At 42.0% G+C, this 144,179-nt stretch overlaps 2 long non-coding RNA genes and 10 pseudogenes across 11 annotated transcripts; 5 read left to right on the top strand and 7 right to left on the bottom strand.

The window, feature by feature from the left end:
• On the bottom strand, window positions 7,591-8,251 carry C1QL1P1 (complement C1q like 1 pseudogene 1; annotated as a pseudogene).
• C2orf69P1 (chromosome 2 open reading frame 69 pseudogene 1) lies at window positions 27,560-30,178 on the bottom strand (annotated as a pseudogene).
• On the bottom strand, window positions 34,094-35,231 carry AGGF1P7 (angiogenic factor with G-patch and FHA domains 1 pseudogene 7; annotated as a pseudogene).
• On the top strand, window positions 39,327-39,799 carry RARRES2P8 (retinoic acid receptor responder 2 pseudogene 8; annotated as a pseudogene).
• On the bottom strand, window positions 58,663-76,475 carry LOC105371204 (uncharacterized). Of its 7 annotated transcripts, none has more exons than XR_942166.3 (5): window positions 76,386-76,474; window positions 74,320-74,429; window positions 73,010-73,136; window positions 65,941-66,070; window positions 58,663-60,966 (listed from the first exon to the last, which is right to left on the bottom strand). It is a non-coding gene; the product is annotated as an uncharacterized LOC105371204 (long non-coding RNA). The 7 variants fall into 7 exon arrangements; XR_942172.3 differs by lacking the exon at window positions 73,010-73,136 and having other exon boundaries at window positions 58,663-59,123; window positions 60,780-60,966; XR_007065193.1 differs by lacking the exon at window positions 73,010-73,136.
• On the top strand, window positions 75,915-77,998 carry TP53TG3HP (TP53 target 3 family member H, pseudogene; annotated as a pseudogene). 2 transcript variants are annotated; one of them, NR_034018.2, is made up of 3 exons: window positions 75,915-76,759; window positions 77,195-77,323; window positions 77,671-77,998. The product of NR_034018.2 is annotated as a TP53 target 3 family member H, pseudogene, transcript variant 1 (transcript). The 2 variants fall into 2 exon arrangements; NR_034019.2 differs by lacking the exon at window positions 77,195-77,323.
• C2orf69P2 (chromosome 2 open reading frame 69 pseudogene 2) lies at window positions 88,865-90,762 on the bottom strand (annotated as a pseudogene).
• Window positions 92,705-93,853, bottom strand: AGGF1P6 (angiogenic factor with G-patch and FHA domains 1 pseudogene 6; annotated as a pseudogene).
• RARRES2P10 (retinoic acid receptor responder 2 pseudogene 10) lies at window positions 96,860-97,319 on the top strand (annotated as a pseudogene).
• FRG2DP (FSHD region gene 2 family member D, pseudogene) lies at window positions 102,489-105,671 on the top strand (annotated as a pseudogene). Its single transcript, NR_026980.2, has 3 exons — window positions 102,489-102,927; window positions 103,721-103,820; window positions 104,391-105,671. The product of NR_026980.2 is annotated as an FSHD region gene 2 family member D, pseudogene (transcript).
• A 19,457-nt stretch (window positions 105,672-125,128) lies between these two features.
• Window positions 125,129-132,314, bottom strand: LOC105371203 (uncharacterized). The gene is made up of 3 exons (XR_942163.2): window positions 131,938-132,314; window positions 129,922-131,274; window positions 125,129-125,626 (listed from the first exon to the last, which is right to left on the bottom strand). It is a non-coding gene; the product is annotated as an uncharacterized LOC105371203 (long non-coding RNA).
• ZNF971P (zinc finger protein 971, pseudogene) lies at window positions 134,927-135,754 on the top strand (annotated as a pseudogene).

Below are 144,179 nucleotides of genomic sequence, written 5' to 3'. Positions count from 1 at the left end.
TAGTTATATTTTTCAAACGCTGTCCACGATTATCAGACATGATATAAACATATAAGTTTCCCAACAAGCTTTATTCTAGAGGGTCCTTTTTCTTTCAGGCTTCCAGTTAGCTCACAGTTGTGCTGCAAAGTACGTGTTGTCCCCAAAATGTGCAGGCAGAATTGCGTCTCTGCCTATTTCTGATCTATGATGCTCTATAATCACTTCTAGAGAGGTTAGACAAAATTTCTACAAACTTTATGGGGCAGCAATCAACCATTCCCTCTCTTTTAATAATGATTCTATCTTCAAACCTGAAACTGATTAAGAGAACATGAGGCCTGGAAACCCAGAGTAACTTGTCTCTTGTATAGAATACAGACAGAAGAATCTCAACTTTCTCTCTCTCTTTTTTTTTTTTTTTTGCCAAAATGCCCACAAATGTGCAGATAACCCCTGCTGCTACTCCATCCATTCAGAACCTAAATCTGCAGCTCTAATTTCTAAATATTTGTCTTGATATTTGGTATAAAAGAAAAGCTTTTATCTAAAGAATGCAAGTTCCCTTAGTTATCAAGCCCAGAGAGACATTAAAATGAGACCACAATTACGTCCTCCTCCCACATTTGAGCTATGTATTTATCTTTTGAAACTTCTTGGTATTGCCACAGTAGCTATAAAGTAACCTAATAATGCTGTACTAGACACTAGCCAATACCCTGCAGCTTAACAATGTATAGCTCACCAGTAATCAATATTATTTCTGTAAATAAATAAGATATCCTGACAAAAAGCTTTGTATTAGTCCACTAACTGTCCCTCTTTTTTTTTTTACTTTATGAATCCATTTGTAACTGCTGCTAATTAAAGTGTATATTCTATTCCTCTTGAATTAATGCTTTCAAGTTAGAATCTTCAAGCTTGACCCAAATTAATTGTCTACTCATAATAACGTTGCCTCAGCTTTTTAATTTTAAGTACAGATATCATTTAGAATGTGCTAGAGCAGCTTCTATAAGGGAATCTCTTATTTCACTTTGCTTGCTGTAATAAGCAAGAATGCAGAGCCAAGTTGATGTCATCTGAAATCTATATATTAGAGCTGACCTCTGCCTGGAATTCACAAGACAAGACCAGACATTAAATAGAGAATGTACAGATAACCCACAGGAATCATTTTCTGCCTTTTGAGATGTCAACATAGGCATCTTAAAGTCCCCCTTCAACAGTGTGGCTCTTCGCCCTTTTCAGATCATGTTTAGTGACTTGCCACCTTTATAGGAGGGGCTCCAGGTATAAATGGAATCTGATGGCAGAATCTGTAAGTGTAAACAAACATCTTAGGAATGAGAGATCAAGGCCACAAAAAAATACAGAGCCGTGACTGACCACAACTCTACCTATCTCTAAGATGTGATACTGGAGTGTTCTTGTCTTCCCTCAAAAGCTAGCTAATCAGGACAGGTAATATCACATCTGGATCCAGGTTCTGGAGCTTCACCATGACAGTTTCATTTTCTATTTAGAATCTGCCTAAGTGTCTCTTGCCTGGATTATCTTTGGGCCATCAGCTCAGAGTCACTGGGAACACTGTGACATTCACCTAGAAGTCTGAGATATGTGAGGATGTCCAGGGCAAAATTGTATCAGGTGGACAAGAGTGGTTATTTCTGCTTCTATCTCAGTGTAAGAAAAATGAGTCATCCTGTGTTTGTTTCTCCCCTCAGAGAAGAGCTATACTTGGTTGGTACACAGATGAGAGTTGCTCCAGTTTCCTGCTATTTTTCATGAAAAACAAGGAGAATGTCTGGAAACTCAAACAGATAAACTAATTGTTTCCATTATATGTGGCCATTAGAAAAGTAGATGAAACAGTCATGGTTTTTACCATCCAGGAACTTTCAGTCTGGAGCAACTGAATTAAAAAAAAAAAAAAAAAGGAACAGATGGGTGGAGGGTTTAGGGAGGGCCAGTGGCCCAGCAAACCTGAATGATTTATAAGTGAGTAAGCTGGGAGTCCAGCTGCCTCTGGCTGAGGGTTGGGGTGGTGTTTGCCTAGACCTCAGAGCCTCCAGGCTGCCAGCTGCCTGTCCAGGCTCTTGGTGTCCTCCTCCAGGCCTCAGTTTCCTCACCTGTCTGAGAGGACTTATATGGCATGATATGGCAGCTTCTCTCTTGATCCCACTCCACTCCCTGCCAATCATACATAAAGTGTTTTGGGAGGGGGGCCTAGAGGAGCTCTGGATCTTTAGGGCAGGTCTAATCCCGGCCTGAGTTTGAAGTCAAGGTAGAATTGTCCTCCTTCACTCCACTAGGTATTGTTGTCTGGCCTGCTGAGAACCTAAGTTCTCCAGGAAGCCTGGAAGTCCTTCTTGCAGAGAGGAATTCTCTGGTCCTCCTTTTCTCTCCTCATCGTTCCTTCCTCTGCTTTCATAATGATGCCATATGCTTCAATGACACCTACTCCATTGTATGTCAGTGGATGAACACACAGGCATGCCTTGGCCCCATAGGTCAGGCAGCTGGACCAATATCAGGCTGCTCATCAGCAACCACCCCAGAACCAGGCCAGGTCTTTGGACTCCTTGTCTGAAGTTCATTCCAGAATCTCTCACTGCAGCAGTGACATGGAAGGCCTGAGAATGCTTTTTCCTCTCACGGCTTAGAATGGGCCTGGGAGACAGCCTCCAAGGAGCTGTAGCTGTCTAGCTGTGACTCCTCACCCAAAGAGGACTTTTAGCTTCTCATATCTCTCCCCACAGTGGTGCAAAAGAACTGGGTAGGAAGAAGGAAATCTAGGCCTTACTCCCTCCTGGGAATTTTGGTTTCATAGAACATCCTTGCTGGCCCTTGCCTTGATGAGGAATGAGGAGAGAGAGGCAGAAAAGTGGGTCAAAAGAGCACCAGCACTTGGGCTTAGAGCCTACTGTCACTTATGGGGGCTGTTAGTGTAATCATAAGATATTGTGTGGTGGTGCATGAATGATCTCCAGACCTTCCTCTAACAGCTGAGGAAACACAAGGCCTGAGCTCGAGGATCCTGGGCCTCTCCAGGATATTCTGTGTAGAGAATGGGAAGAGAACAGCCATCTCTAGGATGGTGCCTGTGGTGTGGGGTGGTTGCACGGAGTGGGATTCTCACGGCCGGGTTTCTCCATGATTTCTCTCTATTTTGCTCCTTCCCTGAAGGCAGCTCCATCCCCAACCCCAGGGCTGAAGTCTGGGTAGAACCAAGCCAAATTAGAGGAGAAGCCCATCCACTCTCCCGGGCTGGAGCCAAAACTGCAGGTCAACCGTATCAAAGCTGCTCATTAGCCATAATCCATCAATGAAGAGGGTCCAACATATATGCATGCGGTTCTCCATTTAAAACTCAATTCTCCAGGCTCTGCTATCCCCTCAACCTCTTCTTCACCAATCTGGGAAGGTACTGTTTGGGTGCTTAGCTGAGAAGACTTGTCTAGCTAAAGATAAGGGAATAAAATTCAGGTCGGGAGGAGATGCCATCTGTCAAGGAGCTATGATTCTCTGTCCCAAAAAATGGATGAGAAGATTTTGCCTTACCACTGTCACCTTTGTAAAAGACTTTTGATGGTAAAGAAAAAAAATAGATCTTGATGGGACTTTGAGCTGTTAGGGAAGAGCTGGAAGCAAGCGGCCAGCTTCTGTATTGTTCCCTGGGGCCCAATCCTGGTAGTATTTATTAATACACATGCATTTCATTATCTTTGCTAATAAATTGCTACTAATAACAATTATTTCTATTACACTGATTAATTTAGCCTCAACTCTTTAAAAGAGTGTGTTCCTTCATAGCCAAATTTTATTAGAACGCAGTCATCTGTCATTAGGAATCTCCTGGCAGTGTGACTCCATCAGAAGTGTTATGCTTATGTTTGTTAATTATTCATCACCATGATTGTTGTAATTATCCTAATTATCCATGGAGGCAGGAGAATGTATGCCATTTCATTCTTAGATGGTGGGAATCCAGGAATGGAACCCAAGAGTCCCAATTCTCCACCCAACTGGAAACAGTTGAGGCATCTAGCTCCTTCTGGAATCCAAGGGGACGTTTGGGGAACTGAGGTTGCCAAGGAAGCAGGAAAGCAGGTATGAGCCTTATCATGAGAGGTCACTATAGAATTACCTCCTCAAGTGCTGCCAGGAGGGAAAACTGAGGCAGTTGTCTGATCAGGGGACTGTGTAAACGAGTAGCCAGGAAACATGTCCTAGGGTATCCAGTGTATACGTGTGGCTCCTACAGGGAGCCAGCCTGGCCCATCAGGGACACTTGTGTTTTCACATATTTTATTGGGTCCCTACTGTGCCAGGCACAGTGCTCCATGATCTGAAATGTATTAGGGGCCAGAGAAGATAGCTGGGGGAGTGGGTGATCTCCAACCACCAAGGGAGAGGCTGATCTCTAGTTAGGTCTTTATACCACTGCCCTCAATCTACATATGCCCGCACCTCTCACCTCTGTCAGACTCTTGTCTGAGCCATTGCCCATTGGGATACTCCCCTCCCTACAGCCTCCTACCCCAGACACACAGCACCCAAACCATAGGCCCTGGCATCCTCACACAGCCCCCTGCCTAGCTGATCAATTCTGTGTCCTCTCTGACTCAACTGAACTGTAGATCCTGGAGGCAGCTGCAGGCACCCAGGGCACCACTGCCAATCTAGAGCTCTTTCCTCAGGCTCCTCATATCCTAATTACCAGGGCTTGGTGCCACAAGTTTGATCAGTGTTGGCTCAAGGATGCTCCTAAGGACGGGGCCAGTGGGCCTCAGACAAGAACAGAGGGGGCCTCAGCACCAAGCATGACAATGAATGACCCTACACCCCCATCTTGCCTTGGAAAGACACAGAGCCCAGATTCAGCTCTGCCTTCTTCCACTAAATTCTGGAAGTCTCTGTAGGCAGAAAGCCAGGAAGAAATAGTGCAGTGTCAAGGGCAGTCCCTGGTTCTAAGATGTGGGAAGTGTAAGCTTCTTACTTCTTTCTAATCCATTGACCAGTCCTGTCATTTTTTTCCCTGCTTATTTGAATGTCCTTGTTCACCTCTGAGCCAGTTTTTCCCTACACTTGACCTTTTTATTTTCTCCATAGCAGCATCTCCTCACTTTAGAGACCAAGATCACCACCTTCTCCCCACCATCTGGTTGGTTTAAGCAAGGATAGGCCCCGATGAATCACTCCCTTCCAGACAACGTATTTGGGGACAGAAGTCACTAATTGGCTTCCCAGCCCAGCTTTAACACAAGACTCCTTGGGGTGTGTGATTATACATTACAACTGCTCCTCCAGTATATGGCATGAAGTCCTAGAGGCCAAAGTGGCCTGAACTCCTTTCACCAAGCCCCAAACCTGGCTCCTAGTGGGGGCTCAAAACTAACAATGGGAATGACCAACGATGTCAAATGAGTCTTGGGCAATTTGGAAGGAGAAGTCATAAAGGACATGGGGTAGGGGCTATAGGCCTATTTCCCCTGGCTTTTTTGTGGGGGTTAGGGACTGGTTTGAAGAACTGTTAAAGTGCTGGGCCTTTGAAATCCCAAGTTAAAGCAACCTCCTTTCTTTTCTACTAGCCTGTGGTCCCATCTCCAGTGAATACCCTTCCCCTGGTGAAGAAAAGAGAAGGGGCTTTTGACATGGTTTCACCTCCCAGTGTCAAGCAAGTTCCCCCACCCTAAGCACACACCATCACTGGGGCCTCCTCTTCTCTGGAGGTCACCTCTGGGGCTTCTCCTCATCTCTGCAGCTCTGCTGGGACCTCCTGAGGTGGAGCAGGGTCTAGAGTCAACCAGTGGCATGGTGACTGCCTCCCTATTCAGGCAAGCCCCCAATCCCCTGAAACCTCAGCTTTGTGCCAGCCCAAAATTCTTTGGGAAAGGAAGAAATTCCATTGATGAGGGTGACATTGCTGCATCCCTTATTGGTGATTAATAAGGGAAATCTTGGGGCTGTCTGTGGAATGAGCCCTTACTGGGTACCGGGGTCTCCAATTTGGCCAGCAACCAAGAAAGAGGAGGGGCACTGGGAAGCCTGAAAGACACAAATGAGAGAGACACACACAAGGAACAGGAAAGAGGGGTTTAGACTCCGGGTGGGGGAAGAGGCCAGAAACCCAGAAAGAGAGAGGCAGAAAAGTCAGACATATGAGAGAGAAGGACAAGAAATAGCAATAGAAAGGAGGCAGGGGAGGGGCAGAAATCAGAGGGTAGGAGCAGCCAGGCAGGGGAAAGAGAAGAGGGCCCTGACTTACAAGTACCTGAGAGGCTTTCTGCTGACCTCCCCTGCCTGCCCCCGAGCCTTGAAAACCTGAAGGCCAGCAGAGCCTCAGGATAGTGCTGCCCTGGGAAAGGCTACCACAAGGCCTTGGGGCTCAATCTCAGGAGATTCTTCCATGACTCCCACCAGCCCTGCTTTAGTTCTGACCAGGGTCCCCTTCTCCCAAGAGATTGCTCAACCTCACCATGCCCCGAGGGCCCCAGGCAACCCTGAGCTGGGAGCACTGGAAAGAGAGGTGGTATCAAGAGAGGTGGGTAACAGGAGGTGGAGCTTGCAGTGAGCCGAGATCGCGCCACTGCACTCCAGCCTGGGCGACAGAGTGAGACTCCATCTCAAAAAAAAAAAAAAAAAAAAAAGAGGTGGGTACATTTGAGCCCCAGGGCAGGGATGGGTGGAGGTTGGTCCTGGGGCCAGCCATCCCAAAGAGAGTAGGAGCTCAGGCAGGTCCTGCTGTCCACAGAGTCCGCACACACTGGGCGCCTTGCAGCTCCAGTGTCTGGAATTGCAAATGGAAATGAAGAGGATCCCACCACACTCCAGGGCTCAGGAGGGATTGGAGCTGAGAGACCATGAGGACCATGAGGAAGGGAAGTTTTCATCTCTTCGCTTGCTTCAGGAGGAAAAATGCCCCCCCACACCCGTGCCCCTGCCCCCGCCAGGCCTCCTTCTTGTGTGAGTTAGTTCTGCTACAGTGGAAAGGAGCTCCCCAGTTCCAGATTTTGCAAAGGGTGTCACATCAGCCCCATGTCTCTTCCCAAGGGCAGAGGACTTACTGTAGCTAAGGCTCTGAGCTCCAGCCTCCCCTTGCCTTTGTGTCTTAAAAATTCCCTGCAGCCCGCCTTCTCCACTTGTGCACATCACCACGCACTGAGGCCCTCGCAGGCGCCAAGGCTGCTTCTTTCTACCTCTTGCCTCATTCTTGCCATCTGCTTATCGCCCATTGGTATGAGCCTGAATCATCTTCCCAGGGGAAAGTCCGCGCTAGGAGCCCTGTGCTCTGACTACCTGGATTTATTCCCTGCATTTTCACGCCACCGGTGCCCAGTAGCTTCTGTCTTGGAACTGGTGCGCATGGACCGATGAGTCAGGGATACCCACTAGCTCTAACCATTCCTGTAAGTGATGCCTCATTAGGGCCGCTGTGGGGTGGGTTCTCCATCTGCGTCCACCTGGCAACCCCGCGAACTCTGATCGCGTGCCCTTTTGCACCCGGGACCCATGGATGCCCAGCCCTGGGTCATCCTCATTCCATCAACTGGCCTACCTGGTTAATCTTGCAGAGGTCTGCGCACATATTGCTGCCCTCGCAGCGCCCGTCAGACTTCAGCACATCCTAACATTCGTGTGGGATTTATTGAAACTGAGGTAGAAGACGACGCACGGCACCGTGATGTAGGTGGCCGTGCTGATGGCGCCGCTGTCCCCGCGTCCGCAGACACCGAGGGCCCGGCTTGCCTGGCTCACCCTTCTTTCAGAGCAGCCCCAAAGGGCCTGGAGGACTCGGGTCCCTAGGAGGTCCGGGGCGGGGGATCATTTTGTTGGTAAAGCCCTGCTTCCTCTGGGGGCCCTGCACCAGCGTGGAGGGTGACTGCGCATCGCTCTGCTCTGCTCCCTCAAGGCATTTGGCCACCCGCCGGCGCCGGGCCCTGCACAAGGCAGGGGTCGTACACCACGCTGCAGGTGGCCTGCATCTCATGGTGTCTGTCTGGGCCCCCTGCCCTCCACAGCACCGGGATGGGCACTACCACTATCAGCAGCATCAGCACGCTGGCGTGGGGAGCGGAGGTGGGGGGCGCCAGGCAGCTCGGCTGCGCCAGCAGCACAATGTTGCCAGTGGTTGGGGCCTGCAGGCAAGGGGCCCGCGCTCACCGGGGTCCGGCTCACCCAGGGTCTGGAGGAGCTGTGGGCATGGGGCTGGGCCTCGGGCCCCGCGCTGAGCTGTCTGAAGTGAGGAACCCCCGCCTCCACCCGCCTCCAACCCAGCTCCTCCTGTCTCCTTGCTCTCCGGCCAGCAGCACTGGCTCCGCGTGGCTCAGAGGGCACCAGGGCAGGGCTGCGGACGCCCCGTGGTGGGAGGGGCAGAGAGGGGCACGACTCGAGGTGGGAGGGGCAGAGGGTCGGGACCACAGATGGGAAGGGTAGAGGGGGGCGGAGCCGCGGGGACCCGAGGTGGGAGGGGCAGAGAAGGGGCGAGGGCCGAGATGGGAGGGGCAGAGGGGCGGGGCCGCGAAGCCCTGCGCGGGAGACCCAGAGGAAGAGCAAGACTTAGGAAGCCAGAGACTGAGACTCGGAAATGGGGAGGCGGCTAGAACCAGAAAAACAGGAGAGGTTCTTCCAGGGAAGGGAAGAGTAAGGACCAAAGTGCGAACCGAAGAGAGGACCATGGGGAGAGCTAGACAGCGCCAAGGGGTTTGAGAAAGGAGAGGCCCCGAGAGTCGGTCACGCGAAAAACTGAAAGGGACAAAGGGAGGCGCGAGGGGCCCGAACCGCAGCGGGTGGAAGCGAGGGATGGTGCCCGGGTCTGCAGGGGTCAAAGAAAGCGATTTGGGGGACGACAGGGTGGACGTCGAAAGGGTAGGATGAGGAACAGGGTTGTGAGGGGAAAAGAGGATAGGAGTAAGGTTCGTGGGCCCCGAAGACCCCAGTCTGGGAGATCCGGGGGTGGAATGAAGGCCAGTCGGGACGCCCAGCGGAGCCCGCGTACTGAGAGCAGCCGCCTCCGCGCTTCTGGCTCTCACTGTTCCAGAGACCCGCCTTCCCCCAGGAGGGGCAGTTCCTTCAACCCCTTCACGCCTCTGCCCCTCCCTCACGGAGCTCCAGCCAGGCAGCTTTCTCCTGGGACCCTTTTCCTCCATCTTCTTCTGATCCATCCCCTTATCTCTGCCTCTAGACCAGGGAGAAACGTGGATCCTAAGAAGGTGTGCAACCCCACGTTATTTTTCCATGCTGACAGGTACAAATACATCCCGGGTTCATGGACCCCTTCTCCAGCCTCCAGGAGGAGGGGTGGATCTCATCCAGCCCTTCAGTTTCTTCTTCCTCATCCCCCACACTCCTCAGCAACCCCCTAACTCTTCTTTCCATCAGGTTGTGGGAGGCTCTATTCTTCCTCAGGTTCAGAAGAGTGTTTAGGTTGCATAAACCGACGCGTGTCTGCTTCCATCAAAGTATTTGTCACGTGATCTGAAGCCCAGCTCCTGTTGTTCCACTGCTCCTACTTCTCCCTCCTTTATCCAGCCCACCAGGGAGCACTCTGCCATGGGAGGCCTCTGGCTGGCCGCTAAAGGATAACACCCCAGCGGGGCGGGGTGGCGCTCGCGTATAATTCTAGAACGCTGGGAGGCCAAGGCGGGAGGATTGCTTAATCCCAGGAGTTTGAGACCAGCCTGGGTAACACAGTGAAGCCCCCATCTCTACAAAATGTAAAAACTTAGTCAGATGTGGTGATGTGTGCCTGCAGTCCCAGCTACTCTGGAGGCTGGGGTGGGAAGTTCGCTTATGCTCGGGAGGTCGAGACTGCTGTGAGCCATGGTTGCTCCACTGCACTCCAGTCTGGGTGACAAAGCAAGACTCTGTATCAAAAAAAGAATGACATTCCATCCTCTCTTCTCCTGAAAAGCTTACTTCAGGGTCACACTCTCCCCCTACTGACCCACGAGGATGGCCCACAGGAATCTCTGGCCTTCCCCATGCAAGGCTGAGCACTTTAGGAGGCTGAGATGGGAGGATCCCTTAGACCCAGGAGTTCAAATTCAGCCTGGGCAATATTAGGAGACCCTTGCCCTGCAAAAAAAAAAAAAAAAAAAAAAAAAAAAAAAAAAAGCCCATCATGGTGGCACAGTCCTGTATTTTCAGCTATTTGGGAGGCTGAAGTGGGAGGAAGACTTGAGCCTACTTCTAGGCTGCAGTGAGTTATGATCACACCACTACACTCCAGCCTGGACAAGAGAGGGAGACTCTGCCTCTGAATAAATAAATAAAATTAAAGACCTGCTTGCCAATTCTAAACCTGGTGGTTTTAGGTAAATAGCCTACCCTCAGAGCCTTGAGTGTTCTCCTTTGGGAAAAAGGTGGTTGTGAGGATTAAATGAGATATAATACATGCAAAGCTCTGGGTTCAGCATCTGACCATTATTATGCATCTTGTAAATGGTAGCTACTATACCTACCCAGACACAGTCCACAGGAGGGCTTGAGGTTCCCATGCATGAATCCAGTCCACCATTGAGATTATGACTTGCACAGTTGGGCCCAATCCACAGCAGGGGTTTACCCCCATACCTCGTGTTGGAGCATGTGAAGGATTGTGAATCTCACCCCGTACCTCCTCAAAGGTGTGATTGTTACATACACTTTTGCCAAATACCTGAATGATTTTATTTTCCTGCGTGGGTACAGACCACAAATGAGACTGTGAAATATACTTGGACCAAACACCTTGGTGATGTCACTATCTTTTCTTGGCTCTGCCCTCAGAGTGGATTATGACATAGGTTTGGGCCCATTACCTAGTTGGTTTGACCATGCTCTACTGCCTGGACACTGCTTAAAGGGGGAATATGTGTGATATAGCTATGAGCTCATAACTTAGGGGACATGACTCTCCTCTCCTACCTGGGTGCTGCTTCCAGTGAATATTTTTACATATTGCTGGGCCTTGCACCCAAATGATGTGACTCCCCTACTAAAGCCCTTCCCACAGAGGGCATTGTAACATATCTCTGTGCCCACCATTTAGGTGATGTGACTATTCTCTTTTGTCCGGGCACTGCCCACATGGGACATTGCAACACATCATTAAGCCCAGCACCCAGTTTATGTGACCTTTCTGCCAGGGCCCTGCTGAAAAGATGGATATCAACATATCCTTGTCCCAAAGCCCAGGTGCTGTGACTCTCTTGCCAGGTCCCTGCCCACAAGTGAGATTGTTCATATACCTAAGCCCAGCTCACAGGCATGATGATTACTCTCATACATGGACTCAGCAAAGAGAAGAGATTTGGACTCTCATAGATAGGCTTAGGGCACTGGGTAAGGTCCTAGGTCTCCTACTTGTGGAAAAGTCACAGAAGATTATGACATGTATGCATACAGTATAAAGCCCTTGAGTGACATAGACAGTGTCATAACAGGGCCCAACACACAGATGAGATTGTGATTCTCATAAGCACATGCAGCTGACAATTAGAAGAGTCACCCTCACATATGTGCTCAGCCCACTGTTGAGGTTCTGAAACTCATATCTGGAGGCATTCAAAAGTTTGAATTGTGACTCTCATATGTGAATCTGAACCCAAGGTAGGATAGTGAATCTCAGACCGAAATTCAGCACACCTGTGAGGCTGTGACTACACTACTGCCTCACTGTTCACAAAAGCAGTGGAGCTCTCATGCGCAGATCCTGTTCACCACTGGGATTGTAATCTGAGGACTTGGGGGCAACTCACTGGAGATGTTAACTCTTATACCTGGAGCCAGGGAATATGCAGGCTTGTGAATCTCATTCCTGGATCTTTTTGCAGGTTTGTTATATATAATTCTGCCTAGCACCTGATTGATTTTACTCTCTTGCCTGGGCCCAACGAATTGTTGGTATTGTGACATCTATCTGAGCCAAGAAACTAGATCATGTGGTATCTCTGCCTGGGCCCTGCCCACAGGGCGCATTGTGACATATCTATTGGCTCATCACCTAGGTGATGTGACACTAATTTCCTGCCTTGGCCCTGCCTTCTGTGGGGATTGCAATATATCACTGGTCCATCATCTTAGTTATATGACTCTCCTCTGCTGCCTGGGCCTTGCTACTATTGGGTACTGTGATGTATCCCTGAGCCCAGCACCCAGGTAATGTGACTCTCCCTTACTGCCTGGGCCTTGCCTACAGTGGGCATTGTGACATATCACTGGGCCTAGTATCCAGATGTTGTGACTCTCCTTTAAAAGCCCTGCTTGCAGAGAAAATTGTGATATATTCTAGACCTGACACCCATGTAATGTGACTCTACTGCCTGGTGCATGCCCACAGGTGGGATTGCAACATGTAACTAGTCACAGTTTACAAGAATGCTGATGACTCTCACATGTGAACCCAGCCAATAAAAGAGATTTTGACCCTCCGAGCCAGGCTTAGAGAAACAGGTAATGTCCTGAGTAATGTGACTATTCTCTTCTCTCTCCCCCATTGATAGCCAACAGGGGACATTGTGACATTTCTTTGGGCCAATCCCCTAGGTGATGTGACTCTCCTCTCCTGCCTAGGTTCTTCCCTCCTGTGAATTTAAAATATCACTGAGTTCTGAACCCAGGTGATGTGCCTCTCCTGCCTGGGACCTGCTTACCGAGGCATTGTGACATATTTCTCAGACCATCAACTAGGTGATTTGACCCTCCTCTTTTGCGTTGGCCTTGTCCACAGAGAGAACTGTGACATACTGCTGAGGCCTGCACACAGGTGATTTGATTTTGCTGTCAGGGCACTGTCCACAGGGAAGTTATTGACAGTAACAATTGTCACCCTCCAACATGGCCAGAGACCACTGTTGTGGTTCTGTATCTCACACTAGGTAGCAGTAGAAAGTTGAAATGTTAACTCTCATACATAGATCCAGTGCACAGGTAGTTTGGAGAATCTCAGACCAGGTTTCAGCACACCTGTAGCATATGACTCCTGCACATGGACACAGTTTCTGGTGGGATTGTGGCTCTCATGTATGAATTTGGGCCACTGTTGAGATTGTTACTGGTGTATTCGGGCCCAACTCACAGGAGGTGTTGACTCTCATACCTTGAGCTGGGACATGTGTGGGATTATCTCATCCTTGGACTTTCTGAAGGTGTGATTGTTACATATACCTTTGTCTAGCACCTGATTTGACTATCCTGCCTCAGTACAGCTCACCAGTAGGACTGTGAAATATAACTGAGACAAGGTCCTAGGTAATGTGATTCTTTTGCCTAGGCCCAGTCCTCAGAAAGGATTTTGACATATCCCTGGGTCCATCACCTAGGTGATGGAAGTATTCCTTTCTCCTCATGCCCTGCACACAGTGGGAGTTGTGACATACCACAGGCCCATCACCTAGGTGAAGAGACTCTCCTCTTTTTCCTGGGCCCTGCACCAAGTGGGATTGTGACATATTGCTGGACACTGCACTCAAATGATATGCCTCTCCTGCCTAAGCAATGCCAAGAAGAGGCATTGTGACATACCTATGAGCCCATCACCTAGGTGATGTGACTCTCCTCTCCTGCCTGGGTCCTGTACAAAGTGTGGATTGTGACATATTGCTGGACCTAGCACCCACTTGATGTCTCAGACCTGCTTTCAGCACACCCATAAGCCATAACTCCTGTACCAGTACAGCATCACAAGTGGGATTGTTGTTCTCATGAATGGATTCAGACCACTGTTGAGACTGTTACTGGTGGGCTTGGGTCTCCAACTCACACTTCTATGCACACTCAACCAACAATGACACTCAGAAGACTACTCTGCGTGGCCCTGCCCTCAGCAGGCATTGTAGCATATTGCTGAGCCCAGCACTCAGGTGATGTGACTTACCTGCCAGGGCCCTGCACACAGGAGGCATATTGACATATTACTGGCCCAGCATTTACTTATGTGACTTTCCTGCCTAGTTCATGCCCACAGATTAAATTTTGACATTTGCTTATGTTCAGCTCACAGGTATGGTGATGATTCTTATACATGGATCCAGCCAATAAGAAAGATTTTTACTCTCATAGCTAGACTTAGAGCAACCAGTGTGGTCCCAGGTCTTCTAGTTGTAGAAAGGTCACAGAGAGTTATGACACTCATACATATCCTATAAAACCTTTAGGTTCTACAGAGTATCATAACAAGGCCCAGCACACCAGTGAGATTGTTAATTTCTTAGGCAAAACCAACCAACAGTAAGAAATGTCACACACTCGCATGGACACAGCCTAATTTTGAGGTTCTGAATCTCACATCCGGAGATTGTCAAAAGATGGAATTGTGACTCTCACATGTGGATCCTGTCTACAGGTAGAATGGTGACTCTCTCACCAAGATTCAGCACAGTTATGAGGCTGTGCCTCCAATACCAGGACACTGCTCACAGGTGGAGTTGAAGCTCTCGTGCATGAATCAAGTCTAGCATTGAGACTGTGAATCACACACTTGGACCCAACTCACAGAAAGTGTGGATTCTCAAACCTGGAGCTGTGATGTATATGGGATTGTGAATCTCATCCCTGGAGTGCCCACAGGGTATGTTTGTTACATATATAATTACACGGCACCAGATTGATTTTACTCTTCTGCCTGGGCCCAGCCCACAGTTAGGACTGTGACATATACTTGGGCTAAACACTTAGGTGGTATGACTGTCTTTCTTGAGCACTGCCCATAAGGGGGATTGTGACATACCTCTTGGATAATCAGGAATGAAATTTACCTCTACTTCCTGGAACATATACACAGGCAGAATTGTAGCACATTTTTGGGCCTTTCACATGAGTAATATGACTCTCCTCATTTCATTTTGTTGTGCCCCAAGTGGGGATTGTGACATATCCCTGGGCCCATTATCTAGGTGATAGAACTCTTTTCTCCTGCCTGGATCCTGCTTACAAGGGGGATTGTGACAAATTGCTGGGCCAAGCACATAGGTACTGTGAATCTCTCTTCCTTCTTGGTCCTTGCCGACAGAAAAGATGGAGACGTATCAATGGGCCAAGCACCCTGGGTTCTGCCTACAGTGGGCATTGTGACATATCCCTGGTCCAGAACCAAGACTATGTGGCTCACCTTCCTGCTTCCTGCCCACTGGGATTGTGACATATACTTAGGCTCAGCTCACAGGCGTAATGATAACTGTCATACATGAACCCAGCCAATAAGAGAGACTTTTACTCTTATAGTTAGGCTTATAACAACAGGTATGCTTCATGTATCCTACTTGTAGAGAAGTCACAGAAAATTAGGGAACTCACGCATATCCTATAAAGCCCTTGGGTGGTACAGAGTTGTTGTAACAGGCCAGCACACACATGAGATTGTGACTCTCATAGCACACTCAGCCAACAACTAGGACTGTCACCCCCACACATGGACTCAGCCCACTCCTGAAGTTCTGAATCTCACACCTGGTGGCAGTCAGAAGTTGGAATGGTGATTCCGATACATGGATTTGATTGACAGGCAAAATAATAACTCTTCGACAAAACTTCAGCACTCCTGTTAGGCTTTGACTGTCCTACTAAGATTCTGTGTTTAGGTGGAGTTGAGGCTTCCATGCACAGATCCTGTCCACTGTTGTGATTGTAAATTGCATGCATAGATTCAGCTCAACTCACAGGAGTTGTTGACTCTCATACCTGCAGCTGGGACATGTGAAGGATTAGAAATTTTATTCCAGGATCTTCCTGCAGGTGTGGTTTTGACATATACCTTTGCATAGCATGTTATTAAGTTTACTTTCCTGCCTGGGCCCAGCCTACAGTTGGGATTGTGACACACACTTGAGCTGAGTACATAGTGATGTGATGCTCCCACCTGGGCCCTACTTGCAAGAAAGATTGTGACATATGGCCAGGCCCATCAGCTAGGTAATGTGACTCTCCTTTTCATCCTGTGCCTGCCCACAGTGAAGATTGTGACAAATGTCTGAGCCAATCAGCTGTGTAAAATGACTCTTCTTTCTTGCCTGGATCCTGATAACAGGGAGCATTGTGACATATCAGTAGGCCCAGCACCTAGGTAACATGACTCTTCTTGCTGCTTGGGCCCTACTTACAGAAGATTTTATGACATATTGCTGAACCAAGTAGTCAGATGATGTGATTCTCCTGCCTGTGCCCTGCCTACAGTGGGCACTGTGACATATCACTGGGCCTAGCACCCAAGTGATATGACTCCTGTCTTGTCCCAGCCCAAAGGTGAAATTGTGACATATACCTGGGCCCAGCTCACAGGAAAAATGATGCCTCTCATACCTACACACAGACAATAGGAGATATTTTGACTGTCCTAGCCAGGCTTCGGGCCACAAATAATGTCCTGGATCTTCCACTTTTATAAAGTTCACAGAAGATTAGAACTTCAGGCCTATTGTATAAAGCCCTAGAGTGATACAGAAAGCTTTATAACGGGCCCAACTAATAGGTGAGGCTGTGACTCTCATATCCAGAGCCAGCTGACACAATCTCTCTTCTCACACACAAACAGAGCCTACTAATGAGGTACTTAATGTCACACATATAAGCAGTTGTAAGTTGGAATTGTTACTCTCTTATGTGGATCTGGTCCACAGGTGGCTTGATGACTCTTGAACCATGATTCAGCAGACTTGTGAGGCTGTGACTCCCCTACTGAACACAATCTGCAGGTGGGATTGGGGCTCTTATGCACGGACCTTGCCCATTGTTGGGATTGTATCTCCTGTATTTGAACCCAACTCCAGGAGGAGTTTCCGCTCATACCTGAAGCCAGAACTTGTGTGGGACTGTGAAACTCATTTCTGTACATTCCCAAGTGTTTGATTGGGACATATACCTTTATGGTATATGAGTGATTTGACTTTCCTTCCTAGGCCCAGCCCACAGATAAAATTGTGACATATACCTGGACTAATCACCTAAGTAATGTGAAACTCCTTCCTGGGGACCGGCCTACCAAGGGAATTTTTACATATCACCGGCACCAGCATACACTGAAGTGATATGAGTCTTCTGCCTGAGCCCTGCCTATAAAGGGCATTGTGACTTCTCTCTGGGTCCATCACACAGGTGATGTGACTTCCTTCTACTGCCTTGGCCCTGTAATTAGAGTGCATTATGACACATAACTGGGTATTGCACCCAGGAATGTGACTCTCCTGCCTGGATTCTTCCTACAGGAAGCATTGTAACATATCACTTAGCCCAGCACCTAGGTGATGTGATTCTCCTTGCTTGCTTTGTCCCTGTTCCCTGGAGAGATCATGACACATTGCTGGGCCCGGCACCAAGGTGATGTCATTCTCTTGCCATGGCTCTGCCCATGGAGGCCATTGCAACATATATCTAGACCAGTCACCAAGGTGAAGTGAGTCTCCTCTCCTGCCTAAGCTTTGCCTGCAGAGGGGATATTGATATATCACTGGACCAAGCACATCCAGATGATGTGACTCTTCTGCCAGGGTCCTGTCCACAAGGGGGATTGTGACATGTCCCTGGACCAGCATCCAGGTGATGTGCCTTTCCTGCCCTCTCTCTGCCCACAGGTAGCATTGTGTTGTATACCCAGAACCAAATCACAAGCACAATGGTGACTCTTGTACCTGGAGCCAAGACATGTGCGGGATGGTGAATCTTATCACTGGGCCTTTCCACAAGTGTTATTGTAAAATATACCTTTGTCCAACACATGAGTGATTTGACTCTCTAGACCTGGCCCAGTTCACAAATAAAATTGTGACATATACCTGGGCCAAGAACCTAGGAGATATGCCTCCTATGCCTGGGCCCTGCTCTCAGAAGGATAGTGACATCACACTGAACCCAGCACCTAGGTGATGTTATTTTTCTTTTCTACATGGGTCCTGCTTGCAGTGGGACTTGTGGCATACTGATGGGCTCAGCACCAAGGTGATGTGACCTGGGCCCTGATGACATGGGCAATTGTGACATATCACTGGCCCCAACACTCAGGTAGTGTGATTCTCCTGTCTGGTATCTGCCAACAGAGGGCATTGTGACATATTTCTAAGCCCAGCACCCAAGTGCTGTGAGTCTCCTGACTGGGCCCTGCCCACAGGGAGAATCGTGATCTTTCCCTGGACTCAATACCTAGGTCATGTACTCTCCTTTCTACCTAGACCCAGCCTACAAGGGTAATTGTGACATATCACTGAGCCCAGCACTGAGGTGATATTATTCTGTGTAGGCCCTGCCAACAGAAAAAATTTTTGATATATCCCTGGTTTGGCACCCAGGTGATGTAACATGTCTTTTGGTCCACACCCACAGGTGTGATTTTGACCTATACCTTTTCCTAGTACCTGAGTGATTTGCCTCTTTAGCCTGGGCTAATCCCACAGATAGGATTGTGACATATACCTGGCACAAGAACCTAGGTGAGGTAACTCTTCTGCCTTGGTGCTATCTTTAAAGGGGATTGTAATATGTAACTAGGCCCAGCATGTAGTGATGTGGCCCATCTCTTTTTCGTGAGCCCTGCCCCCAGTGAGGATTGTACATATCCCTGGGTCCTGCACCCACGAGATGTGACCCTCCTGCCTGGGGCCTGCCCATAGAGTCACTCTGACATATCTCTGGGCCCATCCCTCAGGTGTCGTAACACTCTTCTTGTGCCCAGGTGTTGCGGGCAGGAGGGACTGTGACATAGGCCTGGACCAAGCACCTGGGTGATGTGACACTCTTGGCTGAGCCCTGCTACCCTCAGGGGATATTTTCACATATTGCTGATCTCAGCACTAAGATTATGTAACTCTCCTACCTGAACTTTTTCCACAGGGGGCATTGTTACATATTCCTGGCCCAGAACCTAGGTGATGTGACTCTCCTACCTGGTCACTGCTCACAGGTATGTTTGGATCCAGTTTACAGGCCCAGTGATGACTCTCATACCTGGACCTAGCCAGTTAAAAAATGTTGACTCTGGCCAGGCACGGTGGCTCACACCTGTAACCCCAGCACTTTGGGAGGCCGAGGCGGGTGGATCACGAGGTCAGGAGTTTGAGACCAGCCTGGCTAAGATGGTGAAAACTCGTCTCTCCCAAAAATACAAATAACATAAAATAAAATAAAATATGAAATAAAATAAAATAAAATAAAAATTAGCCAGATGCGGTGGCGGGTACCCAGAATCCCAGCTACTTGGTAGGCTGAGGCAGGAGAATCGCTTGAACCTGGGAGGCGGAGATTGCAGTGAGCGGTGATCACCCCACTGCACTCTAGCCTGGGTGACAGAGCAAGACTCTGTATGAAAAAAAAAAAGAAAGAAAGAAAGAAAGAAAAGAAAAAGAAAAAAGAAAACAAATATGTTGACTCCTGTGCATTAAAATAGGGAATCAGGTAAGATCATTGGTCTATATCAGAATTAAAGTCTCAGAGCTGACTGCAACTCTCATGCACATTATATAAAGCCCTCCAGTGGTACAGAGAATGTCATAACAGGGCCCACCACACAGGTGTGATTGTGACCCTCATATGCATAGGCAGCTAACAGGATTGTCAATCTCCCACAAGATCACAGGCCACTGTTGATGTTCTGAATCTCAAAACTAGAGACAGTCAAAATTTAGAACTGTGACTTTCATATGTGAATGCAGTCCACAGGTTGGATGGTGACCCACAAACCAGGATTAAGCACACCTGTTAGGCTGTGATTTTTCTACCAAGAAACACTGTGTAGGTGTGACTAGGGCTCTCATGCACAAATCAAGTCCACTGTTAAGATTGTAACTCATGTATTTGAACTCAACTAGCAGGAGATGTTGACTTTCATACCTGGAGCTGAGACATGTGCTGGATTGTGAATCTCATTTTTGGATTTGCCCAAAGGTTTGATTGTGACACATACCTTTGCCTAACATCTGAGTGATCTGACTCTCATGTGTGAGCCTAGCATGCATACAGATGGGATTGCTACATGTCCCGTGGCCAAGGACTTAGGTGATGTGACATTCCTGCTGGGGTGTGGCCCTGCTCTGGAAAGGTTCTTAACATATTGCTGGACTCAGCACCTAGGTGATGTGACTCTTCTTCCTGGGTCCTGCCCAGAGCTCAAATTGTAACACATATCTGGGCCCAAAACACAGGTAAGGCAATGACTCTCATACCTGGGCCAAGACAATAAGATAGATTTTTATTCTTGTAGCTCAGCCTGAAACAATGGGTAAGTACAGGGTCTCCTACATGTACAAAGTTTACAGAAGATTATGACACTCACAGATATCACATGAAATGCTCGGGTTGTACAGAGAGTGTCATAATAGAACCCAAAGAGATGAGATTATTACTCTCCTACTCACACTCAGCTGACAGGGTTATCATCCTCACACATGAATAGAGCCCACTGATGAGATCCTGATTCTTACTGTAGGCACAGCCTACAGTTGGAATTTTGCCTATTATATATAGATTCAGCCACAAATAAGAGGGTGACTCATTTCTGAAACCAGCTTACAGGCAAGATGATGACTTTCATACCTGAACCCAGCCAATAGGAGAAATATTGACTCTTGTGCCTGGGCTTAAGGCAAAGGGTAATATCATGGGATTATACCACCACAAAAGTCTCAGAGCAGATTGCAACTCTCACAAATACTCTATTAAACTTTCTGTGGTACAAAGGGTGTAATAACAGGGCCTAGCACACAGATGAGATTGTTACACTTGTATGTACACCCAGCCAACAGTAAGGATTGTCACCCTCTCACATAAACACAGTCCACTGCTGAGGTTCTGAATTTCACATCTGAAGGAAAGTGAAAGGTTAAATTGTGACTCTCATGTGTGGATCTGGTCCACAGGTAGGATGGTGACTGTCAAACCAAGATTCAACACAACATTGAGAATATGGCTGCCCTGCTAGGACGTTGTTCACAGGTGGAGTTGAGGCTGTCATTTATGGATCTTGTCCACCATTGAGATTCCGTCTCACACACTTGGGCACAAATCACAGAAGGTGGTGACTCTCCTACCTGAAGCCTGGTAGTGTGTGGGATTATGAATCTCATTCCTTGACTTTCCTGCAGGTGTGATAGTAACATATACTTTTGCTCATCACCTGATTGATTGATTTTACTCTCTTGTGGAAGCCTAACAAACAATTGGGAGTTGAGATTCTGGAATATACCTGGTCCTAGCCCCTGGGTGATGTGACTCTCCTGCCTGGGCTCTGCCCACAGGATACGTTGTGACATGTCTCTGGGCCCATCACCAAAGTGATGTGACTCTAATTTCCTGCCTATGTCCTGCCTCCCTTGGGGATTTTGACATATCACTGAGCCCACTAGTGTGTGATATGACTCTCCTGTTTGCTAGACCCTGCTAACCAAAACAAAAGTGACATACAGCTGAGTCCAGCACCTAGGTAATGTGACTCTCTTTTGCTACCTCTGCCCTCCCTATATAAGGGATTGTGACATACCACTGGGCCAAGCACCCAGGTAATGTGACTCTCCTGCTTGTACCCTGCCTACACTGGGCATTGTGACATATCACTGAGCCTAGCACCTGGGTGATGTAACTTCTTTTTTGGGACATGTCAACAGAAGGGATTGTGACATATCTCTGGCCCATCACCCAGGTGATGTGACTCTCTTGGCTTCTGTTCACCCACAGGTAGGATTGTGAACTTTACTAGGCCCAGGCATCATGATGTCTCTCAGATGTGGAACCACAAAATAGAAGAAATATTGACTCACATAGATAGATTTAGGGCAAAAAGGAAGGTCCTGAGTCTCTTACTTGTAAAAAAAATTATAGAATATTCTAACACACACATATATTATGAAGCCTTTGAGTGACACAGAGTTTCATAATACAAACCAGTACACAGGTAGTAGTGTGACTCTCATAAGCACACCCCACTGAAAATTAGGATTGTCATCCTCATATATGGACAGACCCACTGGTGAACTCCTGAGTCTCACATGCAGATGAAGTCCACAGTTGGAATTGTGACTGTTACATGTAAATCTGGCCACAGGTGACATGGTGACTCATTTCTGGACCCAGCTCACAGGCCCAGTAATACCTGAACTCAGACAATAAAGTAGTGATGTGGCCCCAATCCCTGTTGGACTGAACAAAGGAGGACGAACGCAGGAATAAAGACAAAAGAGTATATTTGAAAGAAGGGATCAGGGGGCTCCTTGCTTCTAGTGAACAAGGGCCCTGTACTTCTAGCTCCATTCGTATTTATTGAGTAAAGGAGATAGGGAGAAAGAGGTGGTTGTCAGTCAGCTGCTTGACTTGGTGCAGGCTGCACGACCGCATTCTCTGAACAGTAGTCTCCAGATGTTCCAACAGATAACCTCAAGGAGCACGGCGTCAGGGAGTGATTGCCCCCAGCAAACCTTCTGGTGGCAGGTGCAGTCGCAAGTTTGCCCACATCCTGCATTCATGATAAACAGTTTGCTGTTTGATCATATAGCCTCCAGTGGAATGCTGAGTTGGTCATGATCCACAGGCCTTCAACTCCCTACAAAATAGATGTTTGCTCTAGTAACTAGGCTTAGGGCAACAGGTAATGTCTTGGGTTTCCTACTTGTACAAAAGTCAGAGAGCCCTACAAAACTCAAGTTATTGTACAACGCCCTCAAGTGGTAAAGAGAGTTTCATAACAGGGTCCATCACACAGATGAAATTGTGACTCTTGTCTGCACACTCACCTAACAGTAAGGATTATCATCTACCTACATGTTCACAGCCCATTGTTGAGTTTCTAAATCTCACACCTGGAGGCAACTGAAAGGTGAAACTGACTCTCATAAATGGATCTGGACCATAGGTAGGATGGTGACTTTTGGATGAAGATTAAACACCCTGTGAGGCTGTGTCTATTTTATTAGGACACTGTTTTCAGATGAGATGGGGGCTCTCATGCACAGATCCAGTCCACTGTTGACATTGTGACTCATGTACTTGGACAGAACTCAAAAAGGTGTTGACTTTCAAATTTGGAGCCAGGAAACATGCAGTGTTGTGAATCTCATTCCCTGGACCTTTCTGCAGGTGTGGTTTTGACGCATACCCTTTACCAGCACCTGGTTATTTTTACACTTCTGCTGGTCCTGTCTAAACACAGGATTATGACCTATACCTAGGCCAAGCACATAGGTGATATGACTCTCTTGCCTGGGCTATTCTCTCAGAGGAGATTTTGAAATATTTATGCACCAATCAGCTAGGTGATGTGACTCTCCTCTCTGGCCTGGACTCAGCCCACAAAGGGCATTGTGACATATCACTGGTTCCATGTGCTAGGTGACGTGACTCTTCTCTCCTGCCTGGGCCCCACCCCATTTCAAATTTTGACATATCCCTTGGTCCATCTCCTAGGTGATACGTCTCTCCTCTTTTGCCTTGGACCTGCTTACCTGGGGAATTTTAATGTATTACTGGGGACAGCACCTGGTAGATTTTACTGTTCTTTTTTTTTTTTGCCTAGACTCTCCCTACAGAAGGGAGTGTGACAAATCAATGGGCCAAGCACCCAGCTGATGTGGCTCTCCTGTTTAAGCAATGCCTGTAATTGGGATTGTGAAATATACCTGGGCCATATTTTCTAGGTGATGTAACTCTCCTGCCTGAATCCCTCCTGAGAGGGCATTGTGGCATATCTCTGTGCCCATCCCCTAGGTCATATGACTCTTCTTTTTTTCCTGGGCTCTGTCCATAGGGTAATTTGTGACATATTGCTGGGCCCAATACCCAGGCAATTTGACTCTCTCATTTTGGCCCTGCCCACAAAGGGCATTGTGACATTTCAGTGGGCTCAACAGCCAGGCGATGTGACTGGGGCTCTTCTCTCAAAATGGATACTGACATATCTCTGCGTAAGGATTTAGGTGATGTGGCTCTCCTTCCTGATCCCTGCCCACAGGTGGTATTGTCATATATATCTAGGTCCAGTTCACAGGCATAATGATGACTATCATACACAAACACAACCAATAGAAAAGATGTTGAATCTTCTCCCTGGGCTTATGGCAATGTATCAGGTCTTCATCTCCTACTTTTGGAAAGATCACAAAGTATTAGAAAACTTATGCATATTCTGTAACGCTCTTTGGTGGTACAGAGACTGTCATTACAGGGCCCAGCACACAGCCAACAGTTAAAATTTGCGGTCTCACACATGGACAAAGCCCACTGTTAAGGTCCTGAAACTCATAGACACAGTCCGCAGTTGGAATTTTGACTGTCTTATGTGGATCTGGCCACACAGCCAACAGTTAAAATTTGCAGTCTCACACGTGGACAAAGCCCACTGTTAAGGTCCTGAATCTCACTCATACACACAGTCTGCAGTTTGAATTTTGACTGTCATATGTGGATCTGGCCACAGGTAAAATGGTGACTCATTGCTGGAGCTATCTCACAGGCATGGTAATGACTCTCATATCTGAGCCAGTCAATAGAAGAGATGTTGAATCTCATCCTTAGGCTTGGAGCAACAGGTAAGATCATGGGTTTATATAAGCACAAAGGCTTCAGAGTGGATTGCAAGTCTCAAAGATATTATTAAAAGCCGCAGATGCTGCAAAGAATAATATAACAAGGCCCAGTACAGTGTTGAAGATTTGACTCTCATTGCATACACTGTCAACAGTAAAGATTTTCACACTTCCATATGGACACAGCCCACTGTTGAAGTTCTGAATTTCATATCCAAAGGCAGTCAAAAGTTGGTATTATTACTCTTATATGTGGATCCAGCCTTTAGGTGAGATAACGAGTCTCTGACCAAGATTCGGCAAATATATTAGGCTCTAACTCTCTTAATGTGTGTTTTCTGAGGTTGAGGCTTTCATGCCTGGATCCAATTTACTGTTGAAATCATGACTTTGCATATTGGATACATGAGGTGTGTAAAAGTTTACGAGGTGCATGCTTTTATAGCTGGACCCAGAACATGTGCAGGAATGTAAATTCCATCCCTGGACCTTCCCACAGGTGTGAATGTGACGTATACTTTTGCCCAGCCAGAACTTGACTAATTTGAATATACCGCCTGAATAAAGCCCACAGTTTGGATTGTGACATATACCTAAGCCAATAACCTTGGTATTGTGGCCCTCCTGCCTAGCCCCTTCTCACAGGTGGCATTGTGATATACCAGGCCCCATTCCCAGAGGGGATTTTGACATATTGATGAGTCCAGCACTCCTGTGATGTAATCCTTCAGCCTGGGTTCTGCTCACAGGGGACATTGTGACACATCACTGGTCCCAGCACCATAGTGATGTCAGTTTCCTACCAGAACTCAACTCACAGAGGGGATACACATATATCCTTGGTTCAGTACTCAGGTGATGTGACTCTCCTGCCTGCTTCTGCCTACAGGTAGGATTGTGACGTAGGCCTACACTCAAGTCACAGGAATAATGATGACTGTCATATGACAGCCCAGACAAAAGAAGAGACTTTGACTCTTATAGTTAAGCTTAGAAAAATCAGTAAGGTTCTGGGTCTCCTGATTGTATAAAGACTACAGATGATTATGACACTCATGAATATTGTATAAATACTTGGGTCTTATCAGAGTTCATTACAGAGGTAAAATTTTGTCTCGTACAGGCACAGTATCCGACAACTGGGATTGCCACTCTCACACATGGACAAAGCCCACAGGTGAGGTTCCGATTCTCACATATCCAAACAGTCCACGGTTAGAATTAGAACTGTCATATGTGGATCTGGCAACAGGTTGGAAAGGTGACTCATTTCTGAACCCAGCTCATAGGCATGTCACTGTCTCTCAAGCCTGGTTCCAACTAATAGAAGAGATGTTGACTCTTGTATCTAGGCTTATGGCAACAGATAAGATCCTGGGCTTCCCACTTTTACAGAGGTCTCAGAGAACTACAACTGTCATGCATATTGTATGATGCCCTAAGATTGTACAGAGAGTGTTAAAACAGGGCCCAGCTCAAAATTCTGATTGTGACCCTTGTATGCACACACAGTCCACAGTTAGAATTAAATGTGAACATAATCCACTCATGAGGTCCTGGATCTCACTCACAGAAACAGTTCACAGTTGGAATTGTGACTGTCATATCTGGATCCATCCACAAATGGGATGGTGCCTCGTTTTTGGACCCAGCTCCCAGGCACACTAATGACTCTCATACCTGGACCCAGCAAATAGGACTGGTGTGGACTCTCATGCCTGAACTTAGGGCAACATGCAGGATCATGGGTTTATACCATGATGAAGGTCTCAGAACAGGTTTGTCATGCATACCATACGAAGCCCTTAAGTGGCACTGAGGGTGTCTTATAAAAGCCCAACACACAGGTGACATTGTGACACTCCTATGTACACACAACATACAGTGAGGAATGTCATCTTCCCATATGGGCACAGCCCATTGTTGAGGTTCTGAATAACACACCCAGATCAGTTGAAAGTTGGTAATGTGACTTTCATACATGGAGCCAGTTCACAGGAGAAATGGTGACTTTTATACCAAAACTCAGCACACCTGTGAGGCAGTGACTGCCCTAATTAGACAGTGTTTGCAGATGAGGTTGAAGTGTTCATGCATGAATTCTGTTTGCCATTGAGATTGTGATTTGTGTACTTTAACACAATTCCCAGAAGGTGTTGTCTCTTACACCTTGAGCTAGAAAATATGTGGGACTGTGAATATCATCCATGGACTTTCCTGCAGGTGTGACTTTGACATATAATATTTTCTCATCACCTGATTGACTTTACTCCCTTGCATGAACCCTGCCAACAGTTGGGATCATGACATATACCTCACCCAAACACCTAGGTGATTTGACTATGCTGCCTGCATCCTGCCCCTAAGAGCCATTGTAATGTGTCTCTGAGCACGTCACCTAGGTGATGAGACTCTACATTCCCACCTGTACTCTGCCTCCACTAACATAAATCTGAGCATATTATCTAGGTGACATGACTCTCCTCTCATGAGTGGGCCCTGTGAACAAGGGGGATTATGACATATTGCTAGGCCCAGCACCTAGGTGATATGACTCTTTTGACTGCGTTCTACCTGCATTGGGCATTGTGACATATCACTGAGCCTAACACAAAGGTGACATGACTTTTCTGTATGGTTCCTGACTATGGAGAGATATTGACATTTCCCTGCCCCAGCATTCAGGTGATGTGACTTTCCTCCCTGGTTCTGCTCACAGGTGAAACTGTGACCTATATCTAGGCCCAGGCATAGTCATAATAATGGCTTTCTTACATGGACCCAGCCAATAGGAGAAATTTTGACCCTAATAGGCTTAGGGCAACAACTAAAGTCCTTGGTCTACTAATTATAAAAATGTCACAGAAGATTATGACACTCACATGTATTTTATAAAGCCTTGGGGTGTATAGAAAGTTACATAACAGGGCCCAGCAAACAGTGAGCTTGTGAATCTCATAAACACATGTAGCCAACAATTAAGATTGTCACCTTCATACATGGACAGAGTCCACTAGTGAGATTCTAAATCTCACACAAGGATGCAGTTCAGAGTTGAAATTGTGACTGTTTTATATGAGGATCTGGCCTCAGGCTGGATGATGTTTAAACTTCCCCTTGTAATTTTTCTTACAGCAATGTAATTTTCCATTTTGGCCAAGGACAATTTTTTTTTCAGACAAAGTTATGATTGTGGAGAAACATTGATTTAGACATATGGAATCTGTTTCCTTTTTCATAGAGCATGAACAAATACAACATTATACATTTATCTTACCTAAGTTGTTCTCTTTCAAAAACATTAATATAATAAAACATTGAAAATTGTCTCAATTTATCCAAAATACGTAAATATGCTTAATTTAAAAAACAGTTTTCCAAAACAACTGTCTTTTGCCAATATTCAAGAAGCCCCAGAATGTCTTACCCAAAACAATCAACAAAAGACTGTCAACTAAAAATTAAGCGATAGTGCTCAAGTGTAATTTGTTTTGTTTTCTTTGTTTTAGGGATGAGGCCTCATTATGTTGCTTAGGCTGGAGTGCAGTAGCTAGTCACAAACACAATCATGGTGCATTACAGCCTGGGCTCAAAGGGTCCTCCTGACTTAGCCTCCCGAGCCGTTGGGACTAAAGGGACATGTCACCACACCCGGCTATGTTTTTAAAAACCACTTTTACACTATTGCACATTTTTGGACACTGGGAACAAACAGATTTTGACTCTCAAGAAAAAAGTACTTCATGGCACATTAAACAATGAGTGAATGAGTTTACAAAACACAAGAGGCAGGGTAGTTATTCCAAAATGACAAGAAACAACATTGTGCCTTTGCTTTTGTTTGAAGAGAAATAAACTGTTTCCACTCAAGTTTTAAATGCCAAAATAGCTAATTACTGTTAAAATGTCACCAAAATTAGTAACATTACTCAGAAAATCAACTATCTCCAACAGAAACAATTTTAGTTACCTTTTACAAAAACTACGTTGTAACTTTCATTTCTAAAGGTCTTACATTTCCTGGGTATTATCATAAACCACCTTGTTAGATTTCAAATTAACTAATTCTAACCCAACCCAAATTAAAAATTGCTCACATTCCAAAGCAAGAAATACTATTGCAGGCCAGGCGTGGTGGCTCACGCCTGTAATCCCAGCACTTTGGGAGGCCGAGGTGGGCGGATCACCTGAGGTCGGGAGTTCAAGACCAGCCTGACCAACATGGAGAAACACCGTCTCCACTTAAAAAAAAAAAAAAAAAAAAAAAAAAAAAAAAAAAATTAGCCGGGCGTGGGGACACATGCCTGTAATCCCAGCTACTTGGGAGGCTGAGGCAGGAGAATCACTTGAACCCGGGAGGCAGAGGTTGCGGTGAGCTGAGACAGTGCCATTGAACTTCAGCCTGGGCAACAAGAGCGAGACTCAGCCTCAAAAAAAAAAAAAAAAATACTATCGCACATTACACTCATTTTTCAGGAATGTGTGCTTCCCTCCATACCCCCAAACTGACAATACATCTATGAAGTACATTCCATTATCTGAATTTATAACACTCAAAGTGCTTATGCTCTTCCGCTGAACAAGTACATTAATATACTTGTAGTCTCAAACACTTCATGAATTCTGAAAGGGATTCTCTATGTAGGGAGCTTCCTTCGTGAAATGAATTCAGCTACTCACCAGCATACCAATATCCCCAAGTATCTAAAAAATTTATTTTGCTCCTTTCCAATGCAAGATCTCATTAGATCACATACTTGGTAAAGTGTTCCATGGGTGTGAACAATAATTCTTGTTTGTGCAAATTCTTTCAAGACTTGTGGATAAGTAACTCCAGTATTCCTTCCTCCGGAATGAACACCATCCAGCCAATACATTGTACTTATGCTTTTAATGAAAGCATCTATGTTTTTGTCTTTCTTGGCTTCTTTCAATTCAAAGAAACTGATTCAAAACAACACATTTATTGAATCCAGTCAAAGGAAAAGATGCATCATTTAGTGATGGTGGATAAAAACACATGGCCGATCCATCAGATTTTTCAAAGGTCCTATCTTTTCCTTCCTGGAAATGATTTGTAGTATGAGAAGAATTGGACATCTACAATTAGATGCTGTGGAGTCCTTATTCCAATCATTCAAATTTTCCTTTGATAAACTACTCTGACTTAAAAGCATTAACTAATAACATATAAAGGTGCTTAAAAGCTCCAGAGTCTGTATTGTGTTCTGGGAAACCAAACATGTTACTTTTCAGAAAACTATCATGGCAGCGCATTTGTTCCGGAGCACTTCATCACCCCAATACAGCTACTGGGGAACCGGTGGGCTAAAATGGAGGCAATAATTTCTAGACTCCAATTTTCCCATTGGTAATTCGCAGGATGACGAGTCATGATTTCACGGTAATCCTGCACATCCCCGGGTAAAGAGAGGATGTGGCGGCTGCAGTTCCTACTCAGCCCGCTTCCTGGAGATGATCCGCCGCTCCAGTCCCTCCCTGGTCACCGCCAACAGGAGCAACTCTGCACTGCGCTGCGGGTCAGCTCCCGGCAGGGCGGGCACGGACGGCTCTGAGGAGGCGCCCGTTGGCGGAGGGGGAGCTTCGCGAACCGGCGCTGCCGCTAGGCTCATGGTTCTGTCCTGAGAGAAGGAAGAGGCATCTCCAGTTCCAACCTGTGGCAGCAGGAACAGCAACCACGGCGACCGCAAAACCTGAACTCCTTATTGGAAGGCGGAGAGTGGGGGGGGGGGTCCTCAGAAAGAGACTGCGCAGGACGGTAGCCGGCGCGAGGCATTAACGACAGAGACTGATGTCACCGCGCAGCGCCGGATTTTATTCTTTTTATTAATATTATTTTTTTCTTTTGAAACGGAACGTCTGTCGCCAGGCTGGAGTGCAGTGACGCGATCTTGGCTCACTGCAACCTCCGTCTCCCGGGTTCAAGCGATTCTCCTGCCTCAGTCTCCTGAGTAGCTGGGACTACAGGCGCGTGCCACCACGCCCAACTAATTGTATTTTTAGTAGAAAAGGGGTTTCACCATTTTGACCAAGATGGTCTCGATCTCTTGACCTCCTGATTTGCCCGCCTCGGCCTCCCAAAGGGCGGATTTTTTTTTTCCTATGGTTAAATCGTATTCCATTATGTGTATACACCATATTCGCTTTATCCATTTATCCCTGATGGACACAAGATTGATTCCATATCTTGGCTGTTGTCAATAGAGCTATGATAAACATGAGAGAGCAGCTATCTCTTCAATATACTAATTTTATTTCCTTTTGATATATACTCAATAATGGAATTGCTGGATTATATGGTAGTTCTATTTTTAGGTTTTTGTTTTTTGTTTGGAGAAACCTGCATAGTTTTCCATGCAGGTTTCTTATCAATAAATAAATGAATCTAAAAAGGTACTAAATTTACATTCACACCAACAGTGTATAAGTGTTCCCTTTTCTCCACATCCTCATCCAAACCTTGTTATCGTTTGTCTTCTTGATAATGGCCATTCTAAATGGGGTGAGGTACTATTTCATGTGGTTTTGGATTGCATTTTCCAGATGATTCGTGATGTTGAGCATTTCTTTGTGTCTTCTTTGGAAAAATGTCTATTCAGGTTTTTTGCTCACTCTTTAGTTGGGTTTTTGATTTTTATTGCTGTTGAGTTGAGTCATATATATATTTTGGATATTAACTCCCTGCCAGATGCACATATTTTTTTTCATTTTATATGTTGTCTTTTCATTCTATTAATAGATTTCTGTGCTGTCCAGAAGCTTTTAATATTTTACTGATATTAATTTTTCTGTTTTCTGACTTGATACAGAGGTAAGTGTTTTCCCTCAGCTTCACAGGTTAGCTGTCTTCTATCTCACTACTTTTAAGAGTTTTTCTTCGTTTTGATTTTATGCAATTCGATCATTATTATTTTTTAAGATTTATTTTATGTATAATTGACACATAATAATTGTACATATTTATGGGCTACAGTGTGATGTTTCAGTGCATGTTTACACTGTAAAATGACCCAATGAGGGTAATTTGCATATCTAGCAGTGTAAACATTTATAATTTATTTGTGCTATTAAAATTCAAAAACCTCTCTTCTAGCTGTGTTATAATAAATAGTACATTATATTAGCTATAGTCACCCTACTGTGTAATAGAACATCAGAATTTATTCTCCCTGACTGTAACTTTGTAACTTTGACAAACCTCTCCCCATTCCTTCATCCCATCACTCTCCCTAGCCTCTAGTAACCACCATTCTACTCTTTACTTCTATTAGATCTGCTTTTTTAGATTTTGCATATGAGTGACATCATGTGGTCTTTTTCTCTCTGTGATGGGCTTATTTCACTTAACATAATGTCCTCTAGGTTCATCCATGTTCACATAAATGACAGAAGTTCATTCTGTTCTATGACTGAGCATTATTCCTGTGTGTGTATGTGTGCCTGTGTGTATGTATAACATTTTCTTCATTCATCTGTAAATAGGCACTTATACACTGTTGGTGAGAATTTAAATTGGTACCACCATTAGGAAAAACAGCATGGAGGTTTTTCAAGAAGTTATAAATAAAACTACCATATATATGACCCAGCAATCTCACCACTGGGTATATATCAAAAGGAAATAAAATCAGTATGTCCAAAAGATAATTGCACTCCCATGTTTATTGAAGCAGTATTCACAATAACCAAAATCATTATTTATTTTAAGTATTTCTTAATTTATCTTTTCTGACACATCACACTCTAAACTTTTATAGGATTCATGCCTGGTTTCCAATTTCTGAAAATTATGAGTCACTGATTTTTTTGAATATTGCCCTCCTGTTTATATAGTATAGTAAAGCAATTAAATGTTTTTCATTTCTTCTCATCTAATTTTCATATATATTTGTATTTTGTATTAATTTGCCTTCTAAAAAGTATATTACTACATTAATTGTGCTCAGCATTCCAGTTTACTAGTCCTCTCACCATCTCAGTCTATTTCAATGTGTAATTTGTATGCTGTACATTAAGTTGTTTTACCAAATTTTCAAGTTTACTTTCCATTCGCCTCTTTTCCAAATATGACTTGACAAGCTCATAGTTTTTTCCACATTATTTCGGTTTCTTGTGTTTTCATTATATTGGCAAACATGTAATTATAATCCTCATATCTGAGTTTTATGTGCCATATAATTTAATGCTTCACTCTAATAGCTCTTCTCCTTGTGTGCAACATAATTTATAGTTTAGCTCTCACATATAGGAGACATCACACTCTGGATGCCTGCAGGCAGTTTCTCTTTGTTTATTCCATTTGCTTTGTCAGAAGCTGAACAACCCATGTGGATCTGATGTCCTTGTGATCAGATGCATCTGAATGGAGCACTGGCCTCTTAGGTCTATACTTCTCTGGATTATACCCTTTATTTACTTCTGGTCCTGAGAAGTTTTCATAATTTTCTTTCAACTATATTAGTCATTGTGTGAGTTCTTATAACTTCTTGGTGATTTTAGTTACCTGCATTAAGTTTTTAAAGCATGTTATTTTCCTGGAAAGCAGAAATATCAACTGTTGCATACATGAGTAAAATATTTTACCTAGATTTCATATGGCATATATCACTGCCTCGTGAGAAACTCTAAGATTCTTCACTTGAAATGCCGCTGTCTTCAATAGACCGTGTTGTAATAATTTGTAGAATGTGATTACTTTTATACCATTAGAAAATTAATTATGTATTATGCACAAATTTCTCAAATACTTTACTGCAGTAAATAGTATATGGTCAGAATTATTGTTTATTATTGTTTCCTTTAACATACAACTAATAAGGGTAAAAGTATTTACCTGAATTTACATTTTTTGGCTTCAGTTGCCATTTTACCTTATTAGCACTTCCCTAACTCCATAAAAGGTATCATTTGAATTTTTTAATTTAGAATTTATTGAAAAGAGTATTTTTAATGTTACAATGTTTTTATTGCAGTTGAAGACATTTTCATTAAATATCTTAAACATGAGGCCCTGGCTAAGTAATCCTTATGTACTAGAAATCAGATTTCTGTGGCACAACACCACTGCCTGCAATAATATTTATGAAAACTACAAATGCCAGCACACTATTTCAACACTGTACTCAGTTGTTCATATCTAAATATCACATTAGCTATGAAACAAACCAATATAAATACTGAAGATATAGTACTAATAAACGGATTCTTCAAAAAAGAAAACACTGACTAATTTTCTACAATATATCAGCTGTTCATTTGTTCTTCAATAATATTTAGGCTATTTCAAGTATAAGAGGTTCTTTTATCTAGTTTCTAAAGGGCATAAACAATGATGCATGTAGTCAGATTTATTTTTATAAACTTTTGTTGTTTCTTTTGCTGTGCACCTTACTGTGAATACATGGACACACAGACAAATGTACATTTAAGTCATTAGTGGTTATGAGTTTTGCTTATGTGGCTTTTTGCTTATATGGATGTCATAAATGACAAGATAAAATAAGGAAGTTTGATAAACTCATCTTTAAGCTGTAAACTTTAGTCCACTTACTGAATAACTTGAGTCAATATTTATTAGTTTAAAAAATGTTTTTTAAAATTTGCAAACCAAACTTTATTACACATTTCTGAATCAAGAAGGGGTAAACTGTGACACTGTTCCTCTGTGCCACAGACTCTTTTGGGGAGAAAAGTACTGCAAATATATAATAAAATAAGAGTTTCCAAACTCTATTTTTTGAAAAGCTTGAGTTTTCTTCTATGATTAACCTTCACTGTACAGTTCCTTTTATCCAAGGCCTGGTACCTAGGTCATCTTTTTAAGGTTTGGTTTCTGGGAAATTTTCAGCAAACCTCTCTCACGCTTTGTCCCAGGTTGTTTTTTGTTTCAGAGAAGCTGAACGTCTTCAATTGAGGATGGATTGCCTGTCCCCAAGCCTCCATATGTTCACTGAAGCTGAAGCTAAATCGGAGATTTCATTACCCACCATCCTTCCCCAGGCCGTCTCCTTTTTTCCAACCCATCTTCTCCAACATCTTCTGACATTTGTTACTGTCAGTAATTTCAGAATGAACAGATGCAGGAGCAACATCTCTCTAGAATGTTCCTTCACTTCCAATCTGCTCACTATGATTTCCAGCTCTATCTTTATATTTTAGATTATTCAGTGTCTATTCATGTTCATAATCTATATTCTGTAAACCCCATTTTAGTCATATTTTCTTTAATTGTTTACTTATTTCCAACTCATTTTCCTCTTTACTTAGTGGTAGACCAACAAAAGATTCATCTTTCTTATCAAAGCAAAAGTGAGTTCTAACCTGCCATGGTTCACAGCCATCACAGCTATCACTGCCAGGGTGAATGTGAAAGGGTGACACAGTCTCTCCAATTTTAAATTTATGTCTATGCTCACGTACATAAGGGTCTCATTTAGTTTTCAGCTGAACAATTCATTTTCCATGAACAGTTGTTCAATTTTGACTGCCTTGATCTAGAAGGACGTAACTTTGTAAATCATGGTCAAAATAAATTTCTGCATGAAACCTACTGACACCAACTTATGGGAATCAAAGGGTATGCCCTAGATCATTTTCTCTTCCAATTGTAGCGGGTTTCACAGCAGTAATGATAAACAGTGACCCTGTCTGCAGCATAAGCGATCTAATGACAATTATTCTAATATATGGGGGACATTTTTTTCCTCAATTTCCTCCTCAGTATGTTCTGCAGTTACATTGCCTTCACAGGCAATGTGAGGAGGGGCTGCGCTGGGGCCTTACAGACACCTGCGGAGCCAGAGGCCACCAGACTGCAGGCAGCCAAAGGCAGCCTCCTCCCTGCTGGCTGCTGTGGCTCCCACCTGGATGCCCTGATATGCATTGCCTGGAGCCAAACGGGTCTGTGGGCAACTAGTAAAGGGACTGCTGATGGCCCTCCCTGATCTGCACAGTCTGGGATGTGAAAAAACCCTGGGAAATACATACATACATATATATATAACATATAATATATATGTTATATATTATATATTATATATAATATATATTATATATAATATATATTTTATATATATTATATATATAATATATAATATATTTATATAATATATATAATATATAATATATATAATGTATTTTATATATATATATATATATATATTTTTTTTAAGGCAGAGTCTCACTCTGTTGCCCAGGCTGGAGTGCAGTGACGTGATCTCGGCTTACTGCAACCTCTGCCTCCCAGGTTCAAGCAATTCTCCTGCCTCAGCCTCTTGAGTAGCTGGGATTACAGGCGCAGGCTACCAGACCCAGCTAATTTTTCTATTTTTAGTAGAGACAGGGTTTCACTATGTTGGTCTAGCTGGACTTCAACCTCTGACCTCAAGTGATCCGCCCACCTTGGCCTCCCAAAATGCTGGGATTACAGGCGTGAGCCACTGCGCCCACCCACCCCTGGGAACTATCATATCTTCCCCAGTACAGGAACAGTGGGAGGAGCGTCAAAGTCAAGGGGCCAGAAGTGCTCCGGTTGTTCCCGGGTTGAGCCAGAAAGGGTGGCCAACAATTTTAAATAAAGTTTACATGTGGCTAGATGTGACCTGCTGACTACTGTTAATTTTTTTCCACATTTACACATTGAAAAGTGTATTTATTTAGGGTATACAATAGAGTGCTTTGAGATGTGTATACGTCTTTAAATTATCTCAGTGAAGCTGGTTAACCTATCTAACACCTCACATAGTTACTTTATACATTTCAGTGTGTGTAGTGAAACCACCTCAGGTCTACTTTAGTAACAGATTTCAACTACACGTTATTATTAACTATAGTCACCATTCTGCACATTAGGTCCCCAGCAGTTTTTCATTATATAACTGAAGGTATGCACCCTTCAATGGATATATCTCCTCCTTTCCCCATTTCCTAGCCCATGCAAACTACCCTTCTCCCGCTTTCTTTCTTTTTTTTAATATATCTACATACAAATGAGATCATGCAATATTTGCCTTTCTGTATTTTGCTGATCTCACTTAGCATCATGTCTTCAAGGTTCATCAATATTTTTGTAACTAAAACAATTTCATTCCTTATTAAAGCTGAAATTATCTCTGTCTTACAGTTTATCCATCTATTTGTATCAGAGGCATGCAAACGCCCTCGGCTATACTTAAATTTTATGTCCATTGGCTATATTCTCCAAATTGGGATTAATGGTTCTTCAAGTTTAAAAATTTTAAGGAAACTCCATACTGGATTTTTTTTTTGTAATGGCTGCACCAAAGGACATGCTCTGCAACTGTGTGCAAATATTGTCTTTTCTGTGCACCCTAACACTTTGTTCTTTTGACACTTTGATAATAGTTATCCTAACACCATGATACGGTGATTTCTCATTTTGATTTTGATTTTAATTACACTGATAATTAGTGATGTTGAGAAACTTTTCATATACCTGCTGGCCATTTGTATGTCTTTGGAAAAATGAATATTTTGCCCAATTAATCAGGGAATTGGTTTTTGTTTTGTTCTCCTGTGGATGCTTTTTTCATATTGATTAGTATTCTGTATATTTTGAATAGCAACATATTATCCTACATATGGTTTACGAAAATTTTCTCCCATCCCATATATTGTCTTTATATTTTCTTGATTCTTTCTTTTATCATGCAGAAACTTTGATATAGTTCCATTTTTTAAATTTTTGCTTTTGTTGCCTGTGTTCTTTGTGTAGAATCCAAAACATCATTGCCACGACCGGGGTGAAGGAGCTTTTTCCCTATTTTTTAAAGACGACTCGTGATTTCAGTTATTATGTTTAAGCCTTTAATTTTAAACTCATTTTTTGTGATGATATAAGAAAGTTTCACTTTTTGTGTGTGCATATCTAGTTTTTTCTAAACCACTTCTTGATGTCCCTATCTTTTCCTGGTTCTGTAGGACCAGTTGACTGCATATGGGTGAATTTATTTCTAGGTCCTCTATTCTGTTTCAGTGGTTCCTATGTAAGTTCTATACTACTTTAATGACTATAGCTTTGTAATACAGTTTGAAATCAGGAAGTTTGAGGCATTCAGCCTTTCTGTTCTTCACAGTATTTGCCTATTTGGGGTCTTTCATGGCTCTATACTAATTTTAGAATTGTTTGTTCTACACTTATTTTAAAGGCATTAAAATTTTGATAGAAATTTCTTTAACTTTGTTGATGACTTTGTCCAGTATAGATATTTTAACAATATTAATTTTTAGAATCCATGAACACAGGATATATTTCACATTTCGTATTCTTGTACTTCTTTCTTGCTTGCTTGCTTGCTTGCTTGCTTCTTTTTTTTTTTTTTTTTTTTTTTTTTTTTTTAGACGGAGTCTCGCTCGGTCACCCAGGCTGGAGTGCAATGGCGCCATCTCAGCTCACTGCAAGCTCCACCTCCCAGGTTCACGCAGTTCTCCTGCCTCAGCCTCCCGAGTAGCTGGGACTACAGGCGCGTGCCACCACGCCTGGCTAATTTTTTGTATTTTTAGTAGAGACGGGGTTTCATCGTTTTAGCCAGGATGGTCTCAATCTCCTGACCTCGTGATCCACCCACCTCGGCCTCCCAAAGTGCTGGGATTACAGGCGTGAGCCACCGCAACTGGCCTATTCTTCTACTTCTTTCATCAACATTTCATAGTGTTCAGTATGCAGATTTTTTTTTTTTTTTTTTTTTTTTTGAGATGGAATCTCACTATGTCATCCAGGCTGGAGTGCAGTGGCCCAATCTTGGCTCACTGAAACCTGTGCCTCCTGGGTTCAAGTGATTCTCCTGCCTCAGCCTCCTGAGTAGCTGAGATTACAGGAGATCACCACCACCGACTAATTTTTTTTTTATTTTTAGTAGAGACGGGGTTTCCCCATGTGGACAGCCTGGTCTCGAACTCCTGACCTCGTGATCCGCCCGCCTTGGTGTCCCAAAGTGCTGGGATTACACGGATGAGCCACCGCGCCCGACCCAGTATGCAGATCTTTAATTTTCTTGGTTAAACTCATTCTATTTAATGAATTAAGTATTTCATTCTATTTGATAATATTGTAAATGGAATTGTTTTCTTTATTCCTTTTTCAGATATTTTGTTGTTACTGTATACAAATGCAACTGATTTTCATGTTAATATTGTATCCTGCAACTTTCCAGAACTAGTTTGTTAGCTATAACACGCTTTCATTGTTGTTGTTGTTAAAATGGTGGGTATTCTTAACCCTGGTTACACTTTAAATTGATAGTTGCTATTATTAATTCATAATTCTTTAAAATATAACCAGATGGGTTTCTGCTTTTACGAATTCAGTGGAATTCAAATATTCCCATTTTAAATAATTTTGTTGGTTTTGCCTGGGCCCTGGGATTGGGGGGCACCCTACTGGAGCTGGGAGATTCAGGATGGAGATGGAGAAGCAGTCAGGGAAGAGGCTGAGCGCGAGAACCAGAGAGGGGCTCCGGGGACAGTAGGGAGGAGGGGTTGTCGTGTGGGAGACCCAGTGGGGAGAGAGAATGGGCCATAAAAGGGTTGAAGGGTGGGAGTGGGCAACAGGACTGCTTCCTGGCCCAGGCAGGGGGCAGGGAACTTTGCTAAACCTGCGGGCCCCAGGGAACAGTGTGGACAGGGCAGGAGGGAGTGGAGAGAACCAGGCGCACACCAAAGTCAATTTGGAGAAAGAGACATTTCCTGGCTCTTTGACCTCTGCCCAGAGTTCTGTGGGCATAGCCACCCAGGGGAAGAGCAGGGGAGGAGGCACCTCCCAGCGGGCTCAGAGAGCTGAGCGGTGCACAGGAGCTTCGCAGGGCCAGAGTGAGAGACCGCAGAAGCAAGCCACGGCTGCGGATGCTGCTGGCCCCGTGGGTGGGCGCGGGGGGCGCTGGGGAGGCAGGCGGGTCCGAGCTCCGGGGCCCAGCGCCGGGGCCTGCAGGTAGCCCTGGAGGAATGCACCCTCCCCGGCATGGGCCTTCCGGGAGAACGGTGTGGACGGCGCGGTGGATACGTCCTTCCCAGCTGGAACATTTGTGAAACTGGAATTTAAGCTCAGGCAGACAAGCGGCCGGCGGAAGGACTGGAAGAAACACGAGTGCGAAGTCCATCCCAAGGGAAGGAAGTGGAAATGCCTGGCCTGCGTCAAACTGGGCTCTGAGGAGAAGGTTTCGGGCCGGATGGGCCACTGTCCTATAGAGACTCAGGCTCGGCGGGACCCTGAGGAGCACCAGGAGACCCAGTGCAGCAGGGCGGAGCGGGAGGTGAGACCCCACAGCTACTACTTCCCTGCACGGTTCGCCTTCTTCAAGGCTCAGCCCCCAGCTAAGCCCAGCACTGAACTGCCTGGCGCCTCCTGGACCACTGCCGGGAGTGACCAGTGAAAGACCCCACCTCCCAGGGAGAGGACCCCACTATATCCCCAGCTAATAAAGCTGCTCATCCACCAATAATAAATAAATAAATGAATAAATAAATAAAAATAATTTTGTTTGGTCTTTGAAAAGTGTATTTTCTGTTTACTGGTCAACATGCTGCCTATTTATATGCCTAATTTGTCAAACTTTTAATGAAGTTGTTTAACATTATGATCCTTTATTATGTACAAAACAGTAAATTTTATAATGGTTTTAATGTCATCTAATATGATTGAAAAAAGTCAATTTCTCATTGCCAATGAATCTTCGTGTTATTTATTTTACACTGTTAGATATTCTGTCTACAAATGTCTAATGGCTTAGAATCTTGCATATTGTCTGCGCTAAGAACTACTCTAACTCATCAAAGTGTCTTTTTATACCATTCTTATATTGCAATATTATTGGCCAGGTGTGATGGCTCATGCCTGTAATCCCAGGACTTTGGGAGGCTGAGTCAGATGGATCACCTGAGGTCAGGAGTTTAAGACCAGCCTGGCCAACATGGTGAAACACTGTCTTTACTATAAACACAAAAATTAGCTGGGTATGGTGGGGGGCGCCTGTAATCCCAGCTACTCGGGAGGCTGAGGCAGGCGGAGAATCACTTTAACCCGGGAGGCAGAGTTTCCAGTGAGCTGAAATCATGCCACTGCACTCCAGCCTGGGTGACAGAGTGAGACCCTGACCCCATATATATATATTTTATATATATAAATATATATAATATATAATATATTTTATATTATATATATTTTATATAATATATTATATATATAATATATAATATATATTTATATATATAAAATATTGATATATATTTATATATATAAAATATTGATATATATTTTATATATACAAATATTGATATATAAAAATATTGATATATATTTACAATATATAAATTATGTAAAATATATATAATATACATTTTTTATTTATTTTTATTAAAATTATTTTTCTGCCTAAGTATTTATGAAAAGTAGAAGGTCTATTCATTCTGCTCTCTTGATAAAAGTCAGTTTTTTTCTCTTTATTAATATGTTAGTACAAATGAAGTTTCATGACAGGGACATATTGCAGAGTGATGAAGTATGTGCTTTCGGTGTAACAATCACCTGAACGGTGCTCATGTCCCAGTTAGGTGTTTTTCTCATTTCTAACCCCTCTACCAACCTCCTATCTTTCTGAGTCTCCAGTGTCTATTTTTCCAGTCTCTATATCCAAGTGTATGCATTATTGAGCTTCCATATATAGGTAAGAAAATGCAGTATTTGATTTTCTGTTTCTGAGTTATTTCACCTACAATAATGGCCTCCAGTTCCATTCATGGTGCTGCAAAAGACATAATTTTATTCTTTATGTCTGAGTAGTTTTCCATGGTATAAATGTATAGCAAATTTTGTTTATTCAATCATTGATAGATAAATTTAAATTGACTCCATATCTTTGCTATTGTGAATAATCCTGCAATAAACATATGAGTGTGGGTATCTTCTTTATGTAGTGAATTATTTTCCTTTGGGTAGATACGCAGTAGTGGGATAGCTGGATCAAATGGAAGTTCTATTTTTTAGTTTTTTGAGAAATCTCCATACTGTTTCCCATAGAGGCTGTAGAAAGTTACATTCCCACAAACAATGTATAAGTATTCTCTTTTCTCGGTATCCTTACCAATATCTATCATTTTTCTGCTTTTTAATAATTAGCCATTATGAATGGTGTAAAATGGTATTTCACTGTCGTTTTTAATTGGCATTTCTCTGATCATTGGCAATGTTGAGCATTTTTTACATGCTTATTGGCCATCATTGTCTTCTTTTGAAAAATATCTTTTCCCGTTATGTGCCTGCTTTTTAATGAAGTTTCTTGTTTTATTCTTGTTGAGATGTTTGATTTCTTTATATATTCTAGACATTAGTTCTTTGTCACATGCATAGTTGGCAAACATTTTTTTTGTATTCCATAGCTTGTCTGCTCACCTATTAAATAAAAGCTTCTTTTCAGGAGCTTTTCAGTTTAATTAAGTTCCATTTGTCTATTTTTGTTATTGTTGCATCTACTTTTGAGATCTTAGTCATGAATTATTTGTCTAGGCCAATGTCCAGAATAGTTTATCATAGGGTTTCTTCTAGAATTTTTATCTTTTCAGGTCTTACATTTTAGCCTTTTAATCCATATTGAGTTGATTTTTGTATATGGTGAGAGTTAGGGGTTCCATTTCATACTTCTGCATATAGTAACGTAATTTTTCCAGCACAATATGTTGAATAAAATGTCATTTTTCTGTGTGTGTTTTTGTTGACTTTGGAAAAGATCAGTTGTGTGTAGGTATATGGCTTTATTTCTAGGTTCTCTATACTGCTCCATTGATCTGTGCATCTGTTTACATCATTACCATGCTGTTTTGGTTATTAAAGCCTTCTAGAATAATTTTAAGTCACGTAATGTAATATGTCCAACTTCGTTGTCTTTGATCAAATTTGCTTTGGCTATTGAGGCTTTTCTATGGTTCCATATAAATATAATTTTTTTCTAATTCTATAAAAACTAACATTAGAATTTTTGTAGGAATTACACTTAATATGTAGACTGTTGGGGCAGTATGGTCATTTTAATGATAATACTTCTTCCAATCAATGAACATGTGATGTTTTTCTCATTTGTTTGTGTCATATACAATTTATTTCATCAGAGTTTTGTAGTTTTCCTTGTAGAGATCTTTCACCTACTTAAGTAATTATATTTCTATGTGTTTTACTTTTTTGTAGCTATTGTAAAAAAAACTGACCTTTTAATTTGGTTCTCAGCTTGATCATTATTAGTGTATGAAAATGCTACTACTTTTTCTACATTGATTTTTGTATCCTGAAACATTATTAAATTTATTTATCAAATCTAAAAGTTTTTGGTGGTCTTTAGATTTTTCTAGATATAATATTATGTAATCAACAAAGAGGGACAATTTGACTTCCTAATTAAAACTATATGTATGAGCCCACCAAGCTCAACAGACAGAACCTGTGGGGAGAGCACAGGTGATGGTATTTCTTTAAAGTGGTCATGTGATTATGATTGGACACCTAGGCTGAGAGCCACTTAGCAAAGAATTGCCTCTCAAGTTTCAATGTACATATAAATCATTTCTGATTCCAGGCCTCTGTCTTAGTAATGTGATTCTGCAAGTTTGGAAGGGGTCCATGAATTGGCTTCTTAAAGTCTCCCCTTAAGGGGAGACTGTTGATTCTCCCACTATATCCACTGTAGTAGCACTCAGAGAAAGTAGGAACAGCACAGAGAGTTCCTGACACCCAACACTCTTACCACAACACAAACCCTTTTGGCCCAAAGTGGAAACCACCAATCACTATATACAAACATGTTATTCTCTGCTGGCTCTTTAAAGGTTATAGAGCCTAGAGAAGGCATCAATGGTTGAGTAAGTCTGCATTTGAAAAACATGTATCCATGAGTTAATACAATGTTTACTGAGTGTGTACTATGTGTTCAGAAGTCTGTTACACAGCACTGTGCTGCAAACATCACCTGATGTGAGTGAATCCTCAACCCTGGTAGTTGGCTGCTAAGTGTTCTGTAATTCCTAGGCTTTAAATGAAGGGCCCAGCATTTCTATTTTTCTTTCATTTTTAAAATTACTTACCTTAAAAAGAAAATGTGTAGAATAAAATCTATATAGACAGATGGAAGGGATACAGAAAGGGTGAACTGTTCAGAGGGATTTTTGGTATTTATATTGACTTTCTTGTGCTTTGTAGAGCATCTACCGGATCGGCAGAAAAACAGTTTGCTAGGTGGGATGTCTCTACAAGCACTGGCTTCAATGAAAAAGAAATTGTGACCCACAAATAGATAATCATTTGCTCCCATTTATCTGCTTTTTATTTTCAGGAAATTGTGGGCATCAGCTAAGGAGAGGCAGGAGGAGCCACCACTCAAATTTTTGATCTCCTTTAATTTTGATCTCCTTCTGTGAGAGGAGATTCTAGGGTGAGGCCAGGCCTGGATAAGGCCTTAGAAGAGGGTGGATCTGGGCAGGGCTGGGACAGAAAGTGAGCCCCATGTGTCTGATGTCTATGATGGTGGAGTGTTTCCAGTTCTGTCTCTCCTAAGCCTGTCTAACAGAAACTGGACTCCTAGAGTTTGTGTAATTTTAACCTATTTTAGCCATTTCCCTGTCAATTTTTATAACACACAATAACGAAGAATTTAACCGAAACTCTTAGGGCTTTTAAAGAAAATTATATGAGAAGCTAAAAGATTTATTTTACTAATACAAAAGAAAAAGGAATAATCACAACAATAGCAATAATTCTTCCGTCCATGAATACCCCTTCAGGTGGTGACATCAAAACTCATAACAACAGCATAAGGGAAGTATAACAAATGCAGTCAAAGTCCCCTTTACACCTCCCTTCTCTCTTCTGACCACAGAATGTTGAATTAAATCATTTATCCATATGCTTTGTAATGAAAGTATCTGTAGAAACCATTACTATTTCATCTGTTTTTCTTTTCTTTTTTTGTTTTTCTTTTTTTTTTTTTTTTTTTGAGATGGATTCTCACTCTGTTTGCCCAGGCTGGAGTGCAGTGGTATGACCTCAGCTCACTGCAATACCTGTCTCTAGGGTTTAAGCGATTCTCCTGCCTCAGCCTCCCAAGTAGCTGGGACTACTGCTGAGTGCCACCACACCCAGTTAATTTTTTTGTATTTTTAGTAGAGATGGGGGTGGTTTCACCGTGTTAGACTGGATGGCTTCAATCTCCTGACCTTGTGATCTGCCCACCTCGGATTACTAAGGTGCTGAGTTTACAGGCGTGAGCCACTGCACCCAGCCTCATCTGTTTTTCTTTCTTTTTTTTATTATTATTATACTTTAAGTTTTAGGGTACATGTGCACAATGTGCAGGTTAGTTACATATGTATACATGTGCCATGCTGGTGTGCTGCACCCATTAACTCATCATTTAGCATTAGGTATATCTCCTAATGCTATCCCTCCCTCCTCCCCCCACCCCACAACAGTCCCCAGAGTGTGATGTTCCCCTTCCTGTGTCCATGTGTTCTCATTGTTCAATTCCCACCTATGAGTGAGAATATACGGTGTTTGGTTTTTTGTTCTTGCAATAGTTTACCGAGAATGATTATTTCCAATTTCATCCATGTCCCTACAAAGGACATGAACTCATCATTTTTTATGGCTGCATAGTATTCCATGGTGTATATGTGCCACATTTTCTTAATCCAGTCTATCACTGGTGGACATTTGGGTTGGTTCCAAGTCTTTGCTGTTGTGAATAGTGCCGCAATAAACATACGTGTGCATGTGTCTTTATAGCAGCATGATTTATAGTCCTTTGGGTATATACCCAGTAATGGGATGGCTGGGTCAAATGATATTTCTAGTTCTAGATCCCTGAGGAATTGCCACACTGACTTCCACAATGGTTGAACTAGTTTACAGTCCCACCAACAGTGTAAAAGTGTTCCTGACTTTGATGAGTTGAGAGAAGAAGGCTTCAGATGATCAAACTACTTACTCCGAGCTACAGGAGGAAATTCAAACCAAAGACAAAGAAGTTGAAAACTTTGAAAAAAACTTAGAGGAATGTATAACTAGAATAACCAATACAGAGAAGTGCTTAAAGGAGCTGATGGAGCTGAAAGCCAAGGCTCGAGAACTACGTGAAGAAAGCACAAGCCTCAGGAGCTGATACGATCAACTGGAAGAAAGGGCATCAGTGATGGAAGATCAAATGAATGAAATGAAGCGAGAAGGGAAGTTTAGAGAAAAAAGAATAAAAAGAAACAAACAAAGCCTCCAAGAAATATGGGACTATGTGAAAAGACCAAATCTACTTCTGATTGGTGTACCTGAAAGTGACGGGGAGAATGGAACCAAGTTGGAAAACACTCTGCAGGATATTATCCAGGAGAACTTCCCCAATCTAGCAAGGCAGGCCAACATTCAGATTCAGGAAATACAGAGAACGCCACAAAGATACTCCTCGAGAAGAGCAACTCCAAGACACATAATTGTCAGATTCACCAAAGTTGAAATGAAGGAAAAAATGTTAAGGGCAGCCAGAGAGAAAGGTCGGGTTACCCACAAAGGGAAGCCCATCACACTAACAGCGGATCTCTTGGCAGAAACTCTACAAGCCAGAAGAGAGTGGGGGCCAATATTCAACATTATTAAAGAAAAGAATTTTCAACCCAGAATTTCATATCCAGCCAAACTAAGCTTCATAAGTGAAGGAGAAATAAAATACTTTACAGACAAGCAAATTCTGAGAGATTTTGTCACCACCAGGCCTGCCCTAAAAGAGCTCCTGAAGGAAGCGCTAAACATGGAAAGGAATAACTGGTACCAGCCGCTGCCAAATCACGCCAAATTGTAAAGACCATCGAGGCTAGGAAGAAACTGCATCAACTAACGAGCAAAATAAACAGCTAACATCAAAATGACAGGATCAAATTCACACATAACAATATTAACTTTAAATGTAAATGGACTAAATGCTCCACTTAAAAGACACAGACTGGCAAATTGGATAAAGAGTCAAGACCCATCAGTGTGCTGTATTCAGGAAACCCATCTCACGTGCAGAGACACACATAGGCTCAAAATAAAAGGATGGAGGAAGTTCTACCAAGCAAATGGAAAACAAAAAAAAGGCAGGGGTTGCAACCCTGGTCTCTGATAAAACAGACTTTAAACCAACAAAGATCAAAAGAGACAAAGAAGGCCATTACATAATGGTAAAGGGATCAATTCAACAAGAAGAGCTAACTATCCTAAATATATATGCACCCAATACAGGAGCACCCAGATTCATAAAGCAAGTCCTGAGTGACCTACAAAGAGACTTAGACTCCCACACAATAATAATAGGAGACTTTAACACCCCACTGTCAACATTAGACAGATCAACGAGACAGAAAGTTAACAAGGATACCCAGGAATTGAACTCAGCTCTGCACCAAGCAGACCTAATAGACATCTACAGAACTCTCCACCCCAAATCAACAGAATATACATTTTTTTCAGCACCACACCACACCTATTCCAAAATTGACCACATAGTTGGAAGTAAAGCTCTCCTCAGCAAATGTAAAAGAACAGAAATTATAACAAACTGTCTCTCAGACCACAGTGCAATCAAACTTGAACTCAGGATTAAGAAACTCACTCAAAACCACTTAACTACATGGAAACTGAACAAGCTGCTCCTGAATGACTACTGGGTACAAAACGAAATGAAGGCAGAAATAAAGATGTTCTTTGAAACCAACGAGAACAAAGACACAACATACCAGAATCTCTGGGACACAGTCAAAGCAGTGTGTAGAGGGAAATTTATAGCACTAAATGCCCACAAGAGAAAGCAGGAAAGATCTAAAATTGACACCCTAACATCACAATTAAAAGAACTAGAAAAGCAAGAGCAAACACATTCAAAAGCTAGCAGAAGGCAAGAAATAACTAAAATCAGAGCAGAACTGAAGGAAATAGAGACACAAAAAACCCTTCAAAAAATTAACGAATCCAGGAGCTGGTTTTTTGAAAGGATCAACAAAATTGATAGACCACTAGCAAGACTAATAAGGAGGAAAAGAGAGAAGAATCAAATAGACGCAATAAAAAATGATAAAGGGGACATCACCACTGATCCCACAGAAATACAAACTACCATCAGAGAATATTACAAACACCTCTACGCAAATAAACTAGAAAATCTAAAAGAAATGGATAAATTCCTCGACACATACACCCTCCCAAGACTAAACCAGGAAGAAGTTGAATCTCTGAATAGACCAATAACAGGCTCTGAAATTGCGGCAATAATCAATAGCTTACCAACCAAAAAGAGTCCGGGACCAGATGGATTCACAGCCGAATTCTACCAGAGGTAGAAGGAGGAATTGGTACCATTCCTTCTGAAACTATTCCAATCAATAGAAAAAGAAGGAATCCTCCCTAACTCATTTTATGAGGCCAGCATCATCCTGATACCAAAACTGGGCAGAGACACAACAAAAAAAGAGAATTTTAGACCAATATCCTTGATGAACATTGATGCAAAAATCCTCAATAAAATACTGGCAAACCGAATCCAGCAGCACATCAAGAAGCTTATCCACCATGATCAAGTGGGCTTCATCCCTGGGATGCAAGGCTGGTTCAATATACGCAAATCAATAAATGTAATCCAGCATATAAACAGAACCAAAGACAAAAACCACATCATTATCTCAATAGATGCAGAAAAGGCCTTTGACAAAATTCAACAACCCTTCATGCTAAAAACTCTCAATAAATTAGGTATTGATGGGACGTATCTCAAAATAATAAGAGCTATCTATGACAAACCCACAGCCAATATCATACTGAATGGGCAAAAACTGGAAGCATTCCCTTTGAAAACGGGCACAAGACAGGGATGCCCTCTCTCACCACTCCTATTCAACCTAGTGTTGGAAGTTCTGGCCAGGGCAATTAGGCAGGAGAAGGAAATAAAGGGTATTCAATTAGGAAAAGAGGAAGTAAAATTGTCCCTGTTTGCAGATGACATGATTGTATATCTAGAAAACCCCACTGTCTCAGCCCAAAATCTCCTTAAGCTGATAAGCAACTTCAGCAAAGTCTCAGGATACAAAATCAATGTACAAAAATCACAAGCATTCTTATGCACCAATAACAGACAGAGAGCCAAATCATGAGTGAACTCCCATTCACAATTGCTTCAAAGAGACGTGAAGGACCTCATCTGTTTTTCTAATCGTCATATGATATAGTTTAGATTTCCCCTCCAAATCTCATATTGAATTTTAATCCCTGATGTTACAGGTGGGGCCTGGTGAGAGGTGGATGAATTATAGAGATGGATTTCTCATGGCTCTGTGCTGTCATTGTCACAGTGAGTACACACAAGATCTGGTGGTTTAAAAGTGAGGCGTATCTCTCCCCCATCTTTCCTGTTCCCACTCCTACCACGTGAGATGCCTGCTCCTCTTTCATCTTTCATCATGATTGTAAGCTTCTTTATATGTTAATGTTACAAAATTTCACTCAATTTTCTTATAAAAATATCTGACAAAATGTTATATGATAAATATGATAAATAAATATGATATTATGACATCACAACATATTACTGTATCATAATTGGTTTGTATTAAGGCATTGCAGTATATCATGACATCATAAGTTGCATGCATATGACATCATGATATATTATGATGTCACAATTCTTATTACGTCACAATGTATCATGACATCATAATTCATATGTATTGTGACACCATAATTCATATGCATTATAACATCACAATATATCATGACATCATAATTAGTATGTGTTATGACATCACAATGTATTATGACATGATAATTCATGTGTATTGTCACATCACAATATATTATGACATCATAATTTGTACGTATTATGATGAATTCATATGAAAATGTGTATGTAGTACAACATATTACAAATTGTTATGTAATTTGTATGTATTACATATGTATTAGATGGCTCTGGATGTCTTGAGCTCTGGGGGGCAGGCTTGGGGTAGGAAGAGACACCCATGCTGCAGATGGGGAGATTGGGGCACAGGGCCCTGGGGTTCCAGGAGCAGTGATGAGGCCAGAATTGGCCTGTGGAGACTTCGATGCTGGCTCTGGGTGAGGGGGCTACTGCACATGTGAGCACAGCAGTGCTCAGGGGCTCAGGTGGCTGCCCAGGGGCAGATGGACAAAGGGGTTAAGGCACCAGGAGACCAAACCTACAGCCCAGCAGGGGGCAGGGTGGCTGTGAGGGTTGTATGAAGGATGCCAACAGCATTTTGGGGGCATGAGCTGTAGGTGTGAGGGAGCAGGCAGGGGGACAATGCCCAGTCATTCTGGCCTGGAACAGTGGCAGGTGGATGCTGCCTAGCCATGGAGCAGTCAGTGAGGTGGGACTTCTGGTTTCAGAGGAGCCCAGAGATATACTCAGGCAGATGAGGGTCCTCATGGGATGGACATGGAAGGGTCAGCTACAACTTGGGGACCATTTGTGGTGGGCTGAGCCCCTGGGACCTCTGGGGTGAGCAGGCAAGAGAGTGAAGAGGAGCCAGCCAGGGAGCCAGAGGCAGACGGAATAGAGGAAATTAGACCCCAGGAGAGGGGCAGACCAGGAAGAGGATGAAAATTTCTCCTCACCTGCCTCAATGGCCTCTGCCCCTGCCCACACACCCTAGTGCACTCCCCCTGAATCCCTGCTTGCGTCTGCCTAACTGGCCATCCCAGGCTTGTGTGGCCTCAAGCTGTGGGGGTAACTGAAGGGCCACTTTCAGAAAGCACAGTCTAGAAATGAGCAGCGTTGAGTCACTGTCGTCTCCCAGTCCTGGGAACTTCCTCTGCCACAGCTCACTGAGCTGTCTTCATCACCAATGGGTCTACCTTCCCCCATCCCTGGAGGGCTGGAGGTCAGCTCAGAGCTGTGAGAGGTGCCTCTTCCCAGTGTCTCTCTACACAGCTCCTACCTGTGCCTCAGCATCTTACTCTGAGAGGTGGGCCTGTTGCTGCATGTGAATTGCGAGGAGGTCACTGTGGGGAAGGGGCTGCCTCCTTCCTCTTTTCTGGGCCCCTGGTGCCTCTCTCCTGGGGGTAAGGCAATCCAGCCTACCCATGAATCCAGGCAGGAAGGCAGCCCCACCCCAGCCCCAGAAAGAAGAAAAATAGTTCAGCTGTGAGGGGGGCGGGGGCGGAATGGTGACAGCCCTGGACATTAGCACAAAAAAGAGCTGAGGCCTCCAGGAGGCCATCCTCACCAGTGCCCTGGAGCTCTACAGGGGGTGGCTTAGGGACTCAGAGTCTTGTGGGGCAAGGCTTCTCTGCTGCTTCTGAGGCTCCCCGCTCTGCAAGGGGCTGAGTTTCTTCTCCTGGTAAACTGCTCCCAATGCCTACCCTGGCTCATTCACTTAGCTGGGCTACCTGCTGGGCTCCCTTCCTGGTGGACCCTCCCTGTCAGCCTCCCTGGGTGGGTGGGGGCTCCTTTGGAGACTCCATTATTCTTTGAGGTTTTTAGGCCAGGATGAAGCACCCCAACCTCTCAGCAGGAGCAGCCACTTGTGGGAAGTGAAGGGAATGGGAGGGGACACATGGCCCAGCTCTGAGCATGACTGGGTGGGGACATTATGTTGAAGCTCCTGGAATCCTTATTCAGCCCAGGAAGAGGGGTTTGAAAGGCCAACAATCTCCCTACACAGGAGGGAAAAGAGAGGGTGTGGGTGGGCAGCGGCAACCTTGAATTGGGGGTCTGGTGAGATAAGTCTCTGCTCCTCACCCCAGCTATGGCCTTCATGTGTGCTTCCACCAGCAGAGGCCCCTTACTGGACTTGGACCGAGTGGATGGACAGGAAACCACCAACCATGGTGGCCACCCAAACCAACTTTCACTGCCTTACTCTTGAAACCCCACTCTCTCCATCTCCTGGCTGAAGAACCACAAGAGCTCTAAGGAGAGCATCACATCAGCATATGGAGGTGGGCCTGGAAGTTGGTGGGAATGTGGGCTGGATGTGGAAGGTGGGACCTGTCTTTGGCTCACCTGCCTTTCTACCTGGAGCTGTGGCACCAACAGTAGAGGCTGATCATGGAGTGTGGTGCCCACAGACTGCTGTCACCCCACCTCTGTGATGGAGAACAAGTGCAGCAGCCTTTAGCAGACATACACACTGGACAGCTGGGTGAGGGCTGTGGCCCGTGGGCAGAGGGCAGGAGGGTGGGCAGCCTCTGAACTCCCATCTATTCTTTCAATGTTTTCTCCTGACCATCCCATTCTACTTGCAGGGCTTCTGGACAGCCAGATGCAGCAAAATGGAAATCCACTGCAAATTCTCTAGCAACTTAGTATGTGGAGGTGAACACCAGCAAATTGGGTGTCAATGGCATGCCCTATGTCACCATGCTCAGGGGAGATGCTGCTGCTGGCCAGGAGCATGGGGATAGCAGGCCTGAGGCTCCACTTTACAGAACTCTACCATCATTATAAAAGTTTTGGAGTAGCCTATGAAAGACAGAACATGTCATCAGCTAGGAGACAAAATCCTCTACAGTGAGCAGTTCTCCTGGATATAAACTTGGTGCTGGTTCATTTAGCATCTGTGATGAACCAATGTCTAAAATGAGAGTCAGTTTCTCCTAAAGTAAGATCACATGAGTCAACTGATAAAAGTGGGAATCACTCCTGTGAGTATTGTCCCTCATAATTCATTCAAAAACATTTGCTTCTGTCTTTGCAGCTTTATGCTCTCCAAATTCCCACACTGAGTAAAAACCTCCTTGGCAAGCTTATAATCAATCTCACATATTTAACAATTTGGATTTTATATTAAGATCCACTATAAAATATGGAAGAAAATCTGTTTGATTTACAGTAGATGTAAAATAGAAAAACTAGAATGGGCTACTCTGCACATGTAGTATTAGTTCCTTTTATATTTATGAGTTTTCTACCAACCTGTATTTATTACACTAAAAATAATGCTAAAATATACTTTATTTTATTGTATGGAGTTTAAATGGATACACTGAATAATGGAATAATATTAACTAAATAAACCTTGATGCCTATTTTTTTCAGTTTTTAAAAGTTATTTAACAGTTTTTCTTTTTACTGTAAAATTGCAATTGATTAAATCTACTCCTAAATATTTTTTTTCCTTTTCATACATACACAAATGGAATTGTTTTCTTAATTTTATTTTCAGGTTGATCATTGTTAGTACATAAAAGTACGATTGAACTTTGTATATTGGTTTTGTATCTTGTGATGTTGCTGAACTCACTTATTGGTTGTAGTGAGTTTTAATGAATTTCTTATAAACTTTTATATTCACATTATGTCCTCTGCAATGATAGAGAGTTCTAACCTCTTATTTTCCCACATTGATGATTTTGTTTATTTTTCTTATGTAATTTATTTGGATGTTAACATTTTTGTCTTGTTCTCAAATGTCAAGACACAACAACCAGTATTTTATTATTATGGGGTTAGCTGTAAGTTTTACATTGACGCCTTTTAGCAGATCTAGGAAGTTTCTTGTACTCCTCTTTTCCAGGGAGATCGTGAATGAATATTGGATTGGTTAAATGCTCCCTGTGTCTGTTGAAAGGACCTTTCTGTTAATTTCCTTTATCCTATTACTTTGTGTAATGCATTGATTGATTATTGGATAGATCAATATTGCATTTGTGAAATAATTCCATTTGGTCATGGTGTACAGTCATTTTGATTTATTCTTGATTCATTTCACTCTTTTTTGAGATTTTCTGTTTGTGTATTTATCAGGGAAATTCATCTATGTTCATATTTACTTGTGATGCTTTTGTCTGGCTTTAGTATCAGGGTAATACTGGCCTGATAGAACAAATTGGGAAGTGTTCCCAATAACTGTCTTCTATTTTCTGGAAGGCCTTGTGAAGAGTTGGCATTAATTCTTCACTAAATGTTTAGTAGAATTTATCAGTTAAGCCACATGACTCTGGGCTTTTTTGTGTGTGATGATTTTTAATTAATTGAATCCCTTTACTTGTTATATATGTATTCATATATTCTGTTCCTTCTTGGATTTACTTTTATGATTGGTGCCTATTGAGGTATTTATTTCTAGTTTGTGGTACTTCATGTGTTTAGGTTTTCTAGACAGTGGACATAGAAGATTCAAGAAGCTAAATGTAGGAGAATGTTTAATGTAGGAGAATGAGGCTTTGATATCATCAATGAATGACTTGAAGTTTCCTCTGTTGTAAAGAATGATATTACCATAACTGCCATAGTTAATATTGATGGTGTAAGTCAAATAAGAAGGCAGGAGGAAAGGGACATCCATCACTGAACCACAAATCAGTGTACTCATTGAAGCCTTTGAGAAGAATCCACAAAATTTTACAGGATAATTCATTTCCTGCGATCACCAGTAGAGAGAAACTGGTTAAACAGACAGGTATTCCAGAGTCCAAAATTTACATTTGGTTTCAGAACCAAAGACCTCAGCTCCCAGGCCACAGCAAAAGGGGGCTTATGAATTCCCTGGCACCAGGTCCAAGACCAAGACCTCATCTGATTGTTTGGCTGGAACAAAACATGTGCACTGCCCCAGGCAGGTCTCATCCTCTTCATGCCTCCTACTCTTTCACCAGCCACTTTTCATTTTTACAAGCTCTTCCTTCACCTCCCACATCCTGTGATTTTTTGGATCCATCTGCATTCTGCATGAGACAGGCTGTGCAGATGGGAGAGTTCTCTCAACCTCTTCTGGCACTCAGGAGTCATGTGTCAATGGTACCAGCTCTAGGAGGGAGGCTCTCCCATACACAGACTTGCTTCTGGCCTCTGTCGAAAGGAAAATTTCAGGATAAGAAAAATGAGACACTAACCTGGAAGTTCTGCCTTAAAGGACAGCCTCAGCCTGGTCATTCTTAGCCACAATTTTAGAGTTTGGGTCAACAGGCCAAATCCCAGCAGTGGTGGAGCCGGGGCAAGGGGTCCTAGGATGTCATGATTCAACCTGAAGCAGGAGCACCTTAGCAGCCCATGCACACTGAGTCTCCCCTGTGACAGAAACAGACACAAGCCACGAAGGAGACATCCACCTGCTGGAGCAACCACACCAGCCATCTGCATGATCTCCTATAATCCCCAGAGTTTCAGGAAAAGGCACAATCTTTTCTGAATGCCGATCCACAAGGGGAGGACCCTCCAAGGTTTGAATCACCACTCAGTGAGAAAGAATTTCAGGCTCTGCTTAACAGGCTGCAAAGCTTACCAGCAAATCAGCTTCAGCAGGCAGCCATCCTTCTCACCACTGCCATGCAGGACTATTTTCCTTGGACACAAACAGCAAAATGCCAAGAAGAAGGCACCAGGAACACATTGTGGTCAGAAGCAAGGCTGATGGAAGAAGCAGCAGCAACCACTTGGAAATCCAAAGGGAGCACTTCGGCTCACTCCTGTGGGCTTCCCTCAACTTTGGTGCTCACTTTCTAACCTCAGTGATGGTTTCTGAGCTCCATCCTGCCTCTTGAGGCTGCATGGGCTCCAGGCGGTGAACAGCTTCACTGAATCCTGATGCAGCAAAGCATTCTCATGACAAACATGACTTCTTCCCTTTGATCGTCAGCTCCTGGGCCATCTGGACAATGCACAAACTGGAAACCCACCAAGGGGAGGAGAGTAGCTCTAAGGAGGACACATTTGCACTTCTTTCCCTTCTAGCAAGTTCAAAAGCCAACCATAAATGCAAGTGGATATGTAGAAAATGAGGGCGTGCTATAACTTCTCATCACATGAGTTTATGACCAGGAGTTTTTAATCCTAGCTCTGAGAGCTGTAAATGGGAATTGGAAGTTTTTCCACTAAGCATCTATCAGTGACTGATTGTGCAGGCTTATCTCCTTCATACTGAGGAGTCTTCACTGAGAATTTTCCTGTTGAACAAATAAACATAGAGATAGTGACAGGTAGGCTGGGCATGGTGGCTCATGCCAGTAATCCCAGCATTTTGCAAGGCCAAGGAGGGTAGATCAGTTGAGACCAGGAGTTCGAGACCAGCCTGGGCAATATGGCAAAACCCGGTCTCGACTAAAAAAAAACACATGAAACAGCTGGGCATGGTGACCCATGCCTGTAATTCCAGCTACTCAGGTGGCTGAAGCATGAGAATCTCCTGAATCCAGGAGGCAAAGGCTGCAGTGTGCTGAGATTTTGCCACTGTACTCTAGCCTGGGCAACAGTGCAAGACTCTGTCTCAAAAAAAAAAAAAAAAAAGCAATTGAGTGAGAGAGAGAAAACTATAAAATAACTGAACAAAGTGTAAGGATGTTAATTTTCCCACAGCGTTAGAATTTTTGTATATATTTACATGCATAGATCTATGCATAAAGCTGACCTCCTTATATGTTAAATCAGTTACATGTTCAGTGGAAAAAAAATAAATTTTCTTTGTTTTAACACTGAAGAGGGATGCACATGGTCCAGGCATGTTCTGTTGGAGTTGAAGGGGCCTGTTCTGGGAAAGGGAGAAAGGCAGAGTGAGACCCCGGTGCATTTAGGAGGCATAAGATGGGACCCTAATAGAGAGGCAGCCAGGGCCTGGGCACCGGCAACACTGAGGCTCACAGGGGCTTCTGGAGGCGAGATAAATGGCACAGGGCACTGAAGGCTATAATGTCCTGTAACAGGCGAAGATCTGGCCAGGTCGTGCTGCGTCTCAGCATCACTGCCAGCCAGGCCTAACTAGACCCTATATTGAAGACACCTGGGGTGGACAGGCGTGAGCCTCCATGCTGCAAAGAGCCCCAAAATTAGGTCTGCCCTGGGGCAAGGGTCCAGACCATTATGGTTAGGCCAATTTAAAACAGCCTCGTCTCCTCTATTCTCAGAGGCTCAAGTGGGTGGAGAAAAGATAAGAAGTGAACTGAAATCTCCCTGAAAAAACAGGGTCCCATGGGGTTTGTTGCCCCCCTACCTACAAGTGGAACCAGTCAGCCACCTCTCTCTCCTCTTTATGCCAAGATCCTCTGTTCAGGGCTCCTGGAAAAGCCCTCCTCCCTGCTGCCTCCCCACCACAGTGCACTTGCCAGGAAAGCCCGAGATCAGGGACCTGAGCATTTTGCACAGCAGGCGGGGGAGCAAGAGGGTCAAGGGCAGCGGTGTGTCCTGCACAAGAGCGGCCTTTTGTGGGCCCAGGCTGCAGACCAGCTCACCTTGCAGCAGGTGGCAGCCATGTGCCCTCTGCCAGGCCACTCCACCTCCCGGAGCAGCAGCTCCAGCTGCCGCTTCCGTTTGTTGAGCACAGAATGTACGAATGCCGGCTAGGGGGCCAAAGGTGGGGACAGTGGCCACCTCTCGTATCTCTGACCATTCAGCCGCCAGCCATACCCAGGCCGCTGCCAGCGGTCCCATGAGCCTGGCGTTCCTGTCGCCCCTTCTCCCCACAGTTCGTCTCCTTGTTCTCCCAGCCGGGCTCCTAGCTCCTCAGAGACGCAGGACCAGCTCAGATCTCCTGTCCAGCACCTGCCGGGCTAGTAAGCGAGAAGGCCAGGAGAAAGGGTGTCTGTCGCTCCAGAAGGAACAGGACCTCCCTACTCCAGGAAGGAGTCCGACGCTCAGTGGGGGCTGCAGGCGCAGCGGACGGTGGGGGCAGCAGCAGCAGCGGCAGGAGGAGAAGCAATGGCTTCTCTGGAGGTGGCACTGTCTGTCTCCTTGGGCGTCTCCCTAACATAGTCATGATTCAAAATCTGTGCTCACCACCAGTGCAAGGTCACAGCGGGAAATTGTAATTATCTAAGCGGATTCTTTCTTAATTGTACATCTATGTTTTATATAGAAGTGTTTTTGTTGTTGTTGTTGTTGTTAATGTTTCTCTCATTCTTGTTTTGAAATTTCATATTACTGTGCTTCTTTTTTGGGGTAGCTTCTTTGACATTTGTGTTTTGTGAATTTGGTTTTACCTACATATTATGATTTTGGATGTAAATCTGCAACTCTATGTACACATCGAGTCGATGTGGGGTTTAATTAAAATATGAATCAGTCATATCTACCACCAATAAAATCATGTGTTTGTTTGCCTCTATAAATATACTCCATTTATTCTTATCTTGCATATTTCTCTTCTTGGCTGATGTCAAAAGTTTGTTTTAACTTGTTCAGGAGAGTAGTCATGTAAATAGTCTTAATTTGCCCATGTATTTTTTGATGAATCTATATTATCTTTGTGTGAGAAAAACACGCTTATAATTTGAAGGTAATTTTCTGAAAAGTTTATAACTCTGTATCTCTTTTATGTATCACTTTACAATATTTTAATTGTAATAAAGCACAACAAAATTTACCAGTCTATACCTTTGTAATTGCATAATTTAGTAGTGTTACATATATCCACATTGTTATGCAACAGGCTTCTAGAGCTTTTCCATTGCAAAACTAAAACTCAATAGCCATAAACGTCAACCGACCATTTTACCCTCTCCTGAGCCTTTGACATTCTACTTTCTGTTTCTGTGAGTTGGACTACTTAAGATATATCATAAGAGGAATCATACACTCACTGTCACTTTGTTTCCTGGCACATTTCACTTAACATTATGTCCTAAAGGTTTACTGTCATTGCAGTGTGTGATTTATTTATTTATTTATTTTATTTATTTTTTTTTGAGACAGTCTCACTCTGTCGCCCAGGCTGGAGTGCAGTTGTGCAATCTCCGGTTACTGCAAGCTCCACCTCCTGGGTTCACATCATTCTCCTGCCTCAGCCTCCTGAGTAGCTGGGACCACAGGCACCTGCCACCATGCCTGGCTAATTTTTTGTATTTTTAGTAGAGATGGGGTTTCACCGTGTTAGCCAGGATGGTCTCAATCTCCTGACCTCGTGATCTGCCCACCTCGGCCTCCCAAAGTGCTAGAATTACAGGCATGAGCCACCACACCCAGCCCAAGATTTTCTTTTTAAATCATATTATATGTATATATCATATTTTATTTTATTTTATTTATCTGTCAAGGGACATTCAAGTAGCTTCTACCTTTTGGATTTTTAGAATAAATCTCTTATAAACAGGGGTGTGAAATGTTTCTTTCAGGTCCTGCTTTGAACATTTATATAGATATCCAGAAATGGGATTGCCAGATCATGTGGCTGTCGGTTCGGGACTGAACGAAGGAGGATGAATGCAGAAATGAAGACAAAAACAAAAAGATTTGTTGTAAAGAAGGGGTCAGGGGGCTCCTTGCTTCTAGGGAACAAGGGCCCTGAGCTTATACAGCCCTTCACATGTATTAGGTAGAATCAACAGGGAGGAAGAGGTAACAGTTTTAGTCAGCTGCTTGATTTATCACAGGCTCAAATAATTGCTTTCTTTATACAACAGGGTCCAGATGTTCCTATAGATAACTACAAGGAACACTGTGCCTGATGCATGACTGTCCTCAGCATTCCTTCTGGTGGCAGATGCAGCTGTCAGCTTGCCAATATCCTGTATTCATGAGAACAGTTTGCTGTTTGCTCACATAGCCTCCAGTGGTATACTGAGTTGGTCATGACCCTCATTCTTTCAGCCTCCAACATCTCCCCCTTTCTGCTTTTGATTTAATTGAATAAAGGTAATTGCAGGCTGTTCAGCTCTCAATTGCTGGTTGGTGTTCCAGTTGATTTTACAGACTATGAACAAAAAACAGAAACATAGTAACATTATTCCAATAATTATGAAAAAGATATTGAGGTGCTGTTAGAATTTTACTTTGTAAATCATTAATATCAAAAGTAACATTGGATGTAACAGCTCCCTGTAAATGGGCCTTTACAAGGTTCCATGGATATTCACTTTGATTATATTCCTAATTGGTTACACAAATATGAGTATGGTTAAAATGACAACGCAATTGCTACTGCAACTGCAAGCTTTGTACTTGTTCTTCTAGCCACAGAACAGTAGTCTTTAACATTGCCACTTCTGTTTGTATCTCAGTGTTAGTTTTATTTTGAAACATCCATGCCTGGTCAGCTGTATGCATCCAATTTTCTGCATATTGAGCTGTTTGAGTGGAGCTGTCCAGTGCTACTGAGGACACCACAACAGAGGGTATTAATGTAATTAAGGAGACTATAGTAAAAATTATCATGCCTAAGGCTCTACGAGTGCCATGAGTAAGCTGAGTAAGAAGTTTTACAAAATGTAAAGTGGGGGTGGCTGCCCAAGGCTCAGATAGATTTACAGGAATCCATAATCCAGGAATGCGACCTAGAATTATTAGGGTGGATATGCTGTGTGTTTGTATTGTGCTATGATTAAGGCAATGATAGAGTTGACAGGAATCACAATTCAATTGGGCATTGTTTACCTGGAGTTGGTCCTTTTTTGCTGCTAGAAAAACATAGGGATTAAAAACACAAATTTCAAACATTTTTTACAAAGGTAACATTAAACTGTATTGAGCACTATTACTATTATTGGATAGTGTCCCAACCCAAATGCTGCCATTCATATATGGGAGTGCTGCCTTCCACATAGACTCCTGAATTGGACCTCTCTTTCCTTGATAATGCCATTGAGGCAAAGGTGGGCTAAAGCCCGTTCCATGCCAAGCAAGTTGCATGGCAGATTGGGATTGAATCCCAGTGTGTTGAAGTGAAGAGATGTTAAAGTTTCGCCACCAGTGCCAGTGAAGTTTATGCCATGTGGTCTGATTCTCATCTCTCCCATCTTAATGACCACAGGGACCCCAGTCAATAATGTCTCCCATTAACATGGACTATTGTCTAGCTAAGGGGCCAAGACAGTGGGCCCAAGGAGGGGGGTGAGAATTATCAAAGGGAGCCCATTCTGTATAATCAGTACAATTTGGGTGATGGGGCCAGGAGTGATTAGTAACTACACAAGTAATATTAATAAAGCTAAGGTCTAATAGGTACATAATTTTTTAATGGTAACTCAACCATGCTTGGGATCAAACTGCAAGGCAACTGCAGTTGAGCAATGTATCCTGGGTGACACATAAAGGAAGTCCCTCCAATGGAGTGGTATAATTGATACCATTGTTATGAGAGTCTAATTGCTCTGTGTCAGGGGGAGTTAGAGGTCCTGGTACTGATGCTCCTTGATCATGATATATCTCAGGAGGAGTGCTGCTTCAGAGTATGATCACACTACCGGTGGGTTAGGAAAATATGCCCAATATGTTTTTGCTTCTGCACAGAAAAATCATACTGCACAGGATATTACAGCTAGCATGGCCATAAACATGGAGTCAGGGGTTTTTGCCTGACCCTGGCACTACACCAGTTTCTCAGCTTCTGGTGTGGTTTTCTTGATCTGACCCCATGTTATGAGGGTTGACGTCAGTGTGACTCTCGTCGGTCTTCATTCCATCTTCACATTCAGATTCAACTGGCTCATGGCTCATACTGGAGGAGCTGGGCCTGTAGTTGGGATCCATGTATCCCTCCAGTCTCCCATTCCATGGTCGCACACAACTTGAGGGCACTCACACGGTTTATCCATCTCCTGTAAAAACACAAGCATACCCTCATCCCCACGTCAGTAAATCCACCAGGCCTTTCCATTGTCCTTCTTCTGGGGATTTCCATAGTACCTTTGGGTAAACTTTCCTCTTTCCCTCTAACATTTGCCAATGTTGTTTGGCCAGAGTCTTACTATCCATATCAAAAGTAAAAAATTAAAAGTAAATAAGGATAAATGTAATTTTGTTTGAGGTGGTAGCTTGTCTCCTATTCCCCCTTTTTGTTTTTACAACATACACTGTAGTGTTTGATGTGCCCACTCTATAATGCCTTGTCCTCGAGAATTGTAAGAAATTCCTGTGTTATGAGTGATTGCCCACAACTGTAAAAAATTTTGAAAAGCATGACTAACACAAGCAGGTCCATTGTCAGTTTTTAATTGTTTAGGGACCCCCATATGGGCGAATGATGACAAACAATGTTGTTGGACATGGCCAGCTGTTTCCTGTTTGGCATGTGACATGTAGCATATGGGAGTGTCTATAGTCACACGAACACAGCTGAGTTTCCCAAAGGCTGCTATATGTGTAACATCCATCTGCCAGATTTCATTTGGTGCCAAGCCTCGTGGGTTACATCCTTCCACAAGTGCAACACCAGGAACATGCTGGCAAGTGGGGCAGGTTTGCACAATAGCTGCAGCCTGTCCATGAGGCAGATGAAACATACGAGTAAGGGCAGAGGTGTTTTGATGCAGTAATGCATGAGAAGCTTGGGCTTGTTGAAATACAGAACCGATTAGTTTATCTGCTTTATCATTACCTAGAGATAGTGGTCCAGGAAGTTGCGTGTGAGAGTGAATATGAGAAATATGAAAAGGAGTAGCATGAGAGCGAACAGCTTGTTGAAGTCTTAGAAACAAGTTAAGCAGCTCTGGTTCTAGGGTGCTCTTAATAGTGGCAGTTTCAGCACGACTGGCTACATTTACAACATAGGCTGAATCACAAACAATGTTATTAGGAGATGAAGTGGTGAGCTGTAAAACCTGAATAACTATCATTAATTCTGAGCATTGAGCTGAAGCTCCAGAGGTCTTTATTGTCTAAGTATGTTAGGTCCATAAATAGCTGCGTGTCCTTTGGCAGAACCATCAGTAAAATAGGTCTGTTCACCTGGAATAGGCTTGTGATGAGTGATTACAGGGAGAATAAAAGGGTGAACTTTATAAAATTGCAAAATTTTGTCTGATGGATAATGGTTATCTATTATTCCTATGAAATCTGCAAGAGCAATTTGCCATGCAGTCAACATTTCCCATGCTGCAGTGTGTTGTTGGGAATCCAAGGGAACAATAATTTTGTCTGGATCATATCCCATAAGCATTTTTGATCTATGCCTACCTATTGTTATAAGTTGAGTAATTAAAGAAAGATAAACTTGCAAAGATTTCACTGTCTGATTGGATTTAAAAAAAGCATTCTAATACTACTACAGATTTGACTATGAATTGGCCTAAAAGTCTTGTTGCTGAATGGGGGGTAGGAAGAATAAACAGAAGCAAAGCCTTTTGTGGCTGTAGCCAGGAGGCATGTCGTTGCCAAAACATCAGCTCTACAAGTTGTAACTTAGCTTTTGCCTCCTTAGTAAGTTGCTGAGGAGAGTCTAATGGAGAATCTCCTTGAAGGGTCTGATAAAGGTGTTTGAGTTGATAAGCAGGAATACCTAGCATTGGGCACAGCCAGTTAATGTCCCCTAATAATTTTTGGAAATCATTCAAAGTTTGTAATCTGTCCCTATGGAGGACTACTTTCTGAGGCCAAACACTTCTTTCAGTAACAATAGTGCCTAAGTACTGGTATCAGGAGGTTGTTTGCACCTTTTCTGGAGCTATTTTGAGATTCCATTTAAGTCAAAGCTCATTTTATTTATCTGAATAACTGATATAAAATTTGATCTGTAGGAGGGGCAGAAAGAATATCATCCATATAATGACGGATGTAGGCTGTGGGAAACATATTCAGAGGCACCTTTAATGCCTATCCTACAACATGCTGATATAATGCTGTTAAGCATGCCTTGGGGTAAGACTTTCCATTGATAATGAGAGACAGGCTCTTTTTGATTAACAGAAAGCACATAAAAGGCAAATCGATGCTTATCCTGCTCATGTAACAGTAAAATAAAAAAATAAATAAAAAATCTTTAAGATATATTACTTTGAGAGGCCAGCCTCCTGGAAAGGCTGCCGGGGATGGCAGACCTTGCTGTAATGCACCCATTGGTTTAATGTGTGCATTAATAGCTCTCAAATCATGTAGCAGTCATCATTTTCCTGACTTTTTAGGAATTACAAATACTGATGAATTCCAGGTGCTAACTGACTCTTCAATATGTCCTGCATCCATTTGCTCTTTTACTAGCGGATGGAATTGTGTTAGTTTCTCCTGTGATAGGGGCCACTGATCCACCCATACAGGTTTTTTAGTCAGCCACTCCAGCGGTAAAACAGTAGATGGGGGAGAAATATCAGTGACTCCCATCAGAAATTCTGATGACCTAGCCCTTTTCTATCTGTTTGCCCAGCTATTGATATAGGATCAGTGTTTCCCTGTAGGGACTTTTCTAAGCCTTTTCTGCCTGACATCCCATTTTCTTTAACATTTTGAACCCTGGATTGTCAATAGTTTCATTTGCAAGTCTTATATCCCATGCTGTAAGTAAATCTTGGCCCCATAGGTTAACAGTTACATTTGCAAAATAAATTTTAAAAGTACATGACTGTCCATCTGGTTTGAGACAGGGTAAAATTTCAGCACTCTGTTGAACACTTTGAGCTGTTCCTATTCCCACTAGCGATGTAGGAGTTAATTGCAGGGGCCAGGATGGGGGCCAATTGTTTTTAGATATTACTGACACATCAGCTCCCATATCCATAAGCCCATAGAAATTTTTTTCCTTTAATTTGCACTGTACAGGTGGGTCTATTAGATGCTATGGGTTGTGATAAATAAATTTTCCTCCTAGCTGTACTCCCAAATCCTTGATTCTCTCATTTCTCCTTATGTGGAGAAGGAAACAACTCCCAGGGAATAAGCAGTAGTTGAGTTACATATTCTCCAGGTTCAAAAACTAACAAATCTTGTGATATTACCACTACTTGAATTTCTCCTTCATAATCACAGTCAACAACTCCTGGGACTACAGTAATGTCCTGTAAGTTGAGATGGATTTTACCCAAAATTAATCCCATATATCCTGTTGGCAAAGGTCTCCAAATACCAGTGGGAATTTTAGTGGGTTTGTTTCCTCCAACTAATGTAACCCATTCTCTGACAGGGAGATCTATTCCTGTGCTTCTGGGTGTTCCTGGGGAAAGGGAATCAATGTTCCTCCATAGACTCCTCCCTGAAATGGGGTTGTGGCCTGGACAGGAAATGCCCTCATTGTTTGAGGGGACCGGGTCCAGGCTCCCTTCTTGGTTCCCGACAGAGGGGTGCCATTCTGATGAAATTTTGAACTGCATTGATTAGTCCAATGATTTCCTTTATTGCAACAAGGGCAAATTTCTGGAATTTTTTCTGCTGAAGGTTGGGTATTGCATTATAAGATCCCTTTTGCCCAAGGTCTGATGGCATTCCTTTTTGAAATGTCCGATTTTTCCACAATTATAAGATTTTCCCATTTTAGGGTTTGACCCTTAGCCCTTTTTAGATTTGTTAACTACTAAATTAGCCATTGCTTGAGCTAACATTGTAGAGCAATGAAGCTCAGTTCTCACATCTTGACAAGTTTTGAGAAAATGTCCTAAGTTTTTAGTACATCTCACAGGAGCCAGTGCACATTTATAATCCGTGTTTGCATTCTCAAAAGCTAAAGTTAAGGTTAGCATTTCTGCAGCAGTGGTATGAGGAATCTGATGCCTCACTGCCTCTTGTAATCATGCAAGAAAATGTGCATAGTGCTCCTTTGACCCTTGCATGCCATGTAAAAAGGATTGTATTGGGACCCCTTCCTCTGGAATTGTGGCCCAGGTGCATTTAGCAGCCAGTGCACGCTGCTTATAAGCAGCGTCTGGGAGTGTCATTTGATATTCCAGGTCTGAATAAGGGCCATTACCCAACAGCATATCCTCTGTAATGTCCCTGTGTCCGGCAGCACAATTCTGTCTAGCCTGGTGTGCACACAGTTCTTGCCAATTTAAATTCCATTTCAGATATGCACTAGCAGACAAACAAGTGTGAGCCAAATGCTTTACATCAAAGGATGGAAGACACATAGTTCAAAATACAGATTCTAACAATCCTAAAGTAAATGGGCTCTGTACTCCATTATTCACTACACTAGCTTTTAATTCCTTCAACAACTTAAACTCTAGTGAGGCATGTTCATAAATAAACTGCTGTGGATTATTTGGATCAGGCCTTACAGAAATAGTGAAAGTGCAATGTCCTAAGGGCTCTCCAGCTATGGTAGCAGAGCATAGAATTCTTTGCAGTGGGGTCTCTATTTCTGTTACTGAAGGAGATGGTACAGGTGTTTCTGCTACTGGAGGGGGTGGTAGACGCCAATTTTCATCCTCCCTCTCCTGTTTATTATTTTCTTTGGGTGTTGTGGGTGGGACAAAAGATTCTTTCAAAATTTGAGATTCAGAACATGGCTCCTGCGGTTTGGCAGAATAAGAATGAGATAATGGCAGGAGGACAGTATGGACTAAACTCCAAACAGAAAAAAAAGGAAGGATAAACTTTAAGACCTTTTTGATGAGCCCATTTTAATCCTTCCCCTACTCAGTTCCAATTTTCCACATCAAGAGCGCCTGTCTGCGGAAACGAGGGGTTATGCATGATAACCTCCTGCAGCAGCTTAGTCAGCGTTTGAGAACTAACCTGAGCACCAGATTGTTTACGTAAAACTTTAAGCAACTGCACGTAATGCTGCTCCTCAACAGACAAACTCTGCCCCCACGTTACCCTGATTCAGAAACTTCCCACTCCCAGTACCTCTTTAGGACACTGACCTTATATCCTCTGCAGGCAGACTCATCCCAGGGTTTCTCATTCATCTGGTCAGTTTCACTTTTTCTGCTCCAGCAGACCTTCTTTGTTCAAGTCCCTGTTCAGGTGCCACTTGTGGCTGTCAGTTCAGGACTGAAGAAGAAGGACAAACGCAGAAATGAAGACAAAGACAAAAAGATCTGTTTTAAAGAAGGGGTCAGGGGGCTCCTTGCTTCTAGGGAACAAGGGCCCTGAGCTTATACAGCCCTTTGTATTCATTAGGTAGAATCAACAGGGAGGAAGAGGTAATGGTTAGTCAGCTGCCTGATTTATCACAGGCTCACATAATTGGTTTCTTTGTACAACAGGCTCCAGATGTTCCTATAGATAACCACAAGAAACACTGTGCCTGGGGCATGACTGCCCTCAGCATTCCTTCTGGTTGCAGATGCAGTTGTCAGCTTGCCAACATCCTGCATTCATGAGAACAGTTTGCTGTTTGCTCATATAGCCTCCAGTGGTATAATGAGTTGGTCACAACACTCATTCTTTTGACCTCCAACAAGATAGTACAATAATTCCATTTTTAATATCTGAGGAACCTCTGTACTATTTTTCATAATGGCTGCATTATTATTTTTCCACCACTCAGTGCACAAGTATATCAATTTATCTACATCCTTGAAAATATTTATTATTTTCTCTCGTTTGATAGTGGCCATCCTAATGAGTGTGAAGTAATATCTCATTGGGATTTTGCTTTTCATTTCTCTAAAGATTCGTGAATTTGACCATCCTTTCAAATTCCTCTTGGCCATTTGTATATCTCTTTTGTAGAAACATCTGTTGAGAGTTTTGCCCATTTTTAAATAGGGTTGTTCAGTTTTTTTTGTTGAGTTTTAAAGTTGTTTATACATTCTGGTTATTAACTTCTATCAAATATATCATTTGTAATTTTTTTCTCATTTCTTACGTGACATTAAATGTTTCCTTTATGTCCAGAAAGCTTACTACATTTGAGGTAGTCCCATTTTTCTGCTTTTTTTCTTGTTACTTCTGCTTTTAATGTCATATTTTAAAAAATTACCAAGACAAATGTCATGATTTTTACCTCATATTTTAAGAGTTTTATAGCTATCTTACTTACATTTGTTTAATTTATTTAAGATATTTTTGTATATGGTTCAAGTCAGAAGTCCAATTTCATTTTCTTCCATTTTGATGTTCACTTTTAGAACACTATTTGTTAAAGGGTCTGTTATTTCCCTGTTGTTTGGTAATGGCAACTTGTTTGAAGATTATCTGATGATATTCATGATGGTCTATATCTGGGTTCTCTATTCTGTTCCATCATCTATTTGTCTTTCTGGTTGTATTTCTATAGCTTTGTAATCTGTTTGGAAATCAGGAAGTGTGACACCTCTAACTTCGTTCTCTAAAGCTTCTTTGGCTACTCATTGTCCCTTGATATTCCGTAAGAATTTTAGGACTTAAAATAATATTTCTAAAAAAATCGTAACATTGGGATTTTGATAGAAAATACTTTGAATTTGTGTTTCACTGTGAGTAGTATTGACATCTTAATAATATTAAATTTTTTGAGCCGTCAAGAGTCTGCTGTTTTAAGTCTCACATATTTTTTAATTTGCCAGTTTCCTTTTGCTTGTGATTTGTAGATGAGGTCTTATTATGTTGCCCAGGCTGGTCTCCAACTTTTGGCCTCAAGCTATTCTCCATCCTCAGCCTCCTGTTGTATTTCAATTACATGGATGAGCCACTGCACCTGGCCTCTTTATTGTTTTTCTGACATTTTTATGATTTGGAGGTAATTTTTGAAAAAGGTTATAAATATGTATCTCTTTAGAAAGTTTTTCATTTTTAATGTACTCAAAACACATAAAATGTACCATCTTAAATATATTAAGTACATAGTTAAATAATATTAAATATATTCACATTGCTATGCAACATATCGCTAAAATGATTTTATGTTGTAAAACTAAAATTCAATACCTATGAAACAACAACTACCCTTTTATTTCCACCCCTAAGGCTCTGACTGATACTATTCTACTTTCTGTTTCTAAGAGTTTAACTACATTAGATATTTTATTTAACTGGAGTCAAACAGTGTCTGTCCTTTTGTGACTGGTTTATTTCATTTACATAATGTCCTCAAGATTTATTCTTAGTGTAAAAATAATCAGATCTCCTGCTTTTAAAAAACTGAATAATATTCCATTATTTGTATATTCCAAATTGCCTTTATCCACTCATTCACTGAGGGACATTTGGGTTCCTTCCACCTATCAGCTGTTGTGAATAATGCTGCAATGAATATGGATATAAAAATAACTCCTCATTTGGCCATATATATGACAGTTTATTCCTGTGATCTATTCTGTTCCATTGGTCTGTCTGTCTGCCTTTATGTCAGTACCAAATAGTTTGGTTACTGTAGTTTTGTAATACATTAGGAAGTCAAGGAGTGTCATAGCTCCAATATTATGCTTTTAGAAAGTTGTTTGGCTCTTGATACTCACTTTAGATTCCATATAAGCTTTAGAATTTTTTTTGTATTTCTGCAAATGAAATGACAGTTAAAATTTGACAGCGATCACATTGAATCTGTAGATAATTTTGGGTAGTGTGAACATCTTCACAATATTGTCTTCCGACCCTTAACGAGAGCATGCTGAAGAGTGGGTTGTTTAATTTCCACATATTTGTAGATTTTCCAGTATTTTTTCTGCTATTGATTTCTCATTGTATTCCCTTTTAATCAAAAATGATAGTTTGTAATATTTTAATCTCTTTTGGGACAGAGATTTGCTATGTTACTCAGGCTGAAGCACAGTGACTCAATTATGGCTAACCACAGCCTTGATCTCCCAGGCTCAAGCAATCCTCCCACCTCAGCCTGCTGAGTGGCTGGACACACAGGCACGTGTAATCATGCCCAGTTAATTTTTTAATTTTATATTTTGTAAAGACAAGGTCTCCTTATGTTGCCCAGGCTGGCCATGAACTCCTAAACTCACTCAATCCTCCCAATTCAGCCTCCCAACATGCTGGAATGATAGACATGAGCCACCATCCCTGGCCCATATTTTACCATTTTAAAATTTAGCAAAACTTGTTTTGTGTCCTAGTAGGTCATCAACCCAGGAGAATGTTTCATGACCTATTGAAAAAATTGTATATTCTGATATTGCTGTGTGGAGTGTTTGTTTCTTTTGTTTTTTCACTTCTATTCACTGTGACTAGTGTTTTCTATATGTCTGTTAGGTTTAGAGTTTGCAGTGTTATTCAAATTCTCTGTTCTCAAGTTAACTTTCTGTCTGGCTTTATTATTCATTACTGATAGTGGGTAGTGGGGTAATTATGTCTCTTACTATTTTTGCATAGCCATTTCCTTCTTCATTTGTGTCAATGTTAACTTTATACATTTGGGAACCCTGATGTGAAGTGTGCACATATTTATTATTAACACAGCTTCCCCAGTGAATTGACAGTTTTATCATTATACAACATCTTTCTTTGTCTGTTGTTTCAGTTCTGACTTAATGTGTATTTTGCATAATTATGATCCACGTTGCTGTCATTTGATTGCAGTTTTCCTAGAAGGTATTTTTCATACTGGCACTTTTAGCCTATCTGTGTGCTTAGATGTAAATTGAGTTTCTTATAGACAACAGAAAATAAATCTTGTTTTTTTAAAATCTCTTTAGCCAATTTACATATTTCCAGTGTATATTTCACTCCATGTATATATTCATTTTAATTCTGAAAAGAATGGAATATTTCCTTTTTGTTAATAGTTCTATTTGTTTCTCGTAGGTATTTTCTCCTCTTTTCTGCTCTTATTGCCTTCCTTTGTATATAATTGATTTTTATAGTGACACATTTCTATTTCTATTTTAATTTGCCAAAGCCAAATTGCAAGATAAAAGGTTTGCCTTTAATCTAGTCTCTTGACATCTAAATTCTGGAGATTAAGGCTATGGACAGATCTAAAAACATGAGGTTTCCCCCTTCTGGGTCCCCATTTTTTGGACTTCTGTCTGATTTCTGGAAGAGTGATGAGTCCACACCAAGCAGCAGCGGACAGCAGTGGTCTATCTGTGGACACTTGTTTCCTGTAGGTCCCTCCTGTCTCTCAGTGCACCACCTCTCTTACCCTTGAAACAGGAGTGATATTGGCAGAGAAGAGGCATTCACTCCTATCTGGCAGAAAAGGAAAATTCAGGCCCTTTACCTCCCGAAGGTCAGAAAAGTCAAGAGCCCTCAGAGATGCACCTGCAATGTGGCAGCCACTGGCCACAACAGGCTACTGAGCACCCAAATTGTACACAGTATGTACTGAGATATGCTAGGGAAAAATATCAGAAAGTATTTTAGAGATTTAGTTACATATATATCTATATCTATATCTATCTATATATATGTAATGATTTCATTCTAATTATATGTTAAAATATTTTGGATATATTGGGCTAAGTTATTAAAATCAATTTCACTCATATTTCTTTTTCTTTATGCTGCTACTAGAAAACTTTGACACACGTGGCTCACATTTTATTTCTACTGCACATTGCTGCAATAGAAGATTGCCAGTTTTCAAAGCTCAGGCTGCCTCAAATTCAAGAGGAGAGAAAGATTGTAAAATCTAAAATTTAAAAATAATTGTCATTGGTCAGGCACGGTGGCTCACGCCTGTTATCCCAGCACTTTGGGAGGCTGAAGTGGGTGATCACTTGAGCTCAGGAGTTTAAAACCAGCCTGGCCAACATGGCGAAACAATGTCTGTACTAAAAATACAAAAATTAGCTTGGCAAGATGGTGGGCACCTGTATCCCAGCTACTTGGGAGGCTGAGGCAGAAGAATCGCTTAAACCTAGGGGGCACAGGTTGCCGTGAGCCAAGATCACACCACTGTACTTGAGCCTGGGTGACAGAGTGATACTCTTTCTCCAAAAAATATAAATGTACACAAAAATAATTGTCATTGTTTTCATTTTGAATAATACACACACATCCACACCCTCACCCCTCCCCTTTGTGTGTGCAACACACACACACAAAGTGGGGGAAAGAGAGAGAGGATCTTGTTCTGTCACCCAGGCTGCAGTGCAGTGGCCTGATCTCAGCTCACAGCAACCTCTACCTCCCAGGATCAAGTGTCCCTCCCACCTCTGCCTCCCAAGTAGGTAGGACCACAGACATGTATGACCATGCCATGCTATTTTTTTTTCATTTTTTAAGAAAAGGTGGGATGGGGGGCACCCACATCAAATAAATTATCCTTTTAAAGTGCTTTTGAATTTCATTTGCAACTATGTTGTGGATGATTTTGCATCTATGTTCATCAGGGATATTGGCGTGTAATTTTTTTTTTTGTAATGTCTATCTCTGGTTTTTGTATCAGGGTAATGCTGGCTTCGTAAAATGAGTTTGGAAGTATTCCTGTTTCTTCAATTTTTTTTCAAAGATTTGGTTCTTTTTAAATGTTTGGTAAAATTCAGGAGTAAAGTCATCAGATCTAAACTCTTTACTCATTACTGATCTATTCATGTTTTCTATTTCTTTATGGCTCAGTCTTGGTAGGTGGTACATGTCTAGAAATTTATTCATGTCTTCTCCCTTACACAATTTGTTTGGATATCATTGTAAATAGGAGTCTATGTACACAGCAATCTTATGACCTTTTGTATGTCTGTTTTGCCAGTTGTAATATCTTCCATTTAATTCTAATTTTATTTATTTGAGCATTTATTTCTTAGCCTAGCTAAAGATAGGAAGATTTTATGTTTTCAAAAAAAAAACAAGTTCTTACATTTTTTCTACATTTTCTGTTTTTTTTTTCTAGTGTTCATTGTATTTATTTCTGCTCTGTTTTTTTAATTAATTTCATCATCTGCTAACTTTGGGATAAGTTCTCCCTCTTCTAGTTTCTTGAGTTATATCATTATTTGTTTATTTGCAATCTGTCTTCTCTTTGGAAGAAGGTGTTTACTGCCTCTCCATCTCACTGGGATTAGCACCCATATTCGTTATGGTACTTTTTTTTTTTTTTGAGTCCATCAAACTTCTGATCCTAAGATTGCACCATTGGCATACTGGTAAGCAGCAGTGCTAAAAGTTCACATGATGAGTAGGGGTTTTACAGTGAGAGAATTACCCCAAATGTTTTGGGAGGGACTAATATTAAATTCTCTTTCTCCTTTTTATGACTCATCAGTGCCTAAGCCATAAGGCACAAGGAATGCACACCTCATCATGAGATTGCACGTGACAGCAGCAAAGGAAGCAGCAGCTCAGAAAAGACAAGGCCACTGTTCTTGCTTGCATGACAGTAGCACTTCTTAGAGCAACTGAATGACAAGCATAATTCTCTCCAAAGTAAAAGTCCCTTTTGTTTTTGCAATTTTACAGAAGACCATCCCTGGGTCTGTCCTGAGAGTGTGCAATAATAAACAACGTTCAGATGACTACCCAGGCATTTAGTAATAGTAAGCAGACCAGATGAAGCGACCACAGGGATATGGCCGGACTCCTGGTAATCAGGACTGAAGTGCTGACTGATTAAGGTGCTGTGTTTTCACTGCCTTGACACGCAAGTGTCTTGCAAACTGCCTGCCAAACACAGGCTAAACATGATGACACGTCACGCGGGAGAAGAGTCCATTGAATATTTATGTCTAGGTAATGTGTGCTTTAGTGTGGGCAGGGAAGGCAAATCATGATAAAGGCCACAAATTGTTATTTAGACCAAAGCAAAAGCCCACCACAAACTGATGGCTCTGACAGAGATGACTTTTAATGTATCATGAAACCAGTAGGCCAAAAGCAGTTAAAGTTGAGCAGATGTCCTCCGTCATGGGTGATTAATCCAGTTAGTGTTGTGAATTGTTTGATTAGCCTCCCCTTTACCCCATTGGTGAGGGAGAAATTACCACCCTAATGCTACTGGAATAGTTAAAACCATGGCACCAATCACTGGACAGATGAGATTGACAGCAGTTATTCATTACATATAATCATGGAAGGAGAAAGCTATGTAAGGTATACAGACCCACACAGCCATTGCACCTGGGAGCAGAGAGAACAAACAGGAGGTGTCGGGGAAGGCTTTGTAGTATCAAGAGGGTGAGATGCTCCTGGTTCCCACAGGAGGTGTTATTGGTTGGCCTGGATAATTCTGTGACCTTGGGGGAAACTGAAACACATTATACTACCAACTGCTAAGACTACAATAACATACCATAACAGTGTAATTCTGTAATGTACTACATAATACTAATGACAGTATGTTCTCACTTTTTTGATAGATTCTGGGAAACTGTGACTTTAAGTAAAACAATATACTATATAATAAAACCAATTTTACCATTGGCTAATTGATATAAACAAGTTAATTTTCCATGGCATACAGTATTTTGTTTTACTTAAAGTCAGTTTCTAAGGACCTATCAATGACGTTAAGTGAGCACTTACTGAACATGTATTTTAGTGATGTGTAATATAAAGTAGCTATATAAAATATACTATATAAAATATACTATCCATATACAAAACTACATGTGCTACACATTACAGTCTTGAACCACATAAAAATGTTCTAGAAATTGACAGACCATATATATGAGGGTGTTTTGTTGTGAGTAGGTATATGTAAACCTGCCTTTAAAAGCCAAGGGAGTTGAAAGGTTGAAGAATGAGGCTGACAAATCAAGTTTCTCAGAAAGGAACATTTAAGATGGACTTATGAATAGAAGCTATGTCTCAGATGGCTGAAGATGGTGGATCCTCCCACTGTTAACCCCTAAACCCAGACACTTAACACAGGAAAGGAATGTGAAGGACAATTGAAATCACCATATAAATTTGCCTAAGGGTAGGATTTACACTAAGTAACTGTTCACAATAACAACAAGATTGTTTTAAGGGTAGGGCTTACAGAACAGTAGGTTTCAGTATATGACATAGGTACTTGAAACCCCCCAAAAAAACATTAGAGGAAATACCTGTGTCATAATTTTAGGGTTTTTTTTTAGTAACTTAAAATCTGGTTATATTAAATTAAGTAATCTTGTTTCTCACTAAAAATTAACATTGCTAAGCATTAAAATGATAGTTTTAAGACAGTTTTTACCCCAGCACCAGTGATAATAGGGCCCCAGGTCCCACCCCTTCGGGTCCTGAATGACAGAAGATGTGAACCAACTCATAGCCACATGACGACAGGGTAAAAAGTTCCAAGCTGCAGCCCTTTTCAGGCAAGACTTCCTCCTTATGCTGAAGCCCAGACCTCACCGTGGACATTTGAATTTATCCTTGTATATAAGGTTATTTTTATTTACAAATTATATATATATATGGCCAGGCATAGTGGATCTCACCTTTAATCCCAGCACTTTCGTAGGCTGAGAGGAGAGGGGCTCTTGAATCCAGGAGTTTGAGACTAGCCTGGGCAACACAGTTGGATGTTATGATCAAGTTGGATTTATTCCTGGGATGCAATAATATTTTAATATGTGGAAATCAATAAATGCTATACACCTTATTTACACAACAAAAAGATTAAAAATCATGACTTTTTATGCATGCCTAAAATTATTTTGACAAAATTTAAAATCCATTCCTAACAAAATTTATAGCAAATTAGGTATAGAAAGAATATACCTCAAAATAAAGAGATGCGTTCTTTATTAGCTATAGGACAAGCCCATAGCTAACATTGTCAGTGGTGAAATGTTGAAATCTTTTCTAAGATTTATTTTAAGATAAAGATGCCCACTCTCACTACTTCCTTACATACAGTATTTGAAATCCTGCTCAGAATATAAGACAAGAGAAGAAAAAATTGGGGCATTTAAGAAAGAACAAGGTCTTATATTCATGGAGATTAACGCGCAGGTTTTTACAGATTTAACAGCATGAAACCTGGTACCACCCAGGAATCAAAGGAACTCTCCCTGAGGACACAGGGCTTTAGGGCGTCAATTATTAAGAGGCTACATGAAAGCAGAAATGCTCCTCAATGTTTCCATTGTCTAGATATAAAGTTTCAACAGATGAGCACCAGTAAGTAAAGGCACATCCCTGACTACTGTAGGTGATGATCTTTTCACACAAAGCAGAGATATGAAACCTGACAGGTTTCAAAGACCCCCCAAGTGCTCCATACCTTGAAATTCATCTCCACAAAGCTGGAGCACCATCTGTTCCTGAGCCTGACAGGTTTCAACGACCCCCCAAGTAATCCATACCTTGAAATTCACCTCCACAAAGCTGGAGCACCAGCTGTTCCTGAGGGATCAGGTCATCATCTGTGTCTTTGAGACACTGGCCAGTCAGGCTTCAGTGGATATGAGGTCAATAATTTCAAGTGTAAAATGCCTAAACTATCATAATCTTTAGGTAGATATTTGGGGGCCTGCACACTTAAATGGGTTGGTGAAATGTCAAACCAGACACATGGCTGAAAACTGGGATTTTCTCTTCTGCTCTTAGCAGTACCTTGGTAGCCCAGTGATTACCCTCCCTCATTCCTCCACGTCCACGTCCGCGAAAAAGGCACTGGTGAGGGTGACATTTTCACAAAGCCATAGCCCATGATCACTTCTTGCAAAGCTCTGAACTTGTGCATTCCCAGGCCAGGCGGTGGGTGTCTTTCAAAGTCGGCTGAGCTTGTGCTTTGCTTGGACAGAGCGGAGAGCAACAGCACAGTGGACACCCTTTGGGACCTCAGCCCAGTTTCCAAAACCACTTAGGAAAGCAGGTGGCTCCAGGGGCTGGGGCAGGGGTGATGCTGTGGAAAGAGCCTGGGTGAGGGTGGGAGAGAAAATCGACCTGAGCAGCAGAGAGCCGCGTGAGTGAGGACCAGACACTCCTAATTTCGGCAAAGACGGGGCGCACTTCGCAAAAACACACCCTCCTCACTGGCCAGCCCACGCCTCCCCTTCAAGTTCCTCTCCTGACAATCCCCTTGGCAAGGGTTTGGCATGGAAACAATGGCCAGCAAAGCTTGGTAAATGAAGCCGCCTACACCGCCCTGCCCCTCCCTGCACGGCCGCGCTCCGCCTCCGCTCCTATCTCAATTTGAATTGTCCTCCTGCAGCCCCACCACCCACAGTGGGGAACCGGTGAAGAGACTACAACTCCTGGATGCACCGGGAGGCGGGTGTCGCCCCGCATCCCCCCGCCCTGGGCTAGGCGCACAGCGCAGCCCGGAGCAGGCTGGCATCCTAGACCCTCTGCCCTGCCAACAACACAACAACAGCCGGGGAGTGGACCTGACCCCGGAACTCCCGAAATTTCCTGAAGACGGTTCCGCTCCCTGCCTCGCCCTTCCAGGCAGCCCAGCAGTTTCGCCCTGCGGAGGGAAGCCTTTCTGTTCTCAAATCTCTCGTGCTGGGGAGACAGTGGAGCTAGGGCGGCTAGTTTCCCCTTGTAATTGTGACACCTTGTCTCCTCGAGCTGCAGGCTAATGCTTGTCGTGTTCGTAGTTTGATTTCTCGCAGATCAACAAAGGGCCGGTGGCCTCTCTCGGCCTCCGCGGGAGGGTTGCCAGGGTAACGCTCTTCCGCCAGACTTTGGGCGCGCCCCGCCCCTTTTCTCACACAGCCTCCTCCTCAGCCCCACCCTCTCTCGCTCCTCCCTTTCTAGTTCCCTTTCAGACATGCGCAGTGCGGCCGTCCCTAGAGGCGGGTTAACGGCCGCGGACCTGGCAGTTCTCAGGCTTCTCCAAGGGAGAAGCCCCCTTGCCAGGGTCTCGATTTCCCGCCAACCAACAAAGGTTCATTTGCCTCTTATGGCCTGCGCGGGAGGGTTGCCATGGTAATACTTCTCCGCCGGATGTTGGGCGCACCCCGCCCCTTTTCTTGCCCCCCTCCCCCTCCACCCCGCCCCTTCTTGCTCCTCCCTCTTGTCACGCCCTTTCAGACATGCGTAGTGCAGCCCGTCCCTAGCGGTGGGGTAAAGGTCCTGCCCTTTTACACATGCGGAGTGCACCCGTTCCTAGGGGTGGGGCTAACGGGCCTACCGTTTCAGACATGCTCAGTGCAGCCTGTCCTTAGGCGTAGGGTAATGGTGGGCGACCTGGCAGTTCTTGGGCTCCTTGGGATCCCCTCGAGAAGCCCCCTTGTTAGTGTATGAAACCGTCAGTTCACTGCCAGTAATGAAAACATCGTGTCCTTAGTCACCTGCCATTAGCCTTTTCGAAACCATTTTTTCTGTTCCCTAAGCTGTCACAAATCCTCCTCTGCATCCCAGGAGTGCCGCTTGGTCCTCGGGCTCGCAGCGTGGCCCACACCTGGGTCGGGCCTCTCACGGGGACGCTCCCGCCACTGTGATAAAGAGGAGAAAACGTCACAGGGGAAGGGCCTGACCCTGCTGCATCCAGTAAGGAAACAGCCACAGGGAAGGGACCCCGTAAGCCACTTTGGGAGCCACATCCACCACTTCTCTGACCCCACGCAGGCTGCTTCCCAGGCCTCATGGTACTAGTGTGGACCTCCTGGCTGTGATTAATGCAGGTCAGCAGGACCAGAGCGTCCCTTGGTCCCTCCCAACCCATGAGGGTATTTTCTGTGGTGAGGTCAGCGATAGTGTCTGCGTTTCTGCCCTGAATAAGGCTCCCTTGAAAAATCTTTTAATATCTCTTTATAAATACCTCCTTTGGATCACTTTTAATAGTTTGCTGATAGAACTAAACAGTGATCATTCTCTTAATTCATGTTTCCATTAAGTTTTTTAGATTAAGTACTGCACGACTACTCGCTTCTGAAACTGTCATAAGAAACTGCCTCAGCTCCCTGCAGGGTGGACACACAAGAGCAGAATCTCCGTGGGACATCTCTTTGGAGCATCAATATTACTACAGTATTTGGAAGACACAAATTTAAATAATTTCTAAGGTAAAGAATGGAACATTTAAGACAAGGCTGGAAAGTCATCTGCCTTTAATAACTCATCTGTGCCTCACATGTCAGACTTTCTCCAAGAAAAAAACTAAGGAGAACTTATTTCCATTCTTATAAGTAGTAAAAATAATAAATCATATCAAGTCAATTGAAAGTCCTGTCTGCTAGTTTCTTAAATCACAATATGGCCTTGGTATGGTTTTATTTGTATTTTTGTGGGGGGTTTGTGGATCTTTAGATTAAAAAAGAATTAGGTTTTTGAACAATTTTTGAAAGTTTTCAGATATTAGTTGTTGATTTATTTTTGTAACCCTTTTAATTCTTCTGACTCTCTCCTCTCCTTCTCAGACTGAATGATTCCATGGGTCTCTAAGCCTCGGTTTATTTTCTTTAAATTTTGTTGATTTGCTTTTCTACCCCATTTAATTTTTTCTGTCTCTCTCTTCTTCTCAGAATCAATCATCCCACAGATAGGTCTAAGGCTCTGTTCATTTTCTTTTAAACTATTTTTACTTCTATCCTCAGATTGGTTAAATTATATTGCTATGTCTTCTGTTTCTGATATATAGAAAAGCTCACAATTATTTTTATTATTTTTCTATGTGGTCATTTTTCATTTCTCTGCTGATGTTCCACATCTGTTCATTTATGAGAATATTTTCCTTTGCCCCCATGAGCATGCTTATAATAGCTGCCTTCAAATTCTTGTCTGCTGATTATGTCTTGGACATCTTGGAGATGTCTACTGCCTGCTTTTTATCTTGTGTATGTATTATATTTTCATGTGTTTTCACGCATCTCCTGAATTGGAAAATTGTGCACTAGAGACTGTATAGAAGAGTTAAAGAGACTCTGGATTCTGTTTTGTCCGTTTGAAGAGTGTTGTCTTTAAAGAGGGTGTTAATTGGGCTGGCTTCTAACTTCAATACTTCTCTCTTCTATGGAGGGCACAGCTGAAATATGCATTCAGTTTTTATACACACATATTTCATATATCTATTATATATAGAAGTGTTTCTATAATAACATATAATGTTTTACCTGGGATTCATCATTTTTCTCTGTGAGATTGTTAGTTAAACTAGCTACTTCATCATTAGTGGAAGCCAGAACCTCAGTTTTGATTTTTGGATTTAAATACAAGAAATTACAGAGTATGGATACTTTTACATCAATTTTTAAATGTAAGATTATATTTGTGATATTTATTTATGCTGTTGCAGATATCTATAGTCCGTTCATTTTAAAAAGTCCTTTTTAACATTGTGGTAAAATATACATAAAATTAACCATTTTAACAATTTTTAAAAGTGCAGGTCAGAGGAATTAATCACACATTGTTCTGCAACCATCATCCACATTCACAGGGAATTTTATTCATTTTGCAAAACTCAAACTCTGTTCCTGTTAAACAACAATCCCCCTTTACCTTCCTTTTGTCCTCTAAGAACTAACTGCTTTTCTACTTTGAGTTTCTATGAATGAAATTACATAAGTACCTCATATGGGTGGAATCATAGAATATAGTAAAGAACTCATGAGGAAGAATAATACACACTGTGTAACATGTTTATTAATTTAAATAAACACAAGAGACCAGTAGTACATGGTGATTATAGAGAAAGACAGATAAAAAAGAAAAAGCAGTTAGAAGTGTGTGTTAAATTTATGACTATGGCGTCTCAAGTTCCAGAACAGTGAGGCCCCTGTCCCAGACACAGGGCTGATCACGGTGAAGCTGGGAGCTCAGTGTAGCTGTATGACTCCAAAGCCCATGCTCAGTCCAAATGTCACTGAGCCCTGAGGAACTCTGCCCCTGCCAGCCCAGGCACTCAGTGGCCCTGAGATTCACCATGGCCTGTTCTTGGTCTTGAGTGTGTTGCTGGCCTACTGGGATGGGGGCTTAGCTGACAGAACAAATAGGAGCTTCAGGAAAGAGTGGCAGTTGTGAGGCCACCAGGAGCCACACCTCAGGCTTCCCACTGCCTGCCCAGGGGTCACCATGCAGCAGGGCCTAATGTTGACCAGGAAGCCATGGCCCCAGGCTCTCTGAAGCTGGTCACAAGACAGAGTGTTCTTCTACCCTCCGCTAATCTCCTAAGCTCTCACCTTTTATTCTGACTGTGCCACTTCATGGACTGGGACCAAACCCCAAATTCCTCCTCTGTCAGAAGATGATAATTATCTCTTGTCACTGAAGTAGTTGCATTTCCTGAAGGACTTTGATCTGGAGACGGAAGGGCAGGATTCTGACAGCTCCTGGGTGGAAGATAATAAATGGAACTTGTGGGGGAGAGAGAGGGCAGGGGCAGTCTCTGGGGCTTTTCTTTTAAGGGGCTCCACCCTCCCCTCCAATCCCATGTAGCTCCAACCTGTTCTCAGAGTTGATTATAAAAAGTCCCTCCTCTAGGAATTTATCATTGATTATATTCATCTAATCAAACCCTCCATTGGGATGGGTCTCCTCCTTCTCTGTGTATCAAACTGTCCCAATAAATCTAAGATGCAGAGGATGGAGCCAGGGAGTGTCCTCCCCACGGTGGTCACTGACTTTCACATCGCCATCCTCCCTCAAAGCGACAGCGCCAGCTGCTCACCTTCCTCCTTTATTAGTGTTGATTATATTCCCTAGAAGGCAGACAGCCAAGATTAATGAGAAAGGCTCCATGGCCCATGACTAGACCTCATCCCTTATACTTCCTATGCTGCACCACCACCAGGGCCGCCAGGGTCAGGACATGTTCATACAACAGGACTTAGACCTGCATCAGGTTCTGGGCTCCACAGAAGGGACACTGAGGCTCCGTGACTTTTGAGCTACTCCAAGTTGCTTATCTCTTTCCTATGGTGCGTGTGCTACAAAGAGGAGTGGAGCCCCCATGTTGGATGTATCTAGCCCAAGCTGGACATTTCTATCCATGAAGCTGCAGCCATCCCTGCCCATACAAGCTTCCATCTTACTTATCTATGATTGCAGCCCGAACTTACAGGTTGCTCTTTGTTAAAGAGATGTGATTTTTTGGGCTGCTTTTCATTAGAAGGGATGTTACGCTGAGTACTCTTTGCTCTATCTGCCTAGCTAGTTTCTTTCTACCTCTGCTCTCAGTGATAACTATTCTGTTTTAAGGGAGTCCTGGGGGTGGGAACAGACAAATTTGAGACCACAAAGTACCTTAGAATAAGAATTCACCCTTTAATCAGCTTTAGTGTATTGCACATCTATTATAATATCAGTTTCATGCACGACTGAATATAACAAGAAGGGAAAATGTGTATATTCGAAACATCTAGATGACAAACAGACTTTCCACAGATTATTTGTGTGCTCCTGTTTTAGAACTTGGTCATTCCGCTGTAGATTATTTTCTTTGGAATCACCAAATGATGAGGAAGCCTCGTCTGGTAATCAGGACACAGTGGATTACTTGCAGGGAAGGTGTTTTTGTGGAAACCCTAAAGGGGCAGGCACTGCAGCCCACAGGAAAGCCTCAGCCACGATTCTCTCTGGTGCTGCCCTGGCTGGGTAAGGCAGCCACAAAAAGCTCTGATTCCCTGTCCTGAAGGGCAACCTTGGCCAGGCAAGCCCAAGCCTCCAGGAAAAAAGGACAAACAAGGGAGCACCCCATGTTCAGGCCTTGTTGTGAGCTGCTCCTGCAGCCTGCACAGGGGCACAACTCCTACATGCCTGGTCTGTTCTGCTCCTTTAGGAGATGGAAGATTCTCCACCCTGTTGGCCGGGCCTAGGAAAAACTCAAGGTCTGCATGGCAGTTTCTGAGTCTCCAGGAGCCAGTTGTCTCATTGTGATGACAATGAGAATGGCCAGAAGTACTGGGGTGGGGAAGACAAAGGGCAAGCAGAAGGCGAGCTTCCAGAAAGAGGCTTACCACAAATGCTTAAGTGCCTGGGTGGGCGCGGGATTGCTGGGTGTTGCCTGGGGGCAAGTCAATAAGCCTGGCTGGGGATCGCCAAGATAACCATCCCCTGCCAGGGGTCACCAGGGATTATCTGAAAACCTTCGGGAATGATACATGTCCCCGTTTGCTCAAAAACGGGAAGAAGCTGCAGCCTCAGCAGGTTATCCAGGCCACTGAGAGGCGCAGTAAACCCACACCGAGTGGACTCCCACATTGGCAGTAGGCAGCTCTCCTGACCCATCCACCAGCCATCTGCCTCCATTGATGGAGCTCTTCAGGGCTGATCAGACCCCCTATTGGCAGTGCTGATGAGATTCACTGCGACCTGGACAGATCTTTGGCTCAGATGGGCCGCTTGAGTTTCAGTGACCTGGACCATTTTTCCTGGCCTTCAGAAGGCCCCTTCCAGTGTGAGTGGGCCAGACCTGACCCTGGCTGTATCTTCCTGGGAACCCATCTCACCTGCCCTCAATCCCAGGGCTCCTGATAAGCACTTCTTACTTTCCCAGGACAAGCCTGGCTCCAACAGCATCTCTAGATGCTGTGTTTCTCTTTGTGGTGAGCAAAGAAAGAGAATGAGTTCCATTTTTTATTCTTTTCTAATTTACCTATAAGTTATTTATTATAAAAAGGCTTGGGCTGCAGTAGATCTGACCCACCCACCCAGGAGGCCTCAGTACCCTCCCAATCCATCCTGTCACTAAATATTTCCACTCCTAAAAATATAGGGGGAGGCAGGAGCAAGTGCAGTTCCTCTGGCACCAGTGCTGTGAGGATGGGGCTAGAAGGGTCATGCCCAGGAAGATTCTATAGGAATTTTATAGAAATAAACATCTCAATGTTTGTTTGGACAGATTGGCATGGAGAAATTTTGATAGGTTCTAGTACCCAGAAGTTAAGCTTCATAACAACCATGAGGTTACAGCTTTCTCTTCCTGAATTTGGCAGTGTTATTTGGTGTCCAAATTGCCACAATGTCCACACATATTTACAATAGTTTATATTATTCAATTTTGTATCACTAATTGTGCACATTGGCCAGCAGTGTTTCATACATCACGGTTGGTTTCCCACCTTGCTTGAAAATTGGAAGTGACAGCCCTTTATGGAATGTTGTTTTTAACACACTTCCATCTAAGGCTCTGCATCCCCACAGTGCTAAGATGACAAATAGTCATCACTCTTCCATTTTGAGGGGGGCAGGGTAAGCAGATGCAATTTGAGAATACAAAGTACCTTGGAATCAGAATTCATCTGTCAATCAGTTTTAATGTGAATTTCACGTCCATTAGAATAGCCTGTTCATGCACTCTTAGGATTTCAAGGAGGGACAAATGTTACCTTTGAAAAATCGAAGTAACCAATGGACTTACCTCAGATATTTTGTTTGTTTGTTTCTGGCACTTGGTCATGCCATTGTAGATTGTTTCTTTTGGAATCACTGGGTGATGAGAAACTCCAGGCTGGTGAGCCGGACACTGCAGAGTCCCTGTGGGAGAAGTGTTATTACGGTGGCCCAAAGTGGAAGGCACTGCAGACCATGAGAAAGCCCCAGCCAAGATTCTGTCTGGCATGACCAGGTGCTGGGTGAGGTAGCCAAGAGCTTATTCTGGGTCTGGAATGGAGACCCCCCATCCTAGGTGCGGCTCCAGGTTCCAGGGAGCAGGCGAGGGACAGGGAGCACCTTGCACGTAGGCCTGCATTTGCCACTGGGTGCCCCACTTCTTCCTGCAGTGCTGGGTCTTGTTACATTGCTTCTGGAGGCTTCAAAGGACTTTCCTCCCTGACTCCCAGCACCTTCGCCTGGACGCTTCAGGACCCCAGATCTGTACATTTCTCGAGTCTCTATGGCGTCAGGTGCCCTATTGTGACAAGGAGGATGACCGAAAGTAGGTGATTAGGGCCTTTCGAAAAACAAAACAAAACAAAATGTTGTAAGAGGGAGGCCTGATGTGACTGCCTCTAGCCTGCGGCTGCTGGTGTGGCATGCAGGCAGGAGTTGTCTCTGCCAGGACGATGGGATTTGCTGTGCTGAAGATTCTCGCCATTTCCTTCCTTTCCCCATCAGGGAGCCTGGGTAATAAGCTGAAGTAGTAGTTCCCCATCTGGAACAAAGACTGCGAACCCTCGCTTGGGCTCCAGCCTGCAGGACACACGTATGAGCCATGGAGCACCCCACATACATAGGTTGTTGTGGGCTGGACCTGCAGCCTTCACTGGGTTCCTGACTTCTTCATGGAGTGCGGGGGTTTTGTTCTTCTCATACTGGAGGTGGCAGATGACTGTCCTTCTGGACTTCCTGTATGTTTGCCTGACCCCTGTAGGACCTGTGATCAGTGGGGTTCCCAGGTCTTTATGGTATCAGGTGCCCCATTGGGATGAAAAGTAGGATGACCAAAAGTATGCCAGTGGTTGAGGAAGAAAAAAAAGAGGAGGAGTGGAGTTTCAGAGAGGAGGCTTGACAGGATCTCCTCCAGCCTGGGGCAGCTGGATTGGCGAGGCTGGGGCTGGCTGGTGCTTGGGTGAGGTGATAAACCATGATGAAGAATGCGATTATCCCCCTTTTCAGTTGGGGGTGCCTGGCCGTATCTGAAAAGCTTGGGAAAGTGTATACCTTTCAGCGCTTAAGAAAAGGAAGAAGCAGCAGCTGAAGTGGATTTTCTAGGCCTTCCAGTGGCATTGCAGAACCTGCACTGAGTGCCACATGGACCACAGCCTGGGCCTGCAGTTTTGGGCCGGGGCATCTGTGGGAGCTCAGCCGTTGCTGCCCCAACCCTTTTTGGATTCGCTTCTCCCCAGACTGTCCCAGAGTTCAGGTCTCCGGGTCTTTGGTCTGCCCAATAAATGTACAGGGGTGAAAAGACGAGGGTGTGGAGTCAGGAGCCTTGTTCCAGTGAGCGGCATAGTGAGAAGTCAAAAGAGAGGTTATGATCTGGTTGTGCTTAAAGAGGAGAGGCCAAAGCCTAGGACATTCTGCCTTTTTAGAGGACTTAACTTTCAAGCCTTATTTGGTCTCCACTGGCCTTTGCTTCTGAGGATGAACGAGTTGGGGCTCTGTTACATGGATGTCTAAAGAGATCATAACCCTCACCCTGAATGACCAACAGACTGATAGCTCTAGCCCAGTACCTAGGTAATATGACTCCCTTTAGCTACCTGTGCCCTCCCTAAGTAAGGGAATGTGACATAGCACTGGGCCAAGCACCCAGGTAATGTGACTCTCCTGCCTGTGCCCTGCCTGCACTGGGCAATGTGACATATCACAGAGCCAAGCATCCAGGTGATGTAACTCCTTGTTTGGGACCTGTCAACAGAAGGGATTGTAATATATCTCTTGCCCGTCACCCAGGTGATGTGACTCTCTTGCCTTCTGTTCACCCACAGCTAAGATTGTGACCTTTACTAGGCCCAGCACACAGGAATCATGATGCCTTTCAGATGTGGATCCATCTGATAGAAGATATTTTGACTCTTATAGATAGATTTAGGGCAAAGGGTAAGGTCCTGAGTCTCCTACTTGTAAAACGTTACAGGAGATTCTGACACACACACGTATATTATGAAGCCTTTGGGTGGTACAGAGAGTTTCATAATACAAACCAGAGCACAGGTGATGTTGTGACTCTTGTAGCCACATCCTGCTGAAATTTAGAATTGTCACCCTCATGCATGAAGGGAGCCCAGTGGTGAGCTCCTGAATCTCACATGCAGATGAAGTCCACAGTTGGAATTGTGACTGCTATATGTAAATCTGGCCACAGGTGGTATGGTGACTCATTTCTGGACCCAGCTCACAGGTCCAGTAATGACTCTCATACCTGGACCCAGCCAATAAAATAGATGTTTGCTTTAGTAACTAGGCTTAGGGCAACAGGTAGTGTTCTGGGTTTCTTAATTGTACAAAAGTCACAGAGCCCTACAACACTCAAGCATATTGCACATTGCTCTCAGGTGGTAAAGAGAGTTTCATAACAGGGTCCATAACACAAACAAAATTGTGACTCTTGTCTGCACACTTAGCTAACAGTAAGATCATGGGTTTATACAAGGACAAATGCTTCAGAGTGGATTGCAAGTCTCACACGTAGTATAAAAACCCACAGATGGTGCAAAGAATAATAAAACAAGGCCCAGTACAGTGTTGAAGGTTTGACTCTCATTGCATACACTCCTGACAGTAAAGTTTTTCACACTCCCACATGGACACAGCCCACCATTGAATTTCTGAATTTCACACCCAAAGGCAGTCCAAAGGTGGTATTATTACTCTTATATGTGGGTCCAGCCTTCAGGTGAGATGATGAGTCTCTGACTAAGATTCAGCAAATATGTTAGGCTCTAACTCTTCTAATGTGTGTTGTTTGAGGTTGAGTCTTTCATGTATGGATCCAATTTACTGTTGATATCATGACTTGCAAACTTGGGCAAATGAGGTGTGTAAAAGTTTATGAGGTGCATACTTTTATACCTGGACCCAGAACATCTGCAGGAATGTAACTTTTATTCCTAGACCTTCCCACATGTGTGACTGACATATACTTTTGTCCAGCCAGAAATTAACTGATTTGAATATATTGTCTCTATAAAGCCCACAGTTTGGATTGTGACATATCCTAAGCCAATAACCTCAGTAATGCAGCCCTCCTGCCTAGTCCCTTCTCACAGGTGGCTTTGTGATATTCCTTTCATCCCATTTCCAGATGATGTTATTGTACTCTCCTGCCTGGGCCCCATTCCCAAAGGGTATTGTGACATATTGATGAGCCCAGCACTCGTGTGATGTAATGCTTAGCCTGGGTTCTGCCCACAGGGGACATTGTGACACATCACTTGTCCCAGCACCATAGTGATGTGAATATCCTACCAGCACTCAACCACAGGGGGAACACTAATATATCCCTGGCTCAGTATTCAGCTGATGAGACTCTCCTGCCTGGTTCTACTCACAGGTAAGATTGTGACATATCCCTAGGTTCAGGTCACAGGAATAATGAAGACTCTCATATGAGGGCCCAGCCAGTAGAAGATATTTTTACTCTCATAGAACAATCAGTAAGGTTCTGCATCTCCTAATTGTATAAAGATTACAGATGTGAACAGAACCCACTCACGAGGCCCTGGATCTCACTTACAGAAACATTTCCCAGTTGGAATTGTGACTGTCATATCTGGATCCATCCACAAATGGGATGGTGGCTCATTTCTGAACCCAGTTCACAGGCACACTGATGACTCTCATACATGGAGCCAGCAAATAAGACAGGTTTTGACTCTCATGCCTCAACTTAGGGCAACATGTAGGATCATGGGTTTATGCCATCATGAAATCTTAGAGCAGGTTTTCATTCTCATGCAGACCATATGAAGCCATTAAGTGGCACAGAAGGTGACTAATAAAGGCCCAGCACACAGGTGACATTTTGACTCTTCCAAGCACACACGACATACAGAGAGGAATGTCATCTTCCTATAGGGACATAGACCATTGTTGAGGTTCTGAATATCATACCCAGATCAGTTGAAAGTTCACATTGTGACTCTCATACATGGATACAGTTCACAGGTAGAATGGTGACTTATATATCAAAATTCAGCACACCTGTGAGATCGTGGCTGCTCTAATTAGACAGTGTTTGCAGGTGTGTTTGGAGCTTTCATGCATGAATTCTGTCCACCATTGAGATTGTGATTTGTGTACTTTAACAAAATTCAAAGAAGCTGTTGTCTCTTATCCTAGGAGTCAGAAAATGTGTGGGACTGTGAATCTCATCCCTGGACTTTCCTGTAGGTGTGACTTTGAAATACAATTTTTTTCTCACCACTTGATTGACTTTACTCCCTTGCATGAGCCCTGCCAACAGTTGGGATTATTACATACAACTGACCCAAACACTGAGCTGATGTGACTGTCCTGTCTGGATCATACCCACAAGGGACATTGTAATGTGCCTGTGAGCCCATCACCTGAGTGATGATACTCTACTTTCCTGCCTGTGCCCTGCCTCCAGTAAGGTTTGTAACAGAAATCTGGGCATATCATCTAGGTGATAGGACTCTCCTCTCATGACTGGGCCCTGTTAACAAGGGGGATTGTGACATATTGCTGGGCTCAGCACCTAGGTGATATGACTCTTTTGACAAGGTTCTGTCTACAGTGGGCATTGTGACATATCACTGAGCCTAGCACAAAGGTGATGTGACTTTCCTGTGTGGGTCCTACCAATTGAGCAATATTGACATTTCCCTGTCCCAGCATTCAGATGATGTGGTTTTCCTCCCTGTTTCTGCTCACAGGTGGGGTGTGACGTATACCTAGGCCCAGGCCACAGTCATGATGATAGCTTTCTTACATGGACCCAGCCAGGAGGAGTAATTTTGACTTTAATAGCTAGGCTTACGGCAACAACTAAGGTCCTTGGTCTACTAATTCTAAAATGGCCACAGAAGATTATGACACTCACATGTATTTTATAAACCCCTTGGGGTTTAGAGAGAGTTACATAACAGGGCCCAGCAAACAGTGACCTTGTGACACTCATAGACACATGTAGAAAACAATTAGGATTGTCAACCTCATACATGGGCAGAGTCCACTAATGAGACTCTAAATCTCACACATGGATGCAGTTCAGAGTTGAAATTGTGACTGTCATATGTTGATCTGGCCTCAGGCTGGATGATGTTTAAGCGATTCCTTGTGACTTTTGTCACAGCAATATAATTTTGCATTTTGGCCAAAAATAACTTTTTTTTTGAGACAAAGTCATGATTGTGGAGAAACATTGATTTAGATTTATGAAATCTGTTTCCTTTTTAATACAGCATTGACAAATAGAGCATTATATATTTATCTTCCCTAAGTTGTTCTCTTTCAAAAAGACTAATATAATGAAAAAAATAAAATTTTCTTTGTAGTTGATTTTTATCCAAAATACATAAATATGCTTAATTTAAAACAGTTTTCAAAAACAACTGGTTTTTGGCCAAGATTCAAGAAGCCCCAGAATGTCTTATCCAAAACAATCAACTAAAGACTGTCAACTAAAAATTAAGTGATGGTACTTAAGTCTAATTTGTTCTGTTTTTCTTTTTTTTCTTCTTTTCTTTTTCTTTTTTTTTTTTTTTGAGATGAGGTCTCACTATGTTGCTTAGGCTGGAGTGCAGTAGCTAGTCACAAACACAATCATGGTGCGTTATAGCCTGGACTCAAAGGATCCTTCTGCCTTAGCCTCCTGAGTAGCTGGGACTAACGGCACATGCCATCACATGGCTATGTTTTTAAAAACCAGCTTTACATTCTTGCACATTTTTGGACATTGTGAAACAAATATATTTTGACTCTCAAGAAAAAAGTACTTGGTGGCACATTAAAGAATGAGTGAATGAGTTTACAAAACACAAGAGGCAGGGTACAGTTATTCCAAAATGATAGGAAACAACATTGTGCCTTTGCTTTTGTTTGAAGAGAAATAAACTGTTTCCATTCAAGTTTTAAGTGCCAAAATAGCTAATTACTGTTAAAATATCACCACGATTAGTAACATTACTCAGAGAATCACTATTTCCAACAGAAACAATTTTAGTTATATTCTAGAAGTACTATGTTGTAACTTTCCTTTTAAGGGTCTTATATCTCCTCAGTATTATCACAAACCACCTTGTTAGATTTTAAATTAACTAATTCTAACTCAACACAAATTAAAAACTGCTCACATTCCCAAGGAAGAAATACTATTGCATATTTCACTCATATTTCAGGAACGTGTGTTTCCCCCATACTGACAATGCACCTATGAATTACATTCCATTATCTGAATTCATAACACTCAAAGTGCTTATGCTCTTCCACTGAACAAGTACATCAATATATTTGTAGCCTCAAACTACTTCATGAACTCTAAAGGGATTCTCTATACAGGGAGCTTCCTTCATGAAATGAATTCAGCTAGTCACCTGCATACCAATATCCCCAAGTATCTAAGCAAATTTATTTTGCTCTTTTCCAATCCAAGATCTCTTTGGATCATGTACTTGGTGAAGTGTTACATGGGTGTGAACAATAATCTCTCACTGTACAAATTCTTTCAAGACTTGTGGATAAGTAACCCAGGTATTACTTCCTACGGAATGACCACCCTCCAGCCAATATATTGTTCTTATGCTTTTAATGGAAGTATCTATGTCTTTGCGTTTCTTGGCTTCTTTCAATTCAAAAAGAAACTGATTCAAAACAACACAATCTTTATTGAATCCAGTCAAATTAAAAGATGCATCATTTAGTGATGGTGGATAAAAACTCATAGCCAACTCATCAGGTTTTTCACAGGTCCTCTCTTTTTCTCCCTGGAAACGATTTGTAATATCAGGAAACTGGACTGCAATTACATGCGTGGAGTCCTTATTCCAACCGTTCAAATTTTTCTTTGATAAACTATTATGACTTAAAAGCATTAACTAATAATACAAAGGTGCTTAAAAGCTCCAGAGTCAGTATTGTGTTCTGGGGAACCAAACATGTTACTTTTCACAAAATCGTCATGGCAACTGAGTCTGTGCAATGCATTCGAGAGCACTTTATCACCTAAATACAGCTATTGGGGAACCGGTGGGCTAAAATGATGGCAACATTTTCTAGACTCCAATTTTCCCATTGGTAATTCTTAGGATGAGGAGTCATAATTTCATGGTAATTCTGCACATCCCTGGGGAAAGAGAGGACGTGGTGGCTGCAGCTCCTCCTTCGCCTGCTCCCCAGGGGTGTCCGGCGACTCCAGTCACTCCCTGGCCACCGCCAGCAGGAGTAACTCGGCGCTGAGCTGCGGGTACGCTCTGGGCGTGGCGGACGCGGCAGGCTCTGCAGGCGGCGCCTTGTGGCAGAGGGAAGGCATCGCTCACCGCCGCTGCCGATGGGTTCATGGATCTGTCCTGAGAGGAGGACGAGGTGTCTCCAATGCCAAGCTTCGGCAGCAGAAGCAGCAGCCACAGCGTACACAAAAGCCCGAACTGTTGGGAGGCGGAGGGTGGAGGGATCCTGAGAGAGGGACTGCGGCCGGATGCCCAGCTGTCGGAGCCCCGGCCAGGTAGGAAAAGCAGCATGGAAATTTTTCAAGACATTATAAATAGAACTACCATATATACGACCCAGCAATCTCACCACTGGGTATATATCAAAAGGAAATAAAATCAGTATGTCAAAGAGACAATTGCACTCCCATGTTTATTGAAGCAGTATTCACAATAACCAAAACCATTATTTCTTTGATAGGATTCATGTGTTTCCAATTTCTGAAACTTATGAGTCACTGATTTTTTGAATATTACCTTCCTGTTTATATAGTCTAGTAAAACAAATTATTTTTCATTTCTTCCCAGCTAATCTTCATATATAAATAAATATATTTGTATTTTGTATTAATTTGCCTTCTAAAAAGTATATGACTACATTAATTGTGCTCAGCGTTTCAGTTTATTAGTCCTCTCATCAGCTCAGCCTATTTTAATGTGTAATTTGTATGCTGTACAGTAGTTTTACTACATTTTCAATAGTTTACTTTCCATTTGCCTCTTTTCCAAATATGATTTTACAATCTCGTAGTTCTTTTCCACATTATTTTTGTTTCTTTTTTTATTATATTGTCAATCATGTAAATACAAACCTCATATCTCAGTTTTATGTGCCATATAATTTATCTAACGCTTCACACTAGTAACTTATCTCCTTTTGTGTAACATAATTTATAATTTTGTTCTCACATATGGAAGACAGCACACTGGGGATGCCTGCAGTCAGTTCATCTATGTTTATTCCATTTGTCTTGTTAGAAACTGAACAACCCACATGGATTTGACATCCCCTCATGATCATCCTCATGATCATCCCCTCATGAGAAATTCCAAGTTTCTTCATTTGAAATACTGCTCTCTTCAAGAAACCACAATTGTAATAATTTGTAGAATGTATTACCATTAGAAAATTAATTATGTATTATGCACACGTTTCTGAAATACTTCACTGCAGTAAATAGTATATGGTGAGAATTATTGTTTCCTTTAACAAAAAACTAATGTGGGTAAAATTATTTACATAAATTCAGATGTTTTGGCTTCAACTGCCATTCTACCTCATTAGCACTTCCCTAACTTCATAAAAGGTATGATTTGAAATTTTTGTTTAATTCAGAATGTATTAAAAAGAATTTTTAAAAAATGTTATAATGTTTATATTGCAATTGAGGACATGTTCAATAAATATCTTAAACTTCAGGCCCTAGCTAAGTATTCCTTTTGTACTAGAAATCAGATTTCTCTGGCACAACTCCACTGCCTGCAATAATATTTATAAAAATTACAAATGCCAGTGCACTATTTCAGTACTGTACTCAGTTGTTCATATCTAAATATTTCATTAGCTATGAAACAAATGAAATATAAATGCTGAATATATAGCACAAAACAACAGATTCTTTACAGAAGAAAACAGTAAAAGACTACTTTTCTATAGTATGTCACCTGTTCGTTAGTTCTTCGATAGTATTATTTAGGCTTTAAATAGTATTATTTGGACCTTTATTTATTTATTTAGCCTAAATAGTATTATTTAGGCTTTAAATGGTATTATTTAGACCTTTATTATAAAGGTCCTTTTATCTAGGTTCTAAAGGGCATAAACAAGAATGCATATAGCCAGATTTATTTTTATAAACTTTTGATATTTCTTTTGCTGTGGGTCTTACTGTGAATATATGGAGACAAAGACAAATGTATATTTAAGTCATTAGTGGTTATATGAATTTTGCTTATATGGCTTTTTGCTTACATGGATGTCATAAATGACACGATAAAATAATGAAGTTTGACAAACTCATCTGTGCCCTGTAAACTTTAGTCCACTTACTGCATAACTTGATTCAATCACTATTTATTAGTTTAAAAAAATGGCATTGAAAAGTTGCAAACCAAACTTTATTACACATTTCTGAATCAGGAAGGGGTAAACTGTGCCACAGACTCTTTTTGGGAGAAAAGTTCTGCAAAAAATAAAATAAAATAAATAAGAGTTTCCAAACTCTATTTTTTAAAAAACTTGAGTTTTCTTCTATGACTAACCCTCACTCGACAGCCCCTTTTTACCCAAGGCCTAGTCCCTAGGTCATCTTTTCAAGGTTTAGTTTCTGGGAAATTTTCAGAAAACCTATCTCATGCTTTGTCCCAGTTTGTTTTTGTTTTGGAGAAGGTGAACATCTTCAATTGAGGAGGAATTGCCTGTCCTCAAGCCTACGTGTGTCTGCTAAAGCTAAAGCAAAATTGGAGTTTTCATTCCTCCACCATCCTTCCCCAGGCCCTCTTCTTTTTTCCAACCCACCTCCTCAAACATCTTCTGACTTTTGTTGCTGTCAGTAATTTCAGAATGAACAGATGCAGGTGCATCAACTCTTTGGAAGTGTTCTTCACTTCCAATAGGCTCCTTACTTTTTCCAGCTGTATCTTTATGTTTCAGGTTCTTCAATGTCTATTCATCTTCATAGTCTGTATAATGTAAAACATACTTTACTCACATTTTAAAAATTATTTTCTTATTTCCAACTCTTTTTTCCCCTACTTAGCTGTAAACAATTAATTCAATAAACAATTCTCTCTCTTATCAAGGTGAAAGTGAGTTCCAACCTGCTGTGGTTCACAGCCATCACAAGTATCACTGCCAGGGTGAATGTGAAAGGGTAACCTAGTCTCTCCAATTTTCATTTCATGTCTATGCTTAGGTACATAAGGCTCACATTTAGTTGTCAGCCGAACAATCCGTTTTCCATTAACAATTGTTTCATTTTGACTGCCTTGATATACAAGGACATAACTTTGTAAATCATGGTCAGAATAAATTTTTGCTGAAACTTACTGACAGCAACTTCAGGAATTCAAAGAGTATGCTCCAGATCATTTTCTCTTCCAATTGTAGCAGGTTTTACAGCAGTAATGATAAAGAGTGATCCTGTATACAACAAGGGTGATCTAATGATAATTAATACACGGGGGCCAAGATTTTTTCTTACTTGCCTCCTCAGTGTCTTCTGCAGTTACATTGCCTTCACTGGTCATGAGAGGAGGGGCTGTGGTAGGGCCTTGAAGGACGCCTGTGGAGCCAGAGGCCATTGGATTGCAGGCAGCCAAGAGCTACCTCGCCCCTGCTATCTGCTGTGGCCCTCGCCGGGATGCGATGCCCTGACATGGGTTGCCTGGAGCTGTGCGCAATGAGCAAGGGGACGGCTGATGGCCCTCCCAGATCTGCATGGCCTGGAAACCATAAAACTCTTGGGAACTATCACATCTTCCCCAGCTACAGGAAGAATAGAAGTAGTGTTGGAGAAGTCAAGGGGTCAGAAGTACTGGGGGCGTTCCCAGGTTCAGCCAGAAACAGTTCACAAGAGAGTTTTAAATAAAGTGTACCTGTGGCTAAATATGACCTACTGATTACTCTTAATTTTTTCGCCACATTTATTGAGCTATGATTTACATATTGAAAAGTATGTATGTTTAGGGTGTACAATAGAGTGCTTTTAGATGTGTATATATCTTTAAATTACCTCAAGCTGGTTAACATATCTATCCCCACACATAGTTACCTTATACGTTTCTGTGTATGTGGTGAGGGCACCTGAGATCTACTTTTGTAAACAAATTTCAAGTACAGGTTATTATTAGCTATAGTCACCATTCTGCACATAAGGTCCCCAGAAGTTTTTTATTATGTAACTGAAGGTATGCACCCTTCGATGGGTATCTCCCCACTTTTCCCCAATTCTTAGCCCATGGTAACTACCATTCTAGTCTCTGTTTCATTTTTTCTTTCTTTCTTTCTTTTTCTTTCTTTCTTTAAGATTTCACATTAAAATGAGATCAAGCAGTATTTGTCTTTCTGTATTTCGCTTATTTCACTTAGCATAATGTCTTCAAGGTTCATCAACATTGTTGTAAATGAAACAATTTCATTCTTTATTAAAGCTGAAATTATCTCTTTCTCACAGTTTACCTATTTATTTGTATCAGAGGAGTGCAGGTACGCTTGGTGATACTAATTTTATGTCTATTGGCTGTATACTCCAAATTGGGATTAAAGATACTTCTAGTTTAAAAATTTTAAGGAACCTCCCTACTGGTTTTCTTGTTTGTTTTTTTGTGTTGTTTTTTTGTTTATAATGGCTGCACCAGTGAGCATGTTCAGCAATGGTGGACAAATATTCTCCTTTCTCTGCACCCTAACACTTTTTGTATTTTGAATTTTTGATAATAGCTGTGCTAACACCACGATGAGGTGATATCTCATTGTGATTTTGATTTTCATTACTTTGATAATTAGCAATGTTGAGAATCTTTTTATATACCTGCTGGCCACTTGTATGTCTTTGGGAAAACATCTATTCAGATATTTTGCCCAGTTTATCAGGAAATTGGTTTTTGTTTTGTTCTGCTGTGAGTTTTTTTTTCCACATTGACTAGTGTTATGTATATTTTGGATAGCAACATCTTATCCTACATATGGTTTACAAATATTTTCTTCCATCCCATATATTGTCTTTATATTTTGTTGATTGTTTTCTTTATTGTGGAGAAAGTTTTTACTTTGATATAGCTCCACTTTTTTATTTTTGCATTAGTTGCTTGTGTTCTTTCTGTCAAAGCCAAAACATCGTTGCCACCACCAGTGTCAAGGAGCTTTCTCCCTGTTTTTTTTTTTAGAGGATTCATTATTTCAGTTCTAATGTTTATGTCTTTATTTTAAACTCATTTTTGTGATAAGAGAAGGCTTTACTTTTTTGTGTGTGCATAGCTAGTTTTTTCTAACACCATTTCTTGATGTGTCTATCTTTTCCTAATTTGGTGGGATCAGTTTACTGTATATGTGTGAATTTATTTCTGGGTCCTCTATTCTATTCCATTTGTTTCTATGTAGGTACTATACTTTCTTGATGAGTATAGCTTTGTAATATTGTTTGAAATCAAGAAGTTTGAGGCTTTCAGCCTTTTTATTCTTCTCAATATTTGGCTATTTGGGGTCTTTTGTGGCTCCATACTAATTTTACAAATGTTTGTTTTACATTTATTTTAATGGCATTAAAATTTTGATAGAAATTTATTTAACTGTAGATAACTTTATGTAGTATAGATATTTTAACAATGTTAATTTTTAGAATCGATGAACACAGGATATATTTTCCATTTTGTATTCTTCAATTTTTTATCATCATTTTATAGTTTTCAGTATGCAGATCTTTACTATTCTTCGTTAAACTCATTCTATTTAATGACTTAAGTATTTAATTCTATTTGATAATATTGTAAATGGAATTGTTTTCTTTATTCCTTTCTCAGATACTTTGTTGTTACTGTACAAAAATGCAACTGATTTTCATGTTAATATTGTATCCTGTAAGTTTATTGAATTTGTTTTTCAGCTATAACATGGTTTTGTTGTTGTTTTTGGCAAAGTGGTGGGTATTTTTAAGGCTAGTTATACTTTACATGGATAGTTGCTACTATCATTCTTTAAAATATGACCACAAGGGTTTCTGTTGTCATGACTTCAGTGGAATTCAGATCTTCCCATTTGAAATAATTTTGTCGGTTTTGCCTGGGCCCCGGGATGGGTGGGGGGGCCACCCCACGGGAGTCGGGAGATTCAGGATAAGGAGGGAGAAGCGGTCAGGGAGGAGGCTGAGCGCGGAAAGCAGACAGGCTCCAGGGACAGCAGGGAGGAGAGGGATTCCTGTCAGTGACCCAGTGGGGAGAGAGAATGGGCCAGAAGAGGGGAAAGGGTGGGAGTGGGCATCAGGACTGCTTCCTGACACGGGTGGGGGGCAGGGAACTTTGCTAAAACTGCAGGCCCCAGGGAACAGTGCAGGTAGGGTGGGAGGGAGTAGAGAAGACCAGGCGGACCCCAAAGTCATTTGAGAAAGGGGTATTTCCCAGTTCCTTCACCTCTGCCCAGCGTTCTGTGGGCATGGACCCCAGGGCCAGGGTAGGGGAGGAGGCGGCTCCTGGCATGCAGGGAGAGCTGAGGAGCGCACACCCGCTTTGTAGGGCGGTGTGATGGTGGAAGCAAGTGAAGGCTGAGGATACCGTTGGCTCAGTGGATGGGCTCGGGGGGCAGGGGTGGGGTCGAGCTCACAGGGCCCAGCACCCGGACCTGCAGGTGGCCCTGGAGGAATCCACCCGCCCGTGCCTTCCAAGAGACCAGTGTGCGAGGCGCCGCGGACACGCCTTTTCTAGCTGGAACATTTGTGAGGCTGGAATTTAAGCTCTGGCAGACAGGCGGCAGAAGAAGGACTGGAAGAAACCCAAGTGCAAAGTCCAGCCCAAGGAGAGGAAGCGGAAATGCCTGGCCTGGTCAAACTGTGCTCTGACTAGAAGATTCTGGGCTGGATGGTCACCGTCCTATAGAGACGCAGGCTCAGTGGGACTTCGAGGAGCACCAGGGACCCAGTGCAGCAAAGCAGAGCGGGCGGTGAGGACCCACAGCTACTGCTTCCCTGCACAGTTCGCCTTCTCCAAGGCCCAGCCCCCAGCTGAGCCCAGCAGTGAGTTGCATGGAGCCTCCTGGAACACTGCCTCGGGTGACCGGTGGAAGACCCCACCTCCCAGGGAGAGGACCGTACTATGTCCTCAGACAATAAAGCAGCTCCTCCGACCAGAAAAATAAATAAATAAATAAAATATAAAAATGTTGTTTGCTTTTCGAAAATAATTTGTATCCTGTTTACTGGTCAACATACTGCCCATTTCTCTATATGCCTAATTAGTCAAACTTTTAAATGAAATTATTTAACATTACGATTTTTATTATGAAACAAAACAGTAAATTTTGTAATGGTTTTAATATCATCTAATAGGATTGAAAATATGTCAATTTGTCATTGCCAATGAATATTTGTGTTATTTATTTTATACTGTTAGATATTCTGTCTACAAATGTCTAATGGCTTAGAATCTTGCTTAACATATTGTATGTGCTAAGTCCTAACTATTCCAATTCATCAAATTATCTTTTTATACCATTCTTAAAAATACAATATTATTTTTTATTTTTATTAAAGTTATTTTTCTAATATAAATATTTATGAAAATTATAAAGTCTATTCAGTCTGCCCTCTTGTCAGTTGCCCTCTTGTCAAAACTGAAAAAAAGTCAGTTTTTTTCTCTTTATTAATACACTAGAGGGTATAAATGTAGCTTCATTACAGGGACATGTTGCATAGGGATGAAGTGTGGGCTTCTGTGCAACAATCATCTGAACGGTGCTCATTTTCCCAGTTAGGTATTTTCTCATTCCTAACCCCTCTACCAACCTCCCATATTTGTGAGTCTCCAGTGTCTATTTTTCCAATCTCTATGTCCAAGTGTATGCATTATTGAGCTCCCACTTGTAAGTAAGAAAATGTAGTGCTTTATGTTCTGTTTCTGAATTATTTCACTTACAATAATGGCCTCCAGTTGCATTCATGTTGCTGCAAAAGACATGATTTTATTCTTTATGGCTGAGTAGTTTTCCATGGAATAAATGTATAGTACATTTTCTTTATCCAATCATTGACTGATAAATTTAAACTGACTCCATATCGTTGCTATTGTGAATAGTGCTGCAATAAACATATGAGTGTGGGTATCTTCTTTATGTAATGAATTATTTTCCTTCGGGTAGATACCCAGTAGAGGAAGTGCAGGATCAAATGGAAATTCCATTTTTAGTTTTTCTGAAAAATCTTTATACTGTTTGCCATAGAGGTTGTAGAAATTTACACTCCCTCGAACAATGAATAAGTGTTCTCTTTTCTCTGTATCCTTGCCAGTATCTGTCATTTTTCTGCTTTTTAATAATTAGCCATTATGAATGGTATAAAATGGTACTTCATTGCGATTTTTAATTGGAATTTCTCTGATCATTGGCAATGTTTAACATTTTTTACATGCTTCTTGGCAATCATTGTCTTCTATTTGAAAAATATCTGTTCTCATTCTTTGCCTGCTTTATAGTGAGGTTACTTGTTTTATTCTTGTTGTTTGATTTCCTTGTATATTGTAGACATTAGTTCTTTGTCACATGTATAGTTCACAAACATTTTTCTCATTTCATGGGTTGTCTGCTCACCTGCTAATTAAAAGCTCCTTTTCAGGAACTTTTTAGTTTAATTAAGTTCCATTTGTCTATTTTTGTTATTGCTACATCTGCTTTTGAGATCTTGGTCATGAATTATTTGCCCAGGCCAATGTCCAGAAGCATTTATCATTGGGTTTCTTCTAGAATTTTTATCATTTCAGGTCTAACATTTTAGTCTTTTAATCCATGTTGAGTTGATTTTTTTACATGGTGAGAGTCACGGGTTCCATTTCATACTTCTGCATGTGGTAATATAATTTTTCAAGCACAACATGTTGAATAGAATGTCATTTTTCCATGTATGCTTTTATTGATTTTGTAAATGATCAGTACGTGGCTTTATTTCTAGGTTCTCTATTCTCTTACATTGATCTGGGTGTCTATTTGTATCAGTACCATGTTGTGTTGGTTATTCAAGCTTTCTAGTATAATTTTAAGTCAGGTAGTGTAATATCTCCAACTTTGTTCTCTTTGCTTAAATGTGCTTTGGCTATTCAGACTTTGCTATGGTTACAAATAAATTTAATTCTTTTGCTAATTCTATGAAAAATAACATTGGCATTTTGGTAGGAATTGCATTTAATATGTAGATTTTTGGAGGGCAATATGGTCATTTTAATGATAATTCTTCCAATCCATTAGCAGGGATGTTTTTCTCATTTGTTTGTATTATGTACAATTTTTTTCATCAATGTTTTGTAGTTTTCCTTGTAGATATCTTTCACCTGTTTGATTAATTGTATTTCCAGGTACTTTTGTAGCTATTGTAAAAGGAATTGACTTTTTAATTTGGTTCTCAGCTTGATCATTATTAGTGTATAAAAATGCTACTAATTTTTCTACATTGATTTTTAATAATCCTGAAACATTATTAAATTTCATTTATCCAATCTAAAAGGTTTTTGGTGGTCTTTAGATTTTTCTAGATATAATATTATGTAATCATCAAAGAGGGACAATTTGACTTCCTAATTAAAACCATATGGATGCTCCCACCAAGATCAACAGACAGGATCTGTGGTGAGGGTACAGGTTATGGTAGGTCTTTAAAGGGGTCATGTGATTATAGTTGAAAGCCTATTCTGAGAGCCACCTAGAGAAGTATTGCCCCTCAATTTTCAATGCACATATAAATCATTTCTGATTCCAGGCCTTTTTCTTAGTGATGTGATTTTGCAGTTTTGGAAGGGGTCCGTGAAATAGCTTCTCTAAAAATTCTCCTCTTAATGCTGATGTTTCTCCCACTACATCCGTGGTAGTAGCAATCATCTAGAGAAAGTAGGCACAGCACACAGAATTCCTGATACCCAACACTCTTACCACAGCACAGAGAGTTTTGGCTCAACGTGGACACCACCAATCACCATTTACAAACATGTCATTTTTTGCCAGTTCTTTAAAGATTACAGAGGCTAGAGAAGGCATCAACATTTGAGTAAGTCTGGATTAAAAAAAAAAAACATGTACACATGAGTTAATACAATGCTTATTAAGCATGTACTATGTGTTCAGAAGTCTGTTACAGACCACTGTGCTGGAAACTTTACATGATGTGAGTGAATCCTCATAACACCCTGGGAAGTGGGTGCTGTGTTCCATAATTTCTAGGATTTAGAAGAAGGGCCCAGCATTTCTATTTTTTCTTTCACTTTTTAAATTTATTTACCTTAAAAAGAAAATGTATGGAATAAAAGCTGTATAGACAGATGAAAGGGATACAGAAAGAAAGGATGAACTGTTCAGAGGGATTTTTTGGTATTTATATTGACTTTCTTGTGCCTTGTAGAGCAACTACTGGATATGCAAAAATAAAAAACAGGTTGCTAGATGGGATGTCTCTATGGCTTCAATGAAAAAGAAATTGTGGCCCACAAATAGATAACTATTTGCTCCCATTTATCTGCTTTTTATTTGCAGGAAATTGGGGGCACCAGCGCAGGAGAGGCAGCAGGAGTCACCACTCAAATTTCTGATCTCCTTTAATTAGTTCTGTGAGAGGAGATTCTAGGGTGAAGCCAGACCTGGAGGAGGCCTTAGAAGAGGGTGGACCTGGGGACAGCAGGGACAGAAAGTGGGCCCTATGCATCTCGTGTTCTGCTGGTGGAGTATTTCCAGTTCTGTCTTTCCTAAGCCTGCCTGATAGAATTGACTCCTAGAGTTTGTGTAATTTTAATCTATTTTAGCCATTTCCCTGTCAATTTTTATGACACACAATAACAAGGAATTTAACGAAAACTCTTAGGGCTTTTTTAGGAAAATTATATGAGAAGCTAAAAAAATTATTTTTACTAATGTAAAAGAAATAGAAATAATCACAACAATAGCAATAATTCTTCTGTCCATGAATAGCCTTTCTGGTGATAATGTTAGAACTCACAACAACAGCATATGGGAAGTGGAACAAATGCAGCCAAAGTCCCCTGTACACCTCCCTTCTCTCTTCTGACCTCAGAATGTTGAATGCAATCATTTAGCCATTTGCTCTGGAATGAAAGTATCTGGACAGTAGAAACCATGAATGTTTCATCTGTTTTTCCAATGGTCATACGATATAGTTTAGATATTTGTTCCAAATCTCATATTGTATTTTAATCCCTAATGTTACAAGTGGGGCCTGGTGGGAGGTGTTTGAATCATGGGGATGGATTCCTCATGGCTCTGTGCTGTTCTTGTCATGGTGAGTATTCATGAGATCCGGTGGTTTAAAAATGAGGCGTATCCTTATCCCAACTTTCCTGTTCCCACTCCTACCATGTGAGATGCCTGCTCATCTTTCATCTTTCACCATGATTGTAAGCTTCTACATATGTTAATGTTGTTACAAAATTTAACTCAATTTTCTTATAAAATTAACTGACAAGATTTCATGTTATTATAAAATCATAAATATAATAAATGAATATATTATGACATCACATTATATTATGATATAATTTGTATGTATTGTGGCATCACAGTATGTTATGACATCATAATTCACATGCATCATGATGTCACACTATATTATGACATAATTTGTATGTATTGTGACATAATATATTATGGCATAATTCATATGTATTGTGATATAATACATTATGACATCATAATTCATATGTATTATATTACAATATATTATGATTTCATAGTTTTATGTATTATTATGATAGCACAGTAACAAAATTTTGTTAGGTAATTTTATAAAATAACTGAGTTAAATTTTGTAAGAACATTAACATATAAACTTTATAGAACCGGAGAATATTATCTGCTATTGTGTGCACAACTGCTTTATGATATTATGATAAAATATCAATATTTGTTTATATATCAAACAAATTTTATGTGATATTATGGTATCAATATATAATGATACTATAAGTTCCATTTAAATAATATTTAAATTCAGACAATTAGAGTGTCTGTGTGTCTACCACCCGATATTTTTCTGGGTTCCACTATTTGCACAGACAGCAAAGCTAGGAAAACACAGACTCATTCAGCACAGTCTCTTCCCTGAATCTATCCCCTCCTCAGGGCATCAATTCATCAGTCAACCAAGTCAATTGAGAGTGGAGGCTGAGTTCTCTCTAACATAGAAGGTCTCATTCTTGTATGCTTTTCTCAGAAGGAAAGAAAACAAGAAGGCTTTTGAGGGGACACTTGCTGGGACAGGCACTAAGCCTTCTACAGTTTGATAGCTCTAACCAGCAGATACAGACTTCTCAGTAGGAAGGGGTGAGGCAGCTGTCCTGAGCCAGGAGCTCCACCATATCGTGTCCCATCCTGTTAAGGCAATTTTGAGAGGCTGCTCTGGAATATGTCTCAATGGTGGATGTAGGGAAACTTCACAGGCTTTGATGGGACTGAGGTGGTGTCTGTTGTGTGAAGACAGGAGCTGAATGCTCAGGATCTAGGCTGCTTTTCTTGTGGTCAGTTGGGTTACCTGTTTGGGACCAAGTCCATGTTTACTAAGGAGGCTGAATAAATTCTACAGAGGAAAGTGGAGCTCCCAGGATGACCGAGGAAGGGTAAGAAAAGGGGTAAGTTTCTCTCTCCACCTAGACTTTTTGCTACCTCAGGAATCAGGCGCTGATTAAGTTAGCATCTGCTCTAATTAAATAAATTCGAGTTGATTGTATTTGATCTAATTATTGTCTAATTAATTGTCTAATCTCTAATTATTTGAGCCATTTTATTTGGTATTTACTTTTTCTTCATATTTTTATGTTATCATATATGTATCTATTTAATACAATCAACCATAATTTTAATTTGACATTTCCAAGCATTTGAAAAATTATAATATCTATGTACATGATTTTAACACTATGTGTAATTCTCTTCCTTTGCCAAATGTATGACACATTTCAATATAGGTATGTTTAATTCTGCATGTTGAAAAATAAACAGTATCATAAATACTTCCAGGTGGAATTGGGACAGAAATTAGAAAAATGATTCCCCTATTTTCTGATTCCTGTGCCCCTGGCTTTGTTTTTTGTTTGTTTAGGGTTTTTTTACACTATGACAAGACCCAGAAAATGTCCCTCTTTAACTGTGTCTAGGTCCCTAGTAAAACTACAGCAAGAAACTTTTCTTATGAGGCCCTAATGAGTGGCAAGAAAAAGGAAACTGTTCAGTCAATAGGAGTATGCCACGTCCAGCCAAGGACATGTAAAAGGCAGGTCCAGCAGAATAACACACAGTCTGAATCTGGATGTGTAAGAGAGAGCACCTTTCACTTGAGCTTAAACAAGGGAAAGGGAAATGAATACCCTAATTCTCCACTGCTCCTCCATCCAATGCCCCACTGACCAGCCTTCTTTCCAACAGATCTCCTTTACAGAAAAGGGCTCAGATAAGAAGAGACAATTCAAACAAAAAGCCGAGACCCCCTCCTCCCATTCCAGTGAGAAGCACAGGCAAAGACAGGGTAATGCCTTGGGCTGTTCCTATGGAGGCTGGAAGGAGTGTTGGAATCAGGGATACTGAGCTGTGTGTCTCTGGGTAGGGTTTTATTTTGAAATTGGGGATGGAAGATGGCTTAGAGCCCTGGGGAGACTTTGAGAAACATCTTCACTTATGACACTGGCAGAAGAGCTTCACTTAAAGGACTGATCCACAAATATTTGTCAGAGATAGACTATGAGACTCTGTGTCTGAGAGAGGTGAGTCACCTAAATTCCATGTTGCACTAGGATCAGAGCCCAATCTAAATGAAGAGAAGAATTCTGAGAAAACTAAGCCCAAAGCTAGAAACAGCACTGCTAGATTAGGTAAAATTTGACTCTTTCAAGGTAAAAAGAGAAAGGGCTGCAACACAGTCTCCCCTGGCAAGGAAACTGGGAGCTCTTTGGCAGCCAGGGCCATATAGACATGGATTCTGGAGAACAGAGGAGAGCTGGGTTTGATAGCTACTTCAGCTCCTTTGTGTCCAGGATGAACTAAGGCTTCTAGGGTGTTTGGTTGGAGACACTTACTCAAACTCTTATTTTATCAACAGAACCAGAGTCGAGCTCACATGAGGGAAACTCCAAGAAAAGGAAAATCGGTTCCAAGGACAGCTGCCAAGACAGAGCTGGTAGAATTTTGCCTTTTTCCCCCAAAGGGAAAATAAGCAGTTGACTTTTATAGAGGGTTTGAGCAGCAAGGTGACTGAAAAAATTTTTGAGATCCTGGCACTCAGAGAATATTTGGGGACTCAGAAGGTGTTAAATTTCACTTCATTTAAGTACTAATATGGTCAGGATGGAGGGGAAGATTCAAATGTTCACCTGAAGGTGCATGGGAGGTTTTGGAAATGAGGGTCGGTGGGAACTGTGCTGGCGAGTATCTCACTCACATGCTTCTTTTGCGGGGATCTGTCCAGGAGAGGAGCACAGCTTGATGTTGAAAAAGAAACTAAAGTCCTCCACTTTGCACAGCAATAAACTCAAGGAGACCTGTGATGCCCACCACAGAGGGCCTTTCATGACTCACACTGGGTGCACCAAGCAGCACAGGTCTCAGACCCTAGGAGTTCAATGGCTGTCATTTCAGAAAAGCTTGGTGACTTTACAAGCTGTGTCAAGGCCATTTATCAAGACCTATACTGGGTATCGGTGCAGCAGGTCCATTCTCCACTGACCTGGGAGCAGCTCACTCAGCTTGCCCGGTTCTGGCGGCCTCTATGTGCTCAGGTGCAGACCTTCTATTTTATAGCCACCCAGGTAGGTTATGTCTTCCCTGCTAAGAACTGGCTTGTTTCAGCCACATTGCCTGGCCCTGGGGATCCAGCCCTGGATAGAGAAGCCCATCCCTTGCCTGGGCAGGAGATAACTGAGCCTGTCAGTGGGTCAGATGAGGCTTGAGCTGGGTGCACCCTGACCCCATTCAGCAGAAATTGCAGGTCTTGGAATGAGAGCAAGAACCTGCTATAGGAAAGTAGCTTGAACAATATACTCAAAATGGTGAACCCTGCATTTCACAGAGGGCTAAGATTATAAACAAATTTTATGTTTCTTGTTAGACATTTGATGTCTTTCAGATGTCTGGTGACAGTCATGCATTTCTATATAATCAGACAAATATTAGGATGTAATCATTCATATGCCTTTGCAAATTTTAAATTGTAGAAAAATAAATAAAAAGTTATATGTTTCTCTTTTAATTCAGAAAAGGCTGTAGCCTCTAACTTTCCCACGCTGAGCCCATGGAGGACTAATATCCACAAATCTTTAATTGTACTCCCTGTGGGAAAATGTTAATATATTTTTACAGTTTAATAAAATTATGGTGAAATCACTCCACAAGGTGTTTACCATTAATATTTTTCCATAAAACTCAGGTCAGTGTATCTTAAATATAATTGATCATACTTATTTATTCTTTACCTGACTCATATTTGCCTCCTTTTAAATTTTCCATATTTAAACTTTCTTCTATTTTATACATTACAGTTGATTGTACTGTATTGCAGGATATTAAATATAATATAAATATTGTCATTTATTTTATACATTGATAAATTTTATATTTTTTATTCTTGCATTTTACATTGAGATTATGAAAGCCTTCATCATCTAAATTTATTTTTATTATGTTCTTAATGTCCATATACATAATGATATAAACATTAATGTTTCTGAGAATATTCAATTTTAGATAATTTTATATTTCATCCATAATTAATTTGTATTACTACCTGTGTGAGTTAGAAGACTGTTTATATTCACTTCTACTTCATTTTCACACTGACCTCTCCACACTCCACAGCTCTTGTTTAGTCAAAGAATAGCAATTTATCGTTTCAGTTAATGGGGCCAATTCAATAAAAATATATAGATGTACCTTTGAGATATATGGGTTTTGCTCTAGACCAGTGCAATAAAACAAATATTGCAATAATGTGAGTCACACAATTTTTCTTGCTTCCCAGAACATATAAAAGTTATGTTTACACTATACTGTAGAATAAAATTGAAATAGCCCATGTTTATATTAAAAATATACATACCTTAATAAAAAATGTACTTTATTGCTAAAAAATGCTGACAGAGGTATACACACACACAAAGATGACATGATGTTGGAAAAATAGTATTAATAGAGTCATTCAATATAGGGTTGCCAAAACCCTTCAATTTGTAAGAAATCCAACATCTGTGAAGCACAATAAGGTGCTATAAGATAAGGTATGCCTGTGTCACAGTCAATTTTCATGAGTGATATACTTAGAAATCATACATAAAATATATTTACATATGTATAAAAGTAATTAACAAGATACAGAATGTGTGGGAGATAAAAATTACAAAATGATTTATAAAGTAAATTAAAAAGGAGACCAAGCCTTGGAAACATTCCTGAGCAGACAGAATCAGTTAGACCTCCCCAGTGACATCATCTTGTTGATTTGCAAAGAAGCAAAACATAATGCGAGCTATTTTTTGTGAATGCCTGTATTAGAAAAACAACAACAACAGAATTTAAGCTTAAGTTATCAGAAATACTCAAAAAGCTTATAGTAATATATGTCTATAAGGTAAACCAAATAAGACAATTTTATACCTGCAATGAATCAAATAATTTTAATATTTTGCTCCCGCATTTCTTCAATACCTCTGACACTTTGCCACTAAAATGGTAAACCTCTTTTGGTCCGGTGTTCCACAATTCATTAGTTGCTTGTTACTCAAGAAAAAAATGTTTTTTGAAACAGGTTCTTGCTCTGTCGCCCGTGCTAGAGTGCATAGATAGAATCAAAGCTCTCTGCAGCCTTACATCCTGAGCTTAAGCCATCCTCCTGCCTTAGCCTCATGAGTAGCTGGAAATACAGGCATGCACCACTGTACCCAGCTAATTTCTTCTTCTGTTTTGTAGAGCCAGGGTCTTACTATGTTTCCCAGGCTGGCCTCAACCCCTCTCACTTTGGCTTGTCAAGTAGTCCTCTCACTTTGGCCTCTCAAAGTGCTGGAACCACAGATATGCATCATCATTCCCTGCCAAGAAAACTTGTATAATTTGTATTGTGCTACAGTTTACTTTTCAACAGGACAAAATAAAATGAACTAGCTATACATAGATCTAACAAGAATTTGTAAAATGTATGACAAAGAACATAAAAAGTCTTCGAAATATAGGAAAGTCAGCATAAACAAATAGAAAATCACATCATGTTCTAAAGCAGAAAAACTCATTATTACTCAATCATCAATTTTTTTAGCAGTAATTAATAAATTTAATTTTGTCCCAATATAGATACCATTTGGTAGTGGAAGCAGGCATTGTATTGGAGAACTCCTATAGATGAAAACACAAATAAGAACAGCTAAGAAAACTCTGAAAAAATAATTAGAGTGGCTGTCCCACCCTGTGAGACATGTTGATTTTTGAATATATAGATAGCTCAGTGGAACTATAAATTCAAAAATAAACCACAGTGCATCAGAAAGTGTCTTCATTTGTTCAGATTGCTAAAACAAAATACATTAGACTGGGTCATGTATAAATAACAGAAATGCGTTGGTCACAGTTCTGGAAGCTGGAAAGTTCAAGATCAAAGCACCAGCAAATTTAGTGTCTGGGGAGGGTCCCATTTCTCATAAATGATGCCTTGTTGCTGTGTCTTCAATGGCAGAAGGGACAAGGGTGCTCCCTTCAACCTCTATTACAGGGTATTAATTACATTCATGAGGATGAAGCCCTCCTGAGTTAGTCACTTCCAAAAAGGCTACATGTTTTAAAACTATCACATCAGGGACTAAATTTTTACAAATGAGTTTTTAGAAGGACACACAAATTTGCATCATAGTAGAAAGTTAATTGGCAATAAAAACTACACTTGGGTAGGCATCATTAATGCTTTGAGTTTAAGAATCTGATATTTCTATCATAAAGGTAAAATAAAATGTATTAACTAAAACTTGTAATTAAATAAAGGTCAAATGAAAGATAAATCTATATGGTGAAAAAAATCAATTTTTTTTACTTATTTTAAACAACAATTTTCTTTTTATAAATTTATTTATTTATTATTATTATACTTTAAGTTTTAGGGTACATGTGCACAATGTGCAGGTTAGTTACATATAAATACATTTGCCATGCTGGTGTGCTGCACCCACTAACTTTTCATCTAGCATTAGGTATATCTCCCAATGCTATCCCTCCCCCCTCCCCCCAACCCACAACAGTCCCCAGAGTGTGATCTTCCCCTTCCTGTGTCCATGTGTTCTCATTGTTCAGTTCCCACCTATGAGTGAGAATATGCAGTGTTTGGTTTTTTGTTCTTACGATAGTTTACTGAGAATGATGATTTCCAATTTCATCCATGTCCCTACAAATGACATGAACTCATCATTTTTTATGGCTGCATAGTATTCCAAGGTGTATATGTGCCACAGTTTCTTAATTCAGTCTATCATTGTTGGACATTTGGGTTGGTTCCAAGTCTTTGCTATTGTGAATAATACCGCAATAAACATACTTGTGCATGTGTCTTTATAGCAGCATGATTTATACTCCTTTGGGCATATACCCAGTAATGGGATGGCTGGGTCAAATGGTATTTCTCGTTCTAGATCCCTGAGGAATCGCCACACTGACTTCCACAGTGTTTGAACTAGTTTACAGTCCCACCAACAGTGTAAAAGTGTTCATATTTCTCCACAACCTCTCCAGCACCTGTTGTTTCCTGACTTTTTAATGATTGCCATTCTAACTGGTGTCATATGGTATCTCATTGTGGTTTTGATTTGCATTCCTCTGATGGCCAGTGATGGTGAGCATTTTTTCATGTGTTTTTTGGCTGCATAAATGTCTTCTTTTGAGAAGTGTCTGTTCATATCCTTCGCCCACTTTTTGATGGGGTTGTTCGTTTTTTTCTTCTAAATTTGTTTGCGTTCATTGTAGATTCTGGATATTAGCCCTTTGTCAGATGAGTAGGTTGCGAAAATTTTCTCCCATTTTGTAGGTTGCCTGTTCACTCTGATGGTAGTTTCTTTTGCTGTGCAGAAGCTCTTTAGTTTAATTAGATCTCATTTGTCAATTTTGGCTTTCGTTGCCATTGTTTTTGGTGTTTTAGACATGAAGTCCTTGTCCATGTCTATGTCCTGAATGGTAATGCCTAGGTTTTCTTCTAGGGTTTTTATGGTTTTAGGTCTAACGTTTAAGTCTTTAATTCATCTTGAATTAATTTTTGTATAAGGTGTGAGGAAGGGATCCAGTTTCAGCTTTCTACATATGGCTAGCCAGTTTTCCCAGCACCATTTATTAAATAGGGAATCCTTTCCCCATTGCTTGTTTTTCTCAGGTTTGTCAAAGATCACATAGTTGTAGATATGCAGCGTTATTTCTGAGGGCTCTGTTCTGTTCCATTGATCTATATCTCTGTTTTGGTACCAGTACCATGCTGTTTTGGTTACTGTAGCCTTGTGGTATAGTTTGAAGTCAGGTAGCATGATGCCTCCAGCTTTGTTCTTTTGGCTTAGGATTGACTTGGCGATGCGGGCTCTTTTTTGGTTCCATATGCACTTTAAAGTAGTTTTTTCCAATTCTGTGAAGAAGTCATTGGTAGCTTGATGGGGATGGCATTGAATCTGTAAATTACCTTGCGCAGTATGGCCATTTTCAAGATATTGATTCTTCCTACCCATGAGCATGGAATGTTCTTCCATTTAACCTCTATTATTTCCTTGAGCAGTGGTTTGTAGTTCTCCTTGAAGAGGTCCTTCCCATCCCTTGTAAGTTGGATTCCTAGGTATTTGATTCTCTTTGAAGCAATTGTGAATGGGAGTTCACTCATGATTTGGCTCTCTGTTTGTCTGTTATTGGTGTCTAAGAATGCTTGTGATTTTTGTACATTGATTTTGTATCCTGAGACTTTGCTGAAGTTGCTTATAAGCTTAAGGAGATTTTGGGCTGAGACAATGGGGTTTTCTAGATATACAATCATGTCGTCTGCAAACAGGGACAATTTGACTTCCTCTTTTCCTAATTGAATACCCTTTATTTCCTTCTCCTGCCTAATTGCCCTGGCCAGAACTTCCAACACTATGTTGAATAGGAGTGGTGAGAGAGGGCATCCCTGTCTTGTGCCCGTTTTCAAAGGGAATGCTTCCAATTTTTGCCCATTCAGTAAGATATTGGCTGTGGGTTTGTCATAGATAGCTCTTATTATTTTGAGATACATCCCACCAATACCTAATTTATTGAGAGTTTTTAGCATGAAGGGTTGTTGAATTTTGTCAAAGGCCTTTTCTGCATCTATTGAGATAAGGATGTGGTTTTTGTCTTTGGTTCTGTTTATATGCTGGATTACATTTATTGATTTGCATATATTGAACCTGCCTTGCATCCCATGGGTGAAGCCCACTTGCTAATGGTGGATAAGCTTTCTGATGTGCTGCTGGATTCGGTTTGCCAGTATTTTATTGAGGATTTGTGCATCAATGTTCATCAAGGATATTGGTCTAAAATTCTCTTTTTTTGTTGTGTCTCTGCCCAGTTTTGGTATCAGGATGATGCTGGCCTCATAAAATGAGTTAGGAAGGATTCCCTCTTTTTCTATTGATTGGAATAGTTTCAGAAGGAATGGTACCATTTCCTCCTTGTACCTCTGGTAGAATTCGGCTGTGAATCCATCTGGTCCTGGACTCTTTTTGGTTGAAGCTATTGATTATTGCCACAATTTCAGCTCCAGTTATTGGTCTATTCAGAGATTCAACTTCTTCCTGGTTTAGTCTTGGGAGAGTGTATATGTCGAGGAATTTATCCATTTCTTCTAGATTTTCTAGTTTATTTGTGTAGAGGTGTTTGTAGTATTCTCTGATGGTAGATTGTATTTCTGTGGGATCAGTGGTGATATCACCTTTATCATTTTTTATTGCGTTTATTTGATTCTTCTCTCTTTTCTTATTTAATAGTTTTGCTAGCAGTCTATCAATTTTGTTGATCCTTTCAAAAAACCAGCTCCTGGATTCGTTAATTTTTTGAAGGGTTTTTTGTGTCTCTATTTCCTTCAGTTCTGCTCTGATTTTAGTTATTTCTTGCCTTCTGCTAGCTTTTGAATGTGTTTGCTCTTGCTTTTCTACTTCTTTTAATTGTAATGTTAGGGTGTCAATCTTGGATCTTTCCTGTTTCTCTTGTGGGCATTTAGTGCTATAAATTTCCCTCTACACACAGGTTTGAATGCGTCCCAGAGATTCTGGTATGTTGTGTCTTTGTTCTCGTTGGTTTCAAAGAACATCTTTATTTCTGCCTTCATTTCGTTTTGTACGCAGTAGTCATTCAGGAGCAGGTTGTTCAGTTTCCATGTAGTTGAGCGGTTTCGAGTGAGATTCTTAATCCTGAGTTCTAGTTTGATTGCACTGTGGTCTGAGAGACAGGTTGTTATAATTTCTGTTCTTTTACATTTGCTGAGGAGAGCTTTACTTCCAAGTATGTGGTCAATTTTGGAATAGGTGTGGTGTGGTGCTGAAAAAAATGTATATTCTGTTGATTTGGGGTGGAGAGTTCTGTAGATGTCTATTAGGTCTGCTTGGTGCAGAGCTGAGTTCAATTTCTGGGTATCCTTGTTAACTTTCTGTCTCGTTGATCTGTCTAATGTTGACAGTGGGGTGTTAAAGTCTCCCATTATTATTGTGTGGGAGTCTAAGTCTCTTTGTAGGTCACTAAGAATTTGCTTTATGAATCTGGGTGCTCCTGTATTGGGTGCATATATATTTAGGATAGTTAGCTCTTCTTGTTGAATTGATCCCTTTACCATTATGTAATGGCCTTCTTTGTCTCTTTTGATCTTTGTTGGTTTAAAGTCTGTTTTATCAGAGACTAGGATTGCAACCCCTGCCTTTTTTTGTTTTCCATTTGCTTGGTAGATCTTCCTCCATCCTTTTATTTTGAGCCTATGTGTGTCTCTGCACGTGAGATGGGTTTCCTGAATACAGCACACTGATGGGTCTTGACTCTTTATCCAATTTGCCAGTCTGTGTCTTTTAATTGGAGCATTTAGTCCATTTACATTTAAAGTTAATATTGTTATGTGTGAATTTGATCCTGTCATTTTGATGTTAGCTGGTTATTTTGCTCATTAGTTGATGCAGTTTCTTCCTAGTCTCGATCGTCTTTACATTTTGGCATGATTTTGCAGTGGCTGGTAATGGTTGTTCCTTTCCATGTTTAGCGCTTCCTTCAGGAGCTCTTTTAGGGCAGGCCTGGTGGTGACAAAATCTCTCAGAATTTGCTTGTCTGTAAAGTATTTTATTTCTCCTTCACTTATGAAGCTTAGTTTGGCTGGATATGAAATTCTGGGCTGAAAATTCTTTTCTTTAATAATGTTGAATATTGGCCCCCACTCTCTTCTGGCTTGTAGAGTTTCTGCCGAGAGATCTGCTGTTAGTCTGATGGGCTTCCCTTTGAGTGTAACCTGGCTTTTCTCTCTGGCTGCCCTTAACATTTTTTCCTTCATTTCCACTTTGGTGAATCTGACAATTATGTGTCTTGGAGTTGCTCTTCTCAAGGAGTATCTTTGTGGCATTCTCTGTATTTCCTGAATCTGAATGTTGGCCTGCCTTGCTAGATTGGGGAAGTTCTCCTGGATAATATCCTGCAGAGTGTTTTCCAACTTGGTTCCATTCTCCCCGTCACTTTCGGGTACATCAATCAGACGTAGATTTGCTCTTTTCACATAGTCCCATATTTCTTGGAGGCTTTGCTCATTTCTTTTTATTCTGTTTTCTCTAAACTTCCCTTCTCGCTTCATTTCATTCATTTCATCTTCCATCGCTGATACCCTTTCTTCCGGTTGATCGCATCGGCTCCTGAGGCTTCTGCATTCTTCACGTAGTTCTCTAGCCTTGGTTTTCAGCTCCATCAGCTCCTTTAAGCACTTCTCTGTATTGGTTATTCTAGTTATACATTCTTCGAAATTTTTTTCAAAGTTTTCAACTTCTTTGCCTTTGGTTTGAATATCCTCCCGTAGCTTGGAGTAATTTGATCACCTGAAGCCTTCTTCTCTCAGCTTGTCAAAGTCATTCTCTGTCCAGCTTTGTTCCATTGCTGGTGAGGAACTGCGTTCCTTTGGAGGAGGAGAGGCACTCTGCTGTTTAGAGTTTCCAGTTTTTCTGCTCTGTTTTTTCCCCATCTTTGTGGTTTTATCTACTTTTGGTCTTTGATGATGGTGATGTACAGATGGGTTTTTGTTGTGGATGTCCTTTCTGTTTGTTAGTTTTCCTTCTAACAGACAGGACCCTCAGCTGCAGGTCTGTTGGAGTACCCAGCTGTGTGAAGTGTTAGGCTGCCCCTGCTAGGGGGTGCCTCCCAGTTAGGCTGCTCGGGAGTCAGGGGTCAGGGACCCACTTGAGGAGGCAGTCTGCCCATTCTCAGATCTCCAGCTGCGTGCTGGGAGAACCACTGCTCTCTTCAAAGCTGTCAGACAGGCTCATTTAAGTCTGCAGAGGTTACTGCTGTCTTTTTATTTGTCTGTGCCCTGCCCCCAGAGGTGGAGCCTACAGAGGCAGGCCTCCTGGAGCTATGGTGGGCTCCACCCAGTTCGAGCTTCCCGGCTGCTTTGTTTACCTAAGCAAGCCTGGGCAATGGCGGGCGCCCCTCCCCCAGCCTCGCTGCCACCTTGCAGTTTGATCTCAGACTGCTGTGCTAGCAATCAGTGAGACTTTGTGGGCGTAGGACCCTCTAAGCCATGTGCAGGATATAATCTCCTGGTGCACCATTTTTTAAGCCCGTCGGAAAAGCGCAGTATTCGGGTGGGAGTGATCCGATTTTCCAGGTGCCATCTGTCATGCCTTTCTTTGACTAGGAAAGGGAACTCCCTGACCTCTTGCACTTCCTGAGTGAGGCAATGCCTCACCCTGCTTCACTCGCGCACGGTGCGCACACCCACTGACCTGCGCCCACTGTCTGGCACTCCCTAGTGAGATGAACCTGGTACCTCAGATGGAAATGCAGAAATCAACCGTCTTCTGCATCGCTCACACTGGGAGCTGTAGACCGGAGCTGTTCCTATTCAAAAATCAAATTTTTACGAGGTGAATTCTTACAGTTTGGATCAGGATTTTGGTGGTTTCTGGGGATGAATAAGACTTCTGGGTTTCCTCCTGTGACTTTTTTACTGAAGTTTCTGACACCCTTACTCAATTTCAAAGTGCAAAAAAATCTTTTCAGTTTCTGTCTTTGAGATATTCAAAATAAAGTTGATCTCCATATGCTTGATCCTAAATCAATTGTTCACTCAGTGGTGCTCTGCCAAGGAAGGGCACTCAATCTCATGCACCCAGAAGCCTCACCATTCATACATGATCGGAGGCTTTCCCAGGCATGCACAGGTCTGAACACTCCCCACACCAGCTCAGCCCTGAGCATCTGACTCTAAAGGTGGCTAATGAATATGTTCCCTTGTACTCTAATTTACAGGGATTTTGTTTTCTCTTAATGATCACTTCCAAAGCTCTAGGGTCTTTCCTGACTCCACTTCCCACACATAGATAGCCTGGGAGATTTGGACAGAGGCTTCCATCCTCATTCTAAGCTCTGCCATGTTCCATCAACTAACTCCTCTAGAAGTACAATGTTCTAATCACTCTTGAGAGACCACATGTCAGGGCATCTTTCTGTGACAAAAATTGAATAAAAGTGAGAAGAAAAACAGACCAGAATTTCTGCTGAGGGTTGCATCTAAGCGTCTACTTGCCAGACTTATATCTCTATTTTACACAAATATTGACAATGTAATTTCATCTCTAGATAAAAAACTGAAGAAAGAAACCCAGCTCACAGAAGAAGGAGAAAATGGAATTAATGCTCTATAGAATCCACCTTACCTCAGCTGTGGAGTGCTGTCTCCTCAGCAAAAAGCAATTGTTCTCAGTCTTCAGAAACAACTGTGGTTTCAGACAGTTGGACACTGAGAGTGCAGGATGCTCACTGGGATTCCATGTCTACATCACAAAAGGATGAAATTCCTTAGAGAAACTGAACCCACCCATCCTGTTCTACCATTTGGTCTAACTAATACTACTACTCATTCTGGCCCAACAGGACTCCCCAACTCTTCTCTGGGCCACACTAGGGATAATTCAGAAAGACAGAAAGATATTAACTTCCCTCCTTTTCTGTAGTTCCTGGGTCTAATTTGTTCACTTTTAGGTTTTGGGTTTTTGTCTTTCCTCTACAGCCACAGAATTTATGTGTGCTATGCCAGTACCTATAATTTTAAGTAGTCATTTTTTCTATTCTAGTCACCCATACTGTCTTCTAGTAATTTTTTTTTCTAGTAGAGCCAGATGATATGGATGCAAGAACTATGTAAATGTTCACCACAACTAAGTTGAAAACCACAACCCCACTTTGGGTTGGACTGCCATTCAGAGAATGTACAAACAAGATTTGCCTGGGGTTGCAGCTTAGGAAAAGAAAGACACATCCTGTCCAGGAAAGGTCAGTGAGAAATATCAAATTTTGAAAATGGATGCCTATAGAACTCAATGATGTTCTCTTCATCTTGGAGTCAGTCAAGAAGAGATTTTTGGGTGCTGGGGGGACAGTCACATTCAATCAACAAATTACGTAGCCAACATGTGTGAACCTAAAGGAAAAAAGGAAGTAAAATCAAACAGTTTGGCCATGTTAACAGATTTAGTGATAAAAGTTACAATGTGATTTAAGTGCAATTGGTCTCAAAAGCCTAAAATATTACATGAATGAGCTTCAAGGGACACATGCTTTGGCTGGAGTCAGCTGATTATTATCCTAAAAGTGTTAATAGTGGTGAGACATGACCAACACTTCAGGAAGTGGGCCAAAGGCCAATGCAGTTATTATGCCAGGAATGGTCTGGGGCCTTCTAAACCATGAGACAAATAGGTCAACTTTCACCAAGGAGAACAAATCTGGCATGCAGTGATGACCACTGCATTACACATGGGTTCAGGCTTGGTTTTTGGCTTAACTGTGGTTAGCATTTTCGGAGGACCAACCCTTACCATGGACTCTTAAATGAATGACCTTACAGATCAGCAGCTGAAATTCTGCATGATTTGAATCTGAAAAAGGATGTCCTTAATCTAATAGCCTTTAATTTCAATGTGGAAGACCAAACAGTTAGAACATGTACAATGACCCAAAACCCTGAGCTCTCACCATTAAGTGGAGCAGCCACCCCTGCTTCAGGTTCTGTGTGCCTGGCAATGAGGGCTATCCACAGTAGCCTAGTGAACACCATAAGGTGGCAGCTTCCTTGACTTGTCAGTGAGTTAGGGCTAGGCATTTAAAAAATATTCAGTGAACTGAAGACCTCATAGAGCCAGCAGTTTTTCTTCAAACAGTGAAGGGAGGTGTATTCATTCATTTTCACACTGCTGATAAAGACATACTCAAGATTGAGAAATTTACAAAAGAAAGAGGTTTAATGGACTTACAGTTCCACATGGCTGAGGGGGCCTCACAATCATCGCAGAAGGTAAAAGCCATGTCTCACTTGGTGGCAAACAAGAAAAGAGAGAATGAGAGTAAAGCAAAGGGGTTTCTCCTTATGAAACCATCAGATCTCATGAGACTCATTCACTACCACGAAAACAGTATGGGGAAACCCACTCCCATGATTCAATTATCTCCTACTGGGTCCCTCCCACAACACTTGGGAATTATGGGAGCTAAAACTTGAGATGACATTTGGGTGGGGACACAGCAAAACCATATCAAGGGGCATAAAATTTTTACCAAAGAACCTAATTTTTCTTTTACAACTAAGATGTTCCTGTGGCATTCCGATTTACTTTTAGAATGTGTTATATTCTAAGCGGTCTTCTGATGTCTTGTAGAACTCAAATTCTCTCACTTCAAAATTGGAAAATTAAGCTGGGAAGCCCCAAGCCCTTGATGTGGCAGGATTCAGTTTGACAAGAGCATTGTAGCAAGCCAACCTCAACACTGACTTTCAAATCAGTGTAAGTAGTAGTGTCAGGGAGATTCTGTGTCAAAAACTCCAAGGGCCACCTCTAGGTGGAGGCTGACTCCCTCTCTCAGAAGCTTCAAAAGAAAACAATGTCAAGCTGGAAGAATTGAGCTATGTAAATCTGCCCACATAGTTGCAGTGAACCTTAACTGGAAAACAGAACTATGAGATTTTAGTAATTTTATCAGCTACTGACAGAGAGATGTTACCATTCTAGGAAAGAGTATGAAGGCAGATGCTTCTAAATTAGGAGCCAACAGAACATCATCTATAGAGTTGATATTTTGGATATCAGAGGGTAGAGGCACTCATGATACATTATGTGCTGCCACTTTGGCAAATGGCAGGGAAGTTTGTCTCACTTACACTTCTCTACCTGTTCCTCACCCAGTTTAGAAAAATCTCCTCTGGCACTTACTGAGCAGGCAAGGATAAAAACACCTAACCTGACAATTGCCACTATAGAGTCTGATGTAGAAACACAGAAACACAACAGGACATTGATTTAGCTCAAAAAGTTCCACCTCCATTTTTATGTGACTCTCCTGTCTTCACTGTCACCATGCCCAAACACTATTAGTTGAGTTTTGCTGTCTGTTTTTATTTTATTGTTTACCTTTGTTTTATGTTATCCTGTATGTAAACACAGATTTACAACTAACACTATACCCAGGACACGAAAACACAAAAGACCAATAAAGACTGGAATAGGTGTGTGTAGGGGATAGGACACAGCAATGGAAAGATGTTATTCTCTTTAAACTTTTCACCCTGAGGTCTGTGCTGTCTCTTCACTTTTGTACCTTCCAGCATTTGGAGAATATTCAGAATCAAAGGCTTCCACCTGATGAAGGAGGGTGGAGGACTTCGTCTACAGGATGAAGTCCAACATCAAGGTGTGGGTAGGGTGTGTTTTCTCGGAGGCCTCTCTCCTAGGCTTGTAAGTAGCCACATTCTCATTGTGTCCTCATGTGGCCATTTCTCTCTGTGTGCACATTTGTATCCTTATTTCCTCTTTCATGGAGACATCACTTAGATTGGATTAGGACCCACCCTAAGGTCCTCATTTTAAAACTTTTTTGATTGTAACTGACACAAAATTGTCTGCATTTATGGTACTGTTTTGAAATACACACATATTGTGGAATGGTTAACCCAAGCTAGTTTGCATATGCATTACCTCACATACCCATCATGTTTTTGTTGTGAGAACACTCGAAATCTACTGTATTAGTCAAGAACACAATACATTAACTGTAGTCACCAAGTACAATAGATCTCTTGCACTTATTCTTCCTAACTGAAATTTTGTATAATGTGACCTTCTCTCCACCACCCCACCTGTGCCCCCAAGGACCTCATTTTAACATAATTATCTGTGTGATGACACTTTCTTCAAATATAGCCACACTCTTACGTACTGGGGTTTAGGGTGTCAACATACAACATACAAAAAATAAGATTAAAATATTACAAACTATTATTTTTTATTAAAAGGGAATAAAATTAGAAATTGATAGCAGAAAAATACTGCAAAATCTACAAACATGTGGAAATTAAACAACATACTTTTGAGCATGCTCTTATTCAAGGGTTGGAAGACAATATTGTGAAGATGTCCACATTACACAGTGATCTACAGATTTAATGCCATCTCCATCTTATTTTAACTGTCATATTATTTTGAAGAAATACAAAAAAAAATTCTAAAACTTATATGGAATCTAAAGTGAGTATCGAGAACCAAACAAACTTCAAAGAAAGAAATGCTATTGGAGGCATCACACTCCTTGACTTTATAATGTATTACAAAGCTACAGTAACCAAACCATTTGGTACTGGCATAAAGGCAGACAGACAGACCAACGGAAAAGAACAGAGCACAGAAATAAAATCTCATATATATGGCCAAATGAAGAATTATTTGTATATCCATATGCATTGCAGCATTGCTCACAAAAGCTAATAGGTGGAAGCAGCCCAAACGTCCCTCAGTGATTGAGTAGGTAAAGACAATTTGAAATATACAAACAATGGAATATTATTCAGTTTTTTAAAAGCAGGAGATCTGATTATTTTTACACTAAACATAAATCTTGAGGACATTATGTAAATAAAATAAACCAGCCACAAAAGGACACTGTGTGATTCCAGTTAAATAAGATATCTAAAGTAGTTAAACTCCTAGAAACAGAAAGTAGTCAGAGCCTCAGGGGAGGAGATAAAGGGGTAGTTGTTGTTTCATAGATATTGAGTTTCAGTTTTGCAGCAAAAACATTCTAGAGATATGTTGCATGACAGTGCAAATATATTTAATATTATTTAATTATGTACTTAAAATATTTAAGATGGTCAATTTTACGTGTTTTTGACTACATTAAAAATGAAAACCTTCTAAGGAGATACATATTTTTAAATCTTTTCAAAAATTACCTTCAAATCATAAAAATGTAAGAAAAACAATAAAGAGGCCAGGTGCAGTGGCTTATCTATGTAATCCAAATACATCAGGAGGCTGATGACGGAGAATAGCTTGAGGCCAAAAGTTGGAGACCAGCCTGGGCAACATAATAAGCCCTCATCTACAAATCACAAGCAGAAGGAAACTGGCAAATCAAAATATATATGAAACTTAAAACAGCACACTCTTGACCTCTTGTTCAAGGATCAGAAATTTTATTATTGTTAAGATGTCAATACTACTTGGATTGAAGCACAAATTCAAAGAAAAGTATTTTATATCAAAATCTCAATGTTACTTTTTTGGAGAAATATTATTTTAAGTCCTAAAATTTATATGGAATCTCAAGGCATGTCTGGCACAAAAGCTGAGTTTTCTTTTTTGGAGAAATATTATTTTAAGTCCTAAAATGCATATGGGATCTCAAGGGACAATGAGTAGCCAAAATAGCTGTAGGGAAGAACAAAGTTGGATTGCAACTTTATTGCAAAATATATTACAAAGCTGTAGAAATTCAAACAGAAAGACAAATAGATGATGAAACAGAATGGAGAACCCAGAAATAAATCTTCATGAATATCAGCAAATAATCTTCAATCAAGTTGCCATGACCGAACAAAGGGGAAGAACAGACGCTTTAGCAAATAGTGTTACAAAACCGAATATCAAAATTAAAAAAAATGAAATTTAACTTTTCACTTGCACTGTATACAAAAATATCTTAAATGAATTAAATACTTAAATGTAAGTAAGATAGCTCTAAAACTTTTAAAATAAATTATAGGGTAAACAATTGTGACATTTGTCCTGGTAATTTTTTGAACATGACATTAAAAGCAGAAGTAACAAGAATAAAAACAGAAAAATGGGACTACATCAAGTGTAATAAGCTTTCTGGACATCAAAGAAAACATTAAGTGGAGTAAAAATGTCATTTAAGAAATGAGAAAAAATTGCAGATAACATATTTGATAGACGTTAATATCCAGAATGTATAAACAACCTCTAAAACTCAACAACAAAAAGTAAATAACCCTATTTAAAAATGGGCAAAATGATCAACGTATGTTTTTAAAAACCAGATATACAAATGGCCAAGAGGAATTTGAAAGATGCTCAAAACTACAAATCTTGAGAGAAATAAAAAGCAAAATCCCAATGAGATATTACCTCACACTCATTAGGATGGCCACTATCAAACAAGAAATAATAACAAATGTTCTCAAGGATGTAGAGAAATTGGAACACTGTACACTGGTGGTGGAAAAAATAATAATGCAGCCATTATGAAAAATAGTACAGATATTCCTCAGAATACTAAAAATGGAATTCTAATACGATCTGGCAATCTCATTTCTGGATATCTATCTAAATGTTCAAAGCAGGACCTGCAAGAAACATTGGCACACTCATGTTAATAACAGTATTGTTCTCAAAATCCAAAAGGTAGAAACTGCTTAAATCACAATCAAGTTTATATATCTCACTGGATCTCTGTGATTTCACCTCCTCTCCTTGCTTTTCATACCTCTTCCTTGCCATCACTGGTCTCTGGTTCCTAAAACTCACCCTGTTCACTCCCATTTCAGGACCATTGCTCAATAGAATCATCTGTGTGGAATCTTCTTCCCCAGAATCTTTGTATGTCATTCCCTCTGTTGCTAGGTTACTGGGATCTCAATGTAAACGTTATGTCCTGACAGAGGCTGCTGTGAGCTGAATTGTGTGCTTCCCAAAATATATATATAAAATAATTTAATTCTGATCATATGTTAAAATACTTCCGATATATTGTTATTAAAATCAATTTCACTCATTTTTCTTTTTTTATGTTGCTACTACAAAATTTTATTTGACACACGTGGCTCACATTTTACTTCTATTGCACATTGCTGCAATAGAGGATTGCCTATTTTCACAGCTCAGGCTGCCTCAAAAGCCAAAAGGCCAGAAAGATTGTAAAATCTAAAATTTTTAAATAATTGTCATTGGTCGAGCATGGCAGCTCATGCCTGTGATCCCAGCACATTGGGAGGCCAAGGTGGGCGGATTACTTGAGCTCAGGAGTTCAAAACCAGCCTGGAGAACATGGCAAAACCCTGCCTCTTCTAAAAATACAAAAATTAGCCAGGCAAGGTAGTGGGCACCTGTAATCCCAGCTGCTCAGGAGGCTGAGGCAGATGAATTGCTTGAATCTCGGGGTCGGAGGTTGCAATGATCCGAGATCGCACCACTGCACTGGAGCCTGGTTGACAAAGTGAGACTCTGTCTCAAAAAAATAAAAATAAAAATAATTGTCATTATGTTGTTTTCATTTTGAATAATAAACACACATACACACTCACACACACACCCACAAACACACACCCCTCTCCCCAACACACACACACAGAGTGAGGAAGAGATAGAGAGAGAGGATCTCGCTCTGTCACTCAGACTGGAGTGCATGCAGTGGCCTGATCTCAGCTCACTGCAGCCTCTACCTCCCAGGCTTAAATGACCCTCCCACCTAAGTCCCCCAAGTAGCTGGGACCACAGACAAGCTCCACCATGCCTGGCTATTTTTTCTTTCTTTCTTTTTTTTGTAGAAAAGGTTGGGGGGCGGAGGGTGCTCACACTATGTTGCCAAGGCTGGTCTCGAACTCCTGGTTTCAAGAGCTCCTCGCCCCTCAGCCTACCAAAGTGTTGGGATTACAGGTGAGATTCACCATGTCCAGCTGTATATATACATATATGTGCATATATATAATTTATGAATAAAAATAAACTTATATACAAGGTTAAATGCAAATGTCTCATAGTGAGGGCCAGGTTTCAGCATAAGGAGTAAGTCCTGCCTGAAAGGGGCTGCACCTAGGAACGTTTCACTCTCTCCTCGCTTGGCTATGAATTGGTTCACATTCTGTCACGCAGGACCTGAAGGGGAGGGCCTGGAACCCTATTATCCAATCACTGGTTCTGGGGTAAAAACTGTCTTAAAGCTATTATTTTCATGCTTAATCATGCTAATTTTTAGTGAGAAACTTAAGATTAGCTAACAAAACAAGACGTTAAGATTTTAAATTACTAAATAAAAAATTAAAATTATGACATAGGTACTTCCTTTAATGTTTTTTGGGGGGGTTTCAAGAATCTATGTTATATATTGAAATCTACTGCTTATGTAAGCCCTACCCTTAAATCAAAACAACCTTGATGTTATTGTGAACAGGTACTTAGCACAAATCCTACTCTTAGGCAAATTTATATAAGTGCTCCATACCTTGAAAGTCACTCCAACAAAGCTGGAGAACCATCTGTTCCTGAGGGATCAGATCATCATCTGTGTCTTTGAGACACTGGCCAGTCAGGCTTCAGTGGACATGAAGCCAATAATTTTAAATGTAAAATGCCTAAACTATCATAATCTTTAGGTAGATATTTGGGGGTCTGCACACTTAAATGGGTTGGCGAAATGTCACACCAGACACATGGCTAGGAATTGCGGTTTTCTCCTCTGCTCCTAGTAACACCTTGGTAACCCAATGATTACCGTCCTTCGTGCCTCCAAGTCCAGATCTGCAAAAACGCGTTGGGGAGGGTGATATTTTCATGAAGCCACAGCCCATGTTCACTCCCTGCAAAGCTCTGAACCCGTGCATCCCCAGGTCAGGCAGTGGATGTCTTTCAAAGGCAGCTGAACTTGCACTTTGGTTAGATAGAACAGAGGGCAGCAGCACAGTAGACAGCGTCTGGTACTTCAGACCAGTTCCCACAGCCACTTAGGAAATCAGGCAGCTCCGTGGGCTGGAGGAGGCACAGATGCTCTGGGAAGACCCTGAGTGACTCTCAAGATCCTCTCCTGACTCAATCCCCTTGGGAAGGGTTTGGCACGGAATCAATGGCCAGCAAATCTTGGTAAGTGAAGAGGCCTACACCACCCTGCCCCTTCCTGTAGGGCTGCACACAGCCTCTGCCCTGTCTCAATCTGGGACTGTTATCCTGCAGCCACAACAGCCACCGTTTGGAACCGGAGAAGAGACTACAACTCCCAGAGTGCCCCATGAGAGGTCTGTAAGGCTGGGTTCATTTTCCTTAAACTTTTTTTTTTACTTGTATCTTCAGATTGAATAATTTCTATTGTTGTGTGTTTTGTTTCTGATCTATAGATAAGCTCAAAATTATTCTTTTTGTGTCTTATTTTTCTATTTGGCTATTTTTTATTTCTCTGCTGAGGTTCCACATCTGTTCCTTTATAAGTATATTTTTTCCTTTGCCTCCATTAGCATACTTGTAATAGCTGCCTTCAAATTCTTGTCTGCTGATTACATCTTGGATATCTTGGAGATGTCTACTGCCTGCCTTTTATCTTGTGTATGTATTGCATTTTCATGTGTCTTCACCCATCTCACGAATTTGAAAATTGTGTACAAGAGACTGTATACAAGAGTTATAGAGACTCTGGATTCTGTTGTGTCCCTTTGAAGAGTGTTGATTTTTAAAGAGAGTGCTAATTGGCCTGGATTATAACTTCAATTCTTGTCTCTCCTAAGGAGGGCACAGGGGACATCCTCATTCACTTCTTATACACACATATCTCATATATGTATTATATATAGAAGTGTTTATAATGATATATACTATTTTATCTAGGATTCATCATTTTTCTCTGTGAGAGTGTTAGTTTAACTAGCTAATTCCCATTAGTGAAAGCAAGAATGTCAGTTTTGATTTTTGGATTTAGTATAAATGAAATTATATAGTTTGGATACTTTTACATCAATTTTTAAATGCAAGATTATATTTGTGATATTCATTTATGCTGTTGCATGTATCTACAGTCTGTTCATTTAAAAATTCCTTTTTTACATTGTGGTAAAATATACATAAAATTAACTATTTTAACAATTTCTAACGTGCAAGTCAGAGGAATTAATCATGCTCAGATTGTTCTGCAACCATCATCCACATTCATAGGGAATTTTGTTCATTTTGCAAAAATAAAAATAAAAGATAGAAACAGCCCCCATTTACCTTCTTTTGGCCCCTGGGAACTAACTACTCTTCTACTTTGTGTTTCTGTGAATGGGACATCCATAAGAACCTCATATGAGTGGAATCACACAATATAGTAAAGAAATCATGAGGAAGAACAATATACACTGTATAACATGTTTATTAATTTAAATAAACAGATCAGTAGTACATGGGGATTATAGAGAAAAATAGACAAAAAAGAAAAAGCAGTTAGAAGGGTGTGTTATATTTATGACTATGGTGTCTCAAGTTACAGAGCAGTGCCCCATACACAGGGCTGGCCATGGTGCAGCTGGGAGCCCAGTGCAGCTGTCTGACTCCCAAAGCCCATGCTCAGCCCAAACAACACTGAGCCCTGAGGCACTCTGCCCCTGCCAGCCCAGGTACTTAGTGGCCCTGAGATTCACCATGGCCTGTTCTTGGTCTTGAGGGTGTTGCTGGCCTACTGGGATGGGGGCTTAGCTGACAGAACAAGTAGGAGCTTCAGGAAATAGTGGCAGTTCTGAGGCTACCAGGAGCCACACCTCAACCTTCCCACTGCCTGCCCAGGGGTTCCCAGGCAACAGGGCCTAATGTTGACCTGGGAGCCATGGCCACAGGCTCTCTGAAGCTGGCTGCAAGATAGTCTTCTCCTACCGTCTGCTAATCTGTTAGGCCCTCACCTTTTATTCTGACTGTGTCACACTTCATGGACTGGACCAAAACCCCAAATTCCTCCTCAGTTGGAAGATGGCAATCACCCCCTGTCACTGAAACAGCTGCATTTCCTGGAGGACTTCGATGGGAGACAGAAGGAAGGGTGGGATTCTGACAGGTCCTGGGTGGAAGATAACAAAGAGAACTTATAGGGGAGGGATAGAGCAGCAGTGAGTTTCTGGGGCTTTTCTTTTAAGGGACCCCACCCTCTCTTCCAATCCCATGTAACCCTAACCTGTTCTCAGAGTTGGATATAAACAGTTCCTCATCTAGGAATTTATTGTTGATTCTAGTCCCCTAATCAAACCCTCCATTAGAATGGATCTCCTCTGTGTATCAAACCTTCCCAATAACTTTAAGATGCAGAGGGTGAAGCCAGCGAGTGGCCTCTTCAGGGTGGTGTCTGACTGTCACGTCCCCAGCCTCCCTCAAAGTGAGACCCCAGCTGCTCTCCTTCCTCCTTTATTAGTGTTGATTATATTTTCCTGGAAGGTAGACAGCCAAGATCCCTCAGAAAGACCCCCTGGCCCATGACTAGCCCTCATCCCCTGTACTTCCCATGCTGCACCACCGCCAGGGCTGCCAGGGTCAAGGCATGTGCATAAAACAGGACTTGGACCTACATCAGGTTCTGGGCTCCACAGAAGGGACACCTTTTGCCCTGATTCTCTGTGATGATAGACAGGGAAACTGAGGCCTAGGAAACAAAAAAGGCACTCAACAATTTAGGAACTTCCTGTCTTAGGAGGGGCCCAATTTCTGTTTTCTCCAATGGGTACCACCTAAGGCAGAGGCTGAGACTTAGCTCTGCAGCTTCACTACTCAAGGAACAGTGACTGGTGTCTTTGCTGGAGCCTCTGTCACTCATAGATAAGATGGAACTGACACCCCCCTTTCACATGGGCATCTGGTAGGCTCTCAGGAAAGCAGGTTTGCTGAGTGCTGCAATCTCAGGGCTTATTCCAGGACTCTGTTCTCACAAGCTTCAGGATCTTGGTTCCCAAACTGCCTGCCTGCCCCAGTGTCACACACATCATTATAATCCTCTATGGCAATGTCCAGCATCATCAGGTCAGTGAGAAGTGTGCCGAGAGAGGGTACAGCTCCCTGTTCCTCCAAGGTGGTAGCAGTGATGAGCACAAATTCTCAGCTTCCTGCATAAGGCCTGTCCTTTGAACTCTCACCAACCCATGTCTCCTTGACGCCCCTACCCAAGTCTCCCACTTGGAGCAGCCAAGGACCCTCAGCCTCCTTACAAGACATCTTTACCTCCTCTTTCCACAGCTGGCCTCCAAAGACACCAAGCTCTTTCTAGTTAACTCTAAGGTAGGATTTTAATAAGTCACAAAGTCAGGTTGTCCCCAGCCTCACTCTTTTCCCAATCCACTGTGAACTCAGCTCTCTAAGTCTCTTTCTCTGGTCACGTTAATGAAGGCATTCCAAGTACTGTGGCCACAGGAGGGCAGGGCTAGAGGAGGAAGACACTCTGGTCTCTTGATGTGGAGAACTCCAGCTGGGAGGGAAAAGCCCTGTCCTTAACTCCCTGGAGCAGCAACAGCAGCATCTGGACTCTAAAAAGTTCCCTACCTAGCAGAGTCAGAAACAGGGTCAGTGAGACTGTGGTTCTCTCACCGAGTTATACCCCAGACCCCTGACCTCAGATCTTGGATAACTGCATGAGGCAGCTGGTGCAATGCTCCCACCACCTCCAGTGAGCCCTGACTCTAGATTTACTCCCAGCTCCAACATTCAGTGTGTGTGTAACCCTTGGGCATGCAGCCAGGCCTCCCTGAGACTGTTTCCTCATCTGGGAAGCATGATGGGAACAACACCTTCCTCACAGGGCCTTTTGGGGACTCAGTTGCATGTGGTTATCCACACTGTTCTCACCATCATCCCTCTCAGGAAGAGGAAGGCACAAGAACTCTCAAAATTTCTTCCTCCTTTGCACCTTATCATGACCCTCTGAGGACTGCACAACAGGCTTCCTGGATTTTCCAGATGAGGAAACAGAGCGTCAAGGAGGGAAATGACTTGCCCAGGACCCCACAGGAGAGGCTGGCTCCTCCTCCCACCTGGAGGGCCTGCCCCAGCTGCTTCATGCCGCACACCAGCACCACCACTGACCAGGGTCCCATCCTCTGGACTCTATGTGTGTCCACATCCCCATTCAGGTCCAGGTTTGGTGGAAAAAAAAAAAAAAAACATGATGTCTTGGTAGGCCTGTTTGAGCAGTGCCAGCTTGTTCCAGCTTCACTGGAATTGGTATCACACAAGCTGGATATGAGGCTATGACAAAGACTTCACCTCCCTGATGATCCACCAAAGGAGATTCCCACACAGAACTCTCTCTTTATCCACTCCGTGCAGCTGGTCTGCAAGTGAAATTGTGCCCGTGTCCCACCTAGCAGCTACTGGACTCCAGTGTCTCTGATACCCATGGCTGATCACACCCGCCTTTAGAAGGCCACTAAGATTCAGGAGGACACAAACAGATCTTTGGCTCAGACAGGTTGCTTCAGCCTTATGTCCCGGGCCATCTCCTCTGGCCTTCAGAAGGCCCCTGTCAGCCTCAGTGTGCCAAGCCCTGACGCTGGCAGCCTTCAGGAGGTGGAAGATGACTTTTCTCTCTGATTCCATGCCCTGTTAGCCAGGACAGGGGAAGACTCGAGGCCTGCACAGTGGTTTCTGAGTCTCCAGGACCCAGTTTTCCCATTGTGGTGACAAGGAGGATGGCCAGAAGTACTGGTTTGGGGAAGATGGAGGGCAAACAGGAGGAGAAGGTGAGCTTCCAGAAAGAGGCCCACCACAAACATTTAGTGCATTGGTGGGCATGGGGATTGCTGGGTGCTGCTTGGAGGCAAGGCCATGGACCGATCGCCATGATAACCGCCCCCTGCCAGGGGTCACCAGGGATTGTCTGAAAACCCTTGGAAATGATACACACCCCTGATGCTCAAGGAATGGAAGAAGCTCCAGCCTCAGCAGCTGATCTAAGATGCTATGGGGGACAGGGACCCGCACCGAGTATCCTTTGGACTGCAGCCTGGGCATGCAGTCTGGGTCTGGGGCACCAGTAGAGTGCAGCCTGTGCCTCCACCATCCTTCCCCTCTTCTGGCTCACTCCTAGTCTGGCTGTGCCAAGATTTTTGCGGCCTGATCTCAGGCCCTGCCTGAGAAGTGTGTAAGGTTGGAGAGGCAGAGCAGTGTGAGTGGGGGAGGTGATTGATGAGAGCCCTGCTCATGTGCTGGGTGCTGTGAGAAGAGGGGACAGAGGTGGTCATTTTGTTCTGTTCAGAGAAGAAAGGACAGGCCAAAGCTCATGACACACTGTCTTTTTAGGGGGCCTCCCATTCAAGTCCTATCCAGTCTCCACTGTCCTACACTTCTGCAGACTGAGAAGATAAGACTCTGGTAGATGGGCATGGCTGCAAAGGTCCACATGCCCCCCTTGACAGACCCACAGACAGACAGCACTAGGGCCAGCACCCACGGAGGCTCTCTCCTGTGTGCTGGGCAGTGGACTCCCACATTCACACTAGGCAGCTATTCTGCCCCACCCCCCAGCCACCTGGCTCCAGTGACTAAAATCATCAGGGCTGATCAGGACCCCTGTTGGCAGGACTGCTGAGATTCAGCACGACCTGGACAAATCTTTGGCTCAGATGGGCCTCTTGAGCCTTTGGTGTCCTGGGCCATCTTTCCTTGCCTTCAGAAGTCCCCTGCCAGCCTGAGTGGGCCAGGCCCTGACCCTGGCAGCATTTCCCTGGGAGCCCCATCTCACCTACCCTCCATTCCCAGGTATCTTGCTCAGTGCTTTCCACTTTCCCAGGACAAGCCTAGACACAGACATGTCTAGACCCTGTGTGTTTGCCTTTATGGTGAGCAAAGAAAGAGAATGATTTCCATTTTCTTTTTATTTTTTTCTAACTTTACCTATAACTTATTTACTGTAAAAAGGCTTAGGCTGTGGGAAACCTGACTCACCCACCCAGGAGGCCCCAGCCATTAATTCAGTACCTTTCCAACCCACCGTGTCTCTAAATATTTCCACACTTAATAAAATAGGGGGAAGCACGAACAAGTGCAATTCCACTGGCACCAGAGCTGCGAAGATGGGGCCAGAAGGTCATGCCCATTAGGATTCTACAGGAATTCTATAGAAATAAACAACTCAAGGTTTGTTTGGACAGATTGACACGGAGAAATAACTTTGATAGGTTCTAGAACACAGAAGTTAAGCTTCCTAACAGCCATGACCTTACAGGTTCCTCTTCCTGAATTTGGCAATGTTTTTTGATGTCCAAATTTCCATGATGGCCTCACATATATAGAATAGTTTATACCATTCATTTTTATATTACTAATGGTGCATTTTGGCTGACAGTGTTTCCTACATCATGGTTAGTTTCCTACCTTGCTTGAAAATTGGAAGTGACAGCCCTTTATGGAATGCCGTTTTTGACACACCTCCATGTAAGGCTCTATGTCCGCACAGTGCTAAGATGTCAAGTAGTCCTCACTCTTCCATTTTGAGGGGGCCAGGGGCAGCAGAGGCAATTTGAGAATACAAAGTACCTTGGAATCAGAATTTGCTCTTCAATCAGTTTTAGTGCAAATTGCACATCTATTAGAATAGCCTGTTCATGCACTCTCAAGATTTCAAGGAGGGACAATTGTCACCTTTGAAAAATGGAAGTGACCAATGGACTGCCCTCAGATATTTTGTTTGTTTGTTTCTGGCATTTGGTCATAACATTGTAGATCGTTTCTTTTGGAATCACTGGGTGATGAGAATCCCCAGGCTGGAGAGCTGGGCACGGCGGAGTCCCTGTGGGAGAAGTGTTACTGGGGTCGCTGAGGTGGCAGGAAAGCAGCATCTGAGATACTCTCTGGCGCGGCCCGGGTGCTGGGTGAGGCAGCCAGCCCAACAGCTTATTCTGTGTGTGGAAGGGCCACCCCAGGCCTGGTCACGGACTCCAGCATCCAGGAAACAGGCGCGGGCCAGGGAGCGCCTTACACATTTACCTCTGCAGTGCGTGGGGCCTCCATCTGCCACTGGGTGCCCCACTTCTTCCTGCAGTGACGGGTCCTGTTCCCTTCCTTCTGGAGGCTTCAGAGGACTTTTCTCTCTGATTCCTGGCATGTTAGCCTGGACGCTGCAGGACCCCAGATCTGCGTGTTTCTAGAGTCTCTACAGTGCAGGTGCCCCATTGTGACAAGGAGGATGACCAAAAGTAGGGGGTTAGGGCGGTGAAAAAAAGAAAAAAAAAGGCAGGAGAGTTGCTGTAGGGAGGAGGCCTGACATGACTGCCTCTAGTTGGGGGCTGCTGGTGCCCCTCAGGGGCAGGGCTGGTCGCTGCCAGGGCAAGGCGATCTGCTGTGCTGAAGATTCTTACCTTTTCCACCCTTTCCCCCTCTGGGGACACCTGGGGAACCAGCTGAAGCACTAATTCCACACCCAGAACAAAGACTGCGGACCCTGATGTGTGCTCCTGCCTGCAGGACACAAGCATGAGCTATGGAGCACCGCATATGTCTAAGTTGTTGCAGGCTGGACCTGCCTCCCCACTGGGCTCATGACTTCTTCCTGGAGTGTGGGGGAGTTCTTCCTGGAATGCTGTTCATTCTGGAGACGGCAGATGACTTTTCTCCTGGACTTCCTACATGTTCACCTGACCCCTGCAGGGCCTGAGTTCAGTGGGTTTCCAGGGTCTCCTTGGTGTCAGGCGCCCCATTGTGACGACAGGGACGATGATCAAAAGTATGCTGGTGGTTGAGGAAGAAGAAAAGGAGTGGAGTTGCAGGGCAGAGGCTTGACAGAATCGCCTCCAGCCTGGGGCAGCTGGGGTGGCGAGGTTGGGGCTGGTTGCTCCCTGGGCAATAAACCATGCTGAAGAATGTCATTATCCCCACCTTCAGCTGGGGTGGCGAGGTTGGGGCTGGTTGCTCCCTGGGCAATAAACCATGCTGAAGAATGTCATTATCCCCACCTTCAGCTGGGGGCACCTGGGCATATCTGAAAATCTTGGGAAAGTGTTCACGTTTTCAGCACTTAAGAAAAGGAAGAAGTGGCAGCCGCAGAGGCTATTCCAGGCCTTTCAGCAGCATCTCAGCACCTGCATCGAGTGCCACCTGAACCACAACCTGGGCCTGCAGCTTTAGGCTGGGACACCTGTGAGAGCTCAAGCCTCACCGCCACCAGCCACTTTGGATTCACTTCTCCTCTGGCTGTGCGTGCTGGAGTTTGGGTCTCCTAGTCTCTGGTCTGCCCAGTAAGAGTGCAGGGGGTGTGGAGAAGCAAAGGGGTGAAGTCAAGAGCATTTTTCCAGTGCTGGGCATAGTGAGAAGTCAGAAGAGAGGTGATGATCTGGTTGTGCTTGAAGGGGAGAGGCCAAAGGCCAAGACATTCTGCCTTTTTAAGGGACTTACCTTTCAAGCCTTATTTGGTCTCCACTGGCCTTTGCTTCTGAGCACGGATGAGTTGGGGCTCTGTTACATGGATGTCTAAGGAGATCCTAACCCTCTCCCTGAACGACCGAGAGACCAATAGCTCTAGTCCAGCAACTAGATGATGTGACAGTCTTTTGCTACCTGTGCCCTCCCTACATAAGGGATTGTGACATACCACTGGGCCAAGCACCCAGGTAATGTGACTCTCCTGCCTGTCCCTGCCTACACTGGGCATTGTGACATATCACTGAGCCAAGCACCCAGGTGATGTAACTCCTTGTTTGGGACCTGTCAACAGAAGGGATTGTGACATATCTCTGGCCTATCACCCAGGAGATCTGACTCTCTTGCTTTCTGTTCACCCACAGGTAAGATTGTGACCTCTACCTAGACCAAGCATATATCATGATGTCTCTCAGGTGTGGAATGACCCAATAAAAGATATCTTGACTCTTACAGACAGATTTTGGTCAAAGGGTAAGGTCCTGAGTCTCCTACTTGTAAAAAGTTACAGAAGATTCTGACACACACACATATATTATGAAGGTTTTGGGTGGTACAGAGAGTTTCATAATACAAACCAGAGCACAGTTGATATTGTGACTTTCATAGGCACATCCTGCTGAAAATTAGAATTGCCACCCTCATACATGGACAGAGCCCCACTGGTGAGCTCCTGAATCTCACATGCAGATAAAGTCCACAGTTGGAATTGTGACTGCTATATGTAAATCTGGCCACAGGTGGGATGGTGACCCATTTCTGGTCCCAGCTCACAGGCCCAGTAATGACTTTAATAGCTGGACCCAGCCAATAACATAGATGTTTGCTTTAGTAACTAGGCTTAAGGCAACAGGTAATGTCCTGGGTTTCTTACTTGTACAAAAGTCACAGAGCCCTACAATACTCAAGCATATTGCACATTGCACTCAAGTGGTAAAGAGTTTCATAACAGGGTCCATCATGAAGAGGAAATTGTGACTTTTGTCTCCATACTCAGCTAACAGTAAGGATTATCATCCACCTACATGGGCACAGCCCATTGTTGAGGTTCTGAATCTCACATCTGAAGGGAAGTGAAAGTTGGAACTGTGACTGTTATACATGCATTCGGACCACAGGTACGATAGTGACTTTTGGATCAAGATTAAACACCCCATGAGGCTGTGTCTGCTTTATTAGGACACTTTTTTTTCAGAGGAGGTTGGGGCTTTTATGCACAGATCCAGTCCACTGTTGACATTGTGACTAATGTACTTGGATAGAACTCACAAAAGGTGTTGACTTTAATGTTTGGAGCCAGGCCACATGCAATATTGTGAATCTCATCCCTGGACATTTCTGCAGGTGTGAGTTTTACACATATCTTTGCCCAGCACTTAGTTGATTTTACTCTTCTGCCTGGTTCCCATCTAAACAGGGGATTGTGACCTATTCCTAGCCAAAGCACATAGGTGATGTGACTGTCCCACCTGGGCTATCCTCTCAGAGGAGATATTGAAATATTTATGCATTAATCACCAGGTGATGTGACTCTCCTCACTGGCCTGGGCTCAGCCCCCAAGGGGCATTGTGACATATTACTGGGTCCATCATCTAGGTTGATGTGACTCTCCTCTCCTGCCTGGGCCCCATCCCCATTTGGAATTTAGACATATTCCTGGTCCCATCACCTAGGTGATGTGACTCTCTTCTTTTGCCTTGGACCTGCTTACTGAGGAATTGGGATGTATTACCGGGCCCAGCACCTGGTAGACTTGACTGTACTTTTTTGCCTGGACTCTCCCTACAGAAGTGATTGGGACAAATCAATGGGCCAAGCACCCAGGTGATGTGGCTCTCCTGTCTAAGCAATGTCTGTAGTTGGGATTATGAAATATACCTTGGCCGTGTTTTCTAGGTGATGTAACTCTCCTCCCTGAGTCCCTCCTCAGAGGACATTGTGATATATCTCTGTGCCCATCACCTAGGTCATATGACTCTTATTTTTTTTCCTGGGCTCTGTCCACAGGGTGATTTGTAACACATTGCTGGACCCAGCACCCAGATAATTTGGCTCTCCTGCTATGGCCCTGCCCACAGAAGGCATTGTGATATATCAGTGGACTCAGCAGCCAGGTCATGTGACTTTCCTGCCAGGGCTCTTCTCTCAAAATGGATACTGACATATCTCTGGGTCATCATTCAGGTGATGTGGTTCTCCTTCCTGGTCCCTGCCCACAGGTGGTATTGTCTCATATATCTAGGTCCAGTTCATAGGCATGATGATGACTATCATACATGGACACAACAAACAGAAGAGATTTTGACTCTTCAAGCTGGACTTATTGCAATGTATCGGATCTTCAGTCTCCTAGTTTTGGAAAGGTCACAAAGTATGAGGAAGCTTATGCATATTCTATAATGCCCTTTGATGGTACAGAGATTGTTATTACAGGGCCCACCATACAGCCAACAGTTAAAATTGTCAGTCTCACATATGGACAAAGCCCACTCTTAAGGCCCTGAATCTCACTCATAGACACAGTCCACAGTTGGAATTTTGACTGTCATATGTGGATCTGGTCACAGGTAAAATGGTGACTCATTGCTGGACCTGGCTCCAAACAAACAAGCAAATAAAACAAACAAGCACAACTTTAAATTTATCTTTTTTTAGAAAAAGAATACCAATAATAAATACTTCAATGTAACATAGTTGTTTAGTGTTTACAAAATAGTTCACTTTGAAACTGTAGTAACAAACTTCGTATGTAAATATTATAATTATGATAATAGCTATAGGGACCTGTATTTTAGTCTAATCAATCTACTCAATTTCAAGCAATTCAGATATTGCAGAAAGTGTGTACTTTTCTGGGTACTGGTAGCAATGTAAATTCAAAACTTATTAATCAACTGAAAACTATTAAAACACCAACCATTAACAATATGCTTACAGATATCATATGGCAGAGACTGTAAAGGTGAAGAAACTTGTCAGCGTGGAGAAACCCTCAGTCCAATCCTAAATTTTAATCTGAGCAAGATAATTCCTACTGAAGTAAATCCATGTGAATGTAGTCTGTGTTGGAAAATCTTTATTTTTATCTATTCCTTCCTAGGCACCTCATATCTCACCCTGGAAACAAGCCATATGAATGTGAAGAAAATAGACAGAAGCCAGATAAACCTTAACAATGTCAGAAAGCCATCATTTTGTTCACACATCTTCAAGGACACATGGCATTGCACACTAGAAATGGACCTTATAAAAGTACTGTATGTGAAAAAGCCTTTGATTTTCCCAATGTACCTTATATACGTCAGAGAAATCACACCAAACAGAAAGCCTGTAAGTGTAAACAATGTGGTAGAGCCTTCAGCCACTTGGATTCTTTTGAGAAACATAAAATAACTCACACTGGGACAAAACTCTGTAAATGGAAGGTATGTGGTAAGGCCTTCAGATATTTCAGTTATCTTTGTAACCATGAAACCACTCATACTGGAGAGAAACACTATGAATGTAGACAATTTGGTGAAGCCTTTAGTTATTCCAGTAACTGCTCTAAACATGGAAGAACTCATACTAGAGGAAAACATGAATGTAATGAATGTGAAATCACATTTTATTCCCTCAGTTCCTTTCAAGCACATAAAAAACTCACATTGTTAAAAAATGCTATGCATGTACAAAATGTGAAAAAGCCTTCACTTATTCCAACTCCCTTCAGAAACACGAAAATCTCATACTGGAGAGAAACCCTTTAGATGTAAGAAGTGTGGTCATGGTTTCAGTTATTCCTCTTACCTTTGATATCATGAGAGAACTCACACTGGAGAAAAACCCTATGAATGTAAAAAATGTGGTAAAGCCTTCGGATATAGTAGTTCCCTATGAAAACATGACAGAACTCATACTGGAGAGAAACCCTATGAGTGTAAGGATTATAGGAAAATGTTTAGTTATGCCAATCATCTTCGTAGCCATCAAAGAACTCACACCAGAGAGAAACCCTATCAGTAAAGACTGTGGGAAAGCCTTCAGATCTTCCAGTTTTTGTCAACAACATAAAAGCACTCACACTGGAGAAAAACCCTATGAATGTAAGAAATGTGGTAAAACCTTCAGATTTTATAGTTCTCTTCCAAAACATAAAAGAACTCATACTGAATAGAAACCCAATTAATGTAAGCAATGTGGAAAAGCATTTAATTTTTTCAGTTGATTTTCTCAGTTAATTTTCTCATTTGAGAATGTTCTCTTGTACTTATAATTTATTTAGGATTTTATTTTTAAGGATTGTTGAAGTTTTTAAAATAATTTTTTGTTGGGATGATCCTTGTTTTTTAAAGTTACTCTGGCTGGGTATTGTGGCTCACACCTATAATCCCAGCACTTTGGGAGGCCAAGGTGGGCGGATTTTTTGAGGCCAAGAGTACAAGGTCAGCCTGGCCAATATAGCAAAACCTCGACTCTGCTAAAAATACAAAATAATTAGCTGAGTGTGGTGGTGCATGCCTGTAATCACAGCTACTTGGGAGGCTGAGACATGAGAACTGCTTGAACCCAGGAGGCAGAGGTTGCAGTGAGATGAGATAATGCCACTTGCACCTCAGCCTGGGCAACAGAGGGAAACTGTCTCAAAAAAAGAAAAAATGTTATTCTATTAATTGACTTTCAGATTTGACACCAATATTCTTTTTCTTGGTTAAATCTTGGTAATAAAGTGCAAATCTTTTTATATATTGGTAGCTGGAGTTTAATATTTTGTGGAGACTTTTTGTATGTATATTATAAGATTTGTGTGCCCCAGTATAGCATATAGTGTATATTTAGTGTATAAACAGTGGACATACGTGTGTGAATATGTATGTATAAATATATATAGTCACGTATCATTTAACTTCAGAGATACATTCTAAAAATGCATTCTCAGACAATTCTGTCAATGTAGAAACATCATGCAGTTTACTCAGAAAACTACACAATTTTACCTCCTACATACCTCATATATGCAATCTTATATGTGGTATGTCATTGACCGAAATGTTATGTGGCCAGTGAGTGTGATATGTTGTACAATGTGTAATTTTGTTCTTAAGTAGTGTTTATTATATACAACTATGTAATAATACATGTTACTAAAATACATGTACAGAATGTTCTCAATATCATTGATAGGTTCTTAAGAACTGTGACTTGAAGCAAAATGCTGTATGACATAGGAACTTTATTTTTGTATGTCAGTCAGCCTGTGGCAAAATTCACTTTATAGTACACTGTTTGACTTAAAGTCACAGTTTTCAAGAATCTGTCAACAATATTAAGTGACAATTTTCTCTAGTTAGTGTTGTGGTAAATAGTATATTACAGCATTATAGTACTATTCTATGTTACTGTAATCTTTACAGTTGGTAGTATGACATGTTTCAGTTCCTAGCCAGCCCACAGAGGTAAACCAGTCACATCTTCCTTTGAGAATCAAGGAATATCTCACCTTCTTGATACTACAAAGCCTTCCCCTAACACCCTATGTTTATTCTCTTTGCTTTGAAGTGCAGTCCCTGGGTGGACCTGCAAAGCTTATAATACTTTTCTCCTTTTGACTGAGTATATGTAACTAATAAACTGTTGTTAATCTTCTCTGTCTAGTAATGGATGTCATGGGCTTGACTGTCCCAGTAGCACTAAGGTGCTAATTCCTCCCTTAACAATGAGTAGGCTACTGAAATAATTGACAACACAAAAAGAGTGGACCAAAAATGACTGAGGATGTCTTTTCAACTTTAACTAACTGCTCTTGGGTTACTGGTTCTATTATACACTGAAAGTCACCTGGTTCAGAGCCACCAATTGGTGAGCTTTTGTTTGGTCTGCACAGGAGTTTATGACCTTTATCAGGAGTTGCTGTCTTTATCCACACTAAAGGACTCTCATCTGTAGATTGCTTTGAGTAGTATAAACATTTTAACAATATTGATTATTCCAATCCATCAACATAAAATATTGTACTTTTCTTGTATTGTCTTTAATTTCTTTCATCAGTGTTTTATAGTGTTTATTGTAAAGATCTTTTACTTTTTTGATTAACTTCATTCTGGGGTGTCAAAATTTGTTCATGTCTACTGTAAATGGAATTTATTTTTAAATTTCATGTTCAGCTTGTTCACTGTTGACATGTAGAAATGCTACTGATTTTTTATGTTGATTTTGTGTCCTGCAACTTTACTGAATTTGTTTATCAGTTTTAATAGTTTATTGGTGAAGTATTTAGGTCTTTCCACATATAAATTCATATCATCTGCAAACAAGGATAATTTTTTTTTCTATCCAATTTGGATGCCCTTTATTTCTTCCTTTTATCTGATTGTCCTAGTTAGGACTTCCAGCGCTGTATTGAATAAACTGTGGCAAAAGTTGGCTTTTTTAATGTTACTAGATCTCAGAATAAAAGATTTTAGCATTTTATTTTCCAGTATTATACTAGTTTTGGGTCTGTCATATATGGCTTTTATTATGTTGAAGTATGTTCTCTTAATATTCCAGTTTCTTGGGGGTTTTTAAAAAATGAGAACATGTCAATTTTTATCAAACCCTTATTAACATTAAATAAAATGATCATATAATTTTAGTTCTTCATTCTCTTATGATGTAACTACATTGACTGACTTGCAAATGTGGAAACATTCTGTGACATAGCCACAGGGCAAGACATATCATGAACTCTGGGATAAGTTCATTTGGTCATTATGAATGGTCTAAATGTATGTTTGAATTTGGTTTGCCACTATTTTGTCAAGAGTTTTTGCATTAATATTCATCAGAGATATTTGCCTATAGGTTTTTTTAATGCATCTTTGGTTTTCATATCAGAGTGACACTCTGCATTAAAAATGTGAAGTTGAGTGTAGTCATTTTCATCAATGATCTTAGGTAATGCTTTTGGATAACTTGCTGCAGCTTCTATATTAGCACTTGCTGCTTCACTTTTCACTTTTTGTTTGTTTGGTTGGTTGGGTTTTTTTTTTTTTGAGGTGCAGTCTCACTCTGTCACCCAGGCTGGAGTGCAGTGGCAGGATCTCAGCTCACTGCAACCTCTGCCTCCTGGGTTCAAGTGATTCTCCTGCCTCAGCCTCCTGAATAGCTGGGACTACAGGCACATGCTGCCACACTAGGCTAATTTTTTTGTATTTTAGTAGAGACAGGGTTTCGCCATTTTGCCCAGGCTTGTCTCAAACTCCTGAGTTCAGGCAATCCACCTGCCTCTGCCTCCCAAACTGCTAGGATTACAGGCGTGAGCCACTGTGCCCAGCCCACTTTTCACTTTTATAGGGATAGCTTCTTTTCTTAAAACACATGAACCATGTGTTTTAAGAAAACTTTTTTCTGCAATTTTCTGACCACTCAGAGGCTTCATACAATTGAAAAGAGGACCTTGCTCTGGATTAGGCTTTGGCTTAAGAAAATGTTGTGTCTGATTTGACTTTTATCCAGACCACTAAAACATCTCCCTATTCATAATAAGGCTATTTCACTTTCTTACTGTGTGTTCACTGGAGAAGCAATTTTAATTTCCCTGAAAAACCTCTTATTATGTGTTCACTCAAGAAGAAATTTTAATTTCCTTGAAAAACCTTTCCTTTGCATTCACAACTTAGCTAGCTGTCTGGTGCAGGAAGCCTAGCTTTTGACCTAGACTTCTCTCCATCACTAAGTTTAATTATTTCTAACTTTTGACTTAAAATGAGAGACATGCAACTCTTTCTCTTACTTGAACACTTAGAAGCCATTCTAGGATTATTCACTTGCCCAATTTTAATATTGTTGTGTCTCAGGAAATAGAGAGGCCCAATGAGAGGTAGGGAAATGGCCAGTTATTGAATCAGCCAGAGCACATATAAGATTTATCATTTTGTCTAACCTCTTATATGATTCAGTTCAAAGTGCCCCCAAACAGTTACAATAGTTACATCAAACGTCACTGATCACAGCTCACCATAACAGATATAATAATGATGAAAAATGTTGAAATACGATCAGTTGCAATAATGTTTTACTTCCCCCACCATATGGACAGATACAAGCATTATTAAATGCTGCTACATGCTGAGTTGAATCTCAGGACACTCACAAGCCTGCTAGAGAAATGCCTTGAACACCTGAGCCTTCCTTCCTACCCTGGACTATTCCTGAAACCTGGCACTTCTTTCTCCTTGAAAGGAATGTGAAGCCATCCCTGTCTGTTATTAGCAAATTATGTTCCTGAATGGCTGTGCCAGGTCAGCAGGGCCTGGACTGTCAGAAATCATGGTTTGTGCTCAGCACCTGGCTGCACCAAAAAGGCCTCCCTTTCAGAGGAGAGCCCATGTGTCTAGGAGAAACTGCAAATGTTGGGAAGGATAGAAGATAACTAAGAATGACCAAGCAATAAATCTGGGTCCTCTCCTACAGAGTATTTTCAGAGGATAGTGATCAAAATTCAGTGTTAACCCTTTAGTTAGAAACTTGAGGAGAGCTCAGAGCAGTGTTTGTTGACCACAATGACTGGAAGCATCTCAGGATTTTAATTGGGAAGGCTGTGTCTGTGCATGCCCATGAACCATCAGTGTTGGGAGCAGTACCCAGCTGGCTGTTCGCACTTCCCTCATCTTTCATCTTTTAACCCTCCCTATGGGAAACGTTGATGTCCACATGACATAACCACAGCACAAGACTGGAAGAAGAACACAGCCGTCCTGGGGTGGGAAGTGAGGGATTGCTGCAGGATCTATGAACTAAGCCTCAGCTTCCTCCTTAGAACATATCATTAACAACACAGTTGACTGTGTAAGCCTGTGACCCCCTGAGACCATGGACCTCAGGACCACTAGGGCCCCAGACTTCACTTTGGCCAGCAAGGGAGACTGGAGTTCTTTCACTGGTGAGGAATAAACACCCTTATCTGGGGTTAGGAAAGCTCAGCAATGATTCATCAGCCATGGAGGAGAGGACACAATGAACCTGATAGATAAGTTGGTAGCATTCTGGGGTATTTCTACCTTAAAAAGAATTGATCAAGGAAATACATAGATGCAAGGAGCCCTAGTTCATAAGTGTCAGTTATGATCATGGAATAAAGTTCTGCTGTAAATTTAAAGCTGCATCACAGTTCTCTCTTCCTAAATAAGAAACCAGCAGGAAAAGAAATTTTGAAGTCAGAGACAAGGATCCTGGGAGGATTCAAATCTAAGGTCAAGGATTGATCATTGGTTCTTAGAGGTAGAGTGAGGATATGATGTCCTGCCACCCTCAGTAGATTTGTAAATGCTATTCCTTGGACCTTGTCCCTCCTATATTGCTTGTTATTATCTTTTCACATTTTTCTCCATGTAGTCCTGATTCAGTTTCCGAGTTGAAACTATAAAACTACAAGATTCTAGAAGTTTGTCAAGAGAAACTCAGCAGGTGAAACACAAAGTGTATTCCATCCCGCCACAGCTGTAGAAAGGCACCTACAGTCCTAGGACAAGAAGTAGTCCCTGCAAGTGTTATTCTTGAAGATACCCAAACTTCTGAGATTTTCTATGCCCTGATAAAGTACCTTCAACATCTGAACCCTAGAAATTCTGAGTGGCTTTCTTTCCTCATTGGCCAGGTTAATGATCCTGAAATAAACATGTACACTGAGAAAGGTGGACTTGGGTGTCCCTTTCAGGAGCCAGAGAGAATGCCTGGTAATCTTCCTTTCTCCCACACACATTATACTGCTGACTCTGAAAGGTTGCTTATTTCAAGGGAAAATGTGAGACTTTGCATCTCATTTAATTAAATGCAGGAAGTGAAAAAAATCACACCTCTCAGGCTATAGTAGAAATGTGACTTTAATATCTACCATTTAGAATGTGTGTGTGTGTGTGTGTGTGTAGATAGATGATAGATAGATAGATAGATAGATAGATAGATAGATAGATAACAGATAGATATTCCTCAATAGGTAAATAGAGGCTGTGGGAAAGAGCCATCAAATAAATTGAGCAGGATATTCCCCTCTTCTCTTGGTCTTCAGGAGATCCCAGAAAAATGCTTACAATGCACTTCTTCACATCAGAGCCACAGGAGCCAAATCAGAATTCTGGGTGCCCCAAGTGCATCTTGCTCCTGTAGTAGGAACTGCACCTGAGATAGTCTCAGGAGTTTGAGGTTTTTTTCCACCAATACATAACTGTATGGTAGGGCCAGGTGGCTAGATGGAAGGGCTGGATGACCATAGGAAGCCTCCCCCAGAACCAGCCTTCCTATCTCAACTGCACTGTGTGCTCTAATGCTTGGTTAACCAACTGTACCCATGTGTCCCTGTCATGCGAGTGACCATTTAGCATCACTGCACTTCACAGAGGAGAAAACTATGTCCCACAGTGAGGTGACTCAGCGCAGTCACATGGCTGGTTACTGGTAGAGCTGGGATCCCATTACCAGCTCCCTGACTCCCTGAGCCCATGCATAGTCTGAAGCTTCATTGAGCTCTCAGGTGGTTCACACCTACCCGCCAGGGCACTGTCTTGCTCCTGGGATTCATGATAGTCAGTTTTCTTGGCCTTCAGTGTGTTGATGGACAACTGGGACTAGGACTCAATTGCAAGACAGGTGCAACTGTTGCAGAATAGGTGGCTGCTGTAGGACAGAGAGGCAGCTGCAAGGCTACCAGAATCCACATTTCAGGTCTACCTCCCAGTTTCTGCCCAACAACTGAAGTCCTGGTGCTGCAACATTCACCACACAATATGACCAATCTGACCAGGTAGCCATGGTTACAGGCTCTCTGCAGCTGAGGTCAAGAAAGAGTTTGCCCCTGACCCTCACCTAGTTCTTGCCCAATTACAATTCCATGGCCTGGAATCGAGTTCCAAATTGCTCCTAGGGTTAATGGTTATAATTATTTGCAGCCAACTGCATCTACTGACTTACTGTGAATTCGTTGGACAAGAAGGAAGGGCATAATGCTGACAGTGTTTGTGTGGTTCATGCTAGAAGGGCCTTATGCATGGTTTAAGAGTGGCCCAGGGACCAGTCTTTGTGTCTTTGCACTTAACGACCTCCATTCTCCCCTCCAATTCCATCTAGGCCCAAACCTGATCAGAATTGGGTTCAAACAGCTCGTCCTCCAGGAAGTTGTTCTTGACTCTAGTCACATACCCAGGCTGGCTCTAGCAATGGTGCTGTCACTGGTGCTGACTCTAGAGCTGGCCCTGGCCCTAACTCTAGAGAAGGTGGTAATCTCAGTGCTTTCCAGCTCCGTAGCTGTCCCTAGATCTGGTATTGGTGGTGTTGGTAGCTAGAGGGCTGGCTTTAAAGATGCCTGTGTATCTAGATCCAGCACGACAGCTGGAAGATGAGAAAGGTTCACCAACCTAAACCACTTTCTACATACCACTGCAAACAGAGACAAGATCTCACTCCTTTTAAGGAAACTCTTAGCCTAAAAACCCACTCCCAGAAGGTCTTCCAGATTATAGTCCACCCTATTCTCTCACTCTGCCACAATGAGCTTCTAATGTCCCCCCAGGCAAAGAAAAGGTGTTCATGGCTTTCTAGAAATTGTATGAACCTACTAGAAATTTATCTTCAGGTATAATGTTACCAGTCATAATTTTGGTTATTATTTTTAATTAATGTATGCCACAGAAGTAATAAAATTTTCTTGACAATTTCATTATCATGAACTCTTATCAGATATTTAACAATGGTCATGTTAAATCTTTTGTCATCCAGAGACAGTTAATTGCTTTACTCTTATGCTTTTTGAAAAGCCTTAGTAGCTACTCTGTCTTCAAAGAGATTCATGGAAAAGACTATGAGTAGTACAAGGTAATTTTTTTAAAAGAGACCCTATCTCAGTATGTTTTCCAGGCTGACCTTGAATGCCTGGCCTCAAGCAATCTTTCCACCTCAGCCTCTCAAAACATTGGACCATAGGTGTGAACCACCACACTTGGCCAGTAGTACAGTCTTCTTATAGCTTTAACATCCTACCTTTGGACTGAGTAAGAATTATCAGAACTCTAATGAAGAAACTAATTGGTTTATTGAGCTGCCAATCAAACATCAATCAGAACAAGTATTAATCACATGTTACTGAGTAAACTGATGAAAAAGAATTATGGGTTTTTCAAATGATAGTTTTGTATAAAACATTGCTATTTCTTTAATGTTTTGTTTTCTATGTATAAAAAAATTTCCTTTATCTTATGCTATCTCT

The sequence above is a fragment of the Homo sapiens genome, chromosome 16 (genome assembly GCF_000001405.40).
Source record: "Homo sapiens chromosome 16, GRCh38.p14 Primary Assembly".
Taxonomy (NCBI): Eukaryota; Metazoa; Chordata; class Mammalia; order Primates; family Hominidae; genus Homo; species Homo sapiens.
The sequence above is the reverse complement of the archived record's forward strand: the minus strand, read 5'-3'. Positions and strand labels throughout refer to the sequence as shown.